This window comes from Mobula hypostoma, chromosome 15 (assembly GCF_963921235.1).
Source record: "Mobula hypostoma chromosome 15, sMobHyp1.1, whole genome shotgun sequence".
NCBI classification, from domain to species: Eukaryota; Metazoa; Chordata; class Chondrichthyes; order Myliobatiformes; family Myliobatidae; genus Mobula; species Mobula hypostoma.
This window is the reverse complement of record NC_086111.1, coordinates 76275540-76413400: the sequence shown is the minus strand read 5'-3', so window position 1 is coordinate 76413400 and position 137861 is coordinate 76275540. Positions and strand designations below refer to the sequence as shown.

Genomic DNA, 137861 nt, shown 5'->3' with positions numbered 1-137861 from the left:
GGGTCTGGAGAATGTTCTAGAACAGAGGGACCTTAGTGTTACAAGTACATGATTTTCTGAAAATGGAGTCATAGGTAGACACAGTAGTGAAGAAGGATTTTGTCACACTGGCCTTCATAAGTCAGGGCACTGGGCATCAAAGTTGGGAGGTCATAGTGCAGTTGTACAGGACGCTAGTGGGGCTGCACTTGGAGAATTGTGGTTTGCCACCCTGCTATAGTAAAGTTATTCCAATTGAAAAGAGCAGAGGAAATTTTCAAAGATGTCAGGACTTGAAGGACTGAGTTAAAGGGAGATATTGGACAAACTCAAAGATTGTAGCATAGGAAGCTGAGAGGTGATCTTACAGAGGTGAATGCAGTAAATCTTTTTTTCCCAAATGTTGGGGAATCAAGACTAGATGACATAGGTTTAAGGTGGTGGGGAGGGGATTTAATGAAACCTGAGGCAAATATTTTATACAGAGGGTGGTATATATCTGGAACAAGCTGCTGAGAAGTGTTTGAGGCAGGTACAGTAACAGAAACAGTTGGACAGGATATAGATTTGAAAGGCATAGTAAGTTATGGGCCAAACACTGGAAAATGGGACTAGCTTGGATGGGCATCTTAGATGATATGGAACAGTGGGTCCAAAGGGGCCCGCTATGCTATGTGCGAGGCAGCATAAATCAGGATTTACCAAGGCACTAGTTAATCAAAAATGGTGTAGATTTGTTATGGTAAGGTCAGATTAGATAAATTTAACTGAATTTTTAAAGAGGTAATGAGTGTCAAACGGAAATAATATGATTATGTGTATCAGGATTCTTACAAGGTAGTTGTCAATAGACAGTAAGGGCTGATGAGGTTGAAGAGAGACAACATGTTTTACAATGGGTTCAGTGTCAGCAATATTAATGACTGAACATGGAAAGTGGAATAAATTGGGGACATGAACGGGGTACTACAGTATCACTGCTGGCGTCTCAGCTATTCTCATCTGGAGAGGGGGCCATTTCCCAATGATACCAAAGGTCAAATTAAACTTAATATCAACGTACGTGTATGTCACCATATACAAACCCAAAGATTCATTTTGTTGTGGACGTAGTCAATAAAGCTATAGAATAACAACCATAACAGAATCAACTGACCAGGTGAGGTAGGAGGTACATGCAGATGGGCTTCAAAGGGATATAGACAAACTAAATGAGTGAGGATGTAGCGGGTGGATTATAACGTGGTAAAAAGGAAAATTATCCAACTTGATAAAAAAACAAAAGTGAGATTATTTTTTCAAATGGTGAAAGGTTGGTAAGTACTAATATTCAGAGGGACCTGAGTCATTCTGAACAGACAAGACGTAGGAGCATAACAGGCCATTTGGCCCATTGATTCTGCTCCCCCATTCCATCATGGCTGATCCTGGATCACGTTCAACCCCATACATCTGCCTTCTCGCCATATTCTTTGATGCCCTGACCGATCAGGAAACTATCAACTTCCTCCTTAAATATACACATGGACTATTCCTCCACTTTAGTCTATGGCAGAGCATTCCACAGATTTACTACTCTCTAGCTAAAAAAAAATCCTACTTACCTCTATTCTACAAGGTCATCCCTCAATTTTGAGGCTGTGCCCTTAATTCTGAACACCCCCACCATCGGAAACATCCTCTCCACATCCACCTTTTCTAGTCCTTTCAACGGTTGGTAGGTTTCAATGAGATCCCCCCACATTCTTCTAAGTGCCAGTGAGTACAGGCCCAAAGCTGCCAAACACACTTCATATGTTAACCCCTTCATTTGCGAATCATCCTCACGAACCTCCTCTGGACTTTCTCCAATGACAACACATCCTTTCTGAGTTATGGGCCTAAAAACTGTTGACAATAATCCCAAGTGCAGCCTGGCCAATGTCTTATAAAGGCTCAATATTATCTCCTTGCTTTTATATTCTAATCCCCTTGAAATAACTACCAACATTGCATTTGCCTTCTTAACCACAGACTCAACCTGTAAATTAACCTTCTGGAAATCTTGCACAAGAACTCCCAAGTCACTCTGCACCTCTGATGTTTGAACCTATAGGACTCGTTTTACTGTGGATATAGATACTTGTCTACCTCTTTCCTCCAGTGTCTTCACAAGGTCCTTTGCTGTTGTTCTGGGATTGATTCGCACTTTTCTTGTCAAAGTACGTTCATCCCTAGGAGACAGAATGCATCTCCTTCCTGAGCAGTATGACGGCTGTGTGGTCCCATAGTGTTTATACTTGCGTACTCTTGTTTGTACAGATGAACGTGGTACCTTCAGGCATTTGGAAATTGCTCCCAAGGATGAACCAGACTTGACATCATTTTCTGACCTCAATCCGATAGAAAATTTGTGGTCAGAACTGAAAAAGTGTGTGTGAGCAAGGTGGCTTACAAACCTGACTCAGTTACACCAGTTCTGTCTGGAGGAATGGAACGAAATTCCAGCAACTAACTGTGAGAAGCTTGTGATTGTGTAAAATAGGGCTAGAGAGAGAAAAATTTTCTGAACTGAGCCCATATTCTTAAAGTATGTCTGATAAGAGGATTAACAATAAGTCCAGGCAAATGACAAGGAAGTGCAGACAGAAATAGAAAGATCCTTAGTAGGGTTCAACTCCATCGCCAGCCATTTTGGGCAGTCAGACTTATTGTGGAAGAAAGACCAAAAAATAAGACAACGAATATTGGCTGCCCAATAATATAAATGAAAATTAGGCCAATCTCTAATTCGTCCACCTCATTCCGAATACTACATACATTTAAATACTGCACCTTCAGTCCCGCATTCTTCACCCTTTTGAATTTTGCCTCTGTGGTACAATTTAACTCTTTGCTCTTTCTGCATTCGTACCCAATCATTGCCCTTCCTTACATTTGTGCTACACCCATCATCTACTTGTCAGCCTGCTGGCTGATCCTCAGCTCTATCATGGCTGATTTATCATCCCTCCTAACCCTATTCTCCTGCCTTCTCCCCATAGCCTTTGACACTGACTAATCAAGATCCAATCAGCCTCTGTTTTAACTATACTCAATAACTTGGCCTCCACAGCCATCTGTGGCAATAATTTCCACACAATCTCCACCCTCTGGCTAAAGAAATTCCTCCTTCTTCTCAGTTCTAAATGAACATACTTCTTTTATTCGGTGGTTTTGCACTCGTGTCTGAGATTCACGCATATTGAAAACATCCTCTCCACATCCACTCTATCTAGGCCTTTCAATATTTGACAGGTTTCAATGACACACCCCTTCATTCCCGTGAGCACAGGCCCAGAGGCATCCAACGCTCCTCATGCATTAACCCTTTCATTCCAGGAATCGTTCTCACCAACCTCCACTGGAGCTTTTCCAATGCCAGCACATCTTTTCTTGGTAAGGGACCCAAAACTATTCACAATACTCTGTGCAGTCTGACCAATGCCTTATAAACCCTTAGCATTATATGCTTGCTTTTATATTCTAGCCCTATTGAAATGAATGCCAACATCGCACATACCTTCCTTACCAATCAACCTGCAAGTTAACCTTCAGAGAATCCTGCACAAGGACTCCCAAGACCCTTTGAACACGTGATTTTTCAATTTTCTCCCCATTAAAAAATAGTCTAAGCCTTTATTCCTCCATGCATTTTCCTGCACTATATTGCACCTGCCACTTCATTACCCATTCTTCCAATCTAAGTCCTTCTGCATACTCTCTGCTTCCTCAACATAACCTGCCTCTCCACCTATCTTCATGCTGTCTAATGGCCACAAGCCTTCAATTCCGTCCCCCAAATCACTGACAAATAATGTGAAAAGAAGCGGTCCCAATACTGACCCCTGCAGAACAGCACGTCACCAGCAGCCAACCAGAATAGGCCCTCTTTTTCTCACTCTTTGCTTCCTATTAGTCAGCCAGTCTTCTATCCATGCAAGAATCATTCCTCTAATACCAAAGGCTCATCTTGTTAAGCATCCTTATGTGTGGTGTCTTATTAAAGATCTGAAAATCCAAATAAACAACTTCCACTGACTCTCCTTTGTCTATCCTGCCTGTTATTTCCTCAAATAATTCCAACAGATTTGTCAGGCAAGATTTCCCTTTAAGAAAACCATGCTGAGTTTGGCCTACCTCCAAGAACCCTGTAACATTATCTTTGATAATGAACTGCCAATTAGCCAGTCCTCCAGAACCATTCCAGAATATCATGATCCTTGAAAGGTCACTACTAATGCTTTCACAATCTCTTCAGATTTTCAGAATGCTGGGGTGTCATCTATCTGGTCCAGGTGACTTATCTACCTTCAGACCTCTCAGCTTCCTAAGAACCTTCTCCTTAGTAATAGCAACTACACACTTTCCTGCACCCTGATACAGTGGCATGCAAATGTTTGGGCACCCCGGTCAAAATTTCTGTTACTGTGAATAGTTAAGTGAGCAGAAGATGAACTGATCTCCAAAAGTCATAAAGTTAAAGATGAAACATTCTTTTCAACATTTTAAGCAAGATTAGTGTATTATTTTTGTTTTGTACAATTTTAGAGTGAAAAAAAGGAAAGGAGCACCATGCAAAAGTTTGGGCACCGCAGGAGATTTGAGCTCTCAGATAACTTTTACCAAGGTCTCAGACCTTAATTAGCTTGTTAGGGCTATGGCTTGTTCACAGTCATCATTAGGAAAGGCCAGGTGATGTAAATTTCAAAGCTTTATAAAGACCCTGACTCCTCAAACCTTGTCCCAACAATCAGCAACAATGGTCTCCTCTAAGCAGCTGCCTAGCACTCTGAAAATTAAAATAAATGATGCCCACAAAGCAGGAGAAGGCTATAAGAAGATAGCAAAGCGTTTTCAGATAGCCGTGTCCTCAGTTCGTAATGTAATTAAGAAATAGCAGTTAACAGGAATGGTGGAGGTCAAGTTGAGGTCTGGAAGATCAAGAAAACTTTCCCAGAGAACTGCTTGTAGGACTGCTAGAAAGACAAATCAAAACTCCTGTTTGACTGCAAAAGACCTTCAGGAAGATTTAGCAGACTGGAGTGGTGGTGCACTACTCTACTGTGCAGCGACACCTGCACAAATATGACCTTCATCGAAAAGTCATCAGAAGAAAACCTTTCCTGTGTCCTCACCGCAAAATTCAGTGCCAGAAGTTTGCAAAGGAACATCTAAACAAGCCTGATGCATTTTGGAAACAAGTTCTGTGGACTGATGAAGCTAAAATAGAACGTTTTGGCCGCAATGAGCAAAAAAGGTGCAGAATTTCATGAAAAGAACACCTCTCCAACTGTTAAGCACGGGGGTGGATCGATCATGCTTTGGGCTTGTGTCGCAGCCAGTGGCACAGGGAACATTTCACTGGTAGAAGGAAGAATGAATTCAATTAAATACCAGCAAATTCTGGAAGCAAACATCACACCGTCTGTAAAAAAGCTGAACATGTTTGAACTTGGAGTACTGTGATCAGTTCTGGTCACCTCACTACAGGAAGGATGTGGATACTATAGAGAGAGTACAGGAGAGATTTACAAGGATGTTGCCTGGATTGGAGAGTGAGCCTTATGAGAATAGGTTGAATGAACTTGGCCTTTTCTCCTTGGAGCGACGGAGGATGAGAGGTGACCTGATAGAGCTGTATAAGATGATGAGAGGCATTGATCATGTAGATAGCCAGAGGCTTTTTCCCAGGGCTGAAAAAGGGGGCATAGTTTTAAGGTGCTTGGAAGTAGGTACTGAGGGGATGTCAGGGGAAAGTTTTTCACACAGAGAGTGGTGGGTGCGTAGAAAGCACCTCCAGCGGCAGTGGTGGAGGTGGATACAATACGGTCTTTTAAGAGACTCTAAGATGCGTACATGGAGCTTAGAAAAATAGAGGGCTAGGCATTAGGGCAATTCTAGCCAGTTTCTAGAGTAGGTAACATTGTCAGCACAACATTGTGGGCAGAAGGACATGTAATGAGCTGTAGGTTTCTTTGTTCCATGTAAAGGAACTCTTAGGAGGCAGTGATCGTACTATGATTGAGTTCATACTGCAACTTGAGAGGGAGAAACATAACTCACATGTATCAGTAACACAATGGAATAAAGGGAATTACAGAGGCATGAGAGAGGAGCTTGCCCAGGTGCATTGGAGGAGGATACTGGTGGGAGTGACGGCAGAGCAGAGATGGCTGAAGTTTCTGGGAATAGTTCCCAAGGCACAGGATAGGTATGTCCTGCAGAAGAATAAGTTTCAAATGACAGTAATAGGCAACCATGGTTGTCAAGAGAAGTTAAGGACTGCATAAAAGCCAAGGAAAGGGCATATAACTTAGAAAAAGTGAGTGGGAAGTTGGATGATTGGGAAGCTTTTAAAATTCTACAAAAGGCAACTAAAAAAGCTATAAGAAGGAAAAAGATGAAATGTAAGGGTTAACTAGTGAAAAATATAAAGCAGGCTATTAAAAGTTTTCTCAGTTACGTAAAGAGTGAAAAATGGTGAGAGTTGGTATTGGACCACTGGAAAATGATGTAGTAATGAGCAACAAAGAAATAGCAGATGAACTTAAATGAGTACTTTAACATAGAATGTAGAATAGTACAGCATAATACAGGCCCTACGGTCCACAATGTTGTGCCGACCCTTAAACCCTGCCTCCCATATAACCCCCCACCTTAAATTCCTCCATATACCTGTCTAGTAGTCTCTTAAATTTCACTAGTGTATCTGCCTCCACTGACGCAGGCAGTGCATTCCACGCACCAACCACTCTCTGAGTAAAAAACCTTCCTCTAATATCCCCCTTGAACATCCCACCCCTTACCTTAAAGCCATGTCCTCTTGTATTGAGCAGTGGTGCCCTGGGGAAGAGGCGCTGGCTATCCACTCTATCTATTCCTCTTATTATCTTGTACACCTCTATCATGTCTCCTCTCATCCTCCTTTTCTCCAAAGAGTAAAGCCCTAGCTCCCTTAATCTCTGATCATAATGCATACTTTCTAAACCAGGCAGCATCCTGGTAAATCTCCTCTGTACCCTTTCCAATGCTTCCACATCCTTCCCATAGTGAGGTGACCAGAACTGGACACAGTACTCCAAGTGTGGCCTAACCAGAGTTTTATAGAGCTGCATCATTACCCCGTGACTCTTAAACTCTATCCCTCAACTTATGATAGCTAACTACCTGTGATAGGATCACAGGATCTGTGGACATGTACCCCGAGAACCCTCTGCTCCTCCACACTACCAAGTATCCTGCCATTTACTTTGTACTCTGCCTTGGAGTTTGTCCTTCCAAAGTGCACCACCTCACACTTCTCCGGATTGAACTCCATCTGCCACTTCTCAGCCCATTTCTGCATCCTATCAATGTCTCCCTGTAATCTTCGACAATCCTCTACACTATCCACACCACCACCAACCTTTGTGTCATCTGCAAACTTGCCAACCCACCCTTCTACCCCCACACCCAGGTCGTTAATAAAAATCACAAAAAGTAGAGGTCCCAGAACCGATCCTTGTGGGACACCACTAGTCACAACCCTCCAATCCGAATGTACTCCCCCCACCATGACCCTCTACTTTCTGCAGGCAAGCCAATTCTGAATCCACCTGGCCAAACTTCTCTGCATTCCATGCCTTCTGACTTTCTGAATAAGCCTACCGTGTGGAACCTTGTCAAATGCCTTACTAAAATCCATATAGATCACATCCACTACACTACCCTCATCTATATGCCTGGTCACCTCCTCAAAGAACTCTATCAGGCTTGTTAGACACGATCTGCCCTTCACAAAGCCATGCTGACTGTCCTTGATCCGACCATGATTCTCTAAATGCCCAATAGATTCTATCTCTAAGAATCTTTTCCAACAGCTTTCCCACCACAGGCCTAAGGCTCACTGGAATATAATTACCCGGACTATCCCTACTACCTTTTTTGAACAAGGGGACATCATTCGCCTCCCTCCAGTCCTCCGGTACCATTCCCGTGGACAACAAGGACATAAAGATCCTAGCCAGAGGCTCAGCAACCTCTTCCCTCACCTCATGGAACAGCCTGGGGAATATTCCGTCAGGCCCCAGGGTCTTATCCATCCTAATGTATCTTAACAACTTCAACACCTCCTCTCCCTTAATATCAACATGCCAAGGCCTTCTCATGCCCCCTTCTTGCTCTCCTCAGCCCCTTCTTAAGCTCCTTTCTTGCTACCCTGTATTCCTCAATAGACACAGCTGATCCTTGCTTCCTAAACCTCATGTATGCTGCCTTCTTCCACCTGACTAGATTTTCCATCTCACTTGTCACCCAAGATCCCTCACCCTACCATTCTTTATCTTCCTCACCGTGACAAATTTATCCATAACAACCTGAAAGAGATCCCTAAACATCGACCACATGTCCATAGTACATTTCCCTGTAAAAGCATCATCCCAATTCACACCCGCAAGTTCTAGCCTTATAGCCTCACAATTTGCCCTTCCTCAATTAATAATTTTCCTGTGTTCTCTGATTCTATCCTTTTCCATGATAATGCTAAAGGCCAGGGAGTGGTGGTCACTGTCCCCCAGATGCTCAGCCACTGAGAGATCTGTGACCTGACCCGGTTCATTACCTAGTACTAGATCTAGTATGGCATTCCCCCTAGTCGGCCTGTCCACATACTGTGACAGGAATCCGTCCTGGACACATTTAACAAACTCTGCCCCATCTAAACCATTGGAACTAATTAGGTGCCAGTCAATATTAGGGAAGTTAAAATCACCCATGATAACAACCCTGTTATTTTTGCACCTTTCCAAAGTCTGCCTCCCAATCTGCTCCTCTGTATCTCTGCTGCTACCAGGGGGCCTATAGAATACTCCCATTAGAGTAACTGCTCCCTTCCTGTTCCTGACTTCCACCCATACTGACTCAAAAGAGGATCCTGCTACATTACCCAACCTTTCTGTAGCTGTAATAGTATCCCCGACCAGTAATGCCACCCCTCCTCCCCTTTTCCCCCCTCTATCCCTTTTAAAGCACTGAAATCCAGGAATATTGAGAATCCATTCCTGCCCTGGTGCCAGCCAAGTCTCTGTAATGGCCACTACATCATAATTTCATGTATGTATCCAAGCTCTCAGTTCAACACCTTTGTTCCTGATGCTTCTTGCATTGAGGTACACACATTTCAGCCCTTGTACCTTATTGTCTTGCACCGTTTATTCTGCTTCTCTTTCCTCAAAGTCTCTTTATATGTTAGATCTGGCTTTACTCCATGCACTATACTTGCAGTTCTCGCATGACCTTTATCCTCTTCCACCTCACTATCTGCTCTAACACTCTGGTTCCCCTCCCCCTGCAAATCTAGTTTAAACCCCCCGGAGCAGCACTAGCAAACCTTCCCGCAAGGATGTTAGTCCCCCTGCAGTTCAGCTGCAACCCGTCCCGTCGGAACAGGTCCCACCTTCCCTGGAACAAGGCCCAGTTGCCCAGAAACATGAGGCTCTCCCTCCCACACCAACTCCTTAGCCACGTATTCAGCTGCATTATCTTCCTATTTCTAGCCTCACTAGCACGTGGCACGGGTAGCAATCCTGAGATTGCAACCCTGGAGGTCCTGTCCTTCAACTTTGCACCTAACTCCCTAAACTCTCTTTGCAGGACCTCCTCCTTCTTCCTACCCACGTCATTGGTCCCTACATGGACCACGACATCTGGCTGCTCACCCTCCCTCTTGAGAATACTGAGAACTCGATCCGAGATATCGCAGACCCTGGCACCAGGGAGGCAACAGACCATTCGGGATTCTCGATCTCTTCCATAGAACCTCTTATCTGTCCCCCTAACTGTCAAATCCCCTATCACTACTGCTCTCCTCTTTTCCCTCCTTCCTTTCTGAGCTGAGGATCCAGACTCGGTGCCAGAGACACAACCACTGCAACTTGTCCCTGGTAGGTCATCCCCATCAACAGGATCCACAACAGTATACTTATTATTGATGGGAACGGCCACAGGGGTGCTCTGCTCATTCTGTCTATTCCCCTTTCCTCTCCTGATAGTCACCCAGCTATCTACCTCCTGACTTTTAGGTGTAACTATCTCCCTGTAACTCCTGTCTATTTCTGCCTCACGAATGATCCGAAGTTCATCCAGCTCCAGCTCCAGTTCCCTAACTCGGTTTGTCAGGAGCTGCAGCTGGATGCACCTTTTACAGGTGTAGTCATCAGGGACAATTGTGCTGTCCCTGACTTCCCACATCCTGCAAACGGAGCACTCGACTGCCCTAACTGCTGCCTCCATTACCGACTTGTAAGTTAATTAGATCAGTCTTCACTGTGGAAGACACTCGCAATATGCCAGAGGTCAGTGAGTGTCAGAGAGCAGGAGCGAGTGCCATTGCTATTACAAAGCAAAAAGAGCTAGGCACACTCAAAGTTGGGTAAGTCACCTGGACCAGATGCACTACATCCCAGTGTTCTGAGGGAGGTTGCTGAAGAGATAACGGATGCATTGGTCATGATCTTTCAAGAAATTAAAGACCAATTAGCCTGACCTCTATGGTTGGGAAGATGTTGGAGTCAATTGTTAAGGATGAGATTATGGAGTACTTGGTGACACAGGACAAGATAGGACAAAGTCAGCATGGTTTCCTTAGGGAAAATCTTGCCTGATGAACCTGATGGAATTTTTTGAAGAGATTACAAGTAGGATAGATAAAGGGGATGCAGTGGATGTTGTATAGTCGGACTTTCAGAAGGCTTTTGATAAAGTGCCACACATGAGGCTGCTTACCAAGTTAAGAGCCCATGGTGTTACAGGAAAGTTACTAACATGGTTGGAGCTTTGGTTGATTGGTAGAATGCAGTGAGTGGGAATAAAAGGATCCTTTTTGGATTGGCTGCCAGTGACTAGTGGTGTTCTGCAGGGGTCGGTATTAGGAACACTTCTTTTTATGCTGTATATAAATGATTTAGATGATGGAATAGATGGCTTTTTGCCAAGTTTTCAGATGGTATGTAGATTGGTGAAGTGGCAGGTAATGTTGAGGAACTAGGTAGGCTGCAGAAAGACTTAGACAGGTTAGGAGAATGGGAAAGAAAGTGTCAAATGAAATACAATTTTGGAAAATGCATGGTCATGCACTTTGGTAGTAGAAATTAATGTGCAGACTATTTTCTAAAAGGGGAGAAAATTCAAAAATCTGAGATGCAAAGGGACTTGAGACACCTTGTGCAGAACACCCTAAAGGTTAACTGGCAGTTTGAGTTGATGGTGAGGAAAGCAAATGCAATTGTTAGCATTCATTTCAGGTGGTCTAGAATACAAGAGCAGGGATGTATGTTGCAATGCGGCTTAGGGAGCGGACACAGGCACGGAGAGCGGGTTAGGATTTTTACGTGGACTTGAACGTTGACTTGGACTCGGAGCCTGGACTTGGGCTTGGACTTGACTGGGACTCGGAGCCTGGACTTGGACTTGGCCCCCAAGGGACAAAAACCGAACAACGACAGACAATTCGTATCACGGCTCGGAACAGCGGCAAACGGCCTGCAATACTCAGCCGGCCACGAGATGACAAAAACCAAGGACAGCCCATTCGTATCTCAACTCCGGGTAGCACATGAAGCGGCAAACAGCTGGCACAACTCAGCTAGACGGTAGGCTCTCGACTCGACCCAGGAACAGCCGACAACAGACTCTCAACTTGACTAATTCTCAGCGGCCCAGAACAAGCATAGCCACACTGCTGAGGTGATGAACCAGCCGCGAGTAGATGTAAGCCAGAGTTTTTATGCTGCCGGTTCGAATGAGGATCAGGTGCCCTAATCAAGGAGCCCAGTGGAACACAGGAAAAAGGAAATTAACTGAAATGAGGAGTCAACAGACCAGACTATGACAATGTGATGCTGAGGCTTTATAAGGCACTGGTGAGGCCTCACCTTGAGTGTTGTGAACAGTTTTGGGCTCCTCACCTAAGAAAAGATGTGCTGGCATTGGAGAGGGTCCAGAGGAGGTTCACAATGATGACTGCAGGAACGAAAGGGTTATCATACGAGGAAGGTTTGATGGCTCTGGGTCTGTACTCGCTGTAATTTAGAAGGATGGAGAGGGATAGCATTGAAACCTTCTGAATATTAAAAGGCCCAGACAGAGTAAATGTGGAAAGGATGTTTCCCATGGTGGGGGAGTCTAGGACAAGAGGGCACAGCCTCAGGACAGAGGGCCATCTATTTAAAACAGAGATACAGCAAAATTTCCTTAGCCGGAGTGTGCTGAATATGTGGAATTTGTTAGCACAGGCAGCTGTGGAGGCCAGGTCATTGGGTGTATTTAAGGCAGAGATTGATAGGTTCTTGACTGGATATAGCATCAAAGATAACAGGGAGAAGGCCAGGGAATGGGGTTGAAGAGAGGGAAAAAGAAGGATCACGTACGATTGAATGGTGGAGCAGACTCGATGGGCCAAATGGCCTAATTCCACTCATTTGTCTTATCAAGCACTTGATTCTGGCATGGTCCCAGAGGACTGGAAGTTTGCAAATGTCATTCTTTAAGAAGGGAGGAAGGCAAAAGAAAGGAAATTGTGGGCCAGTTAGCCTAACCTCAGTGGCTGGTAAAATGTTGGAGTCTATTTTTAAGGATGAGGTTTCGAGGTACATGGAGATTAATGATAAAATAAGTCAAAGTCAGCATGGTTTCGGTAAAGGGAAATCTTGCCTGAGAAATCTGTTGGAGTTCTTCGAGGAAGTAACAAGCAGGGTGGACAAAGGGGAGGCAGTGGATGTCATTTACTTGGACTTTTAGAAGGCATTTCATAAGGTGCCGTACATGAGGCTGCTTAACAAGATAAAATCATATGGCTTTACAGGAAAGATACTGGAAACTGGCTGACAGGCAGGAGGCAGCGAGTGGGAATAAAAGGGGCCTTTTCTGGTTGGCTGCCAGTGACTGCTGGTGTTCCTCAGCGGTCAGTATTGGGACCGCTACTTTTCACATTGTCAGTGATTTGGATAATGAAATCAATGGCTTTGTGGGAAAGTTTGTGGATGATACGAAGACAGGTGGAGGGGTAGGTAGTGCTGAGGAAGCAATGTGATTGCAGCAGAACTTACATAAATTGGGAGAATGGACAAAAAAGTGACAGATGGAATACAATGTGGGGAAATGTATGATAATGCATTTTGGTAAAAGGAACAAAAGTGCAAACTATTATCTAAATGGAGAGGAGGTTCAAACATCAGAGGTGCAGAGGGATTAGGAGTCCTTGTGCAAGACTCCCAGAAGGTTAATTTACAGGCTGAGTCTGTGGTAGAGAAGCCAAATGCAATGTTGGCATTTATTTCAAGGGGAATAGAATATGAAAGCAAGGAGATAATACAGAGGCTTTATAAGACACTAGTCAGGCCGCACTTGGAATATTATCAACAGTTTTCGGCCCCATATCTCAGAAAGGATGTGTTGTCATTGGAGAGAGTCCAGAGGAGGTACATGAGGATGAATCCAGGAATGAAGGGGTTAACATATGAGGAACCTCTGGCAGTTTTGGGCCTGTACTCACTGAATTTAGAAGAATGTGGTGGGGATCTCATTGAAACCTACCGAATGTTTAAAGGACTAGATGGGGTGGATATGGAGAGGCTGTAGGTGGGGGTATCCAGAACTAGAGAGCACAGCCTAATACTGAGGGGTGACCTTTTGGAACAGAGGTAAGGAGGAATTTTTTCTAGCCAGAAAGAAGTGAATCTGTGGAACGCTCTGCCACAGACCGTGGTGGAGGCCAATTCCTTGGGTATATTTAAAGTGGAAGTTGATAGTTTCTTGATGGGTCAGGGCATCAAAGGATATGGTGAGAAGGCAGGTGTATGAAGGCGAGTGGGATCCTGGATCAGTCGTGATGGAATGGTGGAGCAAACTCGATGGACTGAATGGCCTAATTCTGTCCCTATGTCTTATGGTTTTATGGTCTTACCAGACCAGTGATGCAACCAGTTTGAATGCTCTCCATTGTAGAAATTTGTGAGGTTCTTTGGTGACATAGCAATTCTCCTCAGACTCCTGATGAAATATAGCTGCTATCATGCCTTCTTTATAAGTGCATCAATATGTTGGGTCCAGGATAGATCGTCAGAGATGTTGACACCAAGGTACTTGAAACTGTTCACCCTTTCCACTGCTGATCCCTTGATGAGGACCGATGTGTGTTCCTTTGACTTACTCTTCTTAAGTCGAAGTGCAGTAGACAGGGAAGCTCTACAATGGGTAGTCAACACATTACCAGCACTAGTCCATCCACCATCAAGGACAGAAATACAGAAAGGTGCCTGAAATGGACCACTAACATCACCAACCACTGAGCATTTTCCAGGCCAAGCCTGGTAAGGGACTCCAAATGACTAGAGCTAGTGCAGAAACGTGACATTGAAGTGAAAGATAACCCGTGATTTTGTTGACAAGCAGCCAATGATTTGGAATGACTTGGATGAGGAGATGGAAAAGTGAGTTAGTAAGTTTCAAGGATTGTGATGCTGTGGGCGGTGTAGAAGGTTGGTGTCGGTCACTGTGGAGTAGAGACAGGGTGCAGAGTTGGACAAAGAGGCAGATGGAATTTAATCCAGAAAAGTGTGAAGTGATATCCTTTAGAAGATTGAACTTGAAGGTGGAGTAGAACACTAATGACAGGATTCTTAGCAGTGTAGAGGGAAAGAAGGATCTTGGCATCCAATTCCATAGATCCCTCAAAGCTGCTGCACAAATTGATAGGGTTAAGAAGATGCATGGTGTGTTAGCCTTCATTAGTTGGGGGATTGAATTCAAAATTGTGAATTAATGTTGTATATTAACTCACTATAAAACCTTGGCTAAACCTTGGATAGACCCTCAGCAAAAGGGGATGTGACAGGGATTAGAGGATAGCCAATGTTCCTCCATTGCTTAAGAAAGGTTCTAAGAATAAGCTACGAAATTAAAGGCCAATGAGCCTAACATCAGTAGTGAGTATGTTACTACAAGATATTCTATGGGGCTAGTAAATATGCAAAATGATAGGTCTGGTCCATGGGTTGAGATTCTAAACTGCAGAAAGGCCAGTTTTGATGGTATCAGGATGTATCTGGTGAGTGTGGATTAGAGCAGGCTGTTTTCTGGCAAAGGTGTACTTGGTAAGTGGGAGGCCTTCAGAAGTGAAATTTTAAGACTACCAAGCCTCTATGTGCTGTCAGAATAAAAGGTAAAGATAACAGGTATCGGGAACCTTGGTTTTCAAGAGACATTGAGGTACTGGTTAAGAAAAAAAAGGAGGTGCATAGCAGGTACAGACAGGAAGGAACAAATGAGGTGCTTATGGAGTATAAGAAATACAAGAGAACACTTAAGAAAGAAATCAGGAGGGCTAAAGGAAGGCACGAGTTTGCCCTAGTAGCCAAGGTGAGGGAGAATCCTAAGGGATTCTACAGATACATAAAGAGTAAAAGGATTGCAAGGGACAAAATTGGTCCTCCAGATGATCAGACTGGTAATCCACGTGTGGAGCCAAAAGAGATGGGGAGATCTCAATGAAGTTCTTACATCTGTGTTTTCTTAGGAGATGAACACAGAATCTAAGGAAGCCAAGCAGAGCAGCATCAAATTCAGGACCCCATACAGATTACAGAGGAGGAAGTGTTTGCTGTCCTCGGGCAAATTAGGGTGGATAATTCTCCAGGGCCTGACAAGGTGATCCCTCAGACTCTGCGGGAGGTAAGTGCAGAAATTGTCAGGGCCCTAGCAGAAATATTTAAATCATTCTTAGTGACAGGTGAGGTACCAGAGGTTTGGAGGATTGCCAATCTTGTTCCACTGTTTATGGAAGGCTCTAAAAATAAACCAGGAAATTATAGACCAATAAGCTGACATCAGTAGTGGGAAAGTTATTGGGAGGTATTCTAAGGGACTGGATATATAAGTATTTGGATAAGTATGGACTGATTATGGCTTCACTATATGTGAGTCATATCTAACCAATTTTATTGAGTTTTTGAGGAGGTTTTTAGGAGAGTAGATGAAGGCAAGGCAGTGGATGTTGTCTACATGGACTTTAGTAAGGCATTTGACAAGGTTCTGCATATGAGGTTGGTCAAGAAGGTCTGGTCACTCAGCATTCAAGGTGAGGTAATAAATTGGATTAGACATTGGCTTTGTGAGAGAATCCAGAGGGTGATAGTAGATGGTTGCCTCTCTGACTGGAGGCCTGTGACTAGTGGAGTGCCACAGGGATCAGTGCTGGGTCTGTTATTGTTTGTCACCTATATGAGTGATCTGGATGATAATGTTGTTAAATGGATCAGGAAACTTACAGATGATACCAAAACTGGAGATGTAATGGCCACAAAGCTATTAATCCCATCATTCAAATCATTGACATATAACATAAAAAGAATCTGTCTCGACATCAACCCCTGTGGAACACCACTAGTCACTGGCAGCCAACCAAATATAGTTCCCTTTATTCCCACTCTTTGCCTCCTGCCCAATCAGCCACTGGTACATCCATTGTAGAATCCTTCCTGTAATCCCATGTTTTAGGACATTGGGCAATATCAGAAAGAGTGCTCCTTGTTAGATTCAGAGGACAACCATTTGATTTAGTAATTATACAGGTATATGCACCAACAACAGATGGAACAAATGAAGATATAGATAAATTCTATGAAGAGCTTGAACAAGCAAAGAATGGATGCAAATCCCAAGATATTGTTATTGTCATGGGAGATCTAAATGCTAAAGTAGGACAAGGTGCTAATAGAAATACCATAGGAAAATTGGGACTAGGGGAAAGAAACGAAAGAGGTGAGAAATGGGTAGAATGGTACAAGATGAATAATCGGGTCATTATGGAAAACTTAAGACAAAAATTTACAATTGAAGTAAGGAATAGATTTCAAAGTCTAGAAATAGAATCTGTTGAAGATGATAGCAATCATGTAGAAATGAAATTTAACTCTCTAAAGGATGCCTTGGTAGAATCAGCAAAGTGATTCCTAAAAAAGAAAAAAGCACAAAGAATAAATGGATGACAGATGAAATCAAAAATCTAATGGAAGAAAGGAGACAGAAGAAAGCAAATCCTATAGAATATAAGTCCTCAGATAAAAAAGTTAAAAGTTTATGTCAAAAAGCCAAAGAAGAATGGTTAAACCAGGAATGTGAGCAAATAGAATCCCTATTACTGATCCAAAAAGGTTACATCAACAAATCAAGAATATCACTGGTAAAAAGCTCCTCTGTTCTTCAGGTGGATGTTTGAAAGCAAAGGACAGTGCCATTATCATAGAAAAAGATGAGATTATGAACAGATGGACTGAGTATATTCAGGAATTGTTTGAAGACGATTGAGGCGAAAAACCAGAAATTAAGAAAAACATTGAAGGTCCAAGTATTTTAAAGTCTGAAGTTCGTAATGTAATAAATAAGATGAAGAAAGGAAAGGCAGCAGGTCCTGATGAATTAGTAATACAACAAATTATCGCCCTTGAAGATTATGGAATTGAAAAACTTACTGACATTTATGAGGCTGGAATAATACCAGAAGAGATGAAAAAAATCAGTATTTATCACTCTTCCTCAGAAAGCTGGAGCAATAGAATGTGAATTACATAGGACCATAAGTTTAATGAGTCATATCACCAAGATACTTCTAAGAATTTTGATGACAAGAGCTGAAAGTAAGATACAAGTTGAAATAGGTAAAGAACAATGTGGTTTTGTGAAAGACAAAGGTACAAGAAAAGGTACAATATTGATGTTAAGCATACTATCAGAACGAGCTATTCAAGTGCAAAAAGATTTGTTTGTTTTATCGACTACACAAAAGCATTTGATAAAGTGAAGCACAATAAGTTATTTGAAATATTATAGAAAACTCTAGATCTAGATTCGAAAGACTTCAGAAATCTGTACTGGGAACAAACTGCTGCTGTAAGAATAGGTGGAGAAGTGAGTCAGTTTACGAAAATCAAGAGAGGCGTTAGACAAGAGTGTTTTCTCTCCTGATCTATTTAATGTGTACAGTGAAACAATATTACAAAAAATGAGACATCTCGGGAATCAAAGTTGGTAGTGAAAACATCAATTATTTCAGATATGCAGATGACACTGTGTTAATTGCAAGTACGGAGGAAGAACTACAAAACTTAATTGATATAATTGTTGAAGAAAGTGGAAAAAATGGGTCTATCTATCAATTGCAAAAAGACAGAATGTATGGTGATATCCAAAAAGAAGGAGAATCCTATCTGCAGCCTGAACAAGTACAGAACTTTTGCTACTTAGGAAGCTGGGTGACATCAGATGGCAGGTGCGACATGGACATCAAAAGAAGAACAGGGATGGCAAAAGACACCTTTACGAGAATGAAGAGTATACTGACCAGTACTAAACTAGGCATGACAACCCGCCTCAGAGTACTGAAATGTTACGTTTATCTGGGATCAGCCATGATGGAAATGCAGAGCAGACTCGATGGGCTGAACAGCCTAATTCTGCTCCTATGGCTTATGGTCTAAGGCATATGTGATGTTAGCATTCATTTCAAGAGGACTAGAATATAAAAACAACAATTTAGTATTGAAACATAGAAACATAGAAACATAGAAAATAGGTGCAGGAGTAGGCCATTCGGCCCTTCGAGCCTGCACCGCCATTTATTATGATCATGGCTGATCATCCAACTCAGAACCCCGCCCCAGCCTTCCCTCCATACCCCCTGACCCCTGTAGCCACAAGGGCCATATCTAACTCCCTCTTAAACATAGCCAATGAACTGGCCTCAACAGTTTGCTGTGGCAGAGAATTCCACAGATTCACCACAGCTTTATAAAGCACTGGTGAAACCTCATTTGAGTGTTGAGAGCAGTTTAGGGCTTCTTATCCTAGACAGGATATGCTTACACTGGAGAAGGTTCAAAGGAGGCTCACGAAAATGATTCCAGGATTGAATGGCTTGTCATACAAAGAGTGTTTGATGGCTCTGGGCCTGTATTCACGGGAATTCAGAAGAATAAGGGGTGACTTCATTGAAACCTATCAAATGGTCAAAGTCCTTGAAGCCCTGATGGAGTGGACATGAAGAGATGTTTCCTATGGTGGGAGAATCTAAGACTAGAGGACACAGCCTCAGAATAGAGGGCAGTCCTTTTAGAACAGAGATGAGAAATTTCTTTAGCCAGAGAATGGTAAATGTGTGGAATTTGTTGCCACAGACAGCTGTGGAGGCCAAGTCTTTATGTATATTTAAGGCAGAAGTTGATAGATTCTTGATTGTTCAGGGCACGAAGGGATTTGGGGAGAAGGCAGAAGATTGGTCTGAGAGGGAAAATGGATCAGTCATGATGAAGTGGCTCCTATATCTTATGACACAATGTTAGGAAGTTGTGTAGAGGGCGTAAGTTGGAAAGGAGTGGACAAAGATCTGGTAAATCGAAACATGAATCGTCTGCATTGGTCGGAAGAATAAAAGAGAAACATTATCTCAGGTGGGTGGGCACCATGGTCAGCATAGACTGGTTGGGCCGAATGGCCAGAATGCGTGCTTTATTACTCGGACTCTAAATCAGTCGTTCTTGTGTCTTCTGAGTCGGAGAATGTTGATGGTCACGGAACTAAAGAGGAAAGTATGACGATATTTTGCAGGCGGAATATTCTGGATGTGAAATGGGTTGAAACTTATGCTTTGTATAGGGGATTAGTCACGACTGGAGGGCAACTTGCTTCACGGAAGGCCAGTAAATGGGTTCCTTTCCTTACCCACTTTACTCCACAGATGATATTCCCTCCGTAAACTGGATACAACCAAATGTGTTCTACTTCCAGATTCCGGAGTTTAAAGTCTCCGATCCTGATAGACAAACAGAAAAGACCTGGGCCGAATGGCGTCTTGCGTGCTGTAAACTCAGTTTAATTCTCTCCCAAAGTCTGCAGCTGTCCGTCAATGTCAGGCAGGTTCCGTACATTCTACAGAGAAGAATCATGGTTAATAATAGCGGGCTAGTGAGGGGCTCTGAGCTCATTCCCAAATTCCCAAATTAGAACACTCCCAGAACAAAACTCGCCCTTAATGCTGCTCCGCCTTGGATTCGGAGCGAATCTGCTGAGAAGTATGTCGCAGGTAAGACAGCTACTGCCGCCAGCTTTGTATGATATTTCTAAAATGCCTCTTGTCAAACTGTTTCTGAAATTGGCCATTTAGGAGCCGCAGATTGTGAAGAAGAAACGGCCGCCGATGAAAGAGGAAGATATCAAGGGAGCTCGGAACAAACTGACCAGCAAACACACAGTCAAGTCCAAAACCTACCAGGTTATGAAACAATGTGGTAAGTCTTTTAAAACCTTCTTTCCCGTTCTTCAATATGTTGCAACCCTCGGTATTCCGTCCAATAATTTTCTCTCATCGTTAGCTAACTTTGCGTTCCCCAAGTTGTCGTGTAGTTGGTATGAAAGTCGGCATGGCGGGGCAGTACGACTTTTGCTGTTCTTTCTCTCTCAACTGGCACCTTGTAATTTGATTTTTTAAAAATAAATATCGCATCTGGAAATTCTCTAAGAGAGAATCAGCAGGTGCTGGAAATTCTCTTATCGTCTGACATCTTGTGAAGTAACTTTCCGAACTTCGAGAAAAGGACCTGCATGTGAGAGAGACGGCGTTCTGTCCGGATTCAACGTCCTGCTCTGATTAGTTATTTTACCAACTGTTCCCCACGGTTATCAAAACACCGTCAAATAAACAGGAATGTAGGAATTCAAATAGTGAAGAACAGCTGATGTTTTAAGTCAATAACTTTTTACTTGTGCCTTGTAAATGAATGTTAATATCCTTACGACCCGGTGCACCAATTTAGAAGTAGAACAGTCCCTTCGGCTCGTCATGTTGTGTCGAATCAATTAAACTAATGATGCCTGCACCGGGTCCATACCTTTCTTTCTCTGCAATGTCAGAATCAGGTTTATTGTTACTGACATTTACAACTATAATGCAAAGACATAAAATTACTATAAATCACAAAATGAGTAGTGCAAAGAATAACGAAGTAGTATTTATGGGTTCATGGGACCATTCAGAAATATGACAGCAGAGGTGAAGAAGCTGTTCTTGAATCGTTGAGTGTGGACCTTCAGGCTCTTGTACCTCCACACTGATGGTAATAATGAAAAACATTGAAAACCTACAGCACAATACAGGCCTTTCAGTCACAATGCTGTGCTGAACATGTCCCTACCTTAGAAATTACCTAGGGTTACCCATAGCACTCTATTTTTCTAAGCTCCATGTACCTGTCCAGGAGTCTCTTAAAAGACCCTATCGTATCTGCCTCCACCACCGTTGCTGGCAGCCCATTCCATGCACTCACCACTCTCTGCATAAAAAACTTACCACTGACATCTCCTCTGTACCTACTCCCCAGCACCTTAAAACTGTGCCCTCTCGTGCTAGCTATTTCAGCCCTGGGAAAAAGCCTCTGACTATCCACACGATCAATGCCTCTCATCATCTTGTACACCTCTCTTCCGGTCACCTCTTATCCTCTGTCACTCCAAGGAGAAAAGGCAGAGTTCACTCAACCTATTCTCGTAAGGCATGCTCCCCAATCAAGGCAATATCTTTGTCAATGTCAAACCCATTCTATAGTTTCCACATCCTTCCTTTAATGAGGCGACCAGAACAGAGCACAGTATTCCAAGTGGGGTCTGACCAGGGTCCGATATAGCTGCAAAATTACCTCTCAGTTCTTAAACTCAACCCCACGATTGATGAAGGCCAATGCACTGTATTCCTTCTTAACCACAGAGTCAACCTGCATAGCTGCTTTGAGTGTCCTATGAACTTGGACTCCAAGATCCCTCTGATCCTCTGCACTACCAAGAGTTTATCCATTAATGCTATATTCTGCCATCATATTTGACCTACAATCATCCCTACAATTGCCAAGATCCATTTCTGTAGTGAATACTGAAGCAAAGTATTCATTAAGTACCTCTGCTATCTCCCCTGGTTCCATGTACACTTTTCCACTGTCACACTTGATTGGTCCTATTCTCTCACGTCTTATCCTCTTGCTCTTCACATACTTGTAGAATGCCTTGGGGTTTTCCTCAATCCTGTCCACCAAGACCTTCTTATGGCTCCTTCTGGCTCTCCTAATTTCATTCTTAAGCTTCTTCCTGCTAGCCTATAATCTTCTAGATCTCTATAATTACCTAGTTTTTTGAACCTTTCATAAGCTCTTCTTTTCTCCTTGAGTAGATTTGCAACAGCTTCTTTACAAGAAGCGGGTGTTAGTGACATGATCACCTTTAGCGATGGGTGTCACCTTCTTGAGGCACCCATGTGCTTACTTAAGTCTCCACCGCTACCTGTGGCAGTGTATTTCAGGCTGTATTTTAGATGTAAAAAAGAAACTTGCCCCACACATCTCCTTTTGAAAGTTGTAGGGTAAAGAAATTGAGCCCTTGAATGGTGAAAAAAGCGTGCTTAAGAGGAGGAAGTACCTCCGATAGGGGAAGTGCAGTTGATTCCTGGGGTGGGTTTGTGGTTTGACCAAGGAATAGGTAAAACTGGGATGGGACCTGGTTAAAACATATACATTTCTTGATATTGGACGGGGTTGTATCTGACTAATGGCACTAGTCAGAGTTGTACAGCAACACAATGAGCCCTTCACTGCACTTTGTCCATAATGATCTTTTTGCCTGTCTACATTAATCCCATTTGTTTGCATTAAGACCATACATTTTATGCCTGGCCTAACCAAATGACCATCTGCCTCGTAAATATTGTGATTGATTTATAGAAACATAGAAAATAGGTGCAGGAGTAGGCCATTCGGCCCTTCGAGCCTGCACCGCCATTTATTATGATCATGGCTGATCATCCAACTCAGAACCCCGCACCAGCCTTCCCTCCATACCCCCTGACCCCCGTAGCCACAAGGGCCATATCTAACTCCCTCTTAAATATAGCCAATGAACTGGCCTCAACTGTTTCCTGTGGCAGAGAATTCCACAGATTCACCACTCTCTGTGTGAAGAAGTTTTTCCTAATCTCGGTCCTAAAAGGCTTCCCCTCTATCCTCAAACTGTGACCCCTCGTTCTGGACTTCCCCAACATCGGGAACAATCTTCCTGCATCTAGCCTGTCCAATCCCTTTAGGATTTTATACGTTTCAATCAGATCCCCCCTCAATCTTCTAAATTCCAACAAGTACAAGCCCAGTTCATCCAGTCTTTCTTCATATGAAAGTCCTGCCATTCCAGGAATCAATCTGGTGAACCTTCTTTGTACTCCCTCTATGGCAAGGATGTCTTTCCTCAGATTAGGTGACCTAAACTGCACACAATACTCCAGGTGTGGTCTCACCAAGGCCTTGTACAACTGCAGTAGTACCTCCCTGCTCCTGTACTCGAATCCTCTCGCTATAAATGCCAGCATACCATTCGCCTTTTTCACCGCCTGCTGTACCTGCATGCCCACTTTCAATGACTGGTGTATAATGACACCCAGGTCTCGTTGCACCTCCCCTTTTCCTAATCGGCCACCATTCAGATATCTGATGGTATCTGATTCTATCACCTCTAGCAGAACATTCCAACCATTCTCGATGTAAAAATACATACCCCTCAGATCTTCTTTGAAACCTCTTCTGTTCATCTTAAACCTATTTCCTGATTTTCAAACACAAGAACAGAGATCAATTTCTTCATCAAGCTGTGAACGTTTGCAATCTCCACCCAGTCTCTGAATGATTGGTAGGAAACGAGGGATACAGAGTTAGTGTGGGGCAGTGACACCAATCTGAAATCAATGAGTAGTGGTGCAAGGACCAAGGGCAAATAGACTACTCCTGGGTCTATTTATTATACATTCATTGAGCTCGGCAGCACAGAAACAGACTCTTTGGCCCAACAGGTCCATGATGAACAAAGTTCCTGAGCTGATCCCACTTCCTACATTTGGCCCATATCCTTCTAAACCTTTCCTATCCAGGAACCTTCCAAATGTCCTTTCTTTGCATTCATTCAAGGGTTGTGGCCTTCACAGATTGAACCTACATTTAGTTATCCATCTCCAGTTGTCTTTGAGAAGGTGGTGGTCATTTGCTTTCTTGAACCACTGAAACTCTTGCAGTGTGGGTGAACTAACAATGCTATTTGGCAGAGAGGTCCAGAAATTTGACCCAATGACAGTGAAGGAATAATGATATATTTCAAAATTAGGATGTGTGTGGCTTAGAGGCATCAAGTGGTAGTGTTCTTGAAGTTACTGCAGTGCAGTCTGTTGATTGTACAGACTGCTGTTACTGTTCAGCAGTGATGGAGTGAATGAATGGTTGTGGATAGTCATAGAAAAGTACAGCACAGAAAAGGCCATTTGGCCCATCTTGTCCATGCCAAACCATTTTAACTGCCTAGTTCCTTCACCTGCACCAGGACCATAGCCCTCCATACCCCTATCATCCATGTACCTATCCAAACTTCCCTTAAACATTGAAAACGAGCTCACATGGACCACTTGCACTGGAGCTCATTCTACACTCTCACTAGCCTCAGAGTGAAGAAGTTTCCCCTCGTGGCCTCTTAAACTTTTCACCTTTCACCCTTAACCCACACCCTCTAGTTGTAGTCCCACCCAACCTCATTTACCCTATCTATACCCCTCTTAATTTTGTATACCTCTATCAAATCTCCTCTCAATCTTCTACATTCCAAGGAATAAAGTCCTAACCTATTCAATCTTTCCTTATAACTCAGGTCCTCCAGACCTGTCAACATCCTTGCAAATTTTCTCTGTACTCTTTCAACCTTACTTATATCTTTCCTATAGGTCGGTGACCAAAACTGTGCACAATACTCCAAATTAGGCCTCACCAATGACTTACACAACTTCAGTCGGACCAACCAGGTCCTCTAACATCTGATCTCCTCTACTCAGTATTTTGATTTCTTGACACCTGTGACACCACTTCTGATGCATTATGGACCTTTATTCACAGATTCCTTTGTTCTACCACACTCCTCACTGTGCAAGACCTACCCTGGTTGGTCCTACTGAAGAGCCACACATCACTTGTCTACATTAAATTCCTCTGCCATTTTTCAGCCCATTTTTCCAGTTGGTCTAGATCACTCTGTGAGCCATGATAGCCTTCCTAGCCATCCACTACACCCCCAATCTTGGTGTCTTCCATAAATTTGCTGATCCAGTTAACCACAATATCATCAAGATCATTAATATAGATGACAAACAACAATGAACACCGCATCAATCCCTGAGGCACTCCACTTGTCACAGGCGTCCAGTCAAGCAGCCATCTACCACCACTCTCTGGCATCTTCCACAAAACCAATGTCTAATCCAATTTATTACCTCATCCTAAATGTCGAGCAACTGAATCTTCCTCACCAGCCTCCCAAGCGAGATCTTGCCAAATAGACAACATCCGCTGCCTTGCCTCCATCACCTTTCCCTGTAACTTCCTTAATAAACTTTATAAGATTGGTTAGACATGACCTACCATGCACAAAGCCAAACTCACTATCCTTAATCAGTCCATGTAAATCCAAATACTCATAACTAGTCCCTTCAAATACCTTCCAATAATTTCCCACTCTGCTATCAGGCTCATAGGTCTATAATTTCCTGGTTTATTTTTAGAGCCTTTCTTCAACAGCAGAACAACATCAGCTATCCTCAATCATCTGTTAGCTCATCTGTCGCTAAGGATGATTTAAATATCTCTGCTACAGCCCTGGCAATTTCTGCACAGGGTCCAAGGGAACAGCTTGTCAGGCCCTGGGGATCTATCCACCCTAATTTACCTCAGGACAGTGAACACTTCCTCCTCTGTAATCTGTATCGGGTCCACGAAGTGAAGTTGCCTCACTTCTATTGCTTCTGTGTCCATCTCCTGAGTAAATACAGATACAAAAAATTCATTTTAGATCTCCCCCAACACTTTTGGCTCCACACATGGATTGCCATTTTAGAGGACCAGTTTTGTCCCTTGCAATCCTTTTCTTCTTAACATATCTGTAGAATCACTTAGGGATTCTCTTTCACCTTGTCTGCTAAGGCAACTTCATTTTTAGCCCTCCTGATTTCTTCCTTAAGTGTTCTTTTGCATTTCTTATTCTCCATAAGCACCTCATTTGTTGTCACCTGCTCTGCATCTCCTTTTTTCCTTAACCAGGGCATTGCCACCTCATGAAGACCAAGGTTCCCTATATCTGTTATCTTTGGTTTATTTTGACAGGCACATACAAGCGTTGTACTCTCAAAATTTATTTAACTTACCAAGTACACTTTTGCCAGAAAACAGCCTGTCCCAATCCACACTTTCAGATCCTTTCGGATACCATCAAAATTGACCTTTCTCCATTTAGAATCTCAACATGTGGACCTGATTTTTTTTTTTGGCATATTTATTTTGAAACTAATGGCATTATGGTCACTGGAAGCAAAGTGTTCCCCTACACATACATATGTTAGACACCTGCCTCATCTTATTCCCTAACAGCAGATCGAGTTTTGCACGCTCTCTCATTGGGACTTCTACATACTGATGAAAGAAACTTCCCTGAACACATTTGATAAACTCTATCCCACCTAGCTCTTTGACAGTATGGGAATCTCAGTCAATATGTGAAAATTTAACATCTCCTGCTATAACAACCTATGCTTCTTGCAGCAGTCTGTTCTTCTAAATCCTTCAGACTGTTGGGCGGTCTGTAATATAGACCTATTAATGTGGTCAAACCTTTCCAATTACTCAGTTCCATTCATAACACCTCACTAAATGAGTTTTCCAGTCTGCCCTGATGGAGTACTGCCATGACATTTTCTCTGCCTAGTAATGCCATCCCCCTTCCTTTAATTCCTCCCACTCAGTCATGTCTAAAACTATAGAACCCCAGAATATTGAACTGTCAGTTTGCCCCTCCTGCAATCACCTCTCACTAATGGCTACAATTTCATAATTCCACTTGCAGATCCATGCCCTGAGCTCATCTGTCTTTCTTACAATACTTCTTGCATTGAAATATATGCACCATGCTCAACCTTTTGTTTCCTGACTTTGTTGGAGGTGTTAACAACACGTCTCCACGACCTGTCCACTATCTGATCTGGCACTCTGCTTTCCAACTCCCTGCAAATCTAGGATGAGGTGCCTGTCACATGTCCTGTATGGTGTTAAATGTTTGAAATGTTGAAGCTGTACTCACCCAGGCTAGTGGAGAGTGTTTCATCACACTCCTGACTTGAGCCTCGCATTAGGGGTTTGAGGAGTTGGGAGCTGAAATAATCAGCGGAAGATTCCCAGCCTTTGGTCTACTCTTGTAGCCCATGTGTACAGTATATTTTGTACCTAGTGTTTAACTCCAGTTTGAATTAAATGTAATTGTCTCCACCTCCACCTCTTCTGACAGCTTGTTCCTTCTGTAAAAAATGTATCCCTCAGATCTCCTTTAAATTCTTCCCCACTCACCTTAGACACACATCCTCCAGTTCTTCAGGTTCAGGCCATTTGGCCCATGACATCTCTACCAAATTTTAGACCATCTTGGCACTATTCATTTTATCGATGCCCCTCTGGATTTTATAATCTCTAAAAAGGTCCCCCTCAGTCTCCTTGGCTCCAGAGTAACAGTCTCAGATGTCTAATTTAACCCTATAACTCAAGTCCTCCAGCCACACAACATCCTGCGAATCTTTTCTGCATATCGCATCCTTCCTATAGTGTAATGACCAGACCTGTACACACTGCTCCAAGTCTGGCCTAACCAATGATATTTACACCTGTAACATGATGTTCCAGATCCTCTACATTTACCACCCTGTTTACCTGCCTTGTTGTTTTGAAGGAACTATGTATTTGTACCCCAAGGTCTCACTGTTCCACAACACTATCCAGGGCTTTGCCATTTATGATACAAGTCTTAGCCTAGTTTAATTTCCCAAAATGCATGCATTTGTCAGAGTTAAATTCTCCTGACTATTCCTTTGTCGATCTAGATCCCATTGTAACTTTAGTCAACCTTTTTCACTATCCTTGACACTATCAATTTTGGTGTCATCTGCAGGTTTACTAATCGGGCCACCTACATTCTCATCTAGATCATATGTATGATAAAGACTAGAGGCTTTTAACTTAATCCCTGCTGCACTCCACTGTTCATAGGCCTCCAGTCTGAAAACAGCCCTCCATCACTACTATCTGACTCCTTCCAACAAGCTAATTTTATATTCAGTAAACTATCTCAACCTGGATCCCATGTGATCTAATGCTCTAGACCAGCCCATCATGTGAGGCCTTGCTAAAGTCCATGTTCAATGTCCTGCTTTTATCAATTCTTTTGATCATCTTTTCAAAAAACTGAATCAAGCAGGATTTATGGCCAGGACTTGAGGCAATGAGTTACAAACTAGGTCTTTATTTCTTGGCCCTTATGAAATTGAAAGTTACCTCACAGAGTGGTATAAAACCAAGAGGGGCACAGACTGGGTGAATGTACACAGTCCAATTCCCAGAGAAAGATATACTGACATTGGAGAGGGTTCAGAGAAGATTCACGAGAATGATTCTAGGAATGAAAGGGTTATCGTATGAGGAACGTCTGGCAGCTCTTGGGCTGCATTCCCTGGAGTTCAGGAGAATGAGGGGGGACCTCATAAAAACGTTCTGAATGTTAAAAGGCCTGAACAGATTAGATATGGCAAAGTTATTTCCCTTGATAGGGGAGTCTAGGACAAGAAGGCACCATTCAGGATTGAAGGATGTCCATTTAGAACAGAAATGCAGAGAAATTACTTTAGTCAGAGGGTGGTAAATCTGTGAAATTTGTTGCCACGAGCGGTTGTGGAGGCCAAGTCACTGGATGCATTTAAGGCAGAGATAGATAGGTTCTTGACTGGCCAGGGCATCAAAGGGTATGAGGTGAAGGCAGGGGAGTGGGGATGTCTGGAAGAATTGGATCAGCCCATGATTGAATGGCGGAGCAGACTCAATGGGCTGAATTCCTACTTCTGCTCCTATACCTTATGGCCTTAAAAATTAGAGGCATAGGTTTAAGGTGTGAGGAACCTGTAGGCCAAACGAGCAACTTCTTCACATAGAAGGCAGTGCATAGACAGAGAGAGTTGAGGCAAGTACAGTAACATAATTCAGAAGATACTTGGGTTGGTAATGGTTTGCAGGGCTTTCTAATGGTAGAGGTCCACGGCAAAAAAACAGGTTGGGAGCCCCTGGTTCAGAGGGATATAGACCAAATGAGACTAGCTCAGGCCAGCACTCCAGACACCAGGGACGTGTTGGGTCAAAGGTCGGGTTTCCATACTCTATAACTACTGATTCCATATTTGCATTCCTTCACAAATTAACATCATGTGGCCCTTCTTCCTATCATTACCTGTGCATTATGTGCTGTAGGTTTTCTATGTTTCTATTACCACTACTGGTGAACAACTTAGTACAAGGAGGAAGGCAGTAGAAGGTTCTGGAGATTGCATGCTCGAAGTCAAGCTAACTGGCTCTAAAAACAATCCTTGAATTTCAGAGAGAGACCTTTGGTAATTTCAGAAACCAATATTATAAAACAGATAAAACACTTTTTGAGTACTGTTTAGGTCAAAGACTAATGATTGCATCTGATTCTGGGTATAATTGAAGAATGACATCAAAGTTTCTTAGGGTGTTCTAAGGAGAGCTACTCGACAGGTAGCAGGGTTGAAGGAACATTGTGAGCATGGAGGGTTGAGAGGTTAGGATTTTTCAAAGTCATGAGGAGGTTTGAAAGAATAGGGGGAATTTGTTTTCAGTGGCTGGAAAGTTGAAAGCCGAAGGGCATATTGATGGAGATTGACCAAAGAACCAAGACAACAATTTTTTTTAATGCAGCAAGATGTTATGGATAGGCTTCCTGAAGAGAAATTTTCAATAGAGGATTAGAAAAACATTTGAAGGAGAGGGACAATTTGGAACCCCTGGCTGAAAAGTCAGTACAACTAAAAAAACCATAACCCACAATACTCCCAAAGTAAATGAATAACTTTATTTCTAGTGCAGACCAAGGAATTATTCAGGCAACTGCAAAGCCCAACAAAAACACAGAGCACCGCACACTGCTACTGCCAAGCACAATGGCCTTAAGACCAGAAAATAAAATACCAGCTCATTTATGTTAGATCAAACTCATGGCCCACGCATTATCACATTTTATCAAACCATGAAGCAGTGAGAAAAGCTGGGAACAGAATAAAGAATATGGAGATGTAGAGGTACACTGGGACGGGGGATTGACTGGGACACCAATGGGTTCACTTTAGGAATGTGATCATTGGGTGTGAGTGAGCATTGGTGTGAATTATTGGTGGGGGGGAGAATGGAGGCATTACTGAGTGGGGAATTACTGCTGCCTGGTTAATTTGCTGAGGGGATGGAGGCATTACTGAGTGGGGAATTACTGCTATCTGGTTAATTTGCTGAGTTTGGTGAGATTTGTTACGTTTGTGCCAACAGAACAGGAAGGTTTGGTCGCTCCTTCTGTCTTCAGCGCTGCAAGAACAGGACAAGAGACCGTGTTCACAAAGGGCACCGAGGATCAACCAAAAAGCATTTTCCAGAAATGATGAAAATTCAGCATTGCAGCTAGAAGTTCTGGCCGAGTTGTAACAAACAGCTTCATTTACAGAGGAACTGTTAAATGCTTAATCCTAAAGTGTTGCTCGTTTATGAGGATATGCAATTTATTTTTTATGATTAAAACAAAGCTGCAATAATCCTGACCCCACCCAGATATATTCAGTTACAATTCTGGATCAGACTGATGCGTTATTACACAACGATTCAGGACTTTGAATAAATAGCCCTGCGGACTTATGACTTTCTTGCACTCTTGTAATTTTTCACAGAATGTAGATACACACTCAGTTTCTGTGTCACTAATGCACACACTCACTTGGATATACACTTACACTCACTGTCTTCCATAAACACAGACAAACAGCATAACATCAAACAATCAATCATTCACCATAAGAATCATTTTCCGTCCTCTCTGACACAAAGTCCCACAAATACTTATAAAATATTGTGTTGAGGTACGAAGGAGAGGTGTAGGAAATCATGATGGACACAGATAGGGTGTATGCACACAATCGTAGATCAGAAGAACGTAAGACAGGGAAGCAGAATTAGCTGATTGAAAGCACCATCGAAAGCATTCTGTCTGGAAGCATAATGGCTTGTTATGGCAACCACTTTGCATATGACCGCAAGAAATCTCAGAGTTGTGGACAGAGCTCAGCACATTGCAAGTACCAGCCTCCCCTCCATAGACTCTGTCTACACTTCTCACTGGCTCAGTGACGTAGGCAGAACAAAGACCCCAGCCACCCTGAACAATGTCTCTACTCCCCTCTCACATCAGGTGGTAGATACAGAAGTCTGAAAGCTGTTACGAGACTTTTGAATGGATTTCCAGTATGATAAGGTGGACTCTTGTCCTCAAATCTACATTGTTACAACCTTGCACTCTATCATTTCCCTGTGCACTGCTGCTTTTACACTCTATTCATGTTGTTACTGTTATACCATTGTTCAATCTCAATGCAGCGTAATGATTTGACCTGCATGAGCAGTATGCAAGACAAACTTTTCACTGTATTTTGGTACACGTGACAATAATAAACCAATACCATTCAACCCTTCCAGTCTGCCCTGTCATTTGCTCATGGCTGCTTTATTTTCCACCTCAACTCCATTCCCCTGACTTTTCCCCATAACCTTTGACACCCATAAAACCAAAAGACATAGGAGAATTAGGGCCATTCAGCCCATTAAGTTTGCTCCACCATTCAATTATGGCTGATTTATTATCCCTCATATTCACTTCCTTCTCCCTTTGACGCCTTTACTGATCAAGACACCATCAACCTTCGCTTTAAATCTACCCAACAACTTATACTCCAGAGCCATTGGTGGCAATGAATTCCACAGATTCACCACCACTGACAAAAGAAAATCCTCATCTCTGTTCTAAAGTGCCACCCCTCCAATCTGAGGCTGTGCCCTCTGATCCTAGACTCACCCACTATATGTGAGCCTCCTCTAGACCCATTCCAATGCCAGCAAGTGTGGTCTGACCAATGCCTTAAAATATTATATATTCTTGATATATAATATTTAATATTATAGTCCTCTTGGAATGAGTGCTAACATTGCATTTGCCCCCCTTACAACCCACTCAACTTGCAAGTTAACCTTTAGGGAATCCTGCACGAGGGCTCCCAACTCCCTTTGTACTTCTGAATTTTCTCCTCATTTAGAACATTGTCTATGCCTTTATCCTTCTGCTGAAGTACATGACCATACACATCCAGTAAGATGGCAGCATGTTCAATCTCAGTGGCTTCTAGGGGGTCAACCAAAGGTGTTACATCGTTTTTAAACATATTTTTTCATGATACAAGACCCTGCTGGACATCAAGAACTTAAAGTTCTGAAAGTCTACTCCATCAGTGAGTTGCTTGCTGACCGAGAGACTGAAACAACTGGACGTGCAGATCTTGCTGGTGCTTACGTCAGAGACATTGAAGTCTGTAAGGCAGTATGCAGTCTAACAGTGAGTGATCAACTTAGTTGCTCTTCTTTCAATCACAAGACCCATTTGGGCATTGTTGATATCCAATGCTGCAAGTCTGATTTATTGGCTGACAACAGGGGAGGTGTGTGGCCTCAAGCCGCAGTATTGCCTGTTTACAGCCACCAAGGAGAGAGGTGTTGGAGTCAGTGTGGCACAGCGTCCAAGCTAAAATCAGTGCTGCCCCCCCCCCCCCCCAGTGTCCACTTGGCAGAAGACAAGCTGTATCGTGTTCAACTGCAGACTGCTGCAATGATCATGGACTCAAGAGTCTTTTTTTTTTGCGTGTGACTTTATTTTACTGATATCTATATGTGCCTTGTGCTGTGTGTGATTGTTGGTACTGTGTTTTGCACCTTGGACATGGAGTAATGCTGCTTTATTTGGTTTCTATATTTCATCGGCCACTTCTTCACCCATTTTCCTAATTAGTCCTTCTGCAGACCCCTGCTTCCTCAACACTACCTCCCCTCCACCTATCTTCGTATTGTCCGCAAACTCAGCCACAAAACCATCAATTCTGTCAACCAAATCATTGACCTATAATGTCAAAAGGAGCAATCCCAACACCAACCTCTGTGGAACACTACTAGTCACTGGCGGCCATCAAGAAAAGACCCCTTTATTCCCACTCTTTGCCTCCTGTCAGTCAGCCAATTTTCTATCCATGCTAGTATGTTTCCTGTAATGGCAAGGGCTCTCATCTTGTTAAGCAGCCTCATGTGCAGTACCTTGTCAAAAGCCTTCTGAAAATCCAAGTAAATATCATCTACTGCCACTCTTTTGTCTATCCTGCCTGTTATTTCCTCAAAGAATTCCAACATATTAGTCAGACAAGATTTCCCTTTTAGAAAACTAAGTTTACTTCAGCCTGTTTAATAATGTGCCTTCAAGTAACCTGAAACTTCATCCTTAATAATGGATTCCAACATCTTCCCAACCACTGTTCGGCTAACTGGTCTATAATTTTCTTCCTTCTGCCTCCCTCCCTTTTTAAACACTATTTTCCAAACCTTTGGAACCATCCAGAATCTAGTGATACTTGAAGGATCATTATTAATGCCTCCACAATTTCTTCAGCTACCTCTGTCAATATTCTGGGGTGTAGACCATCTGGTCTGAGTGACTTATCTATCTTCAGATCTTTCAGCTTTCTAAGCACCTTCTCCTTAGTAATAGCAACTATGCTCACCCCTGCCTCTAAACTACTGAATTTCGGGCATACTATTGATGTCTTCAACAGTGAAGACTGACACAAAATACTTAATAAGTTTGTCTGCCATTTCTTTGTCCCCCATTACCACCTCTCCAGAGTCATTTTCCAGTGGTCTGTTATCCACATTCACCTCCTGTTTACTCTTTATATACCCTGGGAAAAAAAAACCTTTGGTATCCTCCTTTATATTATAAGCTAGCTTAATTTTCATATTTCATCTTTTCTCTCATTGCTTTTTTAGTTCCCTTCTGTTGTTTTTCAAGTTTCCCAATCCTCTAACTTCCCACTAATTTTTGCTCTATTATATATCCTCTCTCTTGCTTTTATGCTGGCTTTGACTTCCTTTATCAGCCACAGTTGCCCCATCCTCCCTTTACAATCCTTCTTCATAAGCTATAGAAGCAGAATTAGGCCATTTGGTCCATTGAGTCTACTCTGCCATTTCATTTTGGCTGATCCAATTATCCTCTCAGCCCCAGTCTCCTGCCTTCTCCCTGTATCCTTTCATACCCTAACCATCAAAAATCTATCGACCTCTGCCTTAAATATACATAAACATGGAAAACCTACAGCACAATACAGGCCATTCAGCCCACAAAGCTGTGCCAAACGTCCTTACCTAGGGTTACCCATAGTCCTCTATTTTTCTAAGCTCCATGTACCTGTCCAGGAGTCTCTTAAAAGACCCTATCATATCCACTTCCACCACCATCACCGGCAGCCTATTCCACGCACTCACCACTCTGCATAAAAAACTTACCCCTGATATCTCCTCTGTACCTACTCCCCAGCACCTTAAAACTGTGCCCTCTCTGGATAGCCATTTCAGCCCTGGGTAAAAGCCTCTGACTATCTACACCAGGGGTAGGCAAACCTAAGGCCCACGGGCCAGATCCAGGCCACAAAGGTATTTTGACCAGCCCGCGAGCAAATATTGGGATACTATGCTTATCCGGCCCGTGAGAGATTTTTCCTTATTCTGAGTGTTTCATGCGGCCACACTGATGGACATGCATGGCGTCTTGTTACACTGGCCCCAGGTTCTTTTTGTTCCAAACCACACTGGTATATACCAATGACGGGAAGGCGGAATACCTTATTACTATGTATTAGATACTCTCCGTGCACACGCAGGTTTTCAGATGGGATCGTTCAAATTTGTAAACAAAAACAGCGTCACTGTGTCTTAACAAGAAATCCACGCTAAATATCCAGAAATTTACATGTGCTACGATACTTGTTGAATAACTCGCGTTTCGAAATAAAATCAAAGAAAAAAATTCCAATGGCAATGAATGCAAAACGCAGGAAGGTAGACACTGAGTGACGAAATTTCCAAGACACTTGGACACTAGATTACTTCTTCATCGAGCAAGCTGGGAAACCAGTTTGTCTCATTTGCCTAGCAAATGTTGCTGTGAAGAAGGTGGCAAATATCAGGCGACATTACGAGACCCACCATACTGGAAGGAAAGCTGCAATTGTGGGAATACCAGCTTCAAAAAGGAAATTGTACACATTTTCCTACTTTTCAAAAAAAGTAAAGCACAAGATCCAGGCATTTTTGTGAATATGGTCCAAGAATTGAGAAAAGAGCTTTCATCTTGTTTTGCTGATTTTTGCTTGCATGCAAATGAGTTCAAGCTGTTTGCTACTCCATTTGATGTGGAAGCGGACACTGCATCAGAAACTTTTCAAATGGAATTGATCGAGATGTAGTGTGACGACATATTGACATCGAAATTTCATTCTGAAGATGTGTCAGTGCTTGACCTCTATAGAAAATATATTCATCCAAGTGGGAAGTATCCTAACAGTGGACCATGCAAAATAGATGGCATCATTGTTTGGCAGCACTTATCTGTGTCAGCAATTATTTTCAAAAATGAAGCACACCAAGAACCATTTGAGAACAAGACTGACTGCTGCCCATCTGGATAATATCTTGCTCTTGGCATCAACAAATCTGATGCCCAATATTGAGAAGCTTTCAAGCAACAAACAGCATCAAGTTTTACATTGATTTATCAACTGTTTGCATTAAAATTTTCTTTTTTATTATACTTAATTTACCACCATTCAATGCATCATGTTCATACGTTTTATGTTTAAAGATTCTTTGTGTCCTTTTAATGGAGTCAAAAGATGCCTTGATTGAAATAAATTGCAACTAAACTGAGTTCTTTGATTACTAATTGGCATCCTTGGTTAAGCACAACTGATTTTCTAGCATGTGTTATTCAATAATTTGAGGCAAAACATAACTAGATGTATTTAAATAGATAATTCCCATATATCAAGTTTTTTATGGCATTAATCTGGCCCACCATCCGCTCATTAATCGATCCAGCTCACAGAGGCAAAAAGGTTGCTGACCCCTGATCTACATAATCAATGTCTCTCATCATCTTATACACCTCTATCAGGTCACCTCTCATCCTCCGTCGCTCCAAGGAAAAAAGGCAGAATTCACTCAACCTATTCTCATAAGGCATGCTCCCCAATCCAGGCAACATCCTTGTAAATCTCCTCTGCACCTTTTCTATGATTTCTACATCCTTCCTGTAGTGAGGCGCCAGAACTGAGCATAGTACTCCAAGTGGGGTCTGACCAGGGTCCTCTCAGCTCCTAAACTCAATCCCACGATGGATGAAGGCCAATGCACTGTATGCTTTCTTAACCAGAGTCAACCTGTGGTTAAGACTTGTCCCCCACAGCTGCACGTGGCAACAAATTCCACAGATTCACCACTCTCTGCATGGAGAAATTCCACCTCATCTCCATTCTAAAAAGGACGCTCCTCTATTTTGAGACTGTCTTCTGGTCATAGACTCTCCCATCACAGACAACATCCTCTCCAAGGCCTTTCATTATTCAATAGGTTTCAATGAGGTCACCCCTCATTCTTCTGAATTCCAGTGAATACAGGCCCAGAGCCAACAAACTGTCTTCATATGACAAGCCATTCAATACTGGAATCATTTTCTTGAACCTCCTTTGAACCCTCTACAGTTTCAGCACACCCTTTCTAAGAAAAGCAGCCCAAAACTGCATACAATACTCCAGGTGAGACCTTCCCAAGCTAACCCTAACCCTGAAGTCTCAACATTACATCCTAGCTTTTATATTCTAGTCTTCTTGAAATGAATGCTAACATCGCATCACAGAACTCTACAACACAGAAACAGGGAGCTTTGGCCCATCTAATCCATGCCAAACTGTTATTCTGCCTAGTTCCATTAACCTGCACCTGGACCATAGCCCTCCCTACCCCTCCCATGGTATAATCATCTTGTGTTAAAATCAGTTCCTCAGAATGCAGAATGCTTTGAAATTAGTTAAGCAAAATACAGCATTTTCCAAGTAAGCCAGTGTTTGGAAGATATTATAGAACATAGAAATTTTCAGCACATTACAGGTCCTTTGGCCTACAATGTTGTGCCCACCATGTAACCTACTCTAGACACTGCCTAGAATTTTGCTAGCGCATAGATATCTACTTTACTAAGCTCCATGTACCTATCTAAGAGGCTCATAAAAGACCCTATCGTATCCGCTTCCAGCACCGCTGCTGGCAGTACATTCCACGCACCCACCACTCTCTGTGTGAAAAACTTACCCCTGACATCTCCTCTGTACCTACTTCCAAGCACCTTAAAATTATGTCCCCTCATGTTAGCCATTTTAGCCCTGGGAAAAAGCTTTTGGCTATCCACATGATCAATGCCTCTCATCATCTTATACACCTCTGTCAGGTCACCTCTCCTCCTCCATCCCTCCAAGGAGAAAAAGCCAAGACTGGTGAAATCTTAGTGATAAAGTTATGTGGCACAGAAACGCTCCACACTGAGAAAAGACATCCATTTATCATCCTGTTTTATTCTAGTCCTCTTCAAAGGGATGCTAATGTCACATTTGCCTTCCTCACCACAGACTCAACCTGTAAATTAAACTATAAGGAATCCTGCACAAGCGCTCAAGTCCCTTCGCGTCTCAGTTTTTTTGTATTTTCTCGCCATTTATTACCTTCTTAATGACTTTCTTAGTTGCCTTCTGTTGGTTTTTAAAAGCTTCCCAATCCTCTAACTTCCCACTAGTTTTTGCTCTATTATATGCCCTCTCTTTGGCTTTGACTTCTCTTTTGGCCACGGTTGTGTCATCTTGCCACTAGATAACTTCTTTCCATTTGGGATGTATGTATCCTGTGCTTTCCAAATTACTTCCAGAAATACTAGCCATCGCTGCTCATCCCTGCCAGTATTCTTTTCCAATCTATTCTGGCTAACTTCTCTCTCATGTCTCTGTAATTCCCTTTACTCCCACTCTAATACAGAAACGTCTAACTTTTACCTTCTCCCTCTCAAACTGCCGGGTGAATTCTATCATTTTATGATCACTGTCTCCTAAGGGTTCCTTTACCTTAAGCTCTCTAATCAAATCTTGTACATTGCACAACATCCAATCCAGAATTGTCTTCCCCCAAGTGGCTCAATCACAAGCCACTCTAAAAAGCCATTCCATAGGCATTCTACAACTTCTCTCTCTTGGGATCCAGCACCAACCTGATTTTCCAAATCTTCCTTTACAGAATCCTATTGAAGTCCCCCACGACTATCGTAACATTCCCCTTTTTACGTGCCTTTTCTATCTCCTATTGTTATTTGGACCCCACATACTGGCTATTGTTCAAAGCCCTGTATATTTCTGCCATTAGGGTCTTTTTCCCCCTTGCAGTTTCTTAACGTTACCCACAAGGATTCTGAATCTTCTGATCCCATCTGCTCTTTGTAAAGATTTAATTTCATTTTTTACCAGCAGAACCAGTCCACCCTCTCTGCCTACTTGCCCGTCATTTCAAAACAATGTGCATTCTTAGATTTAAGCTCCCAGCTATGGTCTTCTTTCAGGCAAGACTCAGTGATGCCCACATCATACCTGCCAATCTCTAACCCTTGTTAGTTAAGAACCTATCAACGTCTGCTTTAAATATATCCAATGACCTAGCATGCGCACCCATTCATGACTATGAATTCCAGATTCACCATCCTCTGGCTAAAGAAGTTTCTAAAAGGACATCCTTCTAGTCTGACCCTGGGGGCTCAGGTCCAGGCTCTGTCACTACTGCAAACAACTTCCCCACTTCAACACTCTCCAGGTCTTTCAATACTTAGTGGGTGGTCTTCTCCAGAGTTGGGGAATCAAGAACTAAAGGGCATGGGTTTAAGGTGAGACGGCAGAGACTTAACAGGACCCAAAATGACAACTTTTTAAATACAAAAGGGTCATTGTATACAGAATGAGCCGCCAGAGGAAATGGCTGAGGTAGGTAATAATATTTAAAGGACAGGTTAGAGATTTAGAGAGATATGTGCAAAACAGAGACAAATTGGATTATCTAGATGGCAGACACAGCAGACTGAAGATGCTGAAGCTGCAACAACACAAACCTGTCCAAATGGAAGGTCCCAAGCTAAAATGTGGATTCTCCATGCTGTTTGTCCTGTGCTCTGTGCATCATTTAGAAGGGACTATGGCTGGCATGGATCACTTTAGCCAAGAGGCTCGTTTCCATGCAGTATGACTCTGACTAGTATTGGTGCAGTGTCTCTGTAGAACAAATCCATTCTTTTATCAGATGCTTTCCCAAAGTTTGGTGTGGGAAACGCAAAGCCTAGCAGATTAATTCATTGGCAGTATTTACAAGACAATCTCTAAAAATGAAATGTTCATGAGCACCCCCTGTACCAGTGACAATTGAATCACCATCATCCAGACTTGCAAGCTAACAGTTTTTCAACAGTGACAATGGAACTGCCAACATCTTTCCACTAACTGCACAAGCAAGAGAATAGACAAGTTGTAGCAAGCTGGATGTCAACAGGCATCAGGCTCTGTCCAATAAAGCCCACTTCAGCATGCCACATTATAAATTCTGCTAAATAAATGGCCTGGCTCAGAGTTCAGAGACTACCTCAAACAATATGTCGTCCTTCAACCTCAACAAAATACACACACACACAAAACAGACAAATACCTGTACATGCAGCATGAGTGTGCATGCATGCACACACACATGCACACAAATAGTCACATGCATAAATACATGCACAAAGACACACGTATTTGCACACACAGACATACACACACACACAGGCTGAAAATTTCCAAGTGGTCAGTCTTTTATTCCCGTGGATTTTATACAGTTGACACACGGGGAATGGGGCATAAGAATCCAGTGCTTGGTCCCAGAGTGGAGTTGTCCAGTAAGTTGGACTGTCAGCATCAGTCTTTACACCATTGCTTTCAGTCCCATTTAACCATTTTGGCTTTGTCCTGAGAGAGGAAGTGACCTCTGATAAACTGAACAAGCTTGGGCTCCGAGAAGAAGATTGTGACAAGGACCGTGATTAAACAGAGTGCCCCAAACAGAATGTGAAGCGAGCGGAACATCAACCCTTGCCCACAGCATAACGTCACCTAAGAGGGGAAAAAAAAAGAAGACAACTTACAAGAAAGCAGGAGACATAGTGTCAGCATAACCAGTATGTCACAGTGCAAACAGAACCATAGAACTTTACAGCTGGAGAAGGCCTGAAAATTAATCAATATTACTCCAACCTATCCAACATGACACCACTTGAAGGAATGTAACATCCCTGCTGATCCCTGGAATTTCTGACAACGCTGCTCAAAGTGAATTTGGAATATTCATGGCAACCCTAATGAAGGATCTCGCTCAAAATGTCAACTGTTGATTTCTCTCCATAGACGCTGCCTGACCTGCTGAGTTCCTCCAGCACTTTGTGTGTCATATTCAGGACTCTACAGAGTATCTGGTTCTCATGTCGGGGGCACATAGTGCACCAGCTCACCAAATGCTGCTGCCTGCCTCATCTCCGGTCACTTCTACCAAAGCCAATGTAAAAAGATACAAATACCATAGCAGAATGGTGAGGAGAGAAGCAGCAGGTTTGTCCCTGCTGTTGGTTCACAAACCATGTGCCAGACTAAGTGTGGCACTGTGTCTTTCGCTTTCTGTACTCCTGTCAAAGCTGGCCAGAACTTGCTTGGTTTTCCTCTTTGATGACACCATCTGATCCAGCAGAACAAACCTGTGTTTCAGCTTTTATATAGTTTTGCACGTGTTCGCTCTCCAATTACCTTCATTAATATCTGACAGTGGGTCTCCAACTTACATCATCAGCTCTGTGTCTCTTTCCAAAGGTGCACCTGACCTGCTGAGTGTTTCCAGTGTTTTCTGTCTTTATTCCAGGTTTCTCTGCCTTGCCTATGCAAATGCCAGACCTACAAAGGAAAACTTGCCGCTCTGTCCACCTGTATGCCACTTTCAGAGAACTATAGATTTAAATCCCAAGGTCTCTCTGGTCACCCCTATTTCCTAGTCCCATTCTTCTGTCTCTCTTCATTCTGAAACAAGAGCAGGGGTCTCATGCCACTTAAAAACTAATTTAACCTCCCCCTGCTCCACCCCCACCTCCCAATGTCACTCCAGACCTCAATGTGACAACAATCTGACTGTTCATAGTGACCCCATCTCTCCAAACCGCTACCAAAGAACCAAACACCTTCCTTACTGCATTTTGAACATATCAATCGCCCATTGGTTTCTGTCACAACTCACACTATGTGACACAGAGCATTGGTGCATTAAACAGTCCTGATACGTTTGAGCCCGTCCACCAGTACCTACCTGTGAGAGAACTGTCACTATTCCACTAGCGAGGTAGGCCAAGCATAAAGGTGCTGAGAGTTGGAGGCCTCTGAGGGGCCGATGTTCAGTGGGTCGGAAATAACAGCTGATGTACCGCAGACTGTGCATAATTCGCAATGCCATGTTCAAACAGTTTGCTAAAATAAACCCAACAGCTCCTTGCCACAGAGTTAAGCAATATGAAAGTCCAAGGAATGAAAGTGACAAGCCCAGCATCACAAAGTTATACCTTCAATCAAACAAATAAATATTAGTAAATTTCATAGACACACTTGCGTTTACTATAGAAACATTCTTGCCTTCACCGTTTAATAATTGGGTCTTCCTGATACAGCTGTACAAATGCTTGTTAGGCCACATTTGGAATACTGTACAAAAGCCTGAAAGCACGCATCACCAGGGTCAAAGTCAGGTCCTATCCTGATGTTAAAAGACTATTGAACATTTCCCTATTACAATAAGATAGACTCTTGACCTTACAATCTATTTATTATGATCTTGTCTATCTGCACTACACTTTCTATGTAATAGTAAAACTTAATTCTGTTATTTTATTTTGTACCTCCTCATTGTAATGTTGTAATGAATTGACCTGTAAGACAAGTTTTCACTGCACCTTAGTACATGTGACAATAATAAACCTTTATTGTCCACCTGATCAATGCCTCTCATAATTTTAAACATTGCAGAAGAGATTTACCAGGATGATGTGGATACAATAGGGTCTTTTAAGAGACTCTCATAGGTACAAGGAGCTTAAAAAAATAGAGGGCTGTGTGGTAGGGTAATTCTATGCAGTTTCTTTCTAGAATAGGTTACATATTTGGCAAACATTGTGGGCTGAAGGGCCTGTAATGTGCTCAGATTTCTATGTTCTATGATGCCCAGATTGCAGAACATGCCTTATGAGGATAGACTGAGTGAGCTCAGGCTTTTCTCTTTGGAGTGAAGGAGAATGAGAGATGACTGATAAAGGTGTACACTGTACAAGATAAGAGGCATATGTTTATTGGCAGCTAGAGAGATTTTCCTACGGTGGAAATGACTAATACATACGCGCATAATTTTAGGATGACTGGAGGAAAGTACTGGGGGTGGGGGGCAATGTCAGAGATTTGTTTTATAACAGGGTATGTGCAGGGGTGGTGGTGGAGGCAAATACATTAGGGAAATTTACGAGATTCTTAGGTAGTCACATGGATGAAGAATTAGGAAAAAAGGCAGGCTTATCTTCTCCCGGAGTGTTGGATGGATACGAGGAGGAGCTGGAATGGGAAGATTCAGCCACCCAGAATACAACACTTTTGTGTCACTGATCATCAGAAATGCCTGAAAGGCCTATGCTTTAAGCATTCTTGCTTATTTTGCATCAGTGTACCTAGAGGTTTATTTAAGTTGAGAATGAATGTAGCATTGGTAAAACTTGTATCACTCACCTGCCAACCTCTTCGTTACTCATTACAGCAAATGTGAAACATTCTGTCACTCCATTAACAGCTATCAGCAACACATAGACACAATAACAACGCAAGAGACCTGGGCCTGGTGAGAAACACAGAATAGTTACAGCCTATGGTTCTCCTAAAATATCACCGTTTGCTACAAGCACAAGGGGTGCACAATGCCTTCTGATGCAACAAGTCAATGCAAGGATCGACAACAGAGCTGCAAGTGATCTAGCCCTCAGCCCAGGCTTTGAGTAGCTCCAGCTCTCATCTCACTAATGGTGGACAATATTACCCTTATTAAGGAAATCAAAAGGCAACTCAATCGTCATTAACAACTGCCTTCCATTTAAAATGCTCCTTTCACAATAAACCACTTGGATTAAAAGATTGTCAACATTTGACAAGTCGCAAAAGGAAGCTACAGGGACAGGATTGGTCACAGGTGATTTCAGGAGAAAAAGAAAGGCCGCCAGTGTAGAGGCAGAGAAGTTCAAGAAGGCAAGGCAGTGGATTTCTCTACATGGACTTTAGTAAGGCATTTGACAAAGTCCCGCATAGGAGGCTGGTCCAGAAGGTTTAGTTGCTTGACATTCAGGATGAGGTAGTAAATTAGATTACACATTGGTTTTGTGGGAGAAGCCAGTGAGTGGTAGTAGATGGTTGCCTCTCTGACTGGAGGCCTGTGTCTAGTGGGGTGCCGCAGGGATTGGCGGATGACCTGCGGATCATTCGGGAGAATGAGGAGATTATAGATCGTAGCTACAGGGAGGTAGTTACGCCAAAGGAGCAGAGGACAGGAAATTGGGTCACTGTCAGGCGAAGGAAGAGGAAAGGGCAGGCAGAGCAGGGTTCCCCTGTGGCCATTCCCCTCAACAACAAGTATACCGCTTTGGATACTGTTGGGGGGGGATGACTTACCTGGGACTAGCTGCAGTAGCCGGATCTCTGGCACTGAGTCTGGCTCTGCAGTGCAGAAGGGAGGGGGGAAAGAGGAGAGCGGTAGTGATAGGGGACTCGATAGTTAGAGGTGCAGATAAAAGGTTCTGTGGTCGTGACAGAGAATCCAGGATGGTTTGTTGCCTCCCAGGTGCCAGGGTCAAGGATTGTCTCTGATCGATTGCATGACATTCTGAAGTGGGAGGGTGACCAGCCAGATGTCGTGGTGCACATCCGTACCAATGACATAGCAAGGAAGAGTGAAGAGGTCCTGGACAGTGAGTACAGAGAGCTTGGTAGGAAGTTGAAAAGCAGGACCTCAAGGGTGGTAATCTCAGGATTGCTACCTGTGCTAGGTGCCAGTGAGGGTAGGAATAGGATGCTCTGGAGGAGGAACAAGTGGCTGAAGAACTGGTGTAGGGGGCAGGGTTTCAGATTTCAGGATCATTGGACCTCTTCTGGGGCAGGTGGGACCTGTACAAGAGAGACGGGTTACACTTGAACCACAGGGGGACCAATATCCTTTCAGGGAGGTTTGTTAGTGCTATTGGGGAGGCTTTAAACTAGATTTGCAGGGGGATGGGAACCAGAGTGCCAGAGCTGACAGTGTGGCTGGGGTGAAAATAAATGATATTGAAAGTTTAAGCAAATCCGCTGATAGAAAGGTTGTGAGTGGTGGTAAAAATCTTCTGAGGTGTATATATTTCAATGCTAGGAGTATTGCGGGGAAGGCAGATGAGTTGAGGGCGTGGATTGACACGTGGAATTATGATGTTGTAGCAATTAGTGAAACTTGGCTACAGGAGGGGCAGGACTGGCAGCTTAATATTCCAGGGTTCCGATGCTTCAGATGTGATCGAGGCAGAGGAATGAAAGGTGGGGGAGTAGCATTGCTTGTTAGGGAAAATATTACAGCAGTGCTCAGGCAGGACAGATTAGAGGGCTTGTCTACTGAGTCCTTATGGGTGGAGCTGAGAAACAGGGAAGCTATGGTCACATTAGTGGGATTGTATTACAGACCACCCAATAGTCAACGAGACTTGGAAGAGCAAATCTGCAGAGAGATAGCAGGCAACTGCAGGAAACATAAAGTTGTGGTGGTAGGGGATTTTAATTTTCCATACATTGATTGGGACTCCCATACTGTTAGGGGTCTAGATGGTTTAGAGTTTGTAAAATGTGTTCAGGAAAGTTTTCTAAATCAGTATATAGAGGGACCAACCAGAGGGGATGCAATATTGGATCTCCTGTTAGGAAATGAATGAGGGCAAGTGACAGAAGTCTGTGTAGGGGAGCACTTTGGTTCCAGTGATCATAACACCATTAGTTTCAATTTGATCATGGACAAGGATACATCTGGTCCTAGGGTTGAGGTTCTGAACTGGAAGAAGGCCAAATTTGAAGAAATGAGAAAGGATCTAAAAAGCGTGGATTGGGACAGGTTGTTCTCTGGCAAAGATGTGATTGGTAGGTGGGAAGCCTTCAAAGGGGAAATTTTGAGAGTGCAGAGTTTGTATGTTCCTGTCAGGATTAAAGGCAAATTGAATAGGAATAATGAAGCTTGGTTCTCAAGGGATATTGCAACTCTGATAAAGAAGAAGAGGGAGTTGTATGAAATGCATAGGAAACAGGGGGGTAAATCAGGTGCTTGAGGAGTATAAGAAGTGCAAGAAAATACTTGAGAAAGAAATCAGGAGGGCAAAAAGAAGACATGAGGTTGCCTTGGCAGTCAAAGTGAAGGATAATCCAAAGAGCTTTCACAAGTATATTAAGAGCAAAAGGATTGTAAGGGATAAAATTGGTCCTCTTGAAAATCAGAGTGGTCGGCTTTGTGCGGAACCAAAGGAAATGGGGGAGATCTTAAATAGGTTTTCTGCGTCTGTATTTACTAAGGAAGCTGGCATGAAATCTATGGAATTGAGGGAATCAAGTAGTGAGACCATGGAAACTGTACAGATTGAAAAGGAGGAGGTGCTTGCTGTCTTGAGGAAAATTAAAGTGGATAAATCCCCGGGACCTGACAGAGTGTTCCCTCGGACCTTGAAGGAGACTAGTGTTGAAATTGCGAGGGCCCTGGCAGAAATATTTAAAATGTCGCTGTCTACGGGTGAAGTGCCGGAGGATTGGAGAGTGGCTCATGTTGTTCCGTTGTTTAAAAAAGGATCAAAAAGTAATCCGGGAAATTATAGGCCGGTGAGTTTAACGTCAGTAGTAGGTAAGTTATTGGAAGGAGTACTAAGAGACAGAATCTACAAGCATTTGGATAGACAGGGGCTTATTAGGGAGAGTCAACATGGCTTTGTGAGTGGTAGGTCATGTTTGACCAATCTGTTGGAGTTTTTCGAGGAGGTTACCAGGAAAGTGGATGAAGGGAAGGCAGTGGATATTGTCTACATGGACTTCAGTAAGGCCTTTGACAGGGTCCCGCATGGGAGGTTGGTTAGGAAAATTCAGTCGCTAGGTATACATGGAGAGGTGGTAAATTGGATTAGACATTGGCTCGATGGAAGAAGCCAGAGAGTGGTGGTAGAGAATTGCTTCTCTGAGTGGAGGCCTGTGACTAGTGGTGTGCCACAGGGATCAGTGCTGGGTCCATTGTTATTTGTCATCTATATCAATGATCTGGATGATAATGTGGTAAATTGGATCAGCAAGTTTGCTGATGATACAAAGATTGGAGGTGTAGTAGACAGTGAGGAAGGTTTTCAGAGCCTGCAGGGGGACTTGGACCAGCTGGAAAAATGGGCTGAAAAATGGCAGATGGAGTTTAATACTGACAAGTGTGAGGTATTGCACGTTGGAAGGACAAACCAACGTAGAACATACAGGGTTAATGGTAAGGCACTGAGGAGTGCAGTGGAACAGAGGGATCTGGGAATACAGATACAAAATTCCCTAAAAGTGTCGTCACAGGTAGATAGGGTCGTAAAGAGAGCTTTTGGTACATTGGCCTTTATTAATCCAAGTATCGAGTATAAGAGCTGGAATGTTATGATGAGGTTGTATAAGGCATTGGTGAGGCCGAATATGGAGTATTGTGTTCAGTTTTGGTCACCAAATTACAGGAAGGATATAAATAAGGTTGAAAGAGTGCAGAGAAGGTTTACAAGGATGTTGCCGGGACTTGAGAAACTCAGTTACAGAGAAAGGTTGAATAGGTTAGGACTTTATTCCCTAGAGTGTAGAAGAATGAGGGGAGATTTGATAGAGGTATATAAAATTATGATGGGTATAGATAGAGTGAATGCAAGCAGGCTTTTTCCACTGAGGCAAGGGGAGAAAAAAACCAGAGGACATGGGTTAAGGGTGAGGGGGGAAAAGTTTAAAGGGAACATTGGGGGGGCTTCTTCACACAGAGAGTGGTGGGAGTATGGAATGAGCTGCCAGATGAGGTGGTAAATGCGGGTTCTTTTTTAACATTTAAGAATAAATTGGACAGATACATGGATGGGAGGTGTATGGAGGGATATGGTCCGTGTGCAGGTCAGTGGGACTAGGCAGAAAATGGTTTGGCACAGCCAAGAAGGGCCAAAGGGCCTGTTTCTGTGCTGTAGTTTCTATGGTTCTATAGTGCTGGATCCTTTGTTGTTTGTCATCGATATCAATGATCTGGATGATAATGTGGTTAACTGGATCAGTGAATTTGCAGATGACGCCAAGACTGGGAGTGTAGTGGACAGTGAGGAAGGCTATCAGGACTTGTAATTTACTGACATAATTTACATATTACTATTTAACTATTTATGGTTCTACTACTATTTAATATTTATGGAGCAACTGTAACGAAAACCAGTTTCCCCCGGGATTAATAAAGTATGACTATGACTATGACTACGACATAAGGATCTGCAACGGAAAAATGGCAGATGGAATTTAATGCAGACAAGTGCAAGGTTTTGTACTTCGGTAGGACCAACCAGGGTAGTATAACAGTGAATGGTAGGGCACGGTCGAGTATGGTAGAACAAAGGGATCTTGGAGTACGTTGAAAGTAGCGTCAGAGGGTGATGGCCTTCTGGCACATTGGCCTTCATAAATCAATGTATTGAGTACAGACCAGCATCTGCAGATTTTCTCTTGTTTGCTATTGAGTACAGAGGACGGAATGTTGTATTAAAGTTGTACAGTACAAGATGTTGGTGAGGCCTAATTTGGAGTATTGTGTGCAGTTTTGGTCACCTACTATAGGAAAGATGTTAAAAAAGGTTGAAAGAGTGCAGAATTGCTAACACGAGAGGGCACAGTTTTAAGGTGCTTGGAAGCAGGTAGAGAGGAGATGTCAGGAGTAAGTTGTTTTATGCAGAGTGGTGAGTGTGTGGAATGGGCTGCCTGTGAAGGTGGTGGAGGCAGATACAATAGGGTCTTTTAAGAGACTCCCTTATAGGTACATGGAGCTTAGAAAAATAGAGGGCTATGAGTAACCCAAGGTAATTTCTAAAGTAAGTACATGTTCGGCACAGCATTGTGGGCCGAAGGGCCTGTATTGTGTTGTAGGCTTTCTACGTTTCTAGAAAGATGTTGCTGGGACTGGAGAACCTGAGTTATAAGGAAAAATTGAATAGGTTAGGCCCGTATTCTTTAGAACATCGAAAACTGAGAGGAGATTTGATAGCGGTATACAAAATTATGAGGGGTATAGATAGGGTAAATCCAGGTAGGCTTTTTCCACTGAGGTTGGGTGGGATTACAAGCGAAGGGCATGGGTTAAGAGTGAAAGGTGAGAAGTTTAAGGGGAACATGAGGGGAAACATCTTCACTCTGAGGATTGTGAGAATGTGGAATCAGCTGCCAGGTGAAGTGGTCCATGCGACCTCGATTTCAAAGTTTAAGCGAATTTTGGATAGGTACATGGATAGCAGGGATATGGAGGGTTACGGTCCTCGTGCAGGTTGATGAGAATAGACAGTTTAAATAGTTTTGGCATGGACTAGATGGGCCAAAGGGCCTGTTTCATGCTGTTCTTCTCTATGATGCTATGTGAACTTTGTGAGAGGGCATTGAAATCATGGTAATCTAGGTGAAACAATTCAACTCAAGCTAGAGCTGTTGGGGAGGGTTTAAACTAATTTGGCAGGGGCATGGGACCAGAGTGACAAGGCTGAGGATGGTGAAGCTGGTATACAAATAGATGCAGTGTGTAGTGAGACTGTGAGCAAGGATAGGCAGAAAAAAAGGCATAAGTTACAGTCAGTAGGATGAGCTGAAGTGTAACACGGACGCAAAATCATAAAGGGTGATGAATACAGGACTGAAGGTGTTATATATGAATGCACACACTACATATTAAGGTAGTTGATCTTGTAGCACAATTAGAGATTGGCAAGAATGATGTTGTAGGCATCACTGAGTCGTGGCTGAAAGAAGATCATAGTTGGAAGCTTAACATTCAAGGATGCACATTGTATCGAAAGGTCAAGAGGTAGGCAGAGGGTAGGGTGCCTCTGTTGATAAAAAATGAAAACAAATCCTTAGAATGAGGTGACACAGAACTGGAAGATGTAGGAACCTTGTGGGAGGAGCTAAGAAACTGCAAAGGTAAAAAAAGACCCTGGTGGGAGTTATATACAGGCCTCCAAACAGCAGCAAGGATATAGGTTGTAAATTACAACAGGAGATAGAAAAGGCATGTAAAAAGGGCAATGTTATGATAGTCGAGGGGGTTTCCAATACACAGGTAAACTGGGAAAATCTGGTTGGTGCTGGATTGGGAAAGGGAATCTGTCGAATGCCTATGAGATAGCTTTTTAGAACAGCTTGCAATTGAGCCCACTAGGGGAAAAGCATTTCTGCATTGGGTACTATGCAATGATCCAGATTTCATTAGGGAGCTTAAGGTAAAGGAAACGTTAAGAGGCAGTGATCATAATGCATTCTGCTGCTAAAGTCAGATGTATCAACATTAGAGTGGAGCAAAGGAATTGAAGGAGCATGAGAGAAGAGCCAGCCAAAGTTGATTGGAAGGGCACACTACCAGGGATGACGGCAGAAAAGCAACTGCCAGAGTTTCTGGGAGAAATTCAGAAGGCACAAATTAGATATACTTTATACTTTATTGTCGCCAAACAGTTGGTAATGGAATGTACAATCATCACAGTGATATTTGATTCTGCATTTCACACTTCCGGGATTACAAATATTAAATATTAAAAAGTTAAAATTAGTAAATATTAAAAATTAAAATTATAAATCATAAATAGAGAATAGAAAAATGGGAAGTAAGGTAGTGCAAAAAAAAAACCAAGAGGCAGGTCCGGATATTTGGAGGGTATGGCCCAGATCCGGGTCAGGATCCGTTCAGCAGTCTTTTCACAGTTGGAAAGAAGCTGTTCCAAAATCTGGCTGTACGTGTCTTCAAGCTCCTGAACCTTCTCCCGGAAGGAAGAGGGATGAAAAGTGTGTTGGCTGGGTGGGTCGTGTCCTTGATTATCCTGGCAGCACTGCTCCGACAGCATGCGGTGTAAAGTGAGTCCACGGACGGAAGAATGGTTTGTGTGATGTGCTGTGATATGTGATATATCCCAAAGATGAAATATTCCAAAGGGACGATAACTCAACCGTGGCTGACAAGGGAAGTTAAAGACAGCATAAAAGCAAAAGAGGGCATATAACAAAAAGTAGTGGGAAGTGAGAGGATTCGGAAACTTTTAAAAACCAACAGGGAAGTTAATGACTGCATAAAGGCCAAGGAAAGGGCATATAAGGTAGCAAAAGTGAGTGGGAAGTTGGATGATTGGAAAGCGTTTAAAATCCAACAAAAGGCAACTAAAAAAGCTATAAGAAGGGAAAAGATGAAATATGAGAGCAAACTAGCCAATAATATAAAGCAGGATACTGAAAGTTTTTCAGTTATATAAAGAGTAAAGAGTAAAAGGGAGCTGAGAGTTGCTATTGGACCACTGTAAAATGATGCTGGTGAAGTAGTAATGGGGGACAAAGAAATAGCTGATGAACTTCATGGGTATTACATCAGTCTTCACTGTGGAAGACACTAACAGTGTGCTAGAGGTTTGTGAGTGTCAGGGAGCAGGAGTGAGTGCCATTGCTATTACAAAGGAAAAAGTGCAAGGCAAACTCAAAGGTCCCAAGGTGGATAAGTCACCTGGACCAGATGGACTACATCCCAGAGTCCTAAGAGGTTGCTGAAGAGATAACAGATGCATTGGTCATGATCTTACAGAATCACTTGATTCTGGCATGGTCCCAGAGGGCTGGAAAATTGCAGATGTCACTCTACTCTTTAAGAAGGAAGGAAGGTAAAAGAAAGGGAATTATAGGCCAGTTAGCCAAACATCAATGGTTGGGAAAGTGTTGGAGTCTATTATTAAGGATGAGGTTCAGGATACTTGGAGACTAATGATAAAATAAGTCAAAGTCAGCATGGTTTCAGTAAAGGGAAATCTTGCCTGACAAATCTGTTAGAGTTCTTTGAGGAAGTAACAAGCAGGATGGATAAAGGAGAGGCAGAGGATGTCATTTTCTTGGATTTTCAGAAGGCATTTGATAAGGTGCCTCACATGAGGCTGCTTAACAAGATAAAATAGCTGACAGGCAGGAAGCAGTGAGTGGGAATGAAGGGGGCCTTTTCTGGTTAGCTGTCAGTGATTAGTGTTGTTCCTTAGGGGGTCAGTATTGAGACTGCTACTTTTCACATTGTTTGTCAATGATTTAGATCATGGAATTGATGGCTTTGTGGCAAAGTCTGATACAAGTTTTGCTGCGGAAGCAATGCAATTGCAGCAGGACTTAGACAAATTGGAATGATGGGTAAAAAAATGGCAGATGGAATACAGTAATGGGAAACGCATAATAATGCATTTTGTTAAAAGGAACAACAGTGCAGACTATTATCTAAATGGGGAAAAAGTTCAAACATTAGACGTGTAGAGGGACTTGGGAGTCCTCGTGCAAGACTCCCAGGTTAGATTACAGGTTAAGTCTGTGGTAAAGGCGGCAAATGTAATGTTGGCAGTTATATCAAGGGGAATAGAATATAAAAGCAAACAAATAATGCTGTGGCTTTATAAGACACTAGGGAGACCGCACTTTGAATATCGTCAACCGTTTTGGGCCCCATATCTCAGAAAGGATGTGTTGTCATTGGAGAGAGTCCAGAGGAGGTTCATGAGGATGAATCTGGGAATGAAGGGGTTAACATATGAGGAACGTCTGGCAGTTTTGGGTCTGTACTCACTGGAATACAGAAGAATGAAGGGGGATTTCATTGAAACCTACTGAATGTTGAAAGGATGTGGATATTTTCTATGGTGGGGGTACCCAGAACTAGAAGGTACAGCCTCAAAATTGAGGGCCGACCTTTTAGAACAGAGGCAAAGAGGAATTTTTTTAGCCAAAGAGTAGTGGATATGTGGAATGCTCTGCCACAGACTGTGGTGGAGTCCATGTCCATGAGTATATTTAAAGTGGAAGTTAATAGTTTCCTGATGGGTCAGGGCATCAAAGGATTTGGCAAGAAGGCAGGTGTATGGGGTTGAGTAGGATCTGGGATCAGCCATGATGGAATGGCAGAGCAGACTCCAGTGCCCTAATTCTGCTCCCATGTCTTATAGTCTAACAGAAGGTATCTGGAAAAAAGCCACAAGGAGAGAAAACCTGAAATACGATGGTAAGCTAGCCAATCATATAAAAGAGGATCCAAAAAGTTTTATCAGATATATAATGAGGAAAAGACATGTGAGAGTGGATATAGGACCACTGGAAAATGACACTGGTGAGTAATGGGGGGGGGGGGGACAAAGAAATGGTGGATGAGCTTATTAAGCATTTTGCATCATTTTTCACTGTGAAAAACACAAGCAGTGTGCCAGAAATTCGAGAGTGTCAGGGCAGAAGTGAGTGTTGTTGCTATTAGTAGGTTGAAAGTGCTTGGGAAGATCAAAGATCTCAAGGTAGATAAGTTACCTGGACCAGATGGACTACATCCCAGCATTCTGAAAGAGGTAACTGAAGAGACTGTGGAGACATTAGTAATGATCTTTCAAGAATCACTAGATTGCGGAATGGTTCCTGGAAAATTGACACTGTCATTCTGCTCTTTAAGAAGAGAGGTAGGCAAAAGAAAGGAAACCAAACGCCAGTTAGCCTGACTTCAGTGTTGGGAAGATGTTGGGAGTACATTATTAAGGATGAGGTTTCAGGGTATTTGGGTGCACATGATTTTAAAAAAAGACCAAAGTCAGTATGGTTTCCTTAAGGGAATATCTTGCCTGACAAATCTGTTGGAATTCCTTCAGGAAATAACCGGCAGGATAGACAAAGAAGGGTCCTGCTGAAGGGTCACAGCCGGAAACGTCGACTGTATTCTTTTTCATAGATGCTGCCTGGCCTGCTGAGTTCCTCCAGCATTTTGTGTGTCTTACTTGCATTTCCAACATCTGCACATTTTCTCTCGTTTGTCAGTAGATGTGGTTCACTTGGATTTTCAGAAGGCTTTTGACAGGGTGCCAGACATAAGGCTGCTTAACAAGGTAAGAGACAATGGTATTACAGGAAAAATAATAGGATGATAAGGGCTGATTGGCAGGAGGCAAAGAATTGGGAGTAAGGGGGGCCATTTCTGGTTGGCTGCCGATGACTAGTGACGTTCCCTAGGGGTCAGTGTTGAGACTTCTTCTTTTCATGTTATATGTCAATGATTTGGATGATTGAATTGATGACTTTGCGATCAAGTTTGCAGGCAATACAAAGATAGGTGGAGGGACAGGTAGTGATGAGGAAGCAGGTAAACTGCAGAAGAACTTAAAACAGATTAGGAGAACGGGCAAATAAGTGGCAGATGGAATACAGTGTAGGGAAATGCATGTTGGTAGAAGGAATAAAGATAGAGACTATTTTCCAAATGGGGAGAAAATTAAAAATCAGAGCTGCAAAGGGACTTGGGAGTCCTTGTGCAGCATTCCCTTAAGGTTAATTTGCAGGTTGAGTCGGTGGTAAGGAAGGGAAATGCAATGTTAGTCATCATTTCGACAGGACTAGAATATAAGAGCGAGGATGTAATGCTGAGGCCTTATGAGGCATTAGTTAAACCACACTGGAGTATTGTGAGCATTTTGGCACCTTATCCAAGAAAGGATGTGCTATCAAAAGATTCAAAGGAGTTTCATGAAATGCTTATATAAGTGTTCAATTGCTCAGGGCCTGTACTTGCTGGAGTTTAGAAGAATGGGGGGGGGGGTGGATCTCATTCAAACTTACCAAATATTGAATATATAGATAAAATGGACGTGGAGTGGGTGTTTCCTGTCATAGGAGAGTTTAGAACCAGAGGGATGTCTCAGAATAGAGGGCCATCTATTTCAGAGATGAGGACGAATTTCTGAGTAAGGGGGTGTTATAAAATGTCAATTTATAGCAAATTAAAGATCATAGAAACTCTTCTGGTGAAGCAGCACAAATTGAATCTCAAAAGGTTAATATGTCCTGGTTAATATACCTGGTCCAGAGCTGAGCATTGATCCACCGTAGATATCCAGTGCCAATTCAGAATAGGGATAGCCAAAAACAGAGATGGTCACTCCAATTAGTAGAACGAGCTTTAGAAGCATCTTCAGAACAACTGCTGCAAGATGAACTTCTTCCTATCAACCATAATAAATTCAGAACAAATTGGTTTTGAGATTAACCCAAATTTCTCTTCTCTCTACTTCTCAAGGAATCTCTTTTGCACCATCTCTGCCTTATTGGAAAGGCAGAGACTGATAAGAAATATCATAGAACATACAATAGTATAGCACAGAAATAGCCCTTTGGCCCATGGTGTTTGTGTTGACCATGATGCTAAACCAAATTAATCCCATCTGCCACTCCCTGTCTGTTCATGCACCTGTTTAAATGGTTCTTAGTTTTTGCTGACATATCTGCTTTCACCAATCTCCCTGGCATCCTACCACTCTGTGTAAAAGAAACTTACCTTACAAATCTCTTTTAAATTTAGAATTTAAAATTTATTTAAATATTACATCCATCCCACAATGTGAGGGAGTGAAAATCTTTGCATTATGACTCCATTGCAATGTACAGACATGGTAATTTAAAAGTCTGATGGCTTGTAGAAAGAAACTGTCCCATAGCCTGTTGGCCCTGGCTTTAATGGTGCGGTAGCACTTGCCAGACGGAAGCAGCCGAAACAACTTACGGTTGGGTGACTGGTGTCCCTGATGATCCTCCAGGCCTTCTTTCTGCACCTGCTGCTATAAATGTCCTCAGGGAAGTTCACATCCACAGATGCTCTGGGCTGTCCGTACCACTCTCTGCAGTGGCCAGCGATCAAGGTTGGTGCAGTTCCCGAACCAGGCGGTTAGTATGCTCTCAATGATGCCCCTGTAGAAGGTCTTGAGGATTTGGGGGCCTATGCTGAACGTCTTCGGTCGCCTGAGATAGGCGCTGCTGTGCCTCTTTTGCCACAAAGCCAGTGTGTACAGTGCAGGTGAGATAATCGGTGACGTGTATACCAAGGAACTTGAAACTACTCACCCTCTCAATTGCAGACCCATGGCTGTTGATCAGGCTGAGCCTGTCTCCATTCCTCATGTAGTCTACAATCAGCCCTTTTGATTTTTGGACACTGAGGGAGAGGTTGCCTCTGCACCACTGTGCTGGTGCTTGTATTTATAGTGAAGTATGGTGTCCTTTATGAGTTTGTATTTTAGAGTAAGACCTTGATAAATGATGTTTGCCACTTGATTGTGCCCTTGTAAGTAAACAGATTGAGTTAAACTGCTGCAGGGTTAGAATCTAGGGACTTGGACCCCAAGATTCCTCTGTTCCTCCAGAGTGCATTAAAGGATATCTGAAAGGTAAGCTTTTCACATAGAGGAAGGTGTACATTTGGAATGGGCTGCCAAAGGTAGTGGTAGAGGCAGATACAACTACATTTAAAAAGCATTGGGATGTGTGCTTGGCTAGGAAAGGAGTAGAAGTATATGGATCTAATTCAGGCAAATGGGATCACTGTAGTTAGGAACCATTGTATGTATAGACAAGTTGGGCTGAAAGGCCTATTTCTGTGGCGTATCAACGCTAAGACTCCATGAAATGCCCATTTTGTGACAATTGGTAATTTTTTAAAAAAAGTCATCACCAACACTCCTGTCTTATCCTCAGGAGTGGTACAGCCAAATATATTTTATAATTACAATACCTCTCTCTGGTGCCTTGTTTCCTTCCCTCGTTCAAGAACGCTAGCGAAGAAAATGTAGAAACTTTCTTCAATGGGAAGAAAGAGGAACCTTGCCACCAGTGAGCCCAAATTATTCACAATGTCATAGACACCTGCACAAGAAACGCTCGATCAGTCACTAGCCAGACTGGATTTGCATTTGTCTATAACTTTCCTGGGTACAACTTCAACTATAAGAGCAATCTGCAGGAAGGGGCATCTTGAAGATGAGGGGGTCTAGATGTAGAGAAAGAGGGTGTTGATGGGTTGAGATGGCCATGGACAAGGAAGTTCACTGGGAGTCTTGTGGTAGATGGGAGAGTCACAATGCATCCAATGAAATGTGGGGAGAAAGAGGCATGGGGAAAGCGGCAAATTACTCCAGAAAGCTTGGGAATAATGTGAGGATTCTGCAAGAAATTGGTTCTTTGAAGTGGCTTAGCCGGGGGTGGGGGGGGGGGAGTAGTGGGGATAAGCTTAAACTACCTATTAAATGCTCCCAATGGCGTGTCTCAAATACCCTCTGATAACCAGGTGTCCAGCTCCTGGCTTTCATGTGTGGCTTAGCTACTAAGCCCAGCAGAACCGTTTCTACTGACAGGAGAAGGGGCGAAGGCAGGTTACTGCTGCCTGAAAACCAATCCCTTCGGGCAGATGGGGCTCATTAGCTGTGGTTGGCAGTTCATCTAAGAGAACGAAAATTCTGATCTCAAACCTCCGCCGCCTTGCGGCTGGACCCACTCATGGGGAAGGCTTTGGGAGTAAACCCAGAGGAAAGAGCGGAGCTAGAGTCCGTAAAGCAGTCCTACATTGAGTTCAATGCTGACTGGAAACTCCTGAGATGCCGCTGGTGTCAAAATGTAAGCTGTTCCTTTGGATTCATCAACTGTGTGGAGAGAGGAAGCCTCCAGCGTGGGCAACAGCTTGCTCTCCATATCATACTGCCCTGGCTTGTACATCAACTTTGACGTAGACAGCTAGGACGCAGCATCCATGGTCAATTTTGACCAACAGAGGGCCACCACCAACAAGAAATTGGTACTTATCCTGATTGGCCAGAGTAGTTTTTGTCTGCCGACTACAGTCCAATTTTTTGATGTAAATTACTGTCGATCACTACTAACCTAAAAAGTTGGACCCATCTCAACTCTGCACTGTGAGTAAAGAGGCAGCAGTCTTCACATACCAGCTCCAAAATTATAGTTCAGCCAATCAATGGGTTCCACCAGGGCATGCATTAATTATCTGTAGGATACTTATCTTATTCACATGCTTTTTAGGATTGTGTTCCCTCCATCGTAACGACCCTGCATCCCCTCACTGGATGCACTGCACCCAGCCTCCTTCACCATGACCAACCAACCCCAAAAATGACACTCAATTCCTCATTTTCTAACCACAATGCCTCCCTTCTGCTCATCCCAATCACAGTAACCCCCTGTCCCACTTCCACATACAGACTTGCTCTGTCCAAACCAACTATCCTTCCCCTACCTTAGCTTCGGCAATAAGAGGATTAATCTGGTGTTTGGATGACTGCAATTGGGGAAATTGATGTTCCATGGGGACCAGTGAATGATTAGATTTGGATGTGGATGTAGGAGGTATATCAGCAAACTTGCAGATGACACTAGGACTGGCAGAGTTGTTCACAGTGTGATTGTAGTCTTAAGCTACAGGGTGCTATTAATGTGTTGGTGAAATGTGCTGAGAAATGGCATATGGAGTTTAACCTAGATAAATGTGAGGTGACGCATTTTGGGAGTATTACTGAGGCAAGAACATACACCATGAATGGTAAGATACATAGTAGTATAGAGGAACAGAAGGACTTCGAAGTACACATCCAAATATCCTTGAAGGTTGCAGTGCAGTAGATAATATGTTAAAAAGGCATATGGAGCACTAGGCTTCACTAACTGGGGCACTGAAATTGGAGGGAATGCACTAACTTTATAGAACATACACCTCATGTGGAGTATTATGTGAAGTCCTGGTCACCATAATAATGGAAATATGTGATAGCTCTAGAGACGGTGCAGAGGAGATTCACCAAGATGTTGCCTGGGACGGAGCATGGAGCATGAAGAGGCTAAGCCAATTTTCCTTGGAGAAAAGACCTTTGTTTAAAGAGAATTTGAAAACCTTTTATAAATATATTAGAAGGAAGAGTATAGCTAGGGAAGGAGTAGGTAAGTTCAGGAAAAAATGTGTGGAGTCAAGGGTTAGAAACAAGTGCTATATTAATACTTCTCATCAGTATTCCACAGGGAGGAGGATGTGAAAGATGGGGAGTTAGGGAGGGGTATGCTGATATTCTGAAACATGTTTCTATCAGGTGGGAGAGGGTTAAAGATACTGGCACATATTCAGGTGAACAAATACCCAGAGCCTGATGGGGAGCAAGGAAGGAGCTAATGCTGTTCCTTTATTCAAAAAGTCCAGCAGGGATACAACAGGAAAATACAGGGCAGAGAGCCTCGTAACAATAATGTGGAAATCATTGGAAAACATTTTAAGGGACAGGACTTCTGTTAATTTGGAAAGCCAGGGATTGATTAGGAGAAGTCAAGATAGTATAAACACAAAAATTCTGCAGATGCTGGAAATACAGGATAACACATACAAAATGCTGGAGGAACTCAGCAGGTCAGGCAGCATCCATAGAAAGGAATAAACAGTTGATGTATCAGACAAAACTGGTGAAGGTCCTGATAAAAGGTCTTGGCCTAAAACGTTGATTTGCCTGGATTTCCAACAGCTGAAGAATCTCATATGTTTGTGGACTGATTAATAAGTTTGCTGATGATGCAAAAATTGTTGTAGTAGTAAACAGCAAAAATTATGATAGGATACAGAGGGATGTACTGCAGATCAGTTGGAAAGAAGGGTGAAGTAGTAACAGATGAAATTTAAGCCAAACAAGTGTGAGGAAATGCAATCTGAGACATCAAATAATAACAAGACATGCACAGTGAATGGCAGCAACCCTGGGAGTGTACAGAGGGACCTGGGAGTACAAGCTGATACCTCTCTGAAAATGGAAACACAGATGTTTTGGCAAAGAAGAAGGCATTCTTGCCTTCTTATGCTCAGACACTGTGTAGAGTGTTGGCATGTCACACTGCAGCTGCACAAAACATTGGTTAGACCACACGTGGAATATTGTCTACTTATCTAGCCCCCACACTACAGGAAGCATGTAGTACCATTAAAAAGAGTACAGAAGAGATTCACCAGGATTCCACTTGGAATGGAGGGTTAAGTTTATTTTCATGGAATATAGGAATTTTAGGAATGGCCTTACAGAGGCTCATGAAATTATGAGGAGCATACATATGGAAGATAATTAGTCTTTTTCTTAGGATGGGGTGTGGGTGTTGTAATGCTAGAGGGCATGGGTTTAAGATTAGTGAGGAGACCTTTGAAAGCAATTTGAGTTGAAAGATTTTCCACACCAAAGATGGTGGGTATATGGAAAGAGTTACAAAGGGAAGTGCCAGAGATAGATACAATTTCAACATTTAATAGACACTCAGATAGGAATGGAGTAGGGGTATTCAGGCCTAAGGCAGGCACTTGGTATCAGCATAGATACAGTCATCTTGATTGGTAGAAACAAATTGGGCCGAATGACCTCTTTTCAGGCTGGGATGACCCTATGACCAACAAGCCTTCCTCCACACTCCATATCTCACCATAGGTCTCTCTGTAACCCCTCTGCCTCTGTCTCCCCCAACTTACAAACAAAGCCAGGGCTCCCCCCCCCCCATAATGCCTACAGAGGGTGGTGGCTCAGATTAGATGGCAAATCCCTGAAATCCAGGGCTGAGTAACTGCAGCATTAACAACCTGCCAGACCAGTGCTGATCACTGCCTCGGTAAAACAGAGATATACTCTCATCAACAATGCCCCAGGTACTTTCATAACAAAATATGTCAAATTAAACTGAATAAATAAAACATGCCAAGAAAACAACAGGCACACCTTGTTCGCCAAAATTTAGTATGTTGAGAAATGTCATGAGGTATCGTTCACCTGCAATAAAACCACAGCATCGTTAGAGTAAGAACAGCTTAACCCAATTGTTGCTAGTCTTCCTGTAAATTCTTCCTAGTTCAGCTTACATCGTCGACCATCATAGAATATAAAACAGTACAGCACAGTACGGACCTTTCATCCCATGACATTGTGTCGACCTATATAAACCTACTTCACATTTAATCTAAACCCTCCATTCTACACAGCCCATAACCCTCCGTTTTTCTTACATCCATGCACTTATTTCAGAGTCTTTTAAATGTCCTCAATGTATCTGCCTCTATCACCACCCCTGGCAGTGACTTCATGCCACCTCCACTCTGAGTAAGAAAGCCTACCTCTGACATCACCCTAAACTTTCCTTCACTCACAATAAAAGCATACTCCACATTTTAGGAGTAGCTTCTTCCCTTCCGTCATCAAATTTCAAATTTCTGAATGGACAACGAACCCATATACACTACCTCACTATTTTTATTCTTTTTCCCTCTCTTTTTGTAATATGTGTTTGAGAGTGTGTGTGTATATATATATATATATATATATAAAAACACATGTTTCTTAATATAATTTATAGGTTTTTAAATTAGGTATTGCACTGTACTGCTGCCACATCACAACATATTTCATGGGACATGCCATTAATACTTAACCTGAGCAACACACACAAAATGCTGGAGGAACTTGGCAGGTTAAGCAGCATCTAATAACCCTAGTAAACCTGACTCTAATTGTGTCAGGTTAGCTTGTGACAGCAACTGCAGTGGCAGAGGAAAGAATGCTTGGGATTGTTGATGAAATGCCAGTCAAGTTGGCTGGCATTTCATTAACCATCCTTGAGGGTGAAGAGCTTCTTGAGAGCTGCAACAAGCCCTTTGGTTCATCATGCCTTCTTTCAACTACCATCCATAAATATCCATCTATACCTTGTTGATTCAAACACGTGATCAGATACATTTTAAAATATGAGAGTCTCTCTCTCCATCAAATCCTCGGTCAACACTCTTCAGAATGCATCAAGACTCTTGGTGAAAAAGTGCATGCTCAGGTCCCTCTGTCTTAAACCTACAGTGGTGCTAGAAAGTTTGTGAACTCCGTAGAAATTTTCTCCATTTCTAATATAACCTAAAATGTGATCAGATCTTCACACAAGTCATAAAACTAGATAAAGAGAACCCAATTAAATACATAACACAAAAAATATACTTGTTGAGAAAAATGATCCAGTATTATATACAGTATATTTGTTGGAAGAAGTATGTGAATCTCTGAGATAATGTCTTCTACAAAAGCTATTTTGAGATGAGATTGGAGGTGTGGGCTGTAAGTGTCCTGCCCTATAAAAAAGTTAATCAAAGTCAGGCTGCTAGCAGAACCTGCTCTTCTCAATAAAGATCTGTTTAGGTGCACCAAGCCTTGATCAAAACAACTTTCAGGGTACCTTAAAGAAGGCTTGTAGAAATGCATGAAATTGGAAAAGGCTACAAAAGTATTTTTAAAGACCCAAGTGTTCATCAGTTCCCAGTAAGAGAAATTGCCTACAAATGGAGTAAGCTCAGTACTGTTGCTACTCTCCCTAGGAGTGGGCATCCTGCAAAGATCACACCAAGAGCACAACCTGCAATGCTGAAGGAGGTGAAAAGAACCCAAGGGTAACAGCAAGAGACCTGCAGAAATATCTAGAACTTACTAAAGTCTCTGTTCATGTGTCCACTATAAGAAAAACACTGATCAAGAATGGTATTCATGGAAGGACACCACAGAGGAAACCACTGATCGCCAAATAAAAAAAATTGCTGCATGTCTCAAGTTCGGAAAAGACCACCTGGATGTTCTACAACACTTCTGGGACAAAAGTGCATATTGCTGTTGGAACAAAAAGGCCACTGCACACAAACACCAAAACCTCATCCCAATTGCGAATCATGGTGGAAGGAGCATCATGCTTTGCTGACTCAGGGCCCGGACAGCTTGCAATCATTAAGGGAAGAATGAATTCAAAATTGTATCAAGATATTTTACAGAAGAATGTCATTGGAGCAGTCCGTCACCTGAAGCTTAATACAAATTGGATAATGCAATAAGACAATAATCCAAAAGACAAGATTAAATCAACACAAAATGGTTTAAAAATAAATTTTGTGTTTTGGAATGGTCGAATCAAAGTCCTGACCTTAATCTTATAGAAATATTGTGGAAGGACCTGAAGCAAGCAGTTCATGCAAGAAAGCCGACCGACATCCGCGAGTTGAAGCAGTTTTGTAAGGAGGAAAGACCTAAAATTCCTCCAAGCCGATGTGCAGGACTGATCTCCTGGAAACGTTCAGATGAAGTTATTGCTGTACAAGGGGATCACACCAGTTACTGATAGCAAAGATTCACATACTTTTTCCAGCAAATGCATGTAGTATTAGATCATTTTTCTCAAAAAATAAATGAACAAGTATAATGTTTTTGGGTTATTTATTTAATTGGGTTCTCTTTATCTAGTTTCAGGACATGTGAGGATCCAATCACATTTTAGGTCATACTTCTGCAGAAATTGGGAAAATCCTACAGGGTTCACAAACTTTCTAGCACCACTGTATGCCACCTGGCTTTAGACATTGTCATTACAGGGAAAATTTGCCCACATTCCACCCTATCACAACTTTGTACACTTTAATCAGCGCTTCTCTCAGCTTACAACATTTCAAGGAAAACAAACAAGAGAAAATCTGCAGATGCTGGAAATCTAAGTGCACACACAAAATGCTGGAGGAATTCAACTGGCCAAGTAGCATCTATGGAAAAGAGTAAATAATCAATATTTAGGGCGGAGACCCTTCATCAGGACTGGTGATGAGTCTTGACGAAGGGTCTCAGCCCGAAACGCTGTTTATTCTTTTCCATAGATGCTGCCTGGCCTGCTGAGTTCCTCCAGCATTTCAAAGGTTTCAAAAGTACAATGTCAGAGAAATGTATACAATATACATCCTGAAATGCTTTTTCTTCGCAACCATCCACGAAAACAGAGGAGTGCCCTCAAAGAATGAATGACAGTTAAATGTTAGAAACCCACAGCGCCCCCAGCTCCCCCCTCCCATGTGTAAGCAGCAGCAAAGCAACAATCCCCCCTCCCCCACCAGCAAAAAAACAGCATCGGCACCCTCCACCGAGCACTCAAGCGTGCAGCAAACATCAGCAAAGACACAGACTTGCAATTACCCCAAAGATTACTCGTTTACCTGGTATTCGACATACTACAGGCACTCTCACTCCCTGATAAGGGAGAAAGAGACATCTCCGTTTCACAACGAGAGAGGAGACATAAACAACTCCATAAAACAAAATTTTACGATGTTAAATTACGATGTTTATGATTTTGTGCATGTTTCAAGGAAAACCCTTCTTATTCAGTTTCTCTCCATAACAGAAATATTCTATCCAATGCAACATCCTAGTGATTCTCTGTCTCCAGATACTCACAATCTTCCTGAGTGTGAATGCAAGAACATTTCAGCTATGGACTGAAATTTTATAAAGTTGCATCAATGACCTCCATGCTTTTACATTTTATGTCTTGGCTAATGAGGCCAATCATTCTATACGTAACCTTCACCACTTTATCTACCCATGCTGCCATCTATACTGTCAATATATCAATGACATGTTGAAGTTGTAGTAGTCCATGCAAGTAGTTGGTTTGCACTGTACTGCTGCCACAAAACAACTAACTCCATTACCACAAACACAGCCATTTTGTAGATGCTAGAAATCTTGAGCAACGGGCACAAAATGCTGGAGGAGCTCAGCAAGTCAGGCATCATTAATGGAGGTGAATAATGACACGGTATTTCGGGCTGAGACCCTTCATCGGAACTGGAAATGAAGGAGGCAAAAGCCGGGATAAGAGGTGAGGAGAGGGGAAGGAGTACCAGCTGGCAGGTGATAGGTGAGATCAGGTGAGGGGTAAGATAGGATGAAGTAAGAAGCTGGGAATGAAAAGGTGGAAGAAGTGAAAGGGCTGAGAAAGGAATCTGATAAGAGAGGAAAGTGGAAGAAAGGGAAGGAGTTCTCTGCTGTTTTTGATATCATATGGAGTCAATCAAGATGGATGGATACTTTTCTGTGATTGTACTGATCTCCGTGGAAGTGGAGAATGACCACGGTTGCAAATGCGTCAATCTCATATCTGACATGCTGGGTTTCACAAAGGGATTTTTTTTGTGACCCTGTGCCTCATCCCATTGGGTATTTAATTATCCACCACAATTGACAAGTTGTGACTGGTCTACACAGCCTGATTTTAATCTCTCAGACACGTGGAAATCTGCAGATGCTGGAAATTCAAGCAACACACACAAAAAATGCTGGTGAACGCAGCAGGCCAGGCAGCATCTTTAGGAAGAGGTACAGTCGACAGTTCGGGCCGGGACCCTTCATTAGTCCTGACGAAGGGTCCCGGTCCGAAACGTCGACTGTACCTCTTCCTATGGATGCTGCCTGGCCTGCTGCGTTCACCAGCATGTTTTGTGTGTGTTGTAGTAACTGATTTTAATCTGTTACTTGTGAACTTGCCTGCCTTTACAGGCTGTTCAAGAAGTCCTGCATTACAGTTCACCAGGCTGACACGTCATCGTTATTAGATACGCATATTGCCAACATGGCCTTTTGCACAACTCATTGAACCAGAATTGACAGTAATGGTAATGCTGGGCCATGACCTTACAGATGTGATCATTCAAAGACATTTGGACAGGTGCATTGATGGGAAGGGTTGAAAAGGAATATGATCAAAATGCAGGCTCGAGGGGCAACTCAGTCAGCACAGACCAGTTAGATCGAAGGGCCTATTTCCATGCTGTATAACTCTATGGAGGTTTCCTCTGCTACTGACGGCCCACAGATACCCAATTGTGATTTGCCTGATCAGAATCAGAATCAGGTTTATTATCACCCGCATATGACATGAAATTTGTTAACTTAGCAGCAGCAGTTCAATGAAATACATAATCTAGCAGAAAGAGAGAATAAAAACAAAACATATAAATAAACAAGTAAATCAATTACATATATTGAATAGAATTATTAAAAAATGTGCAAAAACAGAAATACTGTATATTAAAAAAAGTGAGGTAGTGTCAAAAGCTTCAAAGTCCATTTAGGAAACGGATGGCAGAGGGGAAGAAGCTGTTTCTGAATCGCTGAGTGTGTGTCTTCAGGCTTCTGTATCTCCTAACTGATGGTAACAGTGAGAAAAAGGCATGCCCTGGGTACTGGAGGTCTTCAATAATGGACACTGCCTTTCTGAGACACCACTCCCTGAAGATGTCCTGGATACCTTGCAGGCTAGTACCCAAGATGGAGCTGACTAGATTTACAACCTTCTGCAGCTTCTTTCAGTCCTGTGCAGTAGCCCCTCCATACCTGACAGTGATGCAGCCCGTCAGAATGCTCTCCAGTGTGCAACTATAGAAGCTTTTGAGCGTATTTGTTGACATGCCAAATCACTTCAAACTCCTAATAAAATATAGCCACTGTCTTGCCTTCTTTATGACTACGTCGATATGTTGGGACCAGGTTAGATCCTCAGAGATCCTGACACCCAGGAACTGTTCAAAGCTTGTCCCTTTCAGTATTTTGACTGCACTCCACACAACGATAAGTGTCATCAGTGTGAAGATCCACAAGAGCATCATAGATAAAACCACCAGAAAAATGAATAAGCTTTTCAGTCGAGCTCGCTCTGCAATTTAATGAGGCCATGACTAATTCAATTTTCCTGTCCTCTCCTCATCATCTTTGATTCCCTTATTAAGGGAAACCCAAAGGCGTTCTACAAGTATGTGAAGATCAACAGGATAAGACGTGAGAGAATAGGACCAATCAAATGTGACAGTGGAAAAGTGTGTATGGAACCAGAGGAGATAGCAGAGGTTCTTAATGAATACTTTGCTTCAGTATTCACTACGAAAAAGGACCTTCGCGATTGCAGGGATGACTTACAACAGACTGAAAAGCTTGAGCATATAGACATTAAGAAAGAGGATGTGCTGCAGCTTTTGGAAAGCATCAAGTTGGAAAAGTCACCGGGACCGGATGAGATGTACCCCAGGCTACTGTGGGAGGCGAGGGAGGAGATTGCTGAGCCTCTGGAAATGATCTTTGCATCATCAATGAGGACGGGAGAGGTTTTGAAGGATTGGTGGGTTACAGATGTTGTTCCCTTATTCAAGAAAGGGAGTAGAGATAGCCCAGGAAATTATAAATCAGGGAGTCTACAGTGGTTGGTAAGCTGATGGAGAAGATGCTGAGAGGAAAGATTTATGAACATTTGGAGAGGCATATTATGATTAGGAATAGTCAGCATTGCTTTTTCAAAGGCAGGTCGTGCCGTACTAGCCTGATCGGATTTTTTGAGGATGTGACTAAACACATTGATGAAGGTAGAGCAGTAGATGTAGTGAATATGGATTTCAGCAAGGCATTTGATAAGGTACCCCAAGCAAGACTTATTGAGAAAGTAAGGAGGCATGGGATCCAAGGGGACCTTGCTTTGTGGATCCAGAATTGGCTTGCCAACAGAAGGCAAAGAGTGGTTGCAGATGGGTCATATTCTGCATGGAGGTCTGTGACCAGTGGTGTGCCTCAGGGATCTGTTCTGGGACCTCGTCTCTTCATAATTTTTATAAATGACCTGGATGAGGAAGTGGAGGGACTGGTTAGTAAATTTGCTGATGACACAAAGGTTGGAGGTGTTGTGGATAGTACGGAGGGCTGTCAGAAGTTACAGCAGGACATTGATAGGATGCAAAACTGGGCTGAGAAGTGGCAGATGGAGCTCAACCCAGATAAGTGTGAGGTGGTTCATTTTGGTAGGTCAAATATGATGGCAGAATATAGTATTAATGGTAAGACTCTTGGCAGTGTGGAGGATCAAAGGGATCTTGGGACCGTGTCCATAGGACAAAGCTGCCGTGCAGGTTGACTGTATGGTTAAGAAGGCATACGGTGCATTGGCCTTCATCAACCGTGGGACTGAGTTCAAGAGCCGAGAGGTAATGTTACAGCTGTATAGAACCCTGGTCAGACCCCACATGGAGTACTGTGCTCAGTTCTGGTCACCTCACTACAGAAAGATGTGGAAACTATAGAAAGGGTGCAGAGCAGATTACAAGGATGTTGCCCGGATTGGGGAGCATGCCTTATGAGAATAGGTTGAATGAACTTGGTCTTTTCTCCTTGGAGCAACGAAGGATGAGAAGTGACCTGATAGAGCTGTACAAGATGATGAGAGGCATTGATCATGTGGATAGTCAGATGCTTTTTCCCAGGGCTGAAATGGCTTACACGAGAGGGCACAGTTTTAAGGTGCTTGGAAGTCAGTACAGAGGGGATGTCAGGGGTAAGTTGTTTTTTTTAAATGCAGAGAGTGGTGAGTGCGTGGAATGGGCTGCCGGTGGTGGCGGTGGAGGCTGATACAATAGGGTCTTTTAAGAGACTCCTGGATAGATACATGGCGCTTAGAAAAATAGAGGGCTATGAGCAACCCTAGGTAACTTCTAAAGTAAGTACATATTTGGCACAGCATTGTGGGCCGAAGGGCCTGTATTGTGCTACACACATAAAAGTTGCTGGTGAACGCAGCAGGCCAGGCAGCATCTACAGGAAGAGGTGCAGTTGACGTTTCAGGCTGAGACCCTTCGTCAGGACTAACTGAAGGAAGAGTGAGTAAGGGATTTGAAAGTTGGAGGGGGAGGGGGAGATCCAAAGTGATAGGAGAAGACAGGAGGGGAAGGGATGGAGCCAAGAGCTGGACAGGTGATAGGCAAAAGGGGATACAAGAGGATCATGGGACAGGAGGTCCGGGAAGAAAGACGGGGGCGGGGGGGGGACCCAGAGGATGGGCAAGGGGTATATTCAGAGGGACAGAGGGAGAAAAAGGAGAGTGAGAGAAAGAATGTGTGTATAAAAATAAGTAACAGATGGGGTACGAGGGGGAGGTGGGGCATTAGCGGAAGTTAGAGAAGTCAATGTTCATGCCATCAGGTTGGAGGCTACCCAGACGGAATATAAGGTGTTGTTCCTCCAACCTGAGTGTGGCTTCATCTTTACAGTAGAGGAGGCCGTGGATAGACATGTCAGAATGGGAATGGGATGTGGAATTAAAATATGTGGCCACTGGGAGATCCTGCTTTCTCTGGCTTACACTTCCTCCCTTACCACCATTCAGGGCCCCAAACAGTCCTTCCAGGTGAGGCAACACTTCACCTGTGAGTCGGCTTCGCCGTCTGTATTGTGCTGTAGGTTTTCTATGTTTCCATTAATTAAAGTGATCCAGCTTAGTTTAAATATTCAAACATACAGCCTCCTTATCTTTTTGGGACAAGGAAATTCAAAGGTCAGAAAAAAATACTTCCTTTTCTCAGTCTTAAGTGGAAGCTCCCGTATTCTACAGGTATATCCTCTGGTCCTAGATTCTCACAGATAAACATCGACCCTGTCGGTCCCTTAATGATCACCCTCTTAAGAAAATCTCTCATTTGGGTTCATCCTAGTGAACTTCTTTATACTATCTTCAATGATAACACACTTTTCCTCAGACCATATGACAATAAGATACAGGAATAAAATTAGGCCAGTTGGCCCATCAAGTCAACTCAGCCATTTCATCATGGCTGATTCATTTTCTCTCTCAGCCCCATCTCCTGCCTTCTCCCTGTATCCCTTCATGTCCTGACTTATCAAGATTCTATCAACCTCTGCCTTAAATATACATAAAGACTTGGCCACCACAGCCACTTGTGGCAACAAATTCCGCCAGTTCACCACTCTTTGGCTGCAGAAATTCCTAACGAGACTACCTTCCTGCCGAAGGGTTTCGGCCAGAAACATCAACTGTACTTTTTTCCCAGTGATGCTGCCTGGCCTGCTGGGAGCTCCTCCAGCATTTTGTGTGTTGCTTGCATTTCCAGCAGCTGCAGATTTTCTCTCATTTGTTAATCAACAGTGGTCTTTTGGGGAAAACAAACAATAACATGATAAAAATCTTCACCTGTAGATAAAATTTGTCAGCGGAGGCTGCTACTTTTTACTTCTAAGATGCAAATTTTAAGATTCTGGGGACTTACGAGCTCTATTAGCTTACCTAGTACTAATTCTCCAATGATGGTGAAAGTATTCAATTCCCCGGATGTTCATAGTATTTTAATGTAAAGACTGATGCAAAATATGTTAAATTATTCTGTTGCTTTCCATAACTAATGGAACATTCCTTCTTCCCATAAGTACTTAACTAGCTTCAGTTTCAGAGGGGAGTTTAAAGCCATTTCAGATCCTGCCCAAATATTTGTACCTTCCGTCAGGATCTGCTTGAGACAACACTGTTTGTAAAAGGTCCAAGTCAGTTTGGCCAGTCGTAGATCAACAACATGCTGAAAATAAAAGGAAATCTGTCAATGGCTGGAATCCATCTATATAAAAACATCAAAATTGCACACAAGATTAGATCTACTGCACACAGAACATTTCTCTCAGAAATCACTGAAGCATACAGTTAAACACTACAGAAACAGAACCTTGGTCCAACCTATCCATGCCAACCAAGTGCCTACCTGGGCAATTCAATTTGCCTGCTTTTAACCCATATCCCTCTAAACATTTCCTATCCATGTAGATAGACACAGAAACATAGAAAACCTACAGCACAATACAGGCCCTTTGGCCCACAATGCTGTGCCGAACATGAACTTACTTTAGAAATTACCTAGAGTTACCCATAGCCCTCTATTTTTCTAAGCTCCATGTACCTATCCAGCAGTCTCTTAAAAGATCCTATCGTATCTGCCTCCACTACAGTTGCAGGCAGCCAGTCCATGCACTCACCACTCTCTGCATAAAAAACTTACCCCGACATCTCCTCTGTACCTACGTCCAAGCACCTTAAAAATGTGCCCTCTCGTATTAGCCATTTCAGCCCTGGGAAAAAGCCTCTGACAATCCACACGATCAATGGCTCTCATCACCTTATACACCTCTATCAGGTCACCTCTCATCCTCTGCCGCTCCAAGGAGAAAAGGCCGAGTTCACTCAACCTATTCTCATAAGGCATGCTCCCCAAGCCAGGCAACATCCTTGTAAATCTCCTCTGCACCCTTTCTATAGTTTCCACATCCTTCCTGTAGTGAGGTGATCAGAACTGAGCGCAGTACTCCAAGTGGGGTCTGACCAGTGTCCTATACAATTGTACCCATCTGCACCACTTCTTCTGGTAGCCTGTTCCACAGACCCACCATTCTCAGTGAGATCATTGTCCCTTCAAAGCTTTCCTCCCCCTCACCTATAAAGTATGCCCCCTAGATTTAGACTGTACCGTGAGAAAAAAACTGCCCATTTACCCAATAAATACCCCTTTAAGATGGTTGCAAAGGCAAATCTGGAACTTTCAACCAGGAAGTCTAACATTTACCAGAGAAGTGCACCTAGAAAGTAAAGCTCATTTTGGGAAGTCAGCATTGCTTTCCACAGGGGAGATCATAGCCCATGAACTTAATTAAGATATTTGAAGCTGTGACCAAGAATACAGTGAAAAGCAGAATGCTGAGGAGTAAATAGAACTGAGGAATCTTGGTGTACATCAAACAGAACAACAGAGCACGGTATGAGCCCTTCATCTCATGATGTGGTGACCTGTGTAACTTACTCTGTCATCAATCTAACCCTGCCCTCCTACATAGCACATAACCTTCCATTTGCCTTGTGACCATGTGTCTATCCAAGAATATCTTGGATGTCCATATTATATCACCCTCCAACACTGTCCCCGGTAGTGCATTTCAGGCACCTATCTTTGATGATGGCACTAAACAGCGGCTTCTTTGCTTGCATCTTCGGAAACAGCTTTATTTCTATCTTTGATATTTCTTTGTTTTCCCCTTCCAGGGTCCTTTTGAAGAAGCTGAGCTGGAGTGACACTCTGACTTCAGTTCTTTGCGGGCAAGTGACCCACTCTCAGGGCCTCACAACCGGCCGTTTTTCGGTATCTGAAGGACATGGCCTAGAGGACCAGCGCGCCTTCAGGGTGCCGGATTCTCATGGCTCTGGAGGCGGGCTGATTCAAGGCTGGCACCGCCAACTGATGCGTTGCGGGAGAACAAAGAAAATCGGAAGCAACGAGCTTACTGCTGGCTGTGTGCCCAGTGCCCAGAGGCACAGAGCTCGAAAAGAGCAATACAACAGGCTTTTAACACCATGAATCCGCGAGTTGATTTGTAATGTCTCCCCTCTAGCTGTGAAACGGGGACACCTCTTTTCCCTTATTATGTCGAATTATGTGAACAAGTAATCTTTGGGGTACTGCAAGTTTGTGCCTTTATTGATGCTTTGTTGCACACGTCAGTGTTTGGTGGGGTGGTGCCAATGCTTTTTTGCTGGTGGGGGGTCATTGCATTGCTGCTGCTTGTGGGTGGAAGCGGGGTTTGTGTTTCTAACACTTAACTGTCATTCATTCTTTGGGGCACTCTGTTTCGTTAATGTTTGCGAAGAAAAAGAATTTCAGGATGTATATTGTATACATTTCTCTGACATTAAATGTACTTTTTGAAACATTCGTCCATTCACTTTAAAAAGATGTTCTGTGGTATTGGCAATTGGCACACTGGGACAAAGGCACTGGTTGTCCACTTTAGACCATAAGACATAGGAGCAGACTTAGGCCATTCAGCCCATTGAGTCTACTCTGCCATTCCATCATGGCTGATCCTGGATCCCACTCCACTCCATACACCTGCCTTCCTGCCATATCCTTTGAAAATTATCAACTTCCACCTTAAATATACCCGCAGACTTGGCCTCCACCACAGTCTGTGGCAGAGCATACCACAGATTCACCACCCTCTGGCTAAAAGAAATTCCTCCTTACTGCTATTCTACAAGGTCACCCCTCAATTTTGAGGCTATGCTGTCTAGATCTGGACACCTCCACCATGGGAAACATCCTCTCCAGATCCACCTTGCCTACATTTCAACATTTGGTAGGTTTCAATGAGATCCCCCCCACATTCTTCTCAATTCAAGTGAGTACAGACTCAAAGCTGCCAAAGCCTTGGGAGTCTTGCACGAGAAATCCCAAGTCCCTCTGCACCTCTGATGTTTGATAGGCTGCATTATTGCTCCTTTTTACCAAAATGCATTATCATACACTTCCCAACATTGCATTCTATCAGCCACTTTTTTTGCCCATTTTTGCAATATGTCAAATTTCTGATACAATCGCATTGCTTCCTCAGCACTATGTACCTGCCCACCTATCCGCGTATCATCCACAAACTTTGCCACAAGGTCATCAATTCCATTATTTAAATCATAGACAAACAATGTGAAAAGTAGCGCTCCCAATACTGACTCGAGGAACATCACTAATCACTGGCAGCCAACCAAAAAAAGTCCCCTTTATTCCCACTCACTCCCATTACTGCCTGTCAGCCATTCCTCAATCCATGCCAGTTTCCTTCCTGTAATGCCATAGGATTTTATCTTGTCAAACAGCCTCATGCAAGGCACCTTATCAAATGCTTTCTGAAAATCCAAGTAAATGACATCCACTGCCTCTCCTTTGTCCACCCTGCTTGTTACCTCCTCGAAGAACTCCAACAGATCTGTCAGGCAAGATTTTCCTTTACTGAAACCATGCTGACTTTGACTTACTTTATCACTAGTCTCCAAGGACCCCAAAACCTCATCTTTAATAATAGACTCCAACACTTTCCCAACCACTGAGGTTAGGCTAACTGGCCTATAATTTCCTTTCTTTTGCCTTCTTCTTTTCTTAAATAATGGAGTGACATTTGCAATCTTCCAGTCCTCTGGGACCATGCCAGAATCAAGTGATTCTTGAAAGATCATCACCAATGCATCTGTTACCTTTTCAGCAACCTCTCTCAGGACTCTGGGATGTAGTCCACCCGATCCATGTGACTTATCCACCTTAAGACCTTTCAGTTTGCCTCACATTGTTGCCTTTGTAATTGCAACGGCACTCACTCCTTCTCCCTGACACTTACGGTCATCTGGCACACTGCAAGTGTCATCCACAGTGAAGACAGATGCAAAGTACTCATTAAGTTCAACTACTATTTCTTTGCTACCTCATCAGCATCATTTTCCAGTGGTCCAATATCAACTCTCAGCTCCCTTTTACTTCTTATATAAGTGAAAAATCATTTAGTATCCTGCTTTTTCTGTGGGATATATCTATCCTGCACCTTATGAACTATTCCCAGAAACTTCAGCCACCCCTACTCTGCTGTAATATCCACCCGTTTCGTCCTCCAATCCACCTGGGCAAGCTCCTCTCTCATGCCTCAGTAATCCCTTTATTCCATTGTGGTACCAATACATCTAACTTGTGCTTCATCCTCTCAAATTACAGTATGAATTGAATCATATTATGATCACTATCCCCTAAGGGTTCCTTGAAGTTAAGCTCCCTAATAAGGTCTGAGTTTATTACACAATGCCCAATCCAAGATAGCCTATGCCCCAAGTAAGCTCAAACACAAGCTGCTCTAAAAAGCCCTCTCATAGGCATTCAACAAATTCCTTCTCTTCCAATCCGACATCAACCTGACTTGCATTCCCTTGCATATTGAAGTTCCCCCATTACCTTACCCTGTGACATTACCCTTATTTCATGCCTTTTCCAGTTCCCCTTGTAATCTCAACCCCACATCTTGGCTACTATTTGGAGGCCTATTTATGGTTCCCATGTTTTTTGTTTACCCTTCCATCCAGAAAGATTCAACATTCTCCGACCCTCTGTCACCTCTTTCGAAAGATGTAATTCCATTTCTTACCAACAGAGCTATACCAATGCCTGTACCTTTCTGCCTATCCTTTCAATATAAAGTTATCCTTTGATGTTAAGCTCCCAACTATGGCTTTCTTTTAGCCATGACTCAGTGATGCCCGTGTCATACTGACCAGTCTCTAACTGTGTCACAAGTTCATCCACCGAAAGCTACACGCATTGAAATACTTCACCTTCAGTCCTGCATTCTTCATCCTTTTGAATTTTGCTCCATCTGCAATTGTACCCAATATCACTGGCTTGTCCTTCCTTACATTCATCTTACACCCTTCACCTACTTGGAAACCTGCTGGTTCATCCTCAGCTCTATTTTAGTGGTTCCCATCCCCCTGCCATATTAGCTTGAAACAGTCCCAACAGCTCCAACAAACCTACCTGCACGAATATTGGATCCCACTCAGATTCAAGTGCAACCCATCCCTTTCGTACAAGTCACATCTGCCCCAGAAGAGGTCCCAAATATCCAGAAATCCGAATCCCTGCCCGCTGCTCCAGTTCTTCAGCCACACATTTATCTACCACCTCATTCTATTCCTATCTACACTACTATGAATAGCTAAGCGAGTAAAAGATGACCTGATTTCCAAAAGGCACAAAGTTAAAGATGACACATTTTAAGCAAGATTACTTCTTGTACATATCATACTTTCCCCAGAAGGAATGCCAATGATCCATAAATCTAAAACCCTACCCCCTGCACTATTCTTCAGCCACACATTCATCTGCCAAATCATCCTATTCTTGCCCTCACTGGTGGCGGCACAGACAGCAATCCAGAGACTATTACCCTTGAGGTCTTGCTTTTAGTTGCTTTCCCAACTTCCTATATTTGCTCTTCGGGGCCTCTTCGCTTTTCCTACCCGTGTTGTTTGTACCAATGTGTACCAGGACTTCTGACTGCTCATTGTTCTTATCAAGAATGCTGTGGACTGGATCCAAGATATTCCTGACCCTGGCACCTGGCAGGCAACATATCATCCAAGGCATAAGAGACTCTGTAGATGCTGGAAATCCCAGATGGTATCACACACAAAATGCTGGGGGAACTCAGCAGGTCAGGCAGCATCTATGGAGAGGAATAAAGAGCTGACATTTCAGAACAAGACCTTTCATCAGGCTGAGTTCCTTCAGAATTTTGTGTGTGATACCATCTGGGAGTCTCACATCCACAGAATATCCTGACTGTTCATGTAACCAATGAATCCCCTATTACTACTGCTCTCTTCTTTCCCTTTCTCTTCCAAGACATAAAGCCAGACTCAGTGTCTGAGATTAACGACTTTAAAAAAAACAGTTGGACAGGTACTTTGATTGGAAAGGTTTAGAAGGTTACGGCCAAATGGAACTAGTCTGGATGGATTATCTTGCCCAGCAGTTAGGATGAAGGGTCTGTTGCCATGCTGTATGACTCTATACACATCTATAATGTCAGCCCTCAACATCTTACAGTCTAGGGAAAAAAGGTCCAGCCGATACAGTTTCTGTTTATAACTCAAGTTATCCATTCCTGATAATATCCTTGTGAGTCTTTTCTACACTCTTTCCAGTTTAACAACAATCTTTCTATAGCTTGGTGCCCAGAACTGCACACAATACTCCAAAAGAAAACTCACCAACATCTTACATGGCATCTTATAAACAGCTATAAGATCTCAGTACTCGCATGCTGGGCTACAACATTACTGAGAATATGGACATTTGGGTGCTCTCCTGCCACTTGCTGATTAATTGTTCACCACCAATGATGAGATATGATAGGACTGCAGAGCTTTGATCTGACCCATTAGTTGTATGACCATTTAGCTCCGTCCATTTCATGTTGGTTTTGTTATTCAACATGAGCAACATACATGTAGTCCTGTATTACAGCTTGCTTGGCTGGTTCCTCACTATTTGTAGGTACACCTGGTGCTGCTCCTGGCAAGCCCTCCCCTCCTCCTCAACGAGCCGCAGTAATTACATTGAGACAAGAAGCAAGATTTAGAACTCAACACGGAACAACAAACTGGTTCAAAATTGGGAAAGGAGTACGACACGTTTACAAACTATCACCCTACTTATTTAATCTATATGCTGAACACATCATGAGGAACATTGGTCTAGATGACTCAAATGTTGGAATCAAAATGTTGGAAGATGAAATATTAACAACCTCAGGTATGCAGGTGATAATACTCTTATGGAAGATATAGTCATAGTCATACTTTACTGATCCCGAGGGAAATTGTTTTTCGTTACAGTTGCACCATAAATAATTAAATAGTAATAAAACCATAAATAATTAAATAGTAATATGTAAATAGTAATATGAGGAAGCTTCTCATCAAAGTGAAAGAAGAAAGTGCAAAAGCTGGCTTGTTGCTCAATATTAAGAAAACCAAGATTATGTCAACCAGTATTAACTGTAGTAATAAATGGAAAGGAAGTGGAAGCAGTGACGGATTTTGTCTTCCTCAGTTCAAAGATTTCTATAGATGGAAACTGCAGCCACAAAATTAAACATCGCTTACTTCTGGGGGGCAGCAATGACAAATTTAGATAAAATACTGAAGAGCAGAGACATAACATAACATCTGTATAATCAAGTCTATGGCATTTCCAGTTCTGGTGTATGGCTGTGAGAGCTGGACTATTAGAAAGACTGAATACAAAAGAATCAATGCCTTTGCACTTGGATGCTGGAGGAAAGTGTTAAGAATTCGTTGGACAGCAAGAAGATCCAACAAGTCAATACTTGAAAAAATACAGCCAGACTACTCACTAGGAGGCTTGATTATGAGACAAAAGCTCAAATATTTTGGCCATATCATGAGAAGACAGAACTCCTTGGAGAAGACTCTCACGTTAGGTAAAACAGAAGGTAAAAGAAGGAGAGGACAACAGAGGCTATGACTGATAGATTATATGTTCTTGATTAGCCAAGGCATCAAAGGCTATGGGGTGAAAGCAGGGGAGTGGGGATGACTGGATGAAGTGGATTAGCCCATGATTGAATGGCGGAGCAGACTTGATGGGCCGAATGGCCTACTTCCGCTCCTACATCTTATGGTCTTAATATTACTCAGACAATGCGCATGACCTTTGGGGATCTTAGAGAGGCAGTTTCCAACAAGGTGACTTGGTGTGCAGGAGCCCATGAGGTCATTAAGAGTTGGACTCGACTTAACAACTGAACAACAAAATTACATTGAGGTTGCTTCCCCCAGCTGTTTGCCTGTCTTAGAACAAGGATCACTCAGGACAGAGAAGAGAAGAAATTTTGGGGATTTTTAAATAAAAAGGCTGTGGAGGTCAGTTACAGGGTGCATTCAAGATGAAGAATCCTGATGAAGGGCCTCAGCCCAAAATGTCAACTGTTTATTCCTTTCTGTAGATGCTGCCTGACCTGCTGAGTTTCTCTAGCATTTTATATGCATTAATCTGGACTTCCAGCATCTGCAGAATCTCTTGTGTTTAAGAGAAAGAGGAGATACTATAATTATTAACGGAATCAAGGAATATAGGTATAGTGCAAGAAAAAAGTACTAAGATGAAAGATTGTTTACAACCTTATCCAATGGTGGAACAGACATGTGCCCAAAAGTCTACTCTTTCCTTTTCTATATGCTGTGTGGTGCCTATTGGAATCAAATGTAGGATTCATCAGTCTGGACTCATGCACATCACAAGTGTCCTGGATAAGCTAAAGTACTAATATTAAAGTCTGATCTCAACCAATTCCAAAGAGGAAATTTTCTTAAGTGGTACAATGATATGAGAATGGCAAGGGTCAGAGTTATTAGGAGAGGGCAGCAGTGCTGGCATGGTTTAAATCACGTTGAAAGATATTTGTAATCAAACAATGACACAGTGCACTGGTGGAGAGAACCATATTACTTACTTGGTAAGGCAAAAGTTTGGGCAGCAAGTCAGTCAATGTAGAGAGAGGAAAAGATTTCTTCTGTGCTTCCTGTGAGCCAATAAATTTCATGAAATACAGCAGGTAGCACATGAGGAGTGTGCTTGAGTACAGGAGCTGGAAAGAGAAAAGGAAAAGAATTATCTCGTATCTGACGTTAACCACGACAATAAATTAAACTAATCTTACCTGCCTGCACATACACTATATCCTTCCATTACCTGCATGCTCACGTGCCCAAGCACCTCATAAATGGAACAATCATATCTACATCATCATCTTCTCCCACACCCCCGCCCCAAACACAGCAGCACATTCCAGGCACCCAACACTCCCTGTGTATGGAAAAATTTGGTCTCTACCTATCTATCCCTTGGCTCCTTGAGCCTGATCAACCTGAACTGATCTTGGCCTCAAGTACACTTTTCTGCATTCAATAATATTCATATAGAATCACAGAAAACCTACAGCACAATATAGGCCCTTCAGCCCACAAAGCTGGGCCGAACATGTCCTTACCTTAGAACTACCTGGGCTTACCCATAGCCCTCTATTTTTCTAAGCTCCATGTATCCATCCAGCAGTCTCTTAAAAGATCATATCATTTCTGCCGCCACCACCACCACTGCCAGCAGCCCATTCCATGCACTCACCACTCTCTGCATAAAAAACTTAACCCTGACATCTCCTCTGTACCTCCTTCCAAGCACCTTAAAACTATGCCCTCTCGTGCTAGCCATTTCAGCCCTGGGAAAAGGCCTCTGACTATCCACACGATCAATGCCTCTCATTATCTTGTACACCTCTATCAGGTCACCCGTCATCCTCCATCGCTCCAAGGAGAAAAGGCCGAGTTCACTCAACCTATATATTCCACAAAAACCTCCAGAGTTCTCTGGGACACTGGGCTACAAAGATTCAAGTCCTGCCAAGGAAAGAGCAGCCTTTCCTCAACTCCCTTTTAAATGGGTGCTTCCTTAATTTAAAAATATACTGCCAGTTATAGAAGCCCTTATAAAAAGGGAAAGATTAAAGTTTGAAGTAAACTTATTATGAAAATGCATAATGAAGCGGGAGAAATAATAACAGGGGACAAGGAGATGGCTGCTGAACTAAATAGAGTATATTGCATTAGTCTTCAATGTAGAAGACACTAGCAATGTGCCAGATGTTGAAGGGTGTGAGGGAAAAGAAGTGGGTGCAATTACTATTATAAGGGAAAAGGTGCTCAAAAAGCTGAAAGAGCTAAAAGTACGCAAGTCACCCAGACCAGATGAACTGCGCCCTAGGGTTCTGAAAGAGGTAGCGTTAGAGATTGTGGGGGCATTAGAAATGAACTTTCAAAAATCAATGGACTCTGGCATGGTGCCAGAGGACTGGAAAATTGCAAATATCACTCGATTCTTTAAGAAAGGAGGGAGGCTGCAGAAAGGAAATTATAGACCAGTTAGCCTGACCTCAGTGGTTAGGAAAATGTTAGAGTCAATTGTTAAGGATGAGGTGATGGAGTACTTCGTGACACAGGACAAGATAGGACAAAGTCAGTATAGTTTTGTTCAGGGAAAATCCTGCCTGACGTACCTGTTGGAATTCTTTGAGGAGATTACAAATAGGATAGATAAAGGGGATGCAGTGGATGTTGTATATTTGGACTTTCAGAAGGCCTTTGACAAGGTGCCACGCATGAGGCTGCTCACCAAGTTCACAGCCCGTGGTATTACAGGAAAATTTAATAAGATGGTTAAAGCATTGGCTGATTGGAAGAAGGAAGTGAGTGGGAATAAAAGGATCCTTGTCTGGTTGGCTGCCAGTGACTAGTGCACAGGTTTCGGTGTTGGGACCACTTCCTTTTATGCTATATATCAATGATTTAGATGATGAAATAGATGGTTTTGTTACCAAATTTGCAGAAGACACAAAGATTGTGTTGGAGGGGCAGGTAGTACTAAGGAAACAGGTAGGATGCAGAAGGACTTAGACAGATTAGGAGAATGGGCAAGAAAGTGGCAAATGAAATACAATGTTGGAAAATGTACGGTCATGCACTCTGGTAGTAGAAATTAATGTGCAGACTATTTTCTAAACGGGGAGAAAATCCAAAAATCTGAGGTGCAAAGGGACTTGGGAGTCCTTGTGCAGAACACCCTAAAGGTCAACTTGCAGGTTGAGTCAATGGTGAGGAAGGCAAATGCAATGTTAGCATTCATTTCAAGAGGTCTAGAATACAAGAGCAGGGATGTGATGCTGAGGCTTTATAAGGCACTGGTGACGCCTCACCTTGAGTACTGTGAAAAGTTTGGGCTCCTCATCTTAGAAGAGATGTGCTGGGATTGGAGAGGGTCCAGAGAGGTTCACAAGGACAATTCCAGAAATAAAACAGGGATGCGGATAAATTTCTTTAGCCAGATGGTGGTGAATTTGTGGAATTTGTTGTCATGTACTGCTGTGGAGGCCAGATCATTGAGTGTATTTAAGGCAAAGGTTAATAGGTTCTTGATTGAACATGGCATCAAAGGTTATGGGGAGAAGGCCAAGAAATGGAGTTGAGGAGGAGAAAAAAAAAGGAGCATCCGTGATTAAATAGCAGAGCAGACTCGATGGGCCAAAGAGCCTAATTCTGCTCCTATGTCTCATGGTCTTATTCCGACAGACAGAGCATAGGTGCTTGGCAAAGCAGTCTCCGAATAGATCTCCCAATCTATTGGGAGATCGCTTCGCCAAGCATCTACACTCCATCTGCCAGAAAAAGCGGGATCTCCCAGTGGCCACCCATTTTAATTCTACTTCCCATTCCGATATGTCCATCCATGGCCTCCCCACTGTCGAGATGAGGCCACACTTAGGTTGGAGGAACAAGATCTTATATTCCGTTTGGGTATCCTCCAACCTGATGGCATAAACATCAATTTCTCAAACTTCTGGTAATGGCCCCCCACCGTTTCCCACTCCTCTTTTCCCTCTCACCTGATCTCCTTGCCCACCCATCGCCTTCCTCTGGTGCTCCTTCCCTCCTTTTCTTTCTTCCACAGCCTTCTGTCTCTTTCACCAATCTTTACTTCATCGCTCCCCCTCCAGGTTTCACCTATCACCTTGTGTTTCTCTCTCCCCTCCCCGCCTCCGCTCCTCAGCTTTTTTCAGCAGTCCTGCCGATGCTGCCTGGCCCGCTGAATTGTGATCAACAAACTTATTTCGTATAGTCGGTATCCCTTAAATAAATTAGGGGCTCAGAGTGTGAACAGGAACAGGCCCTGTGCTGCAATTCTAGCCTGTCAAAACAAATAAGAATGCTGTCAATCACCTGGGCCAGAGAAAATACATAGAGACCCCAGTGTGGTACAAGGGTGATGCACACCACCGTCAGTATACACTTCACTGCCATGGCCAGACTTTCCGCAATCACCTGAAAAACAGAGCACAGTTGACACAGCACAGAGAACAGAGAAACAGGGACAGTCTGTGTGGAGTTTGCACATTTGCCCTGAGGCCATGTAGGATCGAGCCACTCCCCGCCTCCCGCCCCCCCGCCCCCCCCCCGCAACACCAACATATGAAAGGTATGCATATTTGTAGGTTAACTGCCTTCTAGTGCCTAAGATTAGGGGTTGCCAACCCGTCCAGCTTTGAGACTTCTCCAGTAGATCCCGAAGAAAAATCAAAAATAAATACACAAATACTGTTGTAATGTGAGCATTATAAAAGTAAGTAATACTAATTAGGATAATGGTAATATAGCAATATTTTCACTAAAATGCTGTTTGTAGAGAGAGATTGTTTCCAGGTTGCAGGGTTTTAGTTCCGTTCTTTCTGCCCAGTGCTCATGTCTGTAGCTCCCCCGCCATGCACCGCGTTTTCAGCGTAGCCTGTGCTGCATCAAAGTGACCAATCAGATTAGGTAAGAGTACAGACTGTCGCAAACATCAATATACGGCAGTGGTCCACAACCACCGGCCCACGAAGAATGCAGGGGTGCAGCGGTAGTCGGGATGCACACAGCACATCTTTAAGAAAAAAAGCCGAAATAAACAAGCTAATTAATTAGGTGAATGTCAGCTCAGATCAGAGGCGACGCAATCGGCACTCGTTCATGATATCCTGATAGTATGGCAGAGGCTCCACGAAAGAAGGCGAAAACATACAACTTCCATCCAGAATGGGAAGAGGAATTTCTATTTACCTTGGTGAAAGACAAGTGTGTATGTATGTTGTGCCACCAAACACAAGCACTGACTAAAAGAGGGAATCTGGAGCGGCACCACAACACCAACCACCAGGAATTTAAAGACACCTACCCCCCAGAGAGCGCAATTCGTGCCAGGAAAGTTGAGGAGCTGAAATTGGGGTTGAAGGCCCAGCAATCGCTTTCCACAAAACATGCTGCTCAAAATAAGGCTGCTATTGAAGCATCATTTCGTGTAAGTCACCTTTTGGCTAAACACAAGAAGCCTTTTACAGATGGCGATTTATTCAAGGAAGTAATGGCCATTACCGCAGAGACCGTTTTTAATGACTTTAAAAACAAAAACGGCATCACAACTGCAATACATAATATACTGCTTGGCCCTGCAACAGTGACAAGAAGGGTAGAGTCACCATCAGAGGACGTGGGTATTTTTCACTACAGTTCGATGAATCCCTGGATGTAATGCAAACAGCTCAGCTTGTTGTATTTGTCAGAATGGCTTTCCACGATTTTACAACAAAGAAGGACTTCCTCACTCTTTTGCAATTAAAGGAAAGAACGAGAGGTGAGGATATTTACAATGAGTTTAAAAAATATGTCCGTGAAAATGACATCCCCATTCATAAACTGGTGGCAATTACTACTGATGGGGCCGAGCAATGCGCAGTGTGCACGTTGGTTTTATAGCACTAAAAGTCAGTGCCTACTTCGGGTCAACTTACCTATGTGAAATTGCATTTTCACAGATGAAAATTATTAAATCTAAGTACAGGAGCTGACTTACTGGCAGACACCTCACTAGGGTTGCCAACTTTCTCACTCCCAAATAAGGGACAAAAGTAGCAGTCAAATCCCGGGACATTTGTGTTAACCTGGAGAAAGACTACCATGACCATGAAGCCTTGCACGGGCACCTGTGTGCACATGCATGATGTGCCGATTTTTTTTTATCCCACGAATCAGTTTTGGCTTAATCTTCATTATTTCTACTTTATATAGGCTGTGTATTTATCATATCATTCCTGCTTTTACTATATGTTAGTGTTATTTTAGGTTTTATGTGTTATTTGGTATGATTTGGTAGGTTATTTTTTTGGGTCTGGGAACGCTCAAAATTTTTTTCCATATAAATTAATGGTAATTGCTTCTTTGGCGTAAAGCATTTTCGCACAAACAGTTTCATAGGAACACTCTACCTTAGTGGGGGGAATACAGGACAGTTGGCAACCCTACACATCACAGATTGTCTCAGACTGGCTGTCTGTAGTTATGAGCCAAATTTCAGGGAACTAGCAGAAAGTATCCAGCCCCAGTCATCACACTGAGAGCAACAGTCAATTTTTATTCATTTATTTTTTATGTTGAAATAAAATTAAATAATGAAACTTAGAATTAAAGGTGTGAAGTATTGTAATATTCTTAAAGAAAGACATCTATGGCCTGTTTGATATGCTAGTTACAGTGTTTTCTTGTTTGAATTAATTTGAAAGTTTGACAAAAGTATTTTGTGTAATTCAAATACAATTCGCCCAAATAAAAGGCCTCAAATTGGAAGTACAATCTGAGCTGTTTTTTCTCTAAACGATTTAGTAGGTAGATCTTGCCTTTCACTGAGGTCGAGGTAGGGACCTTGGGCTTAAAAAGGTTGGTGACCACTAGCCTAGATGATGGTGGAATCTAGTGGTGATTATGGAGAGCATAACAAAGTGAAAATAATATCAATTGGTGCTTACTGGTCAGCATAGACTAGGTGGGTCAAAGAGCCTGGTCCTGTTCCATATAACGTGACTCCGGCTGTTAAGAGTTGGGTACCAAATCTTCGCCCTTTCCTGCACCCAAGGTCAGGATAACATTGAAATCCGTTTGTAACCTTTCAGATAACATGTGCACACTGCAACATTCAGGTTTTTGTTTTGGATTTGGTCTGGTGTGACATGTAACATTCCTGACATGCAAGTTATTACTATCCGTAGCAAAGAAAGTCTAATCAGCTACAGTTGCCATTCAACAGCATTTACCACTATTGAGTCCCCACTGTCAACATGCTGGGAACCAAATGTTAGATGGAACTGACCTGGGAAGTACAAGATCACACATCAAAGTTGCTGGTGAACGCAGCAGGCCAGGCAGCATCTCTAGGAAGAGGTACAGTCGACATTTCAGGCCGAGACCCTTCGTCAGGACTAACTGAAAGAAGAGCTAGTAAGAGATTTGAAAGTGGGAGGGGGAGGGGGAGATCCGAAATGATAGGAGAATACAGGAAGGGGAGGGATGGAGCCAAGAGCTGGACAGGTGATTGGCAAAGGGGATATGAGAGGATCAGGGGACAGGAGGCTCAGGGAGAAAGAAAAGGGGGAGGGGGGAAACCCAGAGGATGGGCAAGGGGTATAGTGAGGGGGACAGAGGGAGAAAAAGGAGAGAGAGAAAAATAATGTGTGCATATAAATAAATAAATAACGGACGGGGTACGAGGGGGAGGTGGGGCATTAGCGGAAATTTGAGAAGTCAATGTTCATGCCATCAGGTTGGAGGCTACCCAGATGGAAACCATCACCAACTGCGACTCCAGCCTTGAACTCCAGGCCGGGTCTTTATGTGCTGCTATTGTGACTCCCATCTCCCCTTCTCCCACCACCACTCTGCAACCTCGTCTCCCTCAGATCCCACCGTCAACTCCTGGATCCTCAGAGGCTCCATCTTCCTCTCACCCCAACCCTCCCCCCTCCCCCTCCCACTTTCAAATCTCTTACTAGCTCTTCTTTCAGTTAGTCCTGACGAAGGGTCTCGGCCCGAAATGTCAACTGTACCTCTTCCTAGAGATGTTGCCTGGCCTGCTGCGTTCACCAGCAACTTTGATGTGTGTTGCTTGAAATTCCAGCATCTGCAGATTTCCTCGTGTTTGAAGTACAAGATCAAGTGGCTTGCAAAGTGTAATTGGCATTCCAACATTCCAAACCCTTCCTACAATGCATGCCAGGACTAATGGACTTTGCTTGCTTGAGTGCAACAACCCACTTGATTGGCCCCCAATTTTGAGACTAAACATCTATGCCTTCCACTACTTGCTCTGTGCATCATTCAAATTCCAATGCAGTTTCATGCTCTGGCTATTACAGCACACACTTCCAAAATTAGAAGAACAATTTCTCAAACATTCACTCACATTGACTTAGCACTAAAGTCTCAAGGGGTGCAGAAATTTTGAGATGTGTCTAGGAGAGCCTTTTGACACAATATGCTGATAGGTCAATGAGCAAAGGTGTATTACTTGACCTCATCTTGGGGAATGTAGCTGGTCAAGCGGAGAGAGTGTCAATGGGTAGTCATTTTTCAGACCAATGACCTTAACTCATGTTTTATGATCAGTATTAGAATGTTTATTATTGTCACAAGTAGCAAGATACAATGAAAAATGTAATTGTGCAAGCCTCTATACAGATAATTTCAGAAACATCAGTACTTTGATGTAGTACAAGTGAAAAAGCAGTAAAAGACTGCAGAAAATAACATTACAGATAGAGAAAAATTGTATTTCCTGCACCAGATGCAGGAAAGCCTACATCTGCACAGTTGGAAGCATTCAAAGGAGAAACAGTAAGAGCTAAAAGGGCAATGTGTTCCTGAAAATGCCAAGAGTAGCAAATGTAGAGAAACCAAGTGTCAAGGAATAATGAGGGCTGGATAAAAAGCGACACAGGACAGCTATAGGGAACTAATGACAGGGGAGGCATATCAAGACTTTTGAAAGTATAGGGAGGTGCTTTAAAAGGAAGTAAAGAAGGAAAACATGATTCATGAGCAAACAGGGCTGTCACGAGAGACAAGATTGACGCAATTCTAAAGTTATTCTGTCAGCATATTAAGGGAACAGGAATAACCAGCGGAAAAGTAGGGGCTTCTAGCAGTAAACTGTGTGCGGAGCCATAGGTAATGATGAGATCCTGAATGATTTATTTTCATCAGCATTCCCTTGTGGTTGGAGAATTCAATAAAGGGGAAGCTGAAAATCCAATCTCCATAAACAAAGAGACATATTCAATGCTTTGGTAAGCTTAAAAGGTAAACAAATCCAGAAAACAAGAGAGGAGATTGCTGGGTATCCCTGAGATTTTTAAATCTTTTCTGTACATAAGTGAGGTACCAGATTACCAGACGATAGAAAACACGGTCCTTCTTTTTGAGAATAGCAGCAGGGAAAGGCTAGTAACTACAGATCTCTGAGAATCAGTGGCAAGGAACATAGAGAACAATACAGCACAGACAGGAATTTCACACACAATGCCCGTGTCAACCAAAATACCAAATTAAACTAATCCTACCTGCCTGCAAATGGTCTACATTCCTCCATTTTCTGCCTGTTCATGTGCCCAAATGCCTCTAAAACCTTATCTGCTTCCAACGCCTCCTGTGGCAGCTGGTTCCAGGCATTCACCATTCTCTGCATTTTTAAAAAAAATTGCTTCAAAAATCTCCTCCAAACTTTCTTCCTCTCACCTTAAAGCTAGTGGTAAGGGTGGGCTCCCTGACCTCTGCCCCTCTGACGCTCAACACAAGTGCCCCTCAGGGCTGTGCCCTAAGCCCCTCCTTTACTCCCTGTATACCCATGACTGTGTCATCACCCACAGCTCCAATCTGCTAATTAAATTTGCTGATGACATTACACTGATTGGCCTAATCTCAGATAATAATAAGGCAGTCTACGGAGAAGTCATTACCCTGACACAGTGGTGTCAAGAAAACAACCTCTCCCTCAATGTCGCAAAAACAAAGGAGCTGGTTGTGGACTACAGGAGGAATGGAGACATCAATGGATCTGGGGTTGAGAGGGTGAACAGCTTTAAGTTCCTCGGCGTAAACATCACCAAGGATCTCACATACTGGCCGTGTGGTGAAAAAGGCACAACAGCACCTCTTTCACCTCAGATGGTTGAAGAACTTTGGTGTGGACCTCAAATGCTATGAACTTGCTACAGGAGCACAACTGAGAGCATCCTGACTGGCTGCATCACTGCCTGGTATGGGAACTGTACTTCCATCAATCACAGGACTCTGCAGAGAGTGGTGCAATCAGCCCAGCGCATCTGTGGTTGTGAACCTCTCATGATTCCAGACATTTACAAAGACAGGTGCGTAAAAAGGCCCGAAGAATCATTAGGGACCTGAGTCACCCCAACCACAAACTGTTCCAGCTGCTACCACCTGGGAGATGGTACCGCAGCATAAAAGCCAGGACCAACAGGCTCCAGGACGGTCTCTTCCACCAGGCCATCAGAGTGATTAACTCACTGACACAACTGTAATTCTATGTTATATTGACTATCCTGTTATACATGCTATTTATTATAAATTACTATAAATTGCACATTTATATGGAGGCATAACGTAAAGATTTTTACTCCTCATATATATGAAGGAAGTAAGTAATAAAGTCAATTCAATGAAACCCTAGTACTTAACATTTCCACACGAAAAAAAAATTAATACTGGAAAAAATATCATAGAGGGAGAACTAAATATCATTAGAAGGCAGGGTCCAATCACAGACAATCAATATGGCTTTGTCAGGGGCAGATTATTTGACCAGTATGATTGAATTCTTTGCAGAGGTAACAAAAAGTTAATAACTCATCTCCTTCTACCCTAGGCCACGAACTTATCAATCACCCCTGATGAGTTATTAACTTCAAACTTTCTGCATAATCACTCAAAGAGTTGAACTGCATGTGCATGTTACGACAGCTGTATAACTCATCTCCCCCTACCTTAGGCCACAGACTTATCAATCACCCCTGCTGTGGACACTTTCTGGAGGTCCAAGATCCGTATGCTCCACGACCGCTGGACTAAGTGTGTAAATGCAGGAGGGGACTATGTTGAAAAATAAATGTGCTAGGTTTTCTAAAATTGACTCCTTCTACCTTAGACCACGAACTTATCAATCACCCCTCGTGGGCTGAAAAATAGCAAATTGAGTTTAATCCAGAAGCGCGGAAGATTTAAAAGGACAGAAATCCTGATTTGGGTTTAATTCGGAGAAGGAAGTCTGAGAATCAGAACGGGAGTGCGGAGGAAGCCATTTTTGAAATTTTTGGGTTTTTTCCCCCATCGACGTTCAGAAAGGCGGGACTGCGCAGGTGTGTGACGTCAGGCAGTAAAGCACAGAAGATTTAAAAGGAACAGATCCTTATACAGCGGGCAGCGTAGTTTGCGGGCTGCTGAGCCGGGAGCAGAGTGAAGGCTTAAGGGCTTCGGCTCAACGGGCTTAAGCGAAAATGGGTGAGGCGAAGAGGGTTTGGTATTCATTTTTTGTCGTCATTTGAGGAGAGGGGAAGCATGAGTGTGAGGGCAGCTTGTTGTTCTCGGTGCTGGATGTGGGAGACCCTAGAGTCTCCAAGCCTCCCGGACATCTGCGCCAGGTGCGCCGAGATGCAACTCCTAAGGGACCGCGTTAGGGAACTGGAGCTGCAGCTCGATGACCTCTGTCTGGTCAGGGAGAGTGAGGAGTTGACAGAGAGGAGTTACTGGCAGGCGGTCACACAGGGGACACGGGAGGCAGACAAGTGGGTCACGGTTAGGAGGGGGAAGAGGAAGAGTCAGGTAATAGAGATTACCCCAGTGGCTTTGCCCCTTGACAATAGGTACTCCTGTTTGAGTACTGTTGAGGGGGACAGCTTACCCGGGGGAAGCGACAGTGGCCGTGCCTCCGGCACAGAGTCCGGCCCTGTAGCTCAGAAGGGTAGGGAAAGGAAGAGAAGGGCAGTTGTAATAGGGGACTCGATAGTAAGGGGGTCAGATAGGCGATTCTGTGGACGCAGTCCAAAGACCCGGATGGTAGTTTGCTTCCCTGGTGCCAGGGTCCGGGATATTTCTGATCGCGTCCAAGATATCCTGAAGTAGGAGGGAGAGGCGCCAGAGGTCGTGGTACATATAGGTACCAATGACATAGGTAGGAAAAGGGGAGAGGTCCTGAAAGGAGAATATAGGGAGTTAGGAAGGGAGTTGAGAAAAAGGACCGCAAAGGTAGTAATCTCGGGATTACTGCCTGTGCTACACGACAGTGAGAGTAGGAATGCAATGAGGTGGAGGATAAATGCGTGGCTGAGGGATTGGAGCAGGGGGCAGGGATTCAAGTTTTTGGATCATTGGGACTTCTTTTGGCATAGGTGTGACCTGTACAAAAAGAACGGGTTAAACTTGAATCCTAGGGGGACCAATATCCTGGCGGGGAGATTTGCGAGGACTACTGAGGTGACTTTAAACTAGAATGGTTGGGGGGTGGGAACCAAATTAAATAGACTAAGAGAGAGGAGGTTAGTTCACAAATTAAGAAAGCTAGTAGACAGTGTGTGAGGGAGGATAGGCAGGGGACAGAGAACGGGAGCACTCAGTCCAAAGATGTAGGGGACAAGAAAAAAAAAAGATAACAAATTTGTTTGCTCCATTAAGGATAAAGAGAGAGTAAGAGGTGGGGAGTTTCTTAAATGCATCTATTTTATTGCTAGGAGCATTGTAAGAAAGGTGGATGAGCTTACAGCATGGATTGATACCTGGAAATATGATGTTGTAGCTATTAGTGAAACGTGGTTGCATGAGGGGTGTGATTGGCAACTAAATATTCCAGGATTTCGTTGCTTCAGGTGTGATAGAATACGAGGGGCAAGAGGAGAAGGTGTTGCATTACTTGTCAGAGAAAATATAACAGCGGTCCTCTGGCAGGGTAGATTAGTGGACTCGTCCCGGGAGGCTATTTGGGTGGAATTGAGGAATGGGAAAGGTGTAGTGATGCTTATAGGGGTGTATTATAGACCACCTAATAGGGACCGAGAACTGGAGGAGCAAATTTGTAAGGAAATAGCAGATATTTGTAGTAAGCACAAGGTTGTGATTGTGGGAGATTTTAATTTTCCACACATTGACTGGGAAGCCCATTCTGTAAAAGGGCTGGATGGTTTGGATTTAAAAACGTAAACACGAGGAATTCTGCAGCTGCTGGAAATTCAAGCAACACACATCAAAGTTGCTGGTGAACGCAGCAGGCCAGGCAGCATCTCTAGGAGGAGGTACAGTCGACATTTCGGGCCAAGACCCTTCGTCAGTTTGTCAAATGTGTGCAAGATAGTTTTTTGCAGCAATACATAGAGGTACCAACTAGAGAAGGGGCAGTGTTGGATCTCCTGCTAGGGAATGAGATAGCGCAGGTGACGGAGGTATGTGTTGGGGAGCACTTTGGGTCCAGAGATCACAATACCAATAGTTTCAATATAATTATGGAGAAGGATAGGTCTGGACCCAGGGTTGAGATTTTTGATTGGAGAAAGGCTAACTTTGAGGAAATGCAAAGGGATTAGAAGGAGTGGATTGGGACAATTTGTTTTATGGGAAGGATGTAATAGAGAAATGGAGGTCATTTAAAGGTGAAATTTTGAGGGTACAGGATCTTTATGTTCCTGTTAGGTTGAAAGGAAAGGTTAAAAGTTTGAGAGAGCCATGGTTTTCAAGGGATATAGGAAATTTGGTTCGGAAAAAGAGAGGGATTTACGATAAATATAGGCAGCATGGAGTAAATGAGGTACTCGAGGAATATAAAGAATGTAAAAAGAATCTTAAGAAAGAAATTAGAAAAGCTAAAAGAAGATATGAGGCAGCTTTAGCAAGTAAGGTGAAAATAAATCCAAAGGGTTTCTACAGTTATATAAATAGCAAAAAGATAGTAAGGGATAAAACTGGTCCCTTAGAGAATCAGAGTGGACGGCTATTTGCAGAGCCAAAAGAGATGGGTGAGATTTTGAATAATTTCTTTTCTTCGGTATTCACTAAGGAGAAGGATATTGAATTGTGTAAGGTAAGGGAAACAAGTAAAGTAGTTATGGAAAGTATGATGATTAAAGAAGAGGAAGTAGTGGCGCTTTTAAGGAATATAAAAGTGGATAAGTCTCCGGATCCAGACAAGATATTCCCTTGGACCTTGAGGGAAGTTAGTGTGGAAATAGCAGGGGCTCCGACAGAAATGTTTCAAATGTCGTTAGAAATGGGGATGGTGCCGGAGGATTGGCATATTGCTCATGTGGTTCCATTGTTTAAAAAGGGTTCTAAGAGTAAACCTAGCAATTATCGGCCTGTGAGTTTGACGTCAGTGGTGGGTAAATTGATGGAAAGTATTCTTAGAATGGTATATGTAATTATCTGGATAGAAAGGGTCTGATTAGGAACAGTCAACGTGGATTTGTGCGTGGAAGGTCATGTTTGACAAATCTTATTGAATTTTTTGATGAGGTTACTAGGAAAGTTGACGAGGGTAAAGCGGTGAATGTTGTCTATATGGACTTCAGTAAGGCCTTTGACAAGGTTCCACATGGAAGGTTAGATAGGAAGGTTCAATCGTTAGGTATTAATATTGAAGTAGTAAAATGGATTCAGCAGTGGCTGGATGGGAGATGCCAGAGAGTAGTGGTGGATAACTGTGTGTTAGCTTGGAGGACGGTGTGTAGCGGTGTGCCTCACGGATCTGTACTGGGTCCAATGTTGTTTGTCATATATATTAATGATCTGGATGATGGGGTGGTAAATTGGATTAGTAAGTATGCAGATGATACTAAGATAGGTGGCGTTGTGGATAATGAAGTAGGTTTTCAAAACTTGCAGAGAGATTTAGGCCAGTTAGAAGAGTGGGCTGAAAGATGGCAGATGGAGTTTAATGCTGAAAAATGTGAGGTGCTACATTTTGGTGGGACTAATCAAAATAGGACATACATGGTAAATGGTAGGGCACTGAAGAATGCTGTAGAACACAGGGATCTAGGAATAATGGTGCATAGTTCCCTGCAGGTGGAATCTCGCATGGATAGGGTGGTGAAGAAAGCTTTTGGTATGCTGGCCTTTATTAATCAGAGCACTGAGTATAGGAGTTGGGATGTAATGTTGAAATTGTATAAGGCATTGGTAAGGCCAAATTTGGAGTATTGTGTACAGTTCTGGTCACCGAATTATAGGAAAGATGTTAATAAAATTGAGAGAGTACAGAGGAGATTTGCTAAAATGTTGCCTGGGTTTCATCTCCTAAGTTACAGAGAAAAGTTGAACAAGTTAGGTCTTTATTCTTTGGAGCGTAGAAGATTGAGGGGGGACTTGATAGAGGTGTTTAAAATTATGAGGGGGATTGATAGAGTTGACGTGGATAGGCTTTTTCCATTGAGAGTGGGGGAGATTCAAACAAGAGGACATGAGTTGAGAGTCAAAGGGCAAAAGTTTAGGGGTAACATGAGGGGGAACTTCTTTACTCAGACAGTGGTAGCTGTGTGGAATGAGCTTCCAGCAGAAGTGGTTGAGGCAGGTTCGATGTTGTCGTTTAAAGTTAAATTGGATAGATAGATGGACAGGAAGGGAATGGAGGGTTATGGACCGAGTGCAGGTCAGTGGGACTAGGTGAGAGTAAGAGTTCGGCACGGACTAGAAGGGCCAAGATGGCCTGTTTCCGTGCTGTAATTGTTATATGGTTATATGGTAAATATTAGGTGATGGATCATGGCATGGTTGGGTCGTAGTGTTGAGAAACAGATGGACCTCAGTATGCAAATCCTTAGATCCTTGACTATGGTAAGACAAGTGCATAATGATGCAATGAAGGTATATGAAACACTAGTGTTCATTATTTGGGCATTGAGTACAGAAGCAGGGAGTTTATGCTACAGGTTTATAAAAAATATAGTCAGATCTCAGCCAGAGAACTGCTTGCAGTTCCAGTCGTTGAGGTAGAGGAAGAATATAATAGACTGGAAAGGACACAAGGAAGTTCATCAGGATGGTGCATAGGATGGAGAAGTTCAGTTATGAGGAAAGAATGTGGAAGCTGAGTTCGTTCTCCACAGAGTAGAGAAGGTATTGGGTGGGGTAAACAAATTTATGAAGTGTATAGATAGGATAGACTGCAGGAAACATTTTCCTCCATATCAGAGGCAAAGAAAACACATTTGAAACACAAGAACATAATTTTAGAGCAAGGAGAAGTAAATTCAGAGTGGATCCAACACTCAGAGTGACAAGTGCCTGGAATGCTCTATCTGAGACAGAGTGGCTGAAGCTAGATCACTGACAGCATCTAAGTGTCCAGATGAGCACTTGCTCAGGCATACAGGACTATGGACCAAGTGATAGGAGACAGGGTTAATACGGAATGGTGCCATTGGTTGGCATGGACAGGTTGGGACTAATGGTTTACTTCCATAAAACCATAGAGTTGTACTCATACAGCATAGGAAAAGGCTCTTCAGCCCACCTCTGTCCACCTGAGCTAGTATTATTTGCTTGCATTTGGCTCAGATCCCCTAAACCTTTTCTACCAATGTACCTATCAAAATGCCCTTTAAATGTTGAAAATAGTACCCACCACTTCACCATCTAACATCACTTAAAAATAGCAGGCACATGAGTAGAGCAGTGTGAATGACTACAATGAAGCATTTCAAACCTAGTGTTGGATAGAATGAAAGGTTTAAATTTTTAAAAATCTGTATTTGCACACAACTCACCTTTAACTTCACCAACATATGTACCTGAGCCAGCACCCACATAGGCTCAGAGAGAAGTTCCACCACAGCAGAAATTCCAAATGCTATCACTCCAACCTCATAGTGAGGTACAACTGCTGGGTCTGGAATTTCCACCAAATTCAGCCACACCCAGGCCAAGAGTAGGGCCCAAAATATCCCCAAGGGAACTCTGAAATAAGAGTGTCCTGACAATTATCGATGCAAAATACGCACTTATGCAGACGCACACATACATATAATAGAATAAAACACAATAAATCAGTGAGATTTAGGGTTCATATTCAACACACTCGTCTACATTAGCATAGCCCATGTTATTTCTGATATCCTACTACTCAAATTCCTCACCTTCATTGCTCCTAAGATTAATACACTTCATCCTCCCTGAATGCATCCCATCTCTCCAGGTCCCATTCATATGTTGGGGTGGTTAAAAGAAAATAAGACAGTAAGCATAACTGGAAATCAAAAAAAAATTGCAGGTGCAGGAAATCTAAAATGAAAACAGAAAATGCTGCAAATATTTAGTAGATCAGGACGCATCTGTGGGAAGAGAAATGTAGTCATAGTTTCAGGTTGAAGACACCACCCAAACTGGGAAGGAGACAAGTTTTTTTGGTATGAATACTGACTTTTCCAATTTCAGGTAACCCACGCCTTTGGTGTTCTTCGACACTGGCAAGACCCAATGTAGACTGAGGGACTGCTTTGCTCAGTACCTCTGCTCCATCCACAAAAAGCAGGATTTCCCGTTGGGCAATCATTTTCATTCCAATCTCCATTCCCATTCCAACATGTCAGTCCATGGCCTCCTCTACTGCCACAATGAGGACACTCTCAGGTTGGGGGAGCAACACCTCAAATTCCATCTGGTTAGCCTCCAACCTGGTAACATGAACATCAATTTCTTCAACTTCTGGTAAATACCCCCTCTCCCTTTCCTCTTCTTCATTTCCCAAACCTGGCCTCCCACTTACCTCTTCTCCTCACCTAGTTATTACTTCCCCCAATGCCCCTCTTCTTTCCCTTTCTCCCATAGTCCATTCTCCTCTCCTATCAGATTCCACCTATCACCTCCCAACTTCTTACTTCACACCGCCCCCCCACTAATGTGTCTTCACCTACCATCTTTTAGCTTGTCCTCCTTTCCCACCTCACCTTGTTACTCTGGCATCTTCCTGCTTCCTTTCCAATCCTGATGAAGGGTCCCAGCCTGAAATGTCAACTGTCTCTTAATTTCCATAGATGCTGCCTGATCTGCTGAGTTCCTCCAGCATTTTGTGTGCTTTATTCACTTGTCCACCTAGTTTGCTTCCCCATTTGTTCACCCTTCCCATTCTCTAGTTCCACACCAGTTCACCTGTCATCTACCAGTGTGTCTATCATACCCCTCAACATGTACCACTATATCATGGTAACCTTTCCCATTGCCTCAGTCATAATGCGGGATCTGCACCTAAAACATCATCTTACACCTTCTGCCTCCATAGATGTTACTTAGTCCGCTGAGCTCTTCCTACAGTCTGTTTTTAAGCTTATTGGTCACACAGCCTGGAAACAGTCCCTGTACCCAACTGATCATGCCGACCAAGATTCACTTCTAAGCTCATCCCATTTCCCCATATTGGTGTCTCTGAGGATAGGTTGAGCGAGCTTGGGCTTTTCTCTTTGGAGCGGAGGAGGAGGGGAGATGACTTGATAGAGGTGTACAAGATGATAAGAGACATAGATTGAATGGAGAGCCAGAGACTTTTTCCCATTATGGTAATGGCTAACACAGGGCATAGTTTTAAGGCGATTTGAGAAAAATATAGTGCAGTGGTGGGGGGGGGGGGCAGAAAACACCCTGCCAGGAGTGATGATAGAGGCAGATACATTAGGGGTAGGGACACTCTTAGATAGGCACATGGATGGATGATAGAAAAATGGAGGGCTATATAGAAGGGAAGATCTTAGAATCTTAGAGTAGGTTAAAATGTTGGCACAACATCATGGGCCAAGGGGCCTCTACTGTGCTGTACTGTTCTACGTTCTGCCCATATTCCTCGAAACCTTTCTTATCCACGTCCCTTTCCAAATACCTTTTAAATGTTGTTAACCTACCTGCCCCAATCACTACCTTTGGCAGCTGATTCCATACACTGACCATTCTCTGTTTGAAAAAGTTCTCATCCAGGTTCCCATTAAATCTTTCCATCCTCACGTTAAATCTGAGCCCTCTACTTCTTGATTCCCTAATTCTGAGAAAGAGACTGAGTGTATTCACTCTATTTGTGCCCCTCATATTTTTATACAACTCTGCAATATCACCCCTCATGCTACTACACTCCAACAAATAAAGTCCCACCTGCTCAAACTCTCTTCATAATTAGGTCCCTTGAGTTCTGGAAACATCTTTGTAAATCTCCTCTACACTCTTTCCCACTTAGTGGCGTCTTTGCAGAATAGAATTACCAAAACTGAACACAATATCCTAAATGCAGCTTCATCAACATCTTGTACAACTGCAACTTTGCATCTGATCTTCTATACTTAATTACCTGACCTAAAGCCTTCTTCACCACCTTGTCTACCTGTGAGTATGGGGGAATGTCAGAGGTAAGGTGCATGGAATGCACTGCCAAAAGTGATGGCAGAGGCAGATGCATTAGGGACATTTAAGACAGGCACATGGATGATAGAAAATAAAGGGCTATGTGGGAGGGAAAAATTAGATTAATCTTAGACTAGTTTAAAGGGTCAGCACAACATCATGGGCCAAAGGGCCTGTACTGTGCTCTACTGTCCTGTGTTCTAGGTTCTAAACTCTATTTTCCATTCCTTGTCCACTTACTTAGGTGATCAAGATCCCTCTGTAAATTCATTGTCAAAGATACAACCTATTTTAGGTGTCATTGCCAAACTTATTAACCATGCTTTGTATATTCTGATCTAAATCATTAATATGTACAATTATCACAGTATGGCAGAGCAGGCTTGAGAGGTCAAATAACCTACTTCTGTTCATGATTTGCATTTTCATTTGTTTGAATCATACACACACATAGTCCCTTGTTCCACACACATGGCTGCAACATGCTCTAGTCTGGATGCTTTTACTCATTTGTGTGCAGTTTGGATTGCTTAGTTATAGGAAAAGCATCATTATACCACAAAGGTTCACGAGGATGTTCCCGGGATTGGACAGGCTGGAACTTTATTCCATGGCGTGTAGAAGGTTGATGAATGACCTTACAGAGGAATCTAAAATTACGAGGGGTGTAGACAGGATTACTGTCTTTTTCCCCCATGATAGGACAGTCTAAAACTACAGAGTATGGGTATATGGTGAGAGACGAAGGATCTACAAGGGACCAAAGAGGCAACATTTTTCACCCAATGGATAGCTACTAACTGGTAGATATGGGTACAATTACAATAAAATTGCAACAGGTACATAGATGGAAAATAACTAGAGGGATATAGGCCAACAGGCAAAAATCTCAGCTCAGAAATATATCTTGGTTGGCAAGGTGGAGTTCGATGTAGGGCCTATTTCTGTGCTGTATAACTTGATAACTTCATACCCACTATGTACATGCTTACCCAACAAAACCCAGGATGGATCCCTCACAACAAGTAACCATGAATAGTTTGGTATTATATTGCTCTTGGTGAAGACAAGCTACTCATTATAGTTGTTTGATCAGGCTACATACTGGCATCTCTGAAAAATTACTCGTCACTCACGTTAGCCAGAGCAGGTTTATGATCTGGGACCACTTCCGCTCCACACCGACATTTAAGCATGCTTTCCGAAAGGCTTCTCGTGCAAGGAACACAACTGTAGAATACAGGAGCATGAGTCTGGGAAGCAAAGTCAGCAGCAGGTTACCAGAACAGAAGTTTTAAAGCAAGATGTACACACAAAGCAAACTCTGAACACAGATTGGGAGGATTGTCCTTGAGATGATAGAAATCAGACAATACACGTTTGCTGGTTGAAAGAATTCTTCATTCTTCTGCTCTTCCCCCACATTCTTGTCATTTCTACTTTATCTTCACTGTTTATTCAATTCCTTTTTGATTGTTCAAATTGAATCAGTTTGTCTTTTCAAGCAGCACACTTCAGATCAGAGCTCATGTCTTTTCTGGAATCTAGAAGGGCTTCAACCAAAAATGTTGACTGTTCATCTCCCAGACCCTCAGAGTTCCTCCAACTCTTACGGTGATGCTCATGTATTTTCTATATTATTTCCAATACTTTTACTAATTACCTATGTCCTCTGGTTACTGAGCCTTTGGTCACTAGTAAGTCTCTCCTCATTCACTTTTGAAAAAAAGTAATTTGTCCTTAATCCTGTGACTATCCAAAGAAATTCCACTGCATACTTCTGAAGAGTGGCAACCCAAATTCAACGGTTCTTGAGTTGAAGTCTAAGTTCCCTGTTTTTGTACTCCATTTATAAAATGAAGAAATCGTTTTCAACCTGTCTAGCAACATTCAAGGATTTGTGTAGGGGCACCCTAATATCTCCAGAGCCCCTGTCCAAACTTGGAAAATTTGCAGCATTGTCTCTAGTTCTTCACATTTCTCATCCTTGTTTTTCAAATCCCACCAAAGTCTCATCCCTCCCCCCTTTCCACCAGCTTACTACAACCAAGTATCTCTGCCCTCCAATTCCAGCATATAATATAAAAAGACAGTGACAGTTTCGGCAGCTGTATGAAGAGTATTCAGGTAGTCTTCATGGAAGATGGTATTAAAATAAATCCCAATATTAACAGATTATAGATTATTAAGGAGCTTCTAAGCTCCTTAAATGGGTTAAAAACACTTCTTCATCTCTATCAATGGAGAAGAAATGTATTAGACAAGCAAATTATGTTAAAGGCCAACAAATCGGCTAGACAATAACCTACATCCTAGGGTCTTAATATAAATGTCTGCATCATTTGTGGATACAAACATCTCCTACAATGACCAGGAGTATAGTAGTACATTTAAGAGGTATGTCCGGTCAACAAAGAGAGGATGAAGTGGATCTGGCAGGCAAGGTTACAGAAAATCCCAGAAAATTCAATAGATATATTAAAAGGATGGTTCGGGGGAGAACAGGAAGACTTTTTAAAGATCAGCGTGGTTGTCTATGTGTGGAGCCACAGAAGATGAATAAGCAAGGTCTAATTAGGGATAGTCAGCAGCGCTTTGTGAGTGGCAGCTATAATGTAAGGATATGGAGAAGCAGTGAGAAGTAATGTTGAAGCCAAAATTAGATGAATTTATTGAATGCCAGAGCAGGGTCAAGCACATGTCAGGCACATCTATATTGTATCTATGTTGTCCATATGGATTTGTTTAAAGTTCAAAAAGGTTCAAATTAAAATTATCAAAGTACATATACAATTCCAAGAAAAAGTTTGTGTACTCTTTGCAATTATCTGCTTTTCTGCATTAATTACTCTTAAAATGTGGTCTGGCCTTCATCTAAGTCACAATAATAGGCCTAATCTAATAACACATAAACAATTGCACTTCTCATCAATACTGAGTACACTACTTGAACAATCAGTCTAGATTCAAAAAAGTATGTGAACCTCTGGGGTAATGCCTTCTACAAAAGCTATTAGGTGTCAAGTGTTCCAATCAATAAATGCAGGAGGTGAAAAAGAACCCAAGGGTAATAGCGAAAGACGTCCAGAAATCTCTACAACTTGCTAAGGTCTCTGTTCATGTGTCCACTATAAGAAAAACACTGAACAAGAATGGTGGTCATGGAAGGACACCACAGGGGAAACCACTGCTCCCCAAAAACAAAATTGTTGGGGCATATCGCAAGTTTGCAAAAGACCACTTCTGGGACAATGTTCTGTGGACAGATGAGCCAAGAGTTGAACTTTCTGCCAGAAATGCAGACCACTGTGTTTAGAGGGAAAAGGGCACTGCACACTAACACCAAAACCCCAACCCAACTGTGAAGCATGGTGGAAGGAACATCATGGTTTGGGGCTGGTTTGCACCTTACGGCATGGACAGCTTGCAATCATTGAGGGAACAATGAATTTAAAATTGTATCAAGGCATTTTACAGGAGAATGTCAGGGTAGCGGTCCGTTACCTGAAGCTTAATAGAAGTTGGATGATGCAACAAGACAATGATCTGAAACACAAGAGTAAATCAATAACAGAATAGTTTAAAAAGAAGAAAATTCATCTTTTGGAATGGCAAAGTCAGAGCCCAGACCTTAACCCAATTGAGATGCTTTGGCATGACCTGATGAGGGCTGTTTATGGATGGTATCCTAGAAATATTGATGAACTGAAACAATTTTGTATGGCGGAATGGTCTGAAATTCCTTTTCGCCATTGTACAAGACTGATCAATAGCTAAAAGAAACGGTTGGTGGAGGTTATTGATACTGAATAAGGTTCTACCAGTTATTAAATACAAGGGTTCACGTACTTTTTCCAGCCTGGACTGTGAATGATTAAACAATGTGTTCAATAACGATATGAAAAATACAATTGTTTGTGTGTGTTATTAGTTCAGGCAGATTGTGTTTGTCTATTTTTGTGACTCAGATGAAGATCAGACCACATCTTATGAGTAACTATTGCAGAAAAGCAGGTAATTGCAAAGGGTTCACAAACTTTTTCTTGCAGCTGTATGTCCCCATATACGGGCTTACTCAGTAAATCCAAATTAGAATAACAACTATAATAGAATCACTTGGGCATTCAACCAGTGTGCAAAGACAACAAACCGCAAAAACAAAAAGAAATAATAACAACAAATATTAAGAACATTTGATGAAGAGTCCTCGCAAGTGAGTCCATAGGTTGCGGTAACGTTTCAATGATGGGGCAAGAGAAGTTAAGTCAATCTATAGAAGTTCATCAAATCTATAAAAGCTCACATCTATAGAAGATTGTCAAAGTTTTAGATATCATGGCAAATCTTTGCAACTCCTAAAGAAGTAGCTTTATGCTTTGTATCTATTGACAACCTTCCTGGTACTTGTATAAAACACGCAATTAGCATTGTGAACCTGATGCAAACACACAGTGGGCCACAAAATGAAGCTAGGGAGATGTTCAGGTTGGAAGAGAACAGGAAGTCAATTTCATACCTGACATTGACAATACCAACGGTCTCCTTGGATACATAGCGCAATGTATAGCCATTCATGACAAAGGTGAGCACCCGAAACAGTACCTAATACCCAGGGAAAAAAAACAATTTCAGAATTACAGTCACAGTTTGATCATCTCAACACCAATTATGTCTGCCAGTTAGAAAAAAAATCCTTTCCTCCATTTCCCACATCGGATCTCAAACAGCATTCCCTGCTCACAACCAGCTTCTGCACCCTGCATATCATCCTTCACCATTTCTGCCAGCTGGAATGGGATCTCACCACCAATCCTATCTTCTCCTCTCCCCTCACTTTCTGCCTTCTGTGGTACCCACTCCTCCTCATTTATCCACCCCTCCTCAACTCTGCAACCATATGAAGGTGTAAAATCTGTCCCTACACCTCCTCTCTCACCACCATCAAGGGACTTAAACAGCTCTTCTAGATAAGGGAGAGATTCATGTGTTCATCTTCCAACCTGGCCTGTTGCATTCAATGTTCATGTGGCCTCCTCTGTATCCATGAGATTAACCATTGACTGGATGACCATTTTGCAGAGCACCTGCACTGTCCACAACGGCAATTACGAGTTTCTGGTTACATTTCTGGCCGGCATGGTAGTGTAGTGGTTAGTGCAATGATTTAAAGCACCAGTGATCAGCAATGGAGGTTCAATTCCTGCCGCTGTCTGTAAGGAATTTGTACATTCTCTCCATGTCCACATGGGTTTCCTCCAGGTGTTCCTGTTTCTTCCCACATTCCAAAAAAAGTACAGGTTAGGGCTGGAAATATGGCAGCACTCGTAGGCTGCTCACAGCATGTCCTCGGACTGTGATGACTATTGCAAACAACACATTTCACTGCAACACACACAAAATGCTGGCAGAACACACTCCTGACGAAGGGTCTCAGCCTGAAACGTCAACTGTACCTCTTCCTATAGATGCTGCCTGGCCTGCTGTGTTCTGCCAGCATTTTGTGTGCTGCTTGAATTTCCAGCATCTGCAGATTTTCTCATGCGAACACATTTCACTGTACATTTTGATGTTTCAATGTACATGTGACAAATAAATCTCTCTCTCATGTCACTTCAATTTCTTTTCACGTTTCCATCTCAACCTAGTGCTGTCCAGAAACACAAAGTACTTTGAAGATGCTGCACATCAGGAGCAACATACACAAAATGCTGGAGGAACTCAGTTGATCACATATCATCGATGGAGGGAAATAAACAACTTATATTTGGTCCTAATCGTTCATCTGGACTGGAAAGGAAGGGAGCAGAGGCCAGAATAGCAAGTTGGAGGGTAGGGTAGTATTACAAGTTGGCAGGGGATGGGTGTGACCAGGTGAGGGGGAAGGTGGTTGGTTGCTTAGGGGGGAGGACAGTTGAAAGAAGCTGGGAAGTGATAGGTACAAGAGGTAAAGAGCTGCCAAAGAGGGGATCAGCTAGGAGAGGACAGCAGACCATGGAATAAAGGAAAGATTATAGGGAATATAGGTGGAGATACACAGGCTGGGGGAGGAGAAGAAGGGGTGAGAACTAACCAGAATGGAGAACAAAAAAGAGGTTGGTAACACAAGTGAGGGGTGGTTATCATAAGTTGGGGAAAAAAAAATCGAAGTCCATACTATCAGGTTGGAAACTACCCTGACAGAATATGAAATGTTGCTTTTCCAACCTGCATTTGATCTTATCATGATAGAACAGCCAGCCATGGACAGTCACCCATCATGGGAATGGGAAGTCAAATTGAAATAGGTGAACATCCTGGCTGTTGAGACGAAGATGCTCGATGAAATGATCCACCAACATAAAGGAATCATTACTGGGAAAACTGGATACAATAAATACCTCTTCTTAGAGATGCTGCCTGGCCTGCTGCGTTCACCAGCAACTTTGATGTGTATTGCTTGAATTTCCAGCATCTGCAGAATTCCTCATGTTTACGTTATACAATAAATGACTCCAATTGACTCACGTGTAAAGTGTTGCCTCACTGGAATGACTATTTATGGCCCTCAATGGTATAGCAAGTGTAGCACTTGGCATGGTTACAGAGATGTGCCAGGAGGGAAATCAATGGGGCGGATCAGTGGACAAGTGAGTCACAAAGGGGACAAGTTACCGTGGTCGAAAAAGACCAAGGTAACATGTCTAACTGACATCCCGTCGCACTCACCTCAATAATAAGCAAATGCTTTGAGAGCCTGGTCAAGGACTACATTTGCAGCATGCTACCGCCCACAATGGACCCCCTACGATTTGGCTACCAACACAACCAAATGACAGGTGACGCAATAGCCACAGCTCCATACACCATCCTTACACATTTGAGAAGAAGGATGCTTATGTGAGAATGCTGTTTTTTTAAATATAATTTTTATTAAATTTTCAAAATGAATACATGGAAGATAATATCTACCTTCCCCTCTCCCCTTAACCCTCCCCCCCCATGTAGTCCTACCTAAAAAGAAAATAAAGAAAAGAAAAAGAAGAACCGCCTGGGTATTGGAAGGTTTCCACATGCTCCATGGGATTCAAAATAAATTTAGTATACTTATTCGTTAGTTTCCCCAAGGGACCAAGATCTTTATCGGAGCAATTAAATATGCCATCCTATCTTTTGTAAATAAGGGCGCCAGATATTCAAAAATGTTTCATATTTATCTCTTAAATTATAAGTAATTTTTTCGAGTGGAATAGAACTAGCCATTTCATTGTTCCAACGATTCATACTTAAATACGAATCAGATTTCCAAGTAACAGCTATAGTCTTCTTAGCTACTGCCAATGCAATTTTTATAAATTCTTTCTGATATTTATTCAATTTAAGTTTTGGCTTTATCCCTTCAATATCACCTAATAGAAATAATACAGGGTTATGTGGAAGTTGAGTTCCAGTAATTTGTTCCAATAAGACTCTTAAATTTATCCAAAAGGGTTGAATTTTAAAACAAGACCAAGTAGAATGTAAAAAAGTACCAATTTCTTGATTACACCGAAAGCATTTATCGGATAGATTTGAATTTAATCTATTTATTTTTTGTGGTGTAATATATAATTGTGTAAAAAGTTATATTGTACTAATCTAAGTCGAACATTTATTGTATTTGTCATACTGTCAAGGCACAGTCTTGACCAATTTGTTTCATCAATATTAATATTCAGATCTGTTTCCCATTTTTGTTTTGACTTATGGATTCCTTGTTTAATTGTCTGTTTTTGAATCAAATTATACATACAAGAAATAAATTTTTTAATTTTCCCTTTTTGAATTAAAATTTCAATTTCATTAGGTTTTGGCAAAAACATTGTTTGACCCAGCTTACCTTTTAAATAAGCCCTTAATTGAAGGTAACAAAAGAAAGTGTTATTTGATATATTATATTTATCCTTTAGTTGTTCAAATGACATCAATATACCTCGTTCATAACAGTCTCCTATAAATCTAATCCCTTTTTGGTACCAATTATATAAAAGTTGATTGTCCATTGTAAAAGGAATAAGTCTGTTTTGAAACAAAGGTCTCCTTGCTAATAAAGATTTCTGTATTTCATTATCAACATTTATCTTATTCTATAGATGAATCAAATGTATTAATATAGGAGAAACTCAAAAAATTCAATAAATTAGTCATTATTTTTAACAAAGTTACTCCAATCTAAAACATCACTTAGCTTCTCAACTCTCATAGTTCCTTGGGGAATCTCTTTGAACTTCACCATGTTGCTATGTGTTTCCCTCCCAATCATCCAGGCAAAAAGAAAAAAAAAGATAGATGAGATATAAAAAAAGAAAAAACAAAATACCCCCCCCACTAATGTTGTGAATGAAAGGATACACAACACTACCCCCCTCCATTTTGCGGGTCCTGGCTAAAGCCACGCTTGCACACATGATTAACATAGCAATTGATCAGTGCTTCTTCCAGCTCCCCCGTAACAAAAAAATTATATATATAAAAAAAATTAATGTTACTATTCCCAACTAGTATTCCTCAAATTTTAACCTTACTTCCCCTCCCTCATATAATTAGTAATATATTTATATATTCATCCGTCTTCAAAAATCCAACAAGTCCATTCTTTGACCCAGTCTTCTTCTTCAATCCATCTCACTCCCCTGGTTTTGTTCTTGTACCTGGTGAATATTCAGAGAATCTCGCACAAACTGCTCCGCTTTCCGGTAATCATCAAAAAATCTTTTTTCTCCACTAGCCAAAAAAAATCTTCAAGGTTGCAGGATAACGCAATATAAATTGATAACCGTGATCCCATAGGATTTTTTTCACTGGATTAAATTTCTTCCTTCTCTTCAAAAGTTCATAACTTATATCAGGGTAGAAAAAAATTTTGTTCCCTTGAATCATCAATGGCCCTTTTCTATTCTTGGCAGCTTGGGCAGCTGCCTGTAGAATCCTTTCCTTGTCTTGAAATCTTAAGAATTTTATTAAAATTGCTCGTGGATATTGGTCATCTTGTGGTTTTGGTCTTACAGCTCTATGTGCCCGCTCAATTTCAATTGATCGGTCCTCCTCTTTCATTTGCAAAACTTCCGGGATCCATCTTTGAAAAAATTTTATTGGATTTTCTCCCTCCATACCTTGTTTAAGACCAACAATTTTAATATTATTATGTCTACTAAAATTTTCCAACATGTCCACTTTCTCCAAGAGTCGATTTCTTTCCGTGTTCCAGACAAGCAGATCATTTTCTGTTTTTACCACTCTATCATTAATATGCTCCATTTTTCTTTCCATCTTCTGAAGCCTCTTATCCATTTTATCCTGCCTTTTCATAGCTTTATTATAGCACATCTTCATGTCTCTAAGCTCTGTTCTTACTTTTCTTAGTTCAACCGTTAATTGCAATAAAGCCTCTCTTATGTCTCCGTCATCTCCTTTACTTCCAATCGCTTCCAGTTCTTCCGCCTCTTCTTCATCTGTATTCTCTGCGGTATCCGATTCTGACTCTGAGTCACTTTCAGTTGCAGTGGCCGTCGGTTCTTGTAGTTTGAGTTGTGTCGATTTGCGCATGCGTTCTTCTTTGCGCATGCGCATTTCCGGCATCTTCTTCCGAGAGACCGCTACCGCCGCCACTGCTCCCTGTTCTACGGCGGGGATAGAATGCACCTCCTCCAAAGGAGATCCAACCTGAGTCCGAGGCTCCATCGCTGCAGTAGGCCCTTTTTTCTTCCCATCTCGCGGCGGCTTCGCAACAACAGACTTCTTCTGTCGCGGTTTACGAGGCATATCGTAAAGTAGTCTTGCAAAGTTTATAAATAGTTTTCGGAAAGTATTTATTAACTTTGTTTTGTTTAAACGGTACATTGCTAATTTTTTTATGGGAGAGCTGGATTTACACGTCTCAATCCCACGTCATCATGTGACGCCACCCCCGAGAATGCTGTTCTTGGACTACAGTTCAGTACTTAACACCATAACTCCCTCCAGGCTCGAAGCTCAGAGACCTCGGCCTTCACCCTGCCCGTGTAACTGGATCCCGGACTTCCTGTCAGATCGCTGGCAGGTGGTCAGAGTGGGCTCCCTCACCTCTGCTCCACTGTCCCTCAGGGCTGTGTCCTGAGCCCCCTCCTTTACTCTCTGTATACCCATGACTGTGTCACCACCCACAGCTCCAATCTGCTAATTAAATATGCTGACAACACTACACTGATTGGCCTAATCTCAAATAATAATGAGGCTGCCTACAGAGAAGAAGTCATCACCCTGACACAGTGGTGTCAAGAAAACAACCTCTCCCTCAATGTCACAAAAACAAAGGAGCTGGTTGTGGACTACAGGAGGAATGGAGACAGGCTAACCCCTATTAACATCAATGGATCTGGGGTTTGAGAGGGTGAACAGCTTTAAGTTCCTCGGCATAAACATCACCGAGGATCTCACTTGGTCTGCACATACCGGCTATGTGATGAATAAGGCACAATGGCGCCTCTTTCACTTCAGATGGTTGAAGGTTTGGTATGGGCCCCCAAATCCTAAGAACTTTCTACAGGGGCACAATTGAGAGCATCCTGACTGGCTGCATCACTGCCTGGTATGGGAACTGTACTTCCCTCAATCACAGGACTCTGCAGAGAGTGGTGCGGACAGCCCAGCACATCTGTAGATATGAACTTCCCACTGTTCAGGACATTTACCAAGACAGGTGTGTAAAAAGGCCCAAAGGATCACTGGGGACCCGAGTCACCCCAACCACAAACTGTTCCAGCTACCACCTGGGAAACGATACCACAGCATAAAAGCCAGGACCAACAGGCTCCGGACAGCTCCTTCCACCAGGCCATTCTTCTTCTTCATGTGCCTCGCACGTTACAAGCTTGGGCGATCATGGTTCTCCACATCCAACGATCCCTCACAGCGTCAATAATATCTCACACACCAGGCCATCAGACTGATTAATTCATGCTGATACAATTGTATTTCTGTTATATTGACCGTCTAGTTGTACATACTATTTATTATAAATTCCTATAAATTGCACATTGCACATTTAGACGGAGATGTAACGTAAAGATTTTTACTCCTCATGTATATGAAGCATGCAAGCAATAAAGTCTATCCAATTAATTTTGTATACCTCTGTCAAATCTCCTCCCGATCTTCTACATTCCAAAGAATAAAGTCCTAACCCATTCAATCTTTCCTTTGACTCAGGTTCTCCAGACCCAGCAACATCCTTGTAAATTTTCTCTGTACTCTTTCAACCTTGTTTACATCTTTCCCACAGGTAGGTGACCAAAATTACAAACAATACTCTAAATTAGGCCTCACCAACATCTTATACAACTTCAACAGAACATCCCATCGCCTGTTCTTAAAAGTTTGATTTCTGAAGGCCAATATGCCAAAGCTTCCTTTACAACCCTGTCTACCTCTGATTCCCAGACCCTTTGCTCTACCACTCTCCTCAGTGCCCTACCGTTCACTGTGCAAGGTCTACCCTGGTTAGTCCTACCGAAGTGCAAAACCTGCATCAAATTCAGTCTACCACATTTCAGCCCATTTTCCTCTCAGTTTATTTATTGTTTTCCTTCTTTATATTTGCATAGTTACTACAGTTGGGAAGCCAAGCAGAATACTTGAATGCTTCTTTTGTGGGATGTGGGAGGGCAGGGAGACCTCCAGTGTCCCTGATGACTACACACGTGAGAGAAGTGCAACCAGCTACAGCTTCTAACACTCTGTATTAAGGAGTTGGGAGCTGGAACTGGATGAATTCCGGATCATTCAGAGGGTTAAGGGGTGATAGATAGGACATATAGAGAGGTGGTTACACTCAAGATGCTAGACATAGGAGAATGGGTGACAGTCAGGAAGGGGAAAGGGGTTAAACTGCCAGTGCAGAATACCCCTGTGCCATCTCCCTCAACAACAGGGATGACCTAGCAGAGGAAAGTCGTAGCGGTCAGGTCTCTGGCACTGGGTCTGGCTCTGTGACTCAGAAGGGAAGTGGAGGGGAGGGTAGAAGAGGCGTGCTGTGGTGATAGGGGATTCGTTAGACAGGGGAACAGAAAGGAGGTTCCGTGCCTTGAGCTAAAAGTGATTGGGGAGATCCTGCATGGATGTTTTGCATCTGTATGTACTCAGGAGACAGACATAGGGTCTATAGTAGCAGCAACATCACAGACCCCTTACAAATTACAGAGGAGGTGTTTGTTCTCTTGAGGAAAACAGGGGGTATAAATCCCCAGTGCCTGACAAGGTGCTTCCTTGCTCCCTTGCACCCTGTGGGAAGAAAGTGCAGAAATTGCAGGGGCTTGAACAGAAATACTTAAAATCATCCTTAATGATAGGTGAGGGACCGGAGGATTGTAAAATAGCTAATGCTGATCCACTGTTAGTAACCCAGGAAACTGTAGGCCAGTGAGCCTGATATCAGTAGTGGAAAAGTTATTGGAATGTATTCTGTGGGAATGGATATACAAGTATTTGGATGGACATAAACTGACTCCGGATAGTCAGCATGGCTTTGTGTGCGGTAGGTCGTGTCTAACCAATTTTACAGTGTTTTGCAGATGTTACCAGGAAATTTGATGAAGGCAAACCAGTGGATGTTATCTTCATGAACATTAGCGAGGCATTTGACAAGGTCCTGCACGGGAGGTTTGTCAAGAAGGTTCAGTTATTTGGCATTGAAGATGAGATAGTAAATTGGACTAGACATTGGGAGAAGCCAGAGAGTGGTAATAGATGGTTGTCTCTCTAACTGGAGGCCTGTGACTAGTGAAGTGCCGCAGGGATCAGTGCTGGGTACTTTGTTGTTTGTCACCTATATCAATAATCTGGATGATAATGTGGTAAACAGTACATGACAGCAAGACGGAGTGTACTGGACAGGGAGGACACTATCATGGCTTGCAGAGAGATCTGGATCAGCTGGGAAAATGGGCTGAAAAATAGCAGGTGGAATTTAATGCAGACAAGTGCGAAATATTGCACTTCAGTAAGACCAACTAGGGTAGATCTTACCTAGTGAACAGTAGTGTGGTAGAACAAAGGGTTCTGGGAACACAGATCCATAATTCATTGAAAGTGGCGGCACAAGCGATTGGACCATAAAGAAAACTTTTGGCACATTGGCTTTCATAAATCAATGTACTGTACTGAGTACAGGATATGGGATGTTATGTTGAAATTATATATACATTGGTGAGGGCTTATTTGGAGTATTGTGTGCAGTTTTGATCACCTATCTACAGGAAAGATAGATGTAAATAAGGCTGAAAGAGTACAAAAAATTTAAAGGATGTTGTTGCGACTGAAGTACTGGAGTTATAAGAAAAGTCTGATTAGGTTAAGACTTTATTCCTTGGAATGTAGAAGACAGAGAGGAGATGAGGGGTATAGATAGGGTAAATGCAAGCAGGCTTCTTCCACTGAGGTTGGGTGGGACTACAACTATATGTCATGGGTTAAGGGTGAATGGTGAAAAGTGAAAAGCTTAAGTGGACATGAAGGGAAACCTCTGGTCATGAGAGTGTGGAACGAGCTGCCAGCACAAGTAGTGCATGCGAACATGATTTAAAATTTCAACGTTTAAGAGAGGTTTGGTTAGGTACATGAATGGCAGGGGTATGGAAGTCTCTGATCCTGGTGCAGGTCGATGGGAGCAGGCGGTTTAAACTGTTTGACACACACTATTATGGGCCGAAGAGCTGTTTGTGTGCTGCACCGTTCCAATGACATGACATGCCGAGGAAAGAGGAAATAGAGTCCAGTGGAGGTGGGGGGAATAGTAGACGGTGGAAGTAGGGGAGATGGGATCCAGAGAAAAGGGATCGTTTGGGGGGGGAGGGAGTAAGGGGAGGGATTTGGGGGGGCAGGGGGAGAAGGGGAGGGATTTGGAGGGACGGGGAGGAAGGGGAGGGATTTGGGGGGACAAGGAGGGATTTGGGGGGACAAGGAGGGAGTAAGGGGAGGGATTTGGGGGGACGGGGAGGAAGGGGAGGGATTTGGGGGGACAAGGAGGGAGTAAGGGGAGGGATTTGGGGGGATGGGGAGGGATTTGGGGGAGGAAGGAAGGGGAGGGATTTGGGGGGAGGAAGGAAGGGGAGGGATTTGGGGGGAGGAAGGGGAGGGATTTGGGGGGGGCGGGGGAGGAAGGGGAGGGATTTGGGGGGGAGGAAGGGGTGGGATTTGGGGGGGAGGAAGGGGTGGGATTTGGGGGGAGGAAGGGGTGGGATTTGGGGGACAGGGAGTAAGGGGAGGGATTTGGGGGGACGGGGGAGGAAGGGGAGGGATTTGGGGGGACGGGGGGAGGAAGGGGAGGGATTTGGGGGGACGGGGGAGGAAGGGGAGGGATTTGGGGGACGGGAGGAGTAAGGGGAGGGATTTGGGGGGGCGAGGGGGGAGTAAGGGGAGGGATTTGGGGGGGCGAGGGGGGAGTGAGGGGAGGGATTTGGGGGGATGGGAGGAGTAAGGGGAGGGATTTGGGGGGACGGGAGGAGTAAGGGGAGGGATTTGGGGGGACGAGGGGGAGTAAGGGGAGGGATTTGGGGGGAGGAAGGGGAAGGATTTGGGGAGAGGAAGGGGAGGGATTTGGGGGGACGGGGGGGAGGAAGGGGAGGAAGGGGAGGGATTTGGGGGGACGGGAGGAGTAAGGGGAGGGATTTGGGGGGACAAGGGGGGAGTAAGGGGAGGGATTTGGGGAGACGGGGCGAGTAAGGGGAGGGATTTGGGGGGAGGAAGGCGAGGGATTTGGGGGGACGGGGGGAGGAAGGGGAGGGATTTGGGGGGACGGGGGGAGGAAGGGGAGGGATTTGGGGGGACGGGAGTAAGGGGTGGAGATGGGTTGGATAGGGGGACACTCTGCGAAAGGGTTAGGGAGCCGATGGGGGACTGTCAGAAAGTTTGCTGAAGTGGGATCTTGCTGTGCATGGGCCCCGCGCTCTCCGCTCACCTGCAGCCCCGCACTGTGCGAGGCGAGTGTGGCCGCGCTCGTCAGTGCCTCCCGAGCCTTCATCTGCGACGCCATGCTGGTGTGGCGGCCACTGCACCACAGGCCCCGGCCTGAGTCTGGAACTGGGCTCCGGGCCCCACAGCGCCCGCTCCGGCTTTACAAAGATACCGCCGCCGCTTCGCGGATGACGTTGTGGGGAAGGCGCCTTTAATTCCGACGGTGGGAGAGAGATGGGCGGGGGCGCGAACGCGGGAGCGAGATCGCAGTGTCGTGTGCGCGCGCGCGCGGGAGGGAGTGAAGGATGACGTTGTCGGGAAGGCGCCTTTAATTCCGACGGTGGGAGAGAGATGGGCGGGGGCGCGAACGCGGGAGCGAGATCGCAGTGTCGTGTGCGCGCGCGCGGGAGGGAGTGAAGGATGACGTTGTCGGGAAGGCGCCTTTAATTCCGACGGTGGGAGAGAGATGGACGGGGGCGCGAGCTCGCTCTCAGTGTCGTGTGCGCGCGTGAGAGGGAGTGAAGGTAGGCGCGCGCGAATGTGTGAGGGGGAGCGTATGTGGGTGCGCGCGTGTGTGGAGGGGGCGTAGGTGGGCGCGCGCGCGTGAGACAGATAAGGGGAGAGTAGGTAGGTGTGCGCGCGCGCCTGTGACAGAGAAGGGGCGAGTAGGTAGGTGCGCGTGCACGTGAGAGGAAGGGAGAGGAGGTGGATGTGCGTGCACGTGAGAGAGCGAAGGGGAGAGGAGGTAGGTGTGCACACACGAGAGCAACGGCTCACGCTTATACAGCAATATTTGTCCCCACTTCTATGATTTCTACCCTATTCCTATGTCTGACCAACAGGCACCTTCCGTATTATCCCCATTTCCCACCACTTGGTCCACAGCCCCTGGGTCATGGCCATTCACAGGCCCATCTGGTATAGGAGGCAAGGTTTCAAAGTAATTTTACCACCATATACTACCCTGGGATTAATTGTGCTGCAGACATTCATTGCAGGTACAAAGAAACACAACAGAATCAATGAAAAAATACAAACTATCAAAGATGGACAAACAAGCATTGTGCAAAAGGCAGAAAGAAAGACAAACTGAAATTAAGTGCAAAGCTACTAACCTTCTCCACCTATGATCCCCAAATGAGGACTGGCTCATGGATCCCATTTTCTTCCTCCTGTAACCAATAATCAGCTCTTTGGTCTTGCTGACATTGAGTGAGAGGTTATTGTTGTAGTACCTTTCAACCAGATTTTCACTCTCCCTCCTGTTTGCTGATTGATCACCACATTTTATTTGGCCAACCTCAATGGTGTCTTGAGCAAACTTGAATCTGGACAGACAGATTAGGAGATTGGGCAAAGAAGTGGCAGGTGAAAAACAGTGCTGCGAAGTGTATGGTCGTGCACTTTGATAGAAGATATGGAAGAGTTGACTATTTTCTAAATGTGGAGAAAGTACAATAAACTGAGGTGCGAAGGGACTTGGAAATCCTTGTGCAGGTTTCCCTAAAGGTTAATTTGCAGGTGGCGTGTGTAGTGAGGAAGTCAAATGCAATGTTAACATTCATTTCAAGAGGAATAGAATATAAAAGCAAGGATGTAATGTTGAGACCATAGTTTGGAAGTGAACATTTTGACCAGTGGTAGTATCGTGGGCAGCTTGGGCCCCTTATCTATGAGAGGATGTGGTGAAACTGGTAAGGGTTCAAAGGAGTTCACAGAAATGATTCCAGGATTGGGGAAAGGCAAAATATGAGGCTATAAGGCTAGAACTTGCGGGTGTGAATTGGGATGATGTTTTTGCAGTGAAATGTACTATGGACATGTGGTCGATGTTTAGAGATCTCTTGCGGGATGTAAGGGATAAATTTGTCCCGGTGAGGAAGATAAAGAATGGTAGGGTGAAGGAACCATGGGTGACAAGTGAGGTGGAAGATCTAGTCAGGTGGAAGAAGGCAGCATACATGAGGTTTAGGAAGCAAGGATCAGATGGGTCTATTGAGGAATATAGGGAAGCAAGAAAGGAGCTTAAGAAGGGGCTGAGAAGAGCAAGAAGGGGGCATGAGAAGGCCTTGGCGAGTAGGGTAAAGGAAAACCCCAAGGCATTCTTCAATTATGTGAAGAAAAAAAGGATGACAGGAGTGAAGGTAGGACCATTTAGAGATAAAGGTGGGAAGATGTGCCTGGAGGCTGTGGAAGTGAGCGAGGTCCTCAATGAATACTTCTCTTCGGTATTCACCAATGAGAGGGAATTTGATGATGGTGAGGACAATATGAGTGAGGTTGATGTTCTGGAGCAAGTTGATATTAAGGGAGAGGAGGTGTTGGAGTTGTTAAAATACATTAGGACAGATAAGTCCCAGGGGCCTGACAGAATATTCCCCAGGCTGCTCCACAAGGCGAGAGAAGAGATTGCTGAGCCTCTGGCTAGGATCTTTATGTCCTCGTTGTCCACGGGAATGGTACCGGAGGATTGGAGGAGGGCGAATGTTGTTCCCTTGTTCAAAAAAGGTAGTAGGGATAGTCTGGGTAATTATAGACCAGTGAGTCTTACATCCGTGGTGGGAAAGCTGTTGGAAAAGATTCTTAGAGATAGGATCTATAGGCATTTAGAGAATCATGGTCTGATCAGGGACAGTCAGCATGGCTTTGTGAAGGGCAGATCGTGTCTAACAAGCCTGATAGAGTTCTTTGAGGAGGTGACCAGGCATATAGATGAAGGTAGTGCAGTGGATGTGATCTATATGGATTTTAGTAAGGCATTTGACAAGGTTCCACACGGTAGGCTTATTCAGAAAGTTAGAAGGCATGGGATCCAGGGAAGTTTGGCCAGGTGGATTCAGAATTGGCTTGCCTGCAGAAGGCAGAGGGTGGTGGTGGAGGGAGTACATTCAGATTGGAGGATTGTGACTAGTGGTGTCCCACAAGGATCTGTTCTGGGACCTCTACTTTTTGTGATTTTTATTAACGACCTGGATGTGGGGGTAGAAGGGTGGGTTGGCAAGTTTGCAGACGACACAAAGGTTGGTGGTGTTGTAGATAGTGTAGAGGATTGTCAAAGATTGCAGAGAGACATTGATAGGATGCAGAAGTGGGCTGAGAAGTGGCAGATGGAGTTCAACCCGGAGAAGTGTGCGGTGGTACACTTTGGAAGGACAAACTCCAAGGCAGAGTACAAAGTAAATGGCAGGATACTTGGTCATGTGGAGGAGCAGAGGGATCTTGGGGTACATGTCCACAGATCCCTGAAAGTTGCCTCACAGGTGGATAGGGTAGTTAAGAAAGCTTATGGGGTGTTAGCTTTCATAAGTCGAGGGATAGAGTTTAAGAGTCGCGCTGTAATGATGCAGCTCTATAAAACTCTGGTTAGGCCACACTTGGAGTACTGTGTCCAGTTCTGGTCACCTCACTATAGGAAGGATGTGGAAGCATTGGAAAGGGTACAGAGGAGATTTACCAGGATGCTGCCTGGTTTAGAAAGTATGCATTATGATCAGAGATTAAGGGAGCTAGGGCTTTACTCTTTGGAGAGAAGGAGAATGAGGGGAGACATGATAGAGGTGTACAAGATGATAAGAGGAATAGATAGAGTGGATAGCCAGCGCCTCTTCCCCAGGGCACCACTGCTCAATACAAGAGGACATGGCTTTAAGGTAAGGGGTGGGAAGTTCAAGGGGGATATTAGAGGAAGGTTTTTTACTCAGAGTGGTTGGTGCGTGGAATGCACTGCCTGAGTCAGTGGTGGAGGCAGATACACTAGTGAAGTTTAAGAGACTACTAGATAGGTACATGGAGGAATCTAAGGTGGGGGCTTATATGGGAGGCAGGGTTTGAGGGTCGGCACAACATTGTGGGCCGAAAGGCCTGTACTGTGCTGTACTATTCTATGTTCTATGAATGGCTTGTCATATGAAGAGCATTTGATGGCTTTCGGCCTGTATTCACTGGAATTCAGGAGCCTCTATTGAAACCAATTGAATGGTGAAAAGCCAAGCTTTAAAGTGGATGTGGGGAGCATGTTTTCTATGGTGGGAGAGTCTAGGACTAGAGGACACAGCCTCAGAGTAGAGAGGTATCCTTTTAGAACAGAGATGAGGAGCAATTTCTTTAGCCAAAGAACAGTGAATCTGTGGAATTCATTGCCAAGGCAGCTGTGGAGGCCAAGTCTTTATGTACAGAATATTTAAGGCAGCGGTTGATAGATTCTTGATTGGTCAGGGAATGAAGGAATACATGGAGGAAGGTAGGAGATTGGGGCTGAGAGAAAAATGGATCAGCCATGATGAAATGGCAGAGTAGAATTGATGGGCCAAATAGCCTAATTCTCCTTCAATGTCTTATGGTCTTATTATTGGATTTATATGGATGTGACAAACTAGCAATAGATCATAATCTGAGTTTTCAGAAAGACTTTTGAGCTGGGTTTAAGGGAAGAATTTTGATTAATTGCAGACAGAAGCAGGACAATTTCACCTAGTGGTGTTGCTGGGGCAAGTCCAGTTGCTGTTCCATTTCACCAGACACTGACAAGTTTTGATCATAGTTGCGCAGAGTTTGAAAATGGATCTTTGGGAAAAGTCACACTGAACCACATCGATGTCCTTTACAGGGACGGGAAGCAGTGGTGCATAAGACTTGGGCGGTGTTGGACTGTCAAGTACTTGTGTTATTAATACTTGGCAGGTCAGAGAGAGCAATGTCAGTGGAACACATTTTCACATAGGCAGAGTCAGCATTGTCAAACCTGTCCTAGTTAAATACAATGACATGTCCTAAATTTAAAGGACTTGTAGTGTGCAGTCTGAGGAAGGCTTCATGTTGCTAAAAAAATTATGCTGCAGCAGTCTTAGGTTTTTAGTAAACCTGGAAATTGGGATTAATACAGGTCATGGGAAGAGAGAAGAACAATTACTTAGTCTCGTATTCATACAGTGTACATTCCATTCAAAATTCTTCAGTAAATGAATCAATCCATGTCTTGCAGTGAGATCCAAACAACATTGAAGCAAGAGGTTGCAGTAACAGGCCCATTAGACAAAAGCGAAGGAATGCACACCTCAAACAAGACAGAATCTAACCATTCACTAATGACATTGTGTGCATATAAGCTCCCACATCCACAGTTTGGAAGTGAACGTTTTGATCAGAAGCACAACTGGGTCAGGAACAGAAATAATTATGATTAAAAAAGTAGTTGAGTGGCTCCGTTACCTGTGGTGAATGACTCTCCTTCTGACACTCCAAAAACTTTGCACCATTTACAAGATACAAATGAGGAGACTACTTGAATGTTTTGCCCTTGTCTGGATGAGGACAGTTCCAAATATTCTCAGAAAGATGACAACATCCAGGTCAAAACAACCCACTTAGTTATCACCTTATCCACCACCATCTTAACAGTCATCATCCCACCACAGGCCACAGTGACTACAGAGTGGCATCTACAAAAAGCCATTTACTTTTATGACTAAAGAAAACCTCAAGGCATATTTTTCTTTTGCACATTACAAACAAAAAGGTTTCCAGAGGATACTTTACATTTGATCTCCCCAACTGCAACACCTCACACTTATCCAGGTTAAACTCCATCATTCATTTCTCTGTCCATATCTAGAAACCTAGAGAAAACCTAGAAAACCTGCAGTACAATACAGGGCCTTTGGCCCACAATGCTGTGCTGAACATGTCCCTACCTTAGAAATTACCTCGGGTTACCCATAGCCCTCTATTTTTCTAAGCTCCATGTACCTATCCAGGAGTCTCTTAAAAGACCCTATCATTTCCAACTCCACCACCATCACTGGCAGCCCATTCCACGCTCTTACCACTCTTTGCATAAAAAAATTTGCCCCTGACATCTCCACTGTACCTGCTTCCAATCACCTTAAAACTGTGCCCTCTCGTGCTAGCCGTTTCAGCCCTGGGAAAAAGCTTCTGACTATCCACACGATCAATGCCTCTCATCATCTTATACACCGCTATCAGGTCACCTCTCATCCTCCGTCGCTCCCGAGGAGAAAAGGCCGATTTCACTCAACCTGTTCTCATAAGGCATGCTCCCCAATCCAGGCAACATCCTTGTAAATCTCCTCTGCACTCTTTCTATGGTTTCCACATCCTTCCTGTAGTGCGGTGACCAGAACTGAGCACAGTACTCCAAGTAGGGTCTGACCAGAGTCCTACATAGCTCTACATTACCTCTCGACTCCTAAACTTAATCCCACGATCAATGAAGGCCAAGGTACCATATGCCTTCTTAACCACAGAGTCAACCTGCGTATCAGCTTTGAGTGTCCTATAGACTCGGACCCCAAGATCCCTCTGATCCTCTACACTGCCAAGAGCCTTACCATTAATACTATATTCTGCCATCATATTTGACCTACAAAAATGAATCACCTCACACTTATCTGGGTTGAACTCTATCTGCCACTTTTCAGCCCAGTTTTGCATCCTATCAATGTCCCGCTGTAACCTCTGATAGCCCTTCACACTGTCCGCAACGCCCCCAACCTTTGTGTCATCAGCAGATTTACTAAACCATCCCTCCACTTCCTCATTCAGGTCAGTTGTAAAAGTAATGAAGAGTAGGGGTCCCAGAACAGATCCCTGAGGCACACCACTGGTGACTGACCTTCATGCAGAATATAACCCATCTACAACCACTCTTTGCCTTCTGTGGGCAAACCAGTTCTGGATCCACAATGCAATGTCCCCTTGGATCCCATGCCTCCTTACTTTCTCAATAAGCCTGGCACGGGGTACCTTATCAAATGCCTTGCTGAAATCCATGTACACTACGTCGACGGCTCTACCTTCATCAATGCGTTTAGTCACATTCTCAAAAACTTCCATCAGGCATGTAAGGCACGACCTGCCCTTGACAAAGCCATGCTGACTATTCCTCATCATATTGTGCCTTTCCAAATGTTCATAAATCCTGCCTCTCAGGATCTTCTCCATCAATTTACCAACCACTGAAGTAAGACTCACTGGTCTATAATTTCCAGGGCTATCTCTACTCCCTTTCTTGATAAAGGGAACAACATCCGCAACCCTCCAATCCTCCGGAACTACTCTCATCCTCATTGATGATGTAAAGATCATCGCCAGATGCTCAGCAATCTCCTCCCTCGCCTCCCACAGTAGCCTGGGGTACATTTCTTCCGGTCCTGGAGACTTATCCAACTTGATGCTTTCCAAAAGCTCCAGCACATCCTCTTCCTTAATATCTACATGCTCAAGCTTTTCAGTCCACTGTAAGTCATCCCTACAATCACCAAGATCCTTTTCCATACTGAATACTGAAGCAAAGAATTCATTAAATACCTCTGCCATCTCCTCCAGTTCCATACACACTTTTCCACTGTCACGCTTGATTGGTCCTATTCTCTCACGCCTTATCCTCTTGCTCTTCACATACTTGTAGAGTGCCTTGGGGTTTTCCTTAATCCTGTCCGCCAAGGCCTTCTCATGACCCCTTCTGGCTCTCCTAATTTCTTTCTTAAGCTCCTTCCTGCTAGCCTTATAATCTTCTAGATCTCTATCATTACCTAGTTTTTTGAACCTTTCATAAACTCTTCTTCTTGACTAGATTTATAACAGCCTTTGTACACCACAGTTCGTGTACCCTACCATCCTTTCCCTGTCTCATTGGACCATATCTATGCAGCACACTATGCAAATATGCCCCGAACATTTGCCACATTTCTGCTGTACATTTCCCTGAGAACATCTGTTCCCAATTTATGCTTCCAAGTTCCTGCCTGATAGCTTCATATTTCCCCTTACTCCAATTCCTATCCCTCTCCAATGCCATGGTAAAGGAGATAGAATTGTGATCACTATCTCCAAAGTGCTCTCCCACTGAGAGATGCGACTCCTGACCAGGTTCATTTCCCAATACCAGATCAAGTACAGCCTCCCCTCTTGTAGGCTTATCTACATATTGTGTCAGGACACCTTCCTGAACACACCTAACAAACTCCACCCCATCTAAACCCCTCGCTCCAGGGATATGCTAATCGATATTTGGGAAATTAAAATCTCCCACCACAACAACCCTGTTATTATTACAACTGAACTACTCTATATACTGCTGTATCCTTTGGTAATTTTCTACACTGACCACAACTCCACAAATCTTTGTGTCTTCTGCAGACTTGCTAACCTAGCCATGTTTTTGGCCTAGTCAAATAGCAGAGGTTCCAATACGGATCCCTGTGAAACACCACTAGTCACAGACTTCCAGCCAGAATAAAACTCATTGGCCTCTGTCTTCCATTGGCAAGCCAATTTTGAATCCAAACGGCCAATTCACCCTGGATCTTATGCACCTAATCTTCTATCATGAGGGACCTTGTCAAATACCTTATTAAAATCCATGTAGACAACATCCATAGCTTTACCTTCATGATCACCTTCATCAACTAATAAAGTTAGTAAGACATGACCAGCCCTGCACAAAGCCATGCTGACTGAGCCTAATTAGGCCCTGGTTTCCCAAATACTCATAAAAATCCTCTCCATTAGTTTCCCTACCAGTGTTGTGAGACTCACCAGTCTATAGTGTCCAAGATTATTCCTATTTTTCTTCTTAAATGAAGAAACTTCATTAGTTACTTCCCAGGCCTCCAAGATCCTCGTTCCTGAAAGACACAAAGAACTTGGTCAAGGCCCCTGCAATCTTATCTCCTACTTCGCTCAATAACCTGTGGTATACTCCATCAAGCACTGTTTTTCAAAGGGCGTGACGCCACCGCTTTATCTCAAAATACTCTAGCATATTAGCATGCTCAGTGCTGTTCCCACTATCTTCCACATCCTTCTCGGTAAATGCTGTTGCAAAGTATTCATTTAGGACCACATCTTCTGCCTCCAAGATCATGTTCCCTCCTTCTTCCTTGAGTAGTCTTGCCCTCTCCCAAGTTATCATCTTACTCTTGATATATGTAAAAAATGCCTGGGGATTCTCTTTAATCCTACTTGCCAAGGACTGCTGCCTCTTCTAAGTCTGGTTCTTTTTCGGTTTCTTTATAATCCTCAAGGGCTCTGTTTGAATTCAATGCAAAACTTAAGATATAGGAACAGCAGGCCATTCAATCATGGGCTGATCCAATTCCTCCAGTCATCCCCACTCCCTTACTTTCACCCCATACCCTTTGATGCCCTGCCTAATCAAGAACCTATCTGTCTCTGCCTTAAATGCACCCAGTGACTTGGCCTCCACAGCCGCTCGTGGCAACAAATTCCACAGATTTACCACCCACTGACTAAAGTAATTTCTCCGCATCTCAGTTCTAAAAGGACGGCCTTCAATCTTGAAGTTGTACCCTCTTGTCTTAGAATCCCCTACCATGGAAAATAACTTTGCCATATCTAACCTGTTCAGGCCTTTTAACATTCTGAATGATTCTTTGAGATCCCCCCTCATTCTCCTGACTCCAGGGAATACAGCCCAAGAACTGCCAGATGTTCCTTACCCCTTCATTCCTAGAATCATTCTTGTGAATCTTTTCTGAACCCTCTCCAATGTCAGTATGTCCTTTCTAAAATAAGGAGCCCAAAACTGCACACAATACTCCAAGTGTGGTCTCACGAGTGCCTTATAAAGCCTCAAAATCACATCCCTTTCCTCTTCTTGACTAAATTCACTACCTCTTCTACAATCCTGCAATCCATGTTTCCCTTGCTTTGTTTTCTTATTGAAATAATAAGAAAACAGAGCATCGTCTACCTGCTGAACCGTGGCTACACCCACCTGGACAAGCCAGCGAGCACTGTGAGGGTCATGTTTTTTGACTTTTCCAGTGCGTTCAACACCATCCGCCCTGCTCTGCTGGGGGAGAAGCTGACAGCGATGCAGGTAGATGCTTCCCTGGTATCATGGATTCTCGATTACCTGACTGGCAGACCACAATACGTGTGCTTGCAACACTGTGTGTCCGACAGAGTGATCAGCAACACTGGGGCTCCACAGGGGACTGTCTTGTCTCCCTTTCTCTTCACCATTTACACCTCGGACTTCAACTACTTCACAGAGTCTTGTCATCTTCAGAAGTTTTCGGATGACTCTGCCATAGTTGGATGCATCAGCAAGGGAGATAAGACTGAGTGCGCATGCGCCAGTCGTGCATGCAGCTTGTTACAGCCGTTCCGACGAGTATTCTTACTTTTTTCTTCTTACTTCTTTAACTTACGTTACTTTTTTTTGTTTTTTTTCACAGTAACACGTTGAAGCTGCACCCTCTCTAACATGCTGGTAGGGAGAGTTTTATTTGGATTTTTAGTGCTGGAAATAGTTACATTCCGACACGTCTCATTAGTGGGGCAGAAGCATAGTGGCATTGTTTATTCCAGGGACCAGCTGATTGAGCTTATGCCGGCCGGTTTAGCGAGCAGAGTGGCAGATACCCCTGCTGAAATCTGGAGGAAAACACATAGAGGATGCAGAGGGGGATTACAAAGGCGAGGAAAGAGGACCGGGTCGAGACAATAGAGACCTATGGAGAAGAGGAGTTCGGTGGGTAATAAAATGGACATGTTGATGGTGCTAGCCAGGAGTCAGAGAACATTTCGAGAGTGCAGTGTTATGTGTTTCACTGGAACGGGGCTGCATGAGGACATACCCGATCAAAACTTCTCCATGGATGGCTTCCAGACCGTTTGGGCTGACCGGAAGTGCACTGAGAGCGGTAAGTGTGAAGGAGTTGGGTGCTTACTGTTCTGGTTAACAACAGATGGATGCAATCCGGGTCATATTACGATCGAGGAACGTGTTTGTAGACCGGATATTGAACTTTTGCTGTTGGACCCCGGCCATATTCCACCAAGATACAACACTGGGCGTCAAGGGAGGCTGTTCCTGCCTGTGGCCATCGAACTTTGCAGCTCCTCCCATGGAGGGTCAGACACCCTGAGCCAATAGGCTGGTCCTGGACTTATTTCCATCTGGCATAGTTTGCATTTTGTTGTTTGATTGTTTGTGGTTTTTGTATTGCTATATTTATGATCGATTCTTGGTTGGTGCGGCTGTAACGAAACCCAATTTCCCTCGGGATCAATAAAGTATATCTATCTATCTATCTATACAGGGCTATGGTAGGAAACTTTGTCACATGGTGTGAGCAGAATTATCTGCAGCTTTATGTGAAAAAGACTAAGGAGCTGGTGGTAGACCTGAGGAGAGCTAAGGTACTGGTGACCCCTGTTTCCATCCAGGGAGTCAGTGTGGACATGGTGGAGGATTACAAATACCTGGGGATATGAATTGACAATAAACTGGACTGGTCAAAGAACACTGAGGCTGTCTACAAGAAGGGTCAGAGCCGTCTCTATTTCCTGAGGAGACTGAGGTCCTTTAACACCTGCCGGACGATGCTGAGGATGTTCTGTGAGACTGTGGTGGCCAGTGTGATCATGTTTGCTGTTGTGTGCTGGGGCAGCAGGCTGAGGGTAGCAGACACCAACAGAATCAACAAACTCATTCGTAAGGCCAGTGATGTTGTGGGGATGGAACTGGACTCTCTGACGGTGGTGTCTGAAAAGAGGATGCTGTCCAAGTTGCATGCCATCTTGGACAATGTCTCCCATCCACTACATAATGTACTGGTTGGGCCCAGGAGTACGTTCAGCCAGAGACTCATTCCACCGAGATGCAACACAGAGCGTCATAGGAAGTCATTCCTGCCTGTGGCCATCAAACTTTACAACTCCTCCCTTGGAGGGTCAGACACACTGAGCCAATAGGCTGGTCCTGGACTTATTTCCTGGCATAATTTACATAATACTATTTAACTATTTATGGGTTTATTACTGTTTAATTATTTATGGTACAACTGTAACGAAAACCAAATTTCCCCTGGGATCAATAAAATATGACTATGACTATGACTATAAGCCTGCCTGTTCTGTACTCTGTTCAGGGGACAAAATGGTGGTGCAATTCGAGATTTTTTGGTATGACGTTATGGGCATCCCTAAATTGTGGCTGAAAGAAGGCCATAGTTTGGAGCTTAACATCGCAGGATTACTTTGTATCGAAAGGACAGGCAGGAAGGCATAGGCAGTGGTGTGGCTCTGTTGGTAAGAGGTGGAATTACATCTTTAGAAAGAGGTGACATAGAGTGAGAGAATGTGGGCGGAGTTAAGAAAGTACAAGGGTAAAAAATAACATTCTGGGAATCGTACATAGGCCTCCAAATAGTAGCCAAGATGTGGGGTTCAGATTGCAAAGGGATCTGGAAAAGGCATGTAATAAGGGTAATAACACAATTGTAATGGGGGTCTTCAATATGCAAGAGGATTGAGAAAATCAGGTTGGTGCCAGATTGCAAGAGAAGAAATTTGTTGAATGCCTAGAGATGGCTTTTCAGAGCAGCTTGTGCTTGAGCCTACTCAGGGAAATGCTATTTTCGATTGGGTGTTGTATAGTAACCCAGAACTTATTAGGGAGCTTAATGTAAAGGAACTCTTAGGAGGCAGTGATCATAATATGATTCAACTCATACTGCAATTTGAGAGGGAGAAGCACAAGTCAGATGTATCAGTATCTCAATAGAATAAAGGGAATTACAGAGGCATAAGAGAGGAGCTTGTCGAGGTGGATTAGTGGAGGATACTGGCAGGCATGATGGCAAAGCCAAGTTGGCTGAAGTAGTTCACAAGGCACAGGATAGATATGTCCGACAGAATAAGTCGTTCTCAAATAAAAGGGGTAAGCAACCGCGGCTGACAAAGGAAGTTAAGGACTGCATAACAGTCAAGGGAAAGGCATTTAAGGTAGCAAAAGTGACTGGGGTTGGATGACTGGGAAGCTTTTAAAATCCAGCAAAAACCAACTAAAAAGGCTATAAGAAGGGAAAAGATGAAATATGAGGGCAACCTGGCTAATAATATAAAGCAGGATACCAGAAGTTTTTTTTTCCAGTTATATAAAGAGCAAAAGAGAGGTGAGAGTTGATAATCAACTTCTGGAAAATAATGCTGGTAAGGTAGTAATGGGGCATAAAGAAATGGCAGATGAACTTTGCATCAGTCTTCACGGTGGAAGACATTGGCAGAATGTCAGAGGTCTGTGAGTGTCAGGGAGCAGGAGTGAGTGCCTTTGCTGTTACAAAGTCAAAGGTATTAAGGTGGATGTCACCTGGACCAGGTGGACTACATCCCAGAGTCCTGACAGAGGATGCTGAAGAGATAACAAATACATTGGTCATAATCTTTCAAGAATCACTTGATTCTGGCATGGACCCAGAGGACTGGAAGATTGCACTCTTCAAGAAGGGAGGAAGGCAAAAGAAAGGACATTTTAGACCAGTTGGCCTAACCACAGTGTTTGGGAAAGTGTTGGAGTTTATTATTAAGGATGAGGTTTCAAGGAACTTGGGGACTAATGATAAAATAAGTCAAAGTCAGCATGGTTTCAGTAAAGGGAAATCTTGCCTGACAAATCTGTTAAGAGTTCTTCGAGGAAGTAACAGGCAGGGTCAACAAAGGAGAGGTAGTGGATGTCATTTATTTGGATTTTCAGAAGGCATTTGATAAGGTGCCACACATGAGGCTGCTTAACAAGATGAAATCCTGTGGCGTTACAGGAAAGATACTGGCATGGATTGAGGAATGGCTCACAGGCAGGAAGCAGTGAGTGAGAATAAAAGGGTAAACAACAGGAATTCTGCAGATGCTGGAAATTCAAGCAACATACATCAAAGTTGCTGGTGAACGCAGCAGGCCAAGCAGCATCTATAGGAAGAGGCGCAGTCGACGTTTCAGGCCGAGACCCTTCGTCAGGAATAAAAGGGGCCTTTTCTAGTTGGCTGTCAGAACTAGTGGCGTTCCTCAGGGGTCAGTATTGGGACTGCTACTTTTCACATTATTTGTCAATGATTTGGAGAACAGAATTGATGGCTTTGTAGCAATATTTGCAGACGTTACACAGATAGGTGGAGGGGTAGGTAGTTTTGAGGAAGCAAAGCGATTATAGCAGGGCTTAGACAAATGGATAGAATGGGCAAAAAAGTGACAGATGGAATACCGTGTTGGGAAATGTTTGATAATGGTAAGAGGAACAATAGATCAGCCTATTAGCTAAATGACAAGAAGGTTCAAACATCAGAGGTGCAGGCGTCTTGGGAATCCTTGTGCAAGACTCCCAGAAGGTTACCTTACAGGTTGAGCCTGTGGTAAAGAAGGCAAATGCAATGTTGGTATTTATTTCAAGAGAAATAGAATATAAAAGCAAGGAGATAATTCTGAGGCTTTGTAAGACACTAGTCAGGCCACACTTGAGTATTGTCAACAGTTTTGGGCCCCACATCTCAGAAAGAATGTGTTGTTGTGGGAGAGAGTCCAGAGGAGGTTCACAAGGATGATTCTGGGAATGAAAGGGTTAACATATGAGGAGTGTTTGGCAGCTTTAGGCCTGTACTCACTGGAATTTTGAAGAATCTTGGAGATCTCATTTAAACCTACCTAAAGTTGAAAGGACTAGATAGACTAGAAAGAGCAAATCTGCAGAGAGATAGCAGGCAACTGCAGGAAACATAAAGTTGTGGTGGTAGGGGATTTTAATTTTCCATATATTGATTGGGACTCCCATATGGTTAGAGGTCTAGATGGTTTAGAGTTTGTAAAATGTGTTCAGGAAAGTTTTCTAAATCAATATATAGAGGGACCAACTAGAGGGGATGCAATATTGGATCTCCTGTTAGGAAACGAATTAGGGCAAGTGACAAAAGTCTGTGTAGGGGAGCACTTTGGTTCCAGTGATCATAACACCATTAGTTTCAATTTGATCATGGACAAGGATAGATCTGGTCCTAGGGTTGAGGTTCTGAACTGGAAGAAGGCCAAATTTGAAGAAATGAGAAAGGATCTAAAAAGCGTGGATTGGGACAGGTTGTTCTCTGGCAAAGATGTGATTGGTAGGTGGGAAGCCTTCAAAGGGGAAATTTTGAGAGTGCAGAGTTTGTATGTTCCTGTCAGGATTAAAGGCAAATTGAATAGGAATAAGGAACCTTGGTTCTCAAGGGATATTGCAACTCTGATAAAGAAGAAGAGGGAGTTGTATGAAATGTATAGGAAACAGGGGGTAAATCAGGTGCTTGAGGAGTATAAGAAGTGCAAGAAAATACTTAAGAAAGAAATCAGGAGGGCTAAAAGAAGACATGAGGTTGCCTTGGCAGTCAAAGTGAAGGATAATCCAAAGAGCTTTTACAGGTATATTAAGAGCAAAAGGATTGTAAGGGATAAAATTGGTCCTCTTGAAGATCAGAGTGGTCGGCTTTGTGCGGAACCAAAGGAAATGGGGGAGATCTTAAATAGGTTTTTTGCGTCTAAGGAAACTGGCATGAAGTCTATGGAATTAAGGGAATCAAGTAGTGAGACCATGGAAACTGTACAGATTGAAAAGGAGGAGGTGCTTGCTGTCTTGAGGAAAATTAAAGTGAATAAATCCCCGGGACCTGACAGAGTGTTCCCTCGGACCTTGAAGGAGACTAGTGTTGAAATTGCGGGGGCCCTGGCAGAAATATTTAAAATGTCGCTGTCTACGGGTGAAGTGCCGGAGGATTGGAGAGTGGCTCATGTTGTTCCGTTGTTTAAAAAAGGATCGAAAAGTAATCCGGGAAATTATAGGCCGGTGAGTTTAACGTCAGTAGTAGGTAAATTATTGGAGGGAGTACTAAGAGACAGAATCTACAAGCATTTGGATAGACAGGGGCTTATTAGGGAGAGTCAACATGGCTTTGTGAGTGGTAGGTCATGTTTGACCAATCCATTGGAGTTTTTCGAGGAGGTTACCAGGAAAGTGGATGAAGGGAAGGCAGTGGATATTGTCTACATGGACTTCAGTAAGGCCTTTGACAAGGTCCCGCATGGAAGGTTAGTTAGGAAAATTCAGTCACTAGGTATACATGGAGAGGTGGTACATTGGATTAGACCTTGGCTCGATGGAAGAAGCCAGAGAGTGGTGGTAGAGAATTGCTTCTCTGAGTGGAGGCCTGTGACTAGTGGTGTGCCACAGGGATCAGTGCTGGGTCCATTGTTATTTGTCATCTATATCAATGATCTGGATGATAATGTGGTAAATTGGATCAGCAAGTTTGCTGATGATACAAAGATTGGAGGTGTAGTAGACAGTGAGGAAGGTTTTCAGAGCCTGCAGAGGGACTTAGACCAGCTGGAAAAATGGGCTAAAAAATGGCAGATGGAGTTTAATACTGACAAGTGTGAGGTATTGCACGTTGGAAGGACAAACCAACGTAGAACATACAGGGTTAATGGTAAGGCACTGAGGAGTGCAGTGGAACAGAGGGATCTGGGAATACAGATACAAAATTCCCTAAAAGTGTCGTCACAGGTAGATAGGGTCGTAAAGAGAGCTTTTGGTACATTGGCCTTTATTAATCGAAGTATTGAGTATAAGAGCTGGAATGTTATGATGAGGTTGTATAAGGCATTGGTGAGGCCGAATCTGGAGTATTGTGTTCAGTTTTGGTCACCAAATTACAGGAAGGATATAAATAAGGTTGAAAGAGTGCAGAGAAGGTTTACAAGGATGTTGCCGGGACTTGAGAAACTCAGTTACAGAGAAAGGTTGAATAGGTTAGGACTTTATTCCCTGGAGCGTAGAAGAATGAGGAGAGATTTGATAGAGGTATATAAAATTATGATGGGTATAGATAGAGTGAATGCAAGCAGGCTTTTTCCACTGAGGCAATGGGAGAAAAAAACCAGAGGACATGGGTTAAGGGTGAGGGGGGAAAAGTTTAAAGGGAACATTGGGGGGGCTTCTTCACACAGAGAGTGGTGGGAGTATGGAATGAGCTGCCAGATGAGGTGGTAAATGCGGGTTCTTTTTTAACATTTAAGAATAAATTGGACAGATACATGGATGGGAGGTGTACGGAGGGATGTGGTCTGTGTGCAGGTCAGTGGGACTAGGCAGAAAATGGTTTGGCACAGCCAAGAAGGGCCAAAGGGCCTGTTTCTGTGCTGTAGTTTCTATGGTTCTATGGTTTCTATGGTTCTATAGGGTGGTTGTGGAGAGGATGTTTCCTGTGGTGGGGGTATCCAGAACTAGAAGGCACAACTTCAAAATTGAGGGGAGACCTTTTAGAACAGAGGCAAGGCGGAATCTTTTTAGCCAGAGAGTAGTGAATCTGTGGAATGTTCTGCCTGAGACTGTGGTGGAGGCCGAGTCCGTGGATATACTCGGCAGAAGATATTCATTTCCTGATCAGTCACAGCATCAAAGGATATGGGGAGAAAGGGTTGAGTGGGATCTAGGATCAGCCATAATGGAATGACGATACAGACTCAATGTGCTGAATGACCTAATACAGCTCCCATGTCTTATGATCTTTAAACACCCTTCCCATGCCAAAAGCAGCTGTTTCTACTTAATTCTCTCATTGCCTCAGATTCAGTTAGCTAGTTGCTGGAATAAGAGAGATGTCTTGCAAAGGGCAGGAAGTCACAGATTGTGTATAAAATATAGTGTCTGAATAGTTACTTGGATCCACTGCAATTTGCCTACTGAAGCATCAGGTCTACAGCAGATGCTATTTCATTGGCTCTTCACACAACCCTGGTCATCTGGACATCAGGATGCTCTTCATTGATTACAGCTTGGTATTTAATACCATCGTCAGTAAGCTCCGAGACCTGGGCCTCAATACTCCATTGTACAATTGGATCCTGGATTTCCTCACTTGTAGATCCCAGTCAGTTCAAAGTGACAAAAGCATCCCCTCCACAATCTCCATCAACACAGGAGCACCGCAGGAATGTGTACTTAGACACCTGCTCTACTTGCTTTACAACTATGACTGTGTGGCTAAGTATAGCTCCAACACCATATACAATTTTGCTGATGACTCCACTGTTGTGGGCTGTATCTAGTGGTGATGAATCAGCATACAGTAGGGAGATTGAAAACTTGACTGAGTGGCGTAATAACAACAACCTCTCACTCAATGTCAGAACAAGGAAATATTGTAGACTTCAGGAGAGGGAAACCAGAGGTCCGTGAGCCAGTAATCATCGGAGGATCAGAGGTGTAGAGGGTCAGTAACTTTAAATTCTTGGGTGTCACTATCTTGGAAGACCTGTCCTGCACCCATCGTATAAATGTTATTGTGAAGAAAGCACAACAGCATCTCTACATCCTCAGGAGTCTACGGAGTTTCGGAATGTCATCGAAAACCTTGTCAAACTTCTAAAGATATGTAGTGGAAAGTGTGCTGACTTGCTGCGTTACGGCCTGGTATGGGAACACCAATGCCTTTGAGTGGAAAATCCTACAAAAGGTGGTGGATTCAGCCCAGTGCATCATGGGTAAAACCCTTTCAACTATTGAGCACATCTGCATGAAATGTTGCTGCAGAAAAGCAGCATCCATCATCAAAGATCCTCACCACCCAGGCCATGCTCTTTTCTCACTGCTACCATCAGGTAGAAAGTACGGTTGCCTCAGGACTCACACCAACAGGTTCAAGAGCAGTTACTACTCCTCAATCATCAGGCTCTTAAACAAAAGGGGATAGCTACTCTCATTTAAGGACTCTGTTATATTGTTATTTCATGCTGGTTATTTATTGCCATTTATTTATATCTGCATTTGCAGTTTGTTCACAGTTGACAGTTCCTGAAATTTACAGTTTACAGCTACTGTCCTATAGATTTGCTAAGTATGCCCGCAGGAAAAGAACCTTACTGTTGTATGTGGTGAAATGTATGTGCTCTGATAATAAATTTTACTTAGAACTTTGAAAAGCAGTATATCATTGAGGGATTATAAAGTGTGGAAGTCATTCGATGTGCGTAAAAAAAGTGGGAGATCGGTGAATTAATATAAAGAAAGAGATCATAGAGTGTGTATAAAGAATGGGGAGATCTCATTGAAACATATCTGAAGGGAGTATGAAAGGGAAGTTGTTGAAATGTTTCTACAAGTAGGAGAAGTTCAGACAAGGAGATGTAATTACAAGGTCAGGGTTTGGTAATACTGAGGCACACATAATCTTCTTACAGAGGATACAGAACCTCTGGTATCATCTGTGTTGTTTTTGAATGTGATACATTGAAAGTACTTAAGGCAAATCTAGATCAATTTTGGAAAGGTCAGGAAGTTGAGGACAATGGGGAATTTGCACGTAAGAAGAGATGAGGCCTGGGGAAGAGCAGCTGTGATCATATTGTGTTTCAGGGCAGGCCTGAGAGGCCAAGTGATCTACTCCGATTCCAATCATCCCCTCACAATCTCCACCATTCCAAGAAAACACCAAAAAAAGTACAAGAACTGGATCCTGAAGCCTGACTATTCAGTCAGATCATGGCTGACTGCTTAGGCCTTGACTTCTTTTCTTGTCAGCTTCTTTATTCTCTCCACTGAACCAAAGTCCCTCATTCCTGGGATAATTTCAGTAAACCTTTTGGTGCATCCTTTCCAAAACCTTCACATCTTTCCTTCAGTATGCTACCCAATACTCCAGTTGAGCGTAAACCAGAGTTTTTTTTAAAAAATTCACCATGACTTCCATTCTCTCCTATTCTACACCTCTGTTTATAAAGCTCTGGATCCCAGGTACTTTTTAATCACTTTCTCAACCTGCCTTTCAATGAGCTATGTACATACACATAGATAACTCCATTTTGTTTAAAACATGCTCTTCTTCTTGCCTTATTCTTCCTGTGAGAAAATAACACTTCATATCTCTCAGTTCTAAGTGTCATCTTCCACCTCACTGCCCATTGTAAATCAGCCTACTGCACCCAAGGGTTAAATGAATTGGCTGTTGAGAGTGTGAACCATTGACTCAGACATCACAATTCAGTCAATTCTGGAATGGCACCAAAAGATTGGAAAATGGCCAACATGACTCCCTTGTTGCAAAAAGGAGGAAGGTGGAAGATGGGGAATATAAGCCAGTTAGTTTAACAGTTAGTCTATTATTGGCAAGATTCCAGAGCTGATAATCAAAGAGGAACTAGCTAATCATTTAGGTAAATCAAATATAATCAAATGTAGTCAACATGGTTTTTATAAAGGGTAGATTATATCTCACAAATGTTCTCAAATTCTTTGAGAGTGTGACAGGAAGTGGTGGTGGTGGTGGTGCAGGGCTGGAAGGGATGATGGGAAAGAACCTGTAGATGTAGTTCATTGAGATTCCCCGGAGACGTTGACAAGGTGCCACATAAAACGTTGATCCATTATGTAAAAACTCAAGATATTGGAGGGAGCGTGTTAGCATGGATGACTGCTGGCTGTTTTATTATTGGGATCAATGGTACCTTCAGTCTAGAGAGGAGGAACTAGTGGAGGAACCCAGTGGTCAACTCTTGGACATCAGTTGTTTACTAATTACACATATGATCTGGAGGAGGGAAGACTTAAAACTGGTAATCTGAAGATTTAAAACTGGTAATCTGCTGTACTCTTAACTGTTTCTAGCAACATTTTCTGATGGTACAAAACTGGGTGGAGGGACATGATGTGGCAAGGACATTGTGATTCTGTAATGGGACATAGTTTGATTGGATGGGTGAAAACTTGACAGGTGCTGTTAAATGTGAAGTGCAAGGTCATGCAAGTCAGTAAGGGGAATCAAAAGGTGGATTATTGTCTAAATGGAGAGACTCCAAACTAATGAAGTTCTAGTGCACCAGTCAGAAAAAGATAGTAGGCAGGTCCAACAGATGGTTACCGTGGCAAACACATGCTTAGTTATTTAAAAACCTGGGAGCAGCACAGAATGTACACAGCAATGCAAAAAATATTTCTACAAATTTCAGTAATTTGTTTCTCCCTTTTATGCAGAATTTCTGAACCTGTGTGGCACAAATCCGAAGACTTGATAGTAGTTGATCATAAGACATAGGAACAGAATGAGGCCATTTCATCATGGCTGATCCAATTTTCCTCTCAGCCCCAATCTCCTGATTTTTCCCTGTATCCCTTCATGCCCTGACCAATCAAGAATCTGTCAACCTCTGAGTCCACACCTGCCTGTGGCAAAGAATCCCACAGATTCACCACTCTCTGGCTAAAGAAATTCCTCCTCATCTCAGTTCTAAAAGGATACCTCTATACTCTGAGGCTATGTCCTCTGGTTTTAGAATCTCCCACCATAGGAAACATCCTCTCCACATCCACTTTATCAAGGTCTTTCACCATTCGATAGGTTTCAATGAGGTCACCCCTCATTCTTCAGAATTCCAGTGAACAGAGGCCCAGAGCCATCAAACACCCTTCATATGACAAGCCGTTCAAACCTGGAATCATTTTCATGAACCTCCTTTGAACCCTCTCCAGTTGCATCACATCCTTTCACAGATAAGGGCCCCAAAACTGCTCACAAAACTCCAACTGAGGCCTCACCAGTGCTTTATAAAGTCTCAACATTAAATCCTTGCTTTTATATTCTAGTCCTCTTGAATGCTAAAATCACAATTGCTTTCCTCACCAGACTGAATCTGCAAATTCACCTTTAGGTAATCCTGCACAAGCACTCCGAAGTCCCTTTGCAGCTCAGTTTTTTTGTATTTTCTCCCCATTTAGAAAATAGCCAACCCTTCTATTTATTGCATGACCATACTCTTCCCAAAAACTGTATTCCATCTGCCACTTCTTCACCCATTCTCCTAATCTAAGTCCTGCTGTAGCCTCACTATTTCTTCAAAACTACCTGCCCCTCCACCTATCTTTGTATTGTCTGCAGACTTTGCAACAAAGCCGTCAATTCCATAATCCGAACCATTGACATATAATGTAAAATGGTCCCAACACAGACCCCTGTGGAACACCACTAGTCACTGGCAGCCAACCACAAAAGGCTCCCTTTATTCCTACTCTTTTCCTCCTGCCAGTGAGCCTCCTCTTTATCCATGCTAGGAAGGCATTCTACAAGTATGTGAAGAGCAAGTGGATGAGCCATGTGAGAATAGGACCAATCAGGAGTGAGAGTGGAAACGTGTGCATGGAGCCGGAGGAGGTAGTGGAGGTACTTAATGAATACTTTGTATGAGTGCAAAAGACCTTGGCCATTGTAGGATGACTTACAGCAGACTGAAACACCTGAGTGTGTAGATATTAAGGAAGAGGACGCGCTGAAGCTTTAGAAAGGTATTAAGTTAGTTAAGTCACCGGGACCGGACGAGATGTACCCTAGGCTACTGTGCGAAGCGAGGGAGGAGATTGCTGAGCCTCTGGTGATGATCTTTGGATCATCAATGGGGACAGGAGAAGTACCAGAGGATTGGAGGGTTTCAAACGTTGTTCCCTCGTTCAAGAAAAGGAGTAGAGACAACCCAGGGAATTATAGACCAGTGAGTCTTATTTCAGTGGAGGGCAAGTTGTTGAAGAAGTTCCTGAGGGGCAGGATTTATGAGCATTTGGAGAAAAATAATCTGATTAGGGATAGTCAGCATAGCTTTGTCATGGGCAAGTCATGCTTTAAAAACCTGATTGAATTCTTTGAGGATGAAACAAAACACATTGATGGAGGTAGAGCAGCGGCAGTAGTGTATATGGATTTCAGTAAGGCATTTGATAAGGTTCCCCATGCCAGGCTCATTCAGAGAACAATGAGGTATGGGATCCAAGGAGACCTTACCTGTGGATCCAGAATTGGCTTACCCACAGAAGGCAAAGGGTGGTTATGGATAGTTTGTATTCTGCATGGACGATGGTGAGCAATAGTGTTCCACAGGGATCTGTTCTGGGACCCTTCCTCTTTGTTATTTTTATAAATGACCTGGATGAGGAAGTAGAAAGGTGGGTTAGTAAGTTTGCTGATGACGCAAAAAATTTGGAGGTGTTGTGGATAGCCTGGAGGGTTGTTAGCGGTTACAGCATAACATTGATAGGATGCAGAACTGGGCTGCGAAGTGGCAGATGGAGTTCAACCCAGATAAGTGTGAAGTGGTTCAGTTTGGTAGGTCAAATTTGAAGGCAGAATATAATATTAATGGTAAGGCTCCTGGCAATGTGGAGGATCAGTGAGATCTTGGCGTCTGCATCCATAGGACACTCAAAGCTGCTGTGCAGGTTGACATGTTGTTAAGAAGGCGTATGGTGTGATTGCCTTCACCAACTGTGGGATTGAGTTCAAGAGCTGTGAGGTAATGTTACAGCTATATAAGACCTTAGTTAGACCCCACTTGGAGTACTGCATTCAGTTCTGGTCACCTCACTACAGGAAGGACATGGATGCTAAAGAGAAAGTGCAGAGGAGGTTTACAAGGATGTTACCTGGATTGGAGAGCATGTCTTGAGAGAATAGGTTGAGTGAACTTGGCCTTTTCTCCTTGGAGTGACAGAGGACAAGAGGTGACCTGAAAGAGGTGTAAAAGATGATAAGAGGCACTGATCTTGTGGATAGCCAAAGGCTTTTTCCCATGGCTGAATTGGCAAACACAAGGGGGCATAGTTTTAAGGTGCTTGGAAGTAGGTATAAGGGGGATGTCTGAGGTAAGCTTTTAACACAGAGAGTGGGTGCGTAGAATGCCTTGCCAGTGACGGTGTAGAGGCAGATACAATAGGGTCTTTTAAGACTCTCTTAGATAGATACATGGAGCTTAGAAAAATAGAGGACTATGCAGTAGAGAAATTCAAGGAAGTTTCTACAGTAGGTTACATAGTCACCTCAACATTGTGGGCTGAAGGGCCTGTAATGTGTTCTCAGTTTCTATACTAGTATCTTCCCTGTAATACCATGAGCTCACAGCTTGTTAAGCAGCCTCATGTGTGGCACCTTGTCAAAGGCCTTCTGAAAAGCCAAATACACGGCATCAACTGATTCTCCTTTGTCTATTCTGCTTGTTATTTCTTCAAAGAATTCCAACAGATTTGGCAGGCAAGATTTTCTCTTAAGGAAACTAAGCAGACTACAGCTTATTTTATCATATGCCCCCAAGTACCCTGAAACAACATCCTTAACAATCAACTCCAACAGCTTCCCAACCACTGCGGTCAGGCTAACTAGACTTTACGTCTCTGAAGGTTCTCAGTCATCCAGGTCATTGTATATCAAGCAGTAGTAAATCGAGGCAACTGGACTTGCTGTGTTGTCTGGAAGACATTTCACCACTCATTAGAGACTTCTTCATTTCTGATCCATGGTGGGCAGTTTTCCATTTTATAAACTCTGAGTTGTTTAAAGATATAGCAATTACATGAGCATTGTTAAGAGTCATAGAAGTAATGAGAGGGTCAATAGTCTTATCTTTGCATGAATGGAGATGTGAACTGTTGTGGAGACACTGGGGTAGAGATGATAGAACTGCATTGTAAGTAGTTGTTTCCCACCCCTTCTGTTCAGGGATGGGTTTTCCAGTTTGACAAGGATGGCTTTTTTAGCCTCCCTTTCAAACCACCAGCCCTCCCTGTCCGAAATGTGCACCTCAGCCCTGTCATGGATTGTCCAACTCAGAGAAAACTGGCGCAAAGCTTTGCTTTTAAATCTTGAACACGGACCTGACTGAAAGGTAGTTCCTTTTGCGCGCTGCCTCTTGCTAATTGACCGGTCCTCAACTCAGAAAATCTCACAGTATGTATACCAATCAATAAATGACATGTCCGCCTTAAGATATCCTTAAGACCATAAAACGTAGGAGCAGAATTAGGCCATTTGGCCCATCGACTCTGTTCTGCCATTCAATCATGGCTGATCCTTGTTTCCCTCTCCTTAGCCCCACTCACCGGCCTTCTCCACCTAACCTTTGATACACTGTCCAATCAAAAAGCTATCAAGCTCTACTTTAAATAGTCCCTGTGACATAGCCTCCACAGCTGCCTGTGGTAATAAATTCCACAAATTCACCACCCTTTGCCTAAAGAAATTCCTCTGCACCTGTTTTAAGAGGACACCCCTCTATCCTGAGGCTGTGGCCTCTTGTGTTAGGCTCTCCCATCATGGGAAACATCCTTTTAACATCTACTCTGTCTAGAGCTTTCAACATTCAAAAGGTTTCAATGAGAGCCCCCTCATCCTTCTAAATTCCACGAGTATAGACCCAGACCTGTCAAATGTTCCTCATTTGATAACCCTTTCCTTTCTGGAATCATCCTAGTGAACCTCCTCTGAACTCTCTCCAATGCCAGCACATCTTCTCTAAGATAAGGAGCCCAAAATTGTTCACAATACTCAAGGTGAGGCCTCACCAGTGCCTTATAAAGCCTCAGCAGCACATCCCTGCTCTTGTATTCAAGACCTCTTGAAATGAATGCGAACATTGCATTTGCCTTCCTCACCGCTGACTCAACCTGCAAGTTAACCTTTGGGGTGTTCTGCACAAGGACTCCCAAGTCCCTTTGAATCTCAGATTCCTGGATTGTCTCCCTGTTTAGACAATAGTCTACACATTTATTTCTACTACCGAAGTGCATACCATGCATTTTCCAATATTTGCCACTTTCTTGCCCATTCTCCTAATCTGTCTAAGTCCTTCTTGCATCCCACCTGTTTTCTCAATACTACCTGCCCCTCCACCAATCATCGTATCATCTGCAAACTTGGCAACAAAGCCATCTATTCCATCATCTGAATCATTGATATACAGCATAAAAAGAAGTGGTCCCAACACCAAAACCTGTGGAACCACTAGTGACTAGAAAAGGATCCTTTTATTCCCACTCGCTGACTCCTACCAATCATCCAATACGCTAATCATGCCAGTAACTTTCCTGTAATATCACGGGCTCTTAACTTGGTGAGCAGCTTCATGTGTGGCATCTTGTCAAAGGCCTTCTGAAAATCCAGATATACAACATCCACTGTATCCCTTTTATCTATCCTACCTGTAATCTCCTCAAAGAATTCCAAAAAGTTCATCAGGCAAGATTTTCTCTTAAGGAAACTATGCTGACTTTGTCCTATCTTGTCCTGTCCCACCAAATACTCCATAACCTCATCCTTAACAATTGACTCCAACATCATCCCAACCACTGAGGCCAGGCTAACTGGTCCATAATTTTCTTTCTGCTGTCTCCCTCCTTTCTTAAAGAGGGGAGTGACATTTGCAATTTTCCAGACCTCTGGCACCATGACAGAGACCAATGATTTTTGAAAGATTATTACTAATGCCTCCACAATCTCTACCACTACCTCTTTCAGAACTCGAGGGTGCAGTCCATCTGGTTCAGGTGACTTGTGTACTTCTAGGTCTTTCAGCTTTTTGAGCACCTTCTCCCTTGTAATAGTAATTGCACTCATTTGTCTTTCATTACACCTCTCAACACCTGGCACACTGCTAGTGCCTTTCACAGTGAAGTCTGATGCAAAATACTCATTTAGTTCATCTGGCATGTCCTTGTTCCCTATTATTATTTCTCTGGCCTCATTTTCTAGCATCCTATATCCACTCTCATCTCTTTTTTTATTTTTTCATTTTTCATTTTTAAATCTTTTTTATTAATTACTGTTGAGATCAACAAAAATACATTAAAGTAATCAAGTCAACATGTCAATATGTACAATGAGGAATTAAATTACCAAATAACTGATTAACAAAGCTAAACAATATATCAATAATAATAAGAAAAAATAAAGTGTTAAGGATATCTTTTTGCAAAAAAAGAAAGAAAGAAAAAAAGAACTCCTACTAACTAAAACAAAAAAAATCCCTGCTAACAAAAAAAAACGAAAAGAGAAAAAAAAAACCCATTGGG

At 43.1% G+C, this 137861-nt stretch overlaps 2 protein-coding genes and 1 long non-coding RNA gene across 4 annotated transcripts; 2 read left to right on the top strand and 1 right to left on the bottom strand.

Annotated features, from left to right (window-relative positions):
• The first annotated feature begins 19956 nt into the window (after positions 1–19956).
• On the top strand, positions 19957–30875 carry LOC134357005 (musculoskeletal embryonic nuclear protein 1-like). The gene is made up of 3 exons (XM_063068309.1): positions 19957–20110; positions 20192–20315; positions 30513–30875. The coding sequence occupies exons 1-3, from the start codon at positions 20060–20062 to the stop codon at positions 30620–30622; spliced, it is 285 nt and encodes a 94-aa protein (XP_062924379.1). The 5' UTR covers positions 19957–20059; the 3' UTR covers positions 30623–30875.
• A 9124-nt stretch (positions 30876–39999) lies between these two features.
• Positions 40000–111539, bottom strand: rft1 (RFT1 homolog). 2 transcript variants are annotated; one of them, XM_063068306.1, is made up of 13 exons: positions 111198–111539; positions 100767–100852; positions 97387–97503; positions 93637–93826; positions 81230–81331; positions 77914–78048; positions 69521–69599; positions 60130–60180; positions 56124–56254; positions 54417–54561; positions 43019–43124; positions 41562–41811; positions 40000–40327 (listed from the first exon to the last, which is right to left on the bottom strand). In XM_063068306.1, the coding sequence occupies exons 1-13, from the start codon at positions 111270–111272 to the stop codon at positions 40154–40156; spliced, it is 1641 nt and encodes a 546-aa protein (XP_062924376.1). In that variant the 5' UTR covers positions 111273–111539; the 3' UTR covers positions 40000–40153. The 2 variants fall into 2 exon arrangements, with proteins under 2 accessions (XP_062924376.1, XP_062924377.1); XM_063068307.1 differs by lacking the exon at positions 97387–97503.
• A 67-nt stretch (positions 111540–111606) lies between these two features.
• Positions 111607–122951, top strand: LOC134357147 (uncharacterized). The gene is made up of 3 exons (XR_010020526.1): positions 111607–111717; positions 121417–121884; positions 122284–122951. It is a non-coding gene; the product is annotated as an uncharacterized LOC134357147 (long non-coding RNA).
• The last annotated feature ends 14910 nt before the right edge of the window (positions 122952–137861 follow it).

Excerpts from the sequence above, each read along its gene's own strand:
- LOC134357005 (XM_063068309.1), top strand. The coding sequence starts at position 20,060 with ATGCTGCTCCGCCTTGGATTCGGAGCGAATCTGCTGAGAAGTATGTCG. Across the intron at positions 20,111-20,191 it reads TGCTGAGAAGTATGTCGCAG|GAGCCGCAGATTGTGAAGAA; the intron begins GTAAGACAGCTA and ends TTGGCCATTTAG. Across the intron at positions 20,316-30,512 it reads CCAGGTTATGAAACAATGTG|AACAGGAAGGTTTGGTCGCT; the intron begins GTAAGTCTTTTA and ends TTGTGCCAACAG.
- rft1 (XM_063068306.1), bottom strand. The coding sequence starts at position 111,272 with ATGGCGTCGCAGATGAAGGCTCGGGAGGCACTGACGAGCGCGGCCACA. Across the intron at positions 69,600-77,913 it reads CCAAACTTTTGCCTTACCAA|CATGTTGTTGATCTACGACT; the intron begins GTAAGTAATATG and ends TTTTATTTTCAG. Across the intron at positions 43,125-54,416 it reads AATGCTCAGCTCTGGACCAG|GCCCAGGTCTCTTGCGTTGT; the intron begins GTATATTAACCA and ends GTTTCTCACCAG.